The sequence below is a fragment of the Ornithorhynchus anatinus genome, chromosome 1 (assembly GCF_004115215.2).
Source record: "Ornithorhynchus anatinus isolate Pmale09 chromosome 1, mOrnAna1.pri.v4, whole genome shotgun sequence".
NCBI classification, from domain to species: Eukaryota; Metazoa; Chordata; class Mammalia; order Monotremata; family Ornithorhynchidae; genus Ornithorhynchus; species Ornithorhynchus anatinus.
The window spans coordinates 10,512,724-10,656,902 of NC_041728.1; the positions used below are offsets into that span (position 1 = coordinate 10,512,724).

At 45.0% G+C, this 144,179-nt stretch overlaps 1 long non-coding RNA gene and 1 other non-coding gene across 2 annotated transcripts; both read right to left on the reverse strand.

Moving 5' to 3' along the window:
• Nucleotides 1-20,061: 20,061 nt before the first annotated feature.
• Nucleotides 20,062-103,643, reverse strand: LOC114814790. Its single transcript, XR_003762590.2, has 2 exons — nt 103,263-103,643; nt 20,062-20,429 (listed from the first exon to the last, which is right to left on the reverse strand). It is a non-coding gene; the product is annotated as an uncharacterized LOC114814790 (long non-coding RNA).
• A 1,493-nt stretch (nt 103,644-105,136) lies between these two features.
• LOC114816528 lies at nt 105,137-105,274 on the reverse strand. The gene has a single exon (XR_003764316.1). It is a non-coding gene; the product is annotated as a small nucleolar RNA SNORA7 (small nucleolar RNA).
• Nucleotides 105,275-144,179: the final 38,905 nt, after the last annotated feature.

Consider the following 144,179-nt stretch of genomic DNA (forward strand, 5'->3'; position numbering starts at 1 on the left):
TAACATGTGAGAGAACAGTACTCCTTTATTGTCAAACTGGTCTCATCTGTTTTTTTTATAGCATTTGTTAGGGACTTACTACGTGCCAGGCACTGTACTGAGCACCGGGTTAGAAATGAGCTGATCCACTCAAACACAGTCCACATCCCACATGAGGCTCGCAGGCTTAATCCTCATTTCACAGACAAGGTAACTGAGGCCCAGAGAAGTGAAATGACTTGTCCAAGATCACACAGCAGACGTACAGCAGTGCCGGAATTCGAACTCAGGTCCCTCTGACTCACAGGCCTGTGCTCTGCACACTAAAGCCACGCTACTTACCTCTTTTCCTCCCGGCATTCCTTTGCAAAGCCATTCAGGGTGAGTGTCAGTACCAGTTCTTGGCTCCAGCTGACTTCGGGCTGACCTAGATTACAACGCTCCAGGACGTTCCTCTTGCTTTTCCAGGACTAAAAACTGGTCCCAAGCACATTTCTTTTAAAGTCCCTTCTCTCCTTCAACAAATCCAAACTCTGGTTTCCAAATTTCAGGACACTATGACTCCCTTCTGGAATTTTGAGAACCCAGTGGAATCATCTTTTAACAATGCAACTTTTCCAGCATCCCACAGATTGTCAGCTTAAAGTCCATTTTTGCTTGAGCTCTTTTACATTCGTCAGTAAATATGTAAACAGTCTGAACTGAGCGCTCCATGAAGCAAATTAAAAATACCCTTTCTAGTGTCTCTACAGCAGTAAAGAATTTCAGTTTCTTGATCAAACAAATGATCTGTGCCTTTTCTTCTTGCTCCTCTTTCCTGCTGTCAGTTTAATAAATAAGGGATGGTACTGAAAAGAACTTTAAGTCAGCTAGTCCAACTGTAACATTCCTTCACTTAAATTCCCTTTTCCCCTGCATTCCAAATGTTGAAGCAAAAACTGATGTCGGTTTATCACAAGGCAGTAGCGGCAAAACGCCGCTAATCAGCTAAGTTTTCCTGTCGTCCCTTTTCTTCTTCTTTCTTTTTTTGCATAAACGGGAGAGTGACTCATACAAGGAGAGGGTTTTCCATTCATTCCTGCGGTGTTTTTGGTGAAAGGAAACTTTCTTCGTGAGCCTAAAAATCTGTTGGGTTTTTTTCTTCCCTTTAAAAGAAAAATAAAACTCAAAGGCACTCGGTAACGTGACACTCGTGACACGGTGTCTCCTGGCAGCCATTTAGTGGATATGGGAGATCCTGTGAAAACATTCGGAGCTAAAGGCTGCCTGTCAACATCTGGAGCTTCAGAGCGAATCGGGTACTGGGGGAGGGGAAAGGTCACCGAGTCTTCTGGAAGACAATGGTGGTGATCATGTGGCCGCGATCTCAGGCCGGCCCAGTCCGGCTGTCCCTACCAGAGGCCGCGGCCCGGGTGGCCAGAAATGCCTGGGGGTTCCCGGAGAGTAAGAAACGTCCCCCCCCCCCCCCGGGGTGGCCACCCACACCCGGCTGGGATGGTGGCCGGGTTCCGGAGGGTGGGGAGTAGGGGGAGACTCCCAGAGGCGGACCTCTCCACGCAGCTGGGTGCAGGGCTCCGGGAGGGAGACCGCCAGCTGGCCCGCTGGATTCTAGCCGGCCCTTACATCATCCCGGGAAGGTGCCAGGCCACCGCAAGCAGGCGTGACCCCCGTGACCCCAGGGCTGAGGCGGACCCTCAGATGGCTCGAGGAGGGATTTGTCAAGCGGAAGCGCCTCTCCACCGCTTCCACCCGCTGCGCTCTCGTGGCGCCGGACCTTCCCGTTCCTGTCTCCCCGGAATCGTTTCCAAGGAGTTATTGTCTGCCACTTGTCTGCTGTGTGACCTTGAGCAAGTCACTTCACTTCTCTGGGCCTGAGCTATCCCATCTATAGCATGGGGTTTGAGACATGTGGGACAGGGACTGGGTCCAACCTGATAAACTTGTAGTAAGCTTAGTAAGGCGCCTGGCACATAGTAAGCGCTTAACAAATACCACAATTATTACTATTATTATTAACTTTTCCCAGTGGGCTCGGTCACCCTGCCAGGCCTGGAGTTTCTCCCACAGAAACCAGGATATCGGAGCAGGTATTTCATGCCCGCTAGTTTCGGGATAAGTCCTGCAGCGGAGGCCCGGCTTGACCCGCCACAAACCAATCACTCAATGGGATTTATTGAGCGCTTACTATGTGCAAAGCATTGTACTAAATGTTTAGGAAAACATGATACAACAGAAGTGGCAGACACGTTCCCTGCCCACAACGAGCTTACAAACTAAGCCCTGCTGAGAAGTAGTACGGCCTGGTGGAAAGAGCACGGACCTGGGAGTCTGAGGACCTGATTCTAATTGCTGCTCCATCACTCGTCTGCTGTGTGACCGTGAGCCAGTCACTTCACTTTTCTGTTTTTCGTTCCACTCATCTGTAATAATGAGGATTCGTAACCTGTTCTCCCTTCTACTTAGACTGTGAGCCCCATGTGGGACCTGATTATCTTGCATCTACCCCAGTGCTTAGCACATAGTAAGAGCTTAACAAATACCACGGTTATTATTATTACTGTTTTGCTAGAGCCAGAGCACCTTAGGAATGGATTCTAGCCTACCCTGACACCGGGCCTTCCCAAGCACCCAGGAACAGCCAGGCAAACACCAGTATGGGTTTTAGGGTAGCTGCGGCCTAGTGGAAAGAACACTGGACTGGTCCCCTGACTTCCAATAGTGGCTCAGCCACTTATCTGCTGGGTGACCCTGGGCATGTCATTCAACTTCTCTCCGGCTCATTGTCCTCATCTGTAAAATGGGGATTCAATAAGTGTTCTCTCTCCCTTTAGACTGTGAGCACCATGTGAGACAGGGACAGTGTCTGCTCTGATATTTGCCTGGGTTGTCTCGGAATATGTCATCATTCTTGATGTGTCTGTCTCTCTTCTCCTCACTGACCCTCTTAGTAATAATGTTGGCATTTGTTAAGCGCTTACTATGGGCAGAGCACTCTTCTAAGCGCTGGGGGAGATACAGGGTCATCAGGTTGTCCCACGTGGGGCTCACAGTGTTAATCCCCATTTTACAGATGAGGCAACTGAGGCACAGAGGAGTCAAGTGACTTGCCCACAGTCACACAGCTGACAAGCGGCAGAGCCCTGAGGGGCTGGGACTGGGTCTTAATCCTATCTGGGTATTCTATCCCAGTGCTCTGCACACAGTAAGTCCTTAATAAATGCTACTACTATCCCAATGCTTGACACATAGTCAGCGCTTAAACACTCCAATGGTTATGTTTTATACTACACAGTCTGGTTTTCGGATGGCCTGCCTCCTGTCCACTGCTGATATGGCACCGTACGCCTACTTGCCCAGTATTTTTATTTTAAAATGCCAAGCCTCTCTCCACTTTGGCTCCTGCCTTTGAGGTCTGTGATTGGACGGAAAGGCCAGGGTTGCAGGGAAACATGCTCAGCTGCAATAGTAATTACGGTGCTTAAATGCTTTCTATGTTCCAAGCACTGTTCTAAGCACTAGGGTAGATACAAGATAATCAGTTTGTCCCACGTGGGGCTCACAGTCTAAATCCCCATTTTACAGATGAGGGAACTGAGGCCCAGAGAAGCGAAGTGACTTGCCCACAGTCACACAGCTGACAAGTGGCAGAGCTGGGATCCGAACTCATGACCTCTGACTCCAAAGCTTGTGCTCTTTCCACTGAGCCACGGTGCTTCTCTATTCCCTGCCTGGTTAGCTTTCCTGCTGTGGGTCAGGATGTTCACTCAACTGTATTTAGTGAGCGCTTACTATGTGCAGAGCACTATACTAAGTGCCTGGCAGAGTACAACAAAACAATAGACACATTCCCTGCCCACAAAGGGATCTCTGGAGTAGGGAAGTCACACTAGAGTCTCTGCCGGGTAAAAATGTAGGAGTCACGGTAAAAATAACAGACTGAGACATTTCTAACTGAAATAACTTGTTTTGGCCTGAGTGGGGAAAGGAAAACAGCAAGACCCCTTGAGGTAGAAAAAAAGGTCTGAGCCAAGAAGAAAACATCTGGGAGAAGGGAGGATTGTGGCTTATTTAGTCCCGCTGTTTCTGAGTTGTTTTCACTTTTTAGACCAGGCAGTGAGGATTCATTTCCTATTTTGATCTTGTTTTTCCCAAATAAATGATGACACTCTGCACTTGAACATTGCCCCTAACCGCGAGAGACAGTGAAAAACAAAGGGAGCGTGGGTGTATTGGCAGGGTTCCTTGAGCTGGGGGAAGTTGGGGAACGACTGGGGCAGGGGGCCGGTCATTCCTCCAGTTTTCTACTGGACAGTCGTGTTTTCAGCTGGCCTACCCCTCTTGACACCTTTTATTTTCAGTGCCCAACATTCCCCCACCAAGGCTGCTGCTGATTTTCCCGCCTCGGTTGCAGTGCCTGGGTGCAGAGGAAGCTGGAGCAGAATGCAAAGGTTCTAGGAGCAAGGAGAAGATGGGGGTGTTGGGGTCCCTCTGCCAGCTCTCAGGTTTGGGACAACTCAGTGTTCTTCCACACAGGATGGCCTGAGAGGCAACATTACGATTTGCTTTGAGACTAACATAACACACGTGACAATAATAATGATAATAATAATGATTAATAACTATTTGTTAAGCACTTTCTACTTGCCAAGAGTTGTTCTAAGCTCTGGGGTGGATACAAAGTAATCAGGTTGGACACAGTCCCTGTCCCACATGGGGCTCACAGTCTTTATCCTCATTTTACAGAGGAGGCAACCGAGGCAAAGAGAAGTGAAGTGATTTGCTCAAAGTCACAGAGCTGGGATTAGAATCCATGACCTCCGACTCCCAAGCCCATGCTCTTTCCAATAAGCCGCACTGCTACTCTAATCAGCCTGCAAACAAAGACCAGACACTCCACCCAGGAAATCTATGACACTCCAAGGCCCCCTGACTTGTTTTAGTTGCCCAATCACCACTGGACCAAACAGCTGCCAGTTGTCTGCTGTGTGACCTTGGGCAAGTCACTTCACTTCTCTAGGACTGTTATCTCATCCATAAAATGGGGATTGAGACTGTGAGCCCACTGAGGGACTGTTTCCCACCTGATTTTCTTGTATCCACCCCAGAGCTTAGTACAGTGCCTGGCACATAATAAGTGCTTAACAAATACCACAATTATTATTGTTATTACTAATAAAGTTGATCGAACTCCAGGGAATCCTCAGAGAGGAAAATGCCCTGAATCCATCCCTTATTCAAAAGTGCTATCCTTCTGGATTGTCTTGCAATAATTCAAATATCTTTAATGGACTTTTGCCATTAAAAACTTCCTCGTTCCCCCAAATAAGTGTCTATTTCCTATCCTATTCAAGCGAATATCTAAATTATATACTCCTTCTGCAGATTTATTTATACCAGTGAAATGGCTCTTCAGAAGAGCTCCACAGACTTCAGACACTTAAGCTCTTCCCTCTGGGGGCAGAAAGAAAGAAGTTAAGAGTAGCTTTCCTGTTTATCTAGAGGGGTGTGGGGTGGGGTCTGATGTAGAGCTTGGGGCTGGGTGGCATCTGGACCATGATTGCCCATAGTAGTATGGCCTAGTGGATGGAACACAATCAATCACTCTTATTCACTGAGCGCTTACTGGGAACAGAGCACTCTACTAAATGCTTGGGAGAGTAATAATAATAATAATTATGGTATTTGTTAAGCGCTTACTATGTGCAGAGCACTGTTCTAAGCGCTGGGGTAGATATAGGGTAATCAAATTGTCCCACGTGGGGCTCACATTTTTTAATCCCCATTTTTACAGATGAGGTAACTGAGGCACAGAGAAGTCAAGTGACTTGCCCAAGGTCACACAGCAGACAAGTGGCGGGGCCGGGATTAGAACCCACGACCTCTGACTCCCAAGCTCGTGCTCTTTCCACTGAGCCACGCTGAGTACATACAACAGACATATTCCCTCTCCACAGTGAGCTTACAGTCTAGAGCCTGGGATGTCAGAGGACCTGGGTTATAATTCTGACTCCACGACTTGTTGGCTACGTGACCTTGGGCAAGTCAGTCAGCAATCAACCATATTTATTGAGCCCTTACTGTGCCCTGTACCAAGAGCTTGGGACTTATAGATAATACTATTGTATATATAACAATAAACAGACACTTTCCCTGCAAGTCCCTTTTCTTTTCTCTGTGCCTCTGCTTAAAATGGGGATTCAATACTGGTTCTCCCTCCTATGTAGACTGCGAGCTCCATGTGGGTCAGGGAAAAGGATATCACTCCATTGATTTGCGGCGGAAGGGGGAGCATGTATCTGCTCTCTTGAGTCCACGCCGATTCCTCTCCAGAAGCATTTCAACCCATGGGACTCCAACATTCCTCTTGTCCACCTCTTTCTTAGTGGACTTCGGGCCCCCAGGGGAAGAAAGAGAGAAACGGTAGAAACCCAGCTCTCATGCAACTGAGCTTGAACAAGCAAAGAGAAATCCAACCCTGAAGAAAGGAAATCCAAGAAAACATTACTTTCTGCTTTCATCTTGTAACTCTTTACCACCTCTAAATGTCCAATCAAACAATTCAATTTATTGAGTGCTTACTGTGGGCAGAGAATAGGTAGACACATTCCCTGCCCACAACGAGCTTAGAGTCTATGACCCCACTGTCATCAGATCATAAATGTATTTATAACTCATGAGAAAAAGTCCCTCTAGGCTGTAAGATCATTGTTGTCAGGGAATGTGCCCGTTTATTGTTGTACTCTCCCAAACAGTACAGTGCTCTGAACACAACAAACTCTCAATAAATACGATTGAATCCATGAATGAAAACCAACTTTATCCAATACCCAATCTCCTTTCTTTTCCTGTACCTTCTTTTCTCACCTCATATCCACTGGATTAAGGGAATCCAAAATGTTCACACTCATTAACGTGCAATGAAACTCAAATATGAATCAGATTTGTAACCCTACCAACCCCAGGCTGAAGGGAAAAGCTCTGGCAAGCAGGCTATTCTTTTTCTTTTTCTGCACCATTACTTTAGAAACAATAATAGTAATAATGATAGTATTTCTTAAGTGTTTACTGTATGTTAAGCAGTGTGCTGAGTTGCTGGGGTAGATACGAAACCATCCCTGACCCACACGGGGCTCACAGTCTAAGCGATGGAATGAACAGGTATCAATCCATCTCCACTTTACAGATGAGGAAACTGTCAATATGAGGATTCAATAACTGTTCTCTTCCTACTTAGCTGAGCATCCCATGTGGGACAGAGACTATATCCAGCCTGATTTACTTGGATCTCCCCCAGTGCTTAGAACAGTGCTCAACACATAGCAAGCACTTAGCAAATACCATGAAAAAAATGTAAAAGACCACAGCATTCTCAGGTGGAATGTCTGTTGGACTTTACAAAGACTTCTAGTTTAAAAGTGACACAACGTCAGAGGGCTCTCCAACTACCTGAAGAACTTCAAATCATGATGATACAACTGTTCGAGAGAAGCAGCACGGTGTAGTGGATAAAGCACGGGCCTGGGAGTCAGAAGGATGTGGGTTCTAATTCCAGGGCTGCCACTTGTCTGCTGTGTGACCTTGGACAAATCATTTAACTTCTCTGTGCCTCAGTTACCTCATCCGTAAAATGGGGATTGAGACTGTGAGCTCCAAGTAGGACAGGGACCGAGTCCAACCTGATTTGCTTGGATCCACCCCAGCATTTAGTACAGCGCCTGGCACACAGTAAGGACTTTACAAATACCATAATTATCAATATTATTATTCACATTTTGGAGAATTTGCCTCAAGGGAAGTGACTTGGCCAAGGTCACACAGCAGGAAATTGCAGGCCGTTCCTTGGTTGTGCGTCAATATGGAATTGCATTATTACTACTACTTTACAAGAGAACTGGGACGAGAAATCCGTCTGCCCAAACTAGGTTTAAAAAGGGAATTTTTCATTGACTCAGATGAGGAAACGACTTGTTGGGCAGGCAGCAATCACTGATCAGATAGGACCAAAAAACAGGAGTTGAATGGGTGGGTTGTTGAAGTTGCTGGGCAGTTTTAAAACTCTGGTGCTATCAGGCCAGCTAGAGTTTAAAAGCTCAGGATTGGCTCTTATCATATGCCAGCTGGTGTGTACTTGATAAAGACACGGGCTTTTAGGAGATGTGAGTTTTTAAAGAGCAGAGTCAGGAGATTTTTTTTCATTGGAGAATTTTTTTAATGGAATTGTGTTTCCTGAGTATTAAAGAGGTCCTGAGATAAGGGAGGGTTTTTTTTTTTTTCCAGAAAAAAAATCTATAAACATAAAAAGGCTTTACTGTCCTTTTTTCCATAATTTCCTTCCTTCCTCGTGAACTCTGGGCTTAAAGCGGGCCTCTCGTTTCCCTTACACAGATAGTTGCTAGCTTACCTAAGCTCTGGGTGAGAGTCTGCTAAAGTGTACTTAAAATCAAGTGGTCAATAAAAACCGGTCTATTCAGCCATATTCAATTTTTGGTCAGAAAATGTATTTCGTTGGAGCCTCCTGAACCACTAAACCGTAAAACGTGTTTGCTTCAGAGGGTAAAAGCCTCTGCAGGGTTAAGGTAATTCTTCCAGTTGCCAGGTTCTGGGTGGGGCTTCCAGGAGGCGGGGCTTCCAGGAATAGCTAGGACTTCAGCTTTCTTACCCCACACCCGTTCCCCTTCACCCTCATGTTATTAGAGGGAAAGGAGAGGATCCTCTCCCATAAAGGCCTAGTTCCGTATATATGGATATGAGTTACCTTCAGCTTCAGTGGAAATAGCCCGGGACTGGGAGGCAGGAGATCTGGGTTTAGAAACCTTGGCTCCATCCTTGCCCTATCTGTGAGACCTTGGACAAGTCACTTCTCACCTCTGGATCTCGACCTTCTCATCTGTAAAAGGGTTTAAGACCCTTTTCACCCTGTGAGTCTTATGTGAGGCAAGGACTGGATCAGATCTGGTTGGCATAGAGTAAGGGCTTAACTAATAACCTCTAGACTGTAAGCTTGTTGTGGTCAGGGAATGTGTCAGTTTATTGTTATATTGTACTCCTCCAAGCACTTAGTTCAGTGCTTTGCACACAGTAAGCGCTCAATAATTACGATTAAATTAATGGACGAACCAATACCGTAATTCCTCATCTTTACCTGTTCTTCTCATCTCTTCTTTTCTGAGAACTTATGTATAACATGTGCGTTGGTATAAATCAATCGATGGTATTGATCGAGTGTTTACTGTGTGCAGAGCACTGTACTAAGCATTTGGGAGAGTACAGTATGAGGTGGAAGACACATTCCCTGCCCTCAGCGAGTTTACATTATAAATGTATGACCGTAGCAAATGGGCTGGCCACCATTGGAAACTGAGACACAGAGAAATTAAGTGATTTGCCCAAGGTTACCCTGTGGGCAAGAGTCCGGAATAAGATCTCAGGCTCTCTATCAAGATTCTGAAATGGGACAAGAGATCTGAGTCTCTGATGGTTGCAGTACTTCCGCATAGCACATCTTTATCTTGGGATTTACATTAGACTTGCTCCAGGAAAATCAAGACCAAGAGCAAGAAAGATTCCTTTCTCCAAAAGCAACAGAAGGAAGCAGCGTGGCCCAGGTAATACAGCAGACCTGGGAGTCAGAAGGACCTGGGTTCTAATCCCGGCTCTGCCGCTTGTCTGCTGTGCGATCTTGGGCAAGTCACTTCACTTCTCCATGCCTCTGTTATTCCATCGGTAAAACGGGGATTAAGACAGTGAGCCCGGCGCGGGAGAGGTATTGGATCCAACCCGAATAGCTTGTATCTACCCCAGCGCTTTGGCACATAGTAAGCCCCTAACAAACGCCCTTTCAAAAAAAAAAAAAACCAAAGAGCAGCGTGGCCTAGAGGAAAGAACACAGTCCCAGGAGTCAGAGGCCCTGGGTTCTAATCCAAGTTCTGCCATTTACCTGCTGTGTGACATTAGGCAAGTCACTTAATTTCTCCGTGCCTCATTTTCCTCATCTGTAAAATAAGGCTTCGATACCTGTTCTTCCTCCTTTATAGTCTGCGAGCTCCATGTGTGACAGGGATTGTGTTTGACCTGATCGTTTTACATTTATCTCATAGTTGGCTCTTAATAACAATAATAATAATAATAATAACAATAATAATGGTATTTGCTAAGCGCAGTTCTAAGAGTTGGGATAGATACAAGAAAATCAGGTTGTCCACGTGGGGCTCACAGACTTAACAGATGAGGTAACTGAGGCACAGAGAAGGTAAGTGACTTGCCCAAAGTCACAAAGCTAAGTGCCTGGGTCAGAATTAGAACCCATGACCTCTGACTCCCAAGTCCATACTCTTTCCATTAAGCTACACATTATTATTATCTCCTGACCTAAGCAGACCTTACCCGTGACTGCATGTTAAACCTCCAGCAGCCCCTTTCTCTTTGCCAATTTCCCTCTAAGGAAAAGCCCTCCAGTTATCCGCATGTCCCTTACTGTGCGGGATATTGATTTCACTGTTAATGATTATGTTTTGGCCTACTGAAATGGAAAATGGGTCATTTGAAAACTGAATTGCTAATTGGAAAAGCAAACACTGTCCATATAACAGTAATTGTTTATTTGCTAGAAAACTCCTGACTAGCTGTACAGTCATTAAAAAAAAAAATCGACAACAACAACAACGAAAAACCCAAGCCGGTTAACTACTTTTTACCTGACCCTGAGTTTTGAAGCATGACTTGTTTTTCCCCGTTTCTGAGAGATTTGCCCGGCTGTAAACTGTCCTTAATATATAAACCCCAAATGAATACCGTTGAGCTCCTTTTCATTTCTTCCCCATGGGCCGCCACCCCCTCTGCCTCAAAAGGCTGACACATACTTTGTCGCTCACCATGGACACAGACACATTTCGGCTTCGGCGGCCCGAGGCGATGAGCGATTCCAGAGGGGATGGCCGTTGGCCTTCTAGTCACTCAACCTGCTGCTCGCCCCCTCGCCCCGCACAGCCCACACCGATTTACGGAAATCTACTTTGGAGCCATTCTCAGCAGGACCTGAGGGGAGGCGAACAGAGAAGATGCAGGAATGCAAGATACTTCTCGAGCCTCACAGAAGGAGAAAGTGTGAGGGGGGAGGGAGGAGATCGAAAAAGATTTCTTCGGCTTCGTCTGAGAGGTTGTCAATCGATCAATCGTATTTATTGAGTGCTTACTGCGTGCAGAGCACTGTCCCAAGCGCTTGGGAGATTATAATAGAACAGTGTTAGTAGAGACACTCCCTGACCACAGAGAGCAATCTAGAGGATTGTAATTTTGTAACAAAGGCAAGAGAGGAGAAGAGTCAGCTAGCAGAAACTTTCCCAAATCCCACTACCGTTTTATAAGCCTTTGATTCTCTGTACTGTAAGGAGGGCAGGGAACATAGCTATCAACTCTGTTGTACTCTCTCAAGCGCCTAGTATAGTGCTCTGCCCACAATAAGCCCTCAATAAATACCACTGATGATCTGGCATTATCCTTACTTTAAATTCCATCTTAGATGACAATGTCAATAACTCTTTTTTCCCCACTTCTTTTACTCTTCATTCACTGTACTGTCCACCCACAGACTTCAACCCCCCCAAAAGAAGTCTCTCTCTAGCAGAAATGATGGATAAGGATATATGTGCACAAAATCAATTAATCGATATTTACTGAACGCTTACTATGTGCAGAGCACTGTGCTAAGCGCTTGAAAGAGTACGATACAACTGAATTAGCAGTCATTTTCCCTGCCCAGAGCAGTCTTCCCCCTTTAGACTGTAAGGTCCTTATGGGCCGGGAACGCATCCGTTAATTCTGTTGTACTGTTCTCTCCCAAGTGCTTAAGGCAGTGTTCTGCACACAGTAAGTGTTCAGTAAATACCACTGATCGATTGATTGATTACAGTCTAGAGGAGGATTATTCACAAAATTATTCACAAATGCGAATACCTCTACAAAACAACATCTGGATATTCTTAATCAGTTGAGCAGCCCAACCCCAAGGGACAGACCTTTTGGATGCTCGAGGCCTCAGTCCCTCTTCTCCCAAAAGCCCCAACTTCTCTGCTATTTCTAGAGCCCAAACCTACTCCTCTCCCCTTGCCTCCGTTTCCTACTGCACCAAAGAAAAGGTAAAGGAAGTTCTTTGTTTTTATAATAACAATAATGATGATGGCATTTGTTAATCATTGTGCTTACTACGTTCCAGACACTGTACTAAGCGCTGGGGTAGATTCAAGATAATCAGGTCAGACACCATCCCTATCCCACTCAGGGCTCACAGTTGAAGTAAGAGGGAGAACTAGCATTGAATCCCATTTTACAGGTGAATAAACTGAGGCCTAACTGAGGCCCTCTGACTCCTGGGCCCATCCTCTTTCCTCTAAGCCATCTTGCTGCCCAATTTGTCAGCACAATGGCTTGGTGGCCTGGCCTAAGGGAAAGGGCCTGGGTGCCAGGGCGAACGAGGTTCTAGTCTCAGCTCCACCACCAGACTGCTGTGAGACCTTGGCTAAGTCACTTGACATCTCTGGGGCTCCATTTTCTCATCTGTGAAATGGAGCTAAAATACCAGCTCTCTCTCTCTCTCTCTCTCTTACGTTATGAGTCCCACATGAGACAGGGACTGTGTCCAATCTGATCATCATGTATCAAGGAGCAGTGCCTAGTAGAAAGAGCACAGGTCTGGGTTCCAATCCTGACTCTGCCACTTGTCTGCTGAGTGGCCTTGGGCAAGCCCCTTAACTTTTCTGCACCTCAGTTACCTCCTCTCTAAAATGGGGATTAAGATGGTGAGCTCCATGTGGTACACCACTGATGAAAAAAAAATCAGCCTTATGAGATATTTCTGATGATTATCAGGATCATATCCATGTGTGCAGAAAGAGATTCCACAGTATATATGGCTCCACAGGCCCCCAGCTGACTAGATCTAGTGAAGTTTGCTAAATCCGGGGCCGGGGTAGCGGGGGACGGGGGACGGGGACGGGATGGAGTTTTTGCTGAAGAACAGGTTGCTAAAGTGGCCCAGGGGGACCTCTCAGGCAGCCCGGAACAGGAGGAGCAGGGGAGATAAGCCTCACTTTACTCCATCCCAACAAAATGGTGGCTAATCCCTATTCTCCCTCCGCCTTAGACTGTGAACCCCAAATGGGAAAGTGACTGAGTCTGAGCCGATGGTACTGTATCTTGCCCAGTGCTGGACACAATGCTCAGCATATGGTAAACCCTGAACTAAAATCTCACAGTTGTTAACTACCCTCTATAACAGCCTGAATATCTGATAAGAGTTGGAAGTTTAGAATATAGTCTAGACTGTTGGAAATCTAGACTGTAAACTCTTCATGGGCAGGGAACGTGTTTACCTACGCCGTCGTATTGTACTCTCCCAAGAACTCAATCCAGTGCTCTGCACAGAATAAGCACTCTATAAATACGATCGAATGAATGAATGAAAGTTTGAGGGACAACTCGGCCTGCAGCCCGTTATGGTCTAATCCCACCCAATATTTCTTCGGGCCCCAAGGGGACCAGGTGTTCCTGTCAGGTGGATGGGACCACGGCACATTTCCCACATGCTGGGCCCCTGTGGCTTCTGGGACATTTCGGCCTTCTGCCAGTGGTGTTGCACGTGCAGGTCAAGACCTCAGCTCTCAGCCCGAAATAGGCGGAGACATTCCGAGACCCCGTAATAACTACAGGTCGGCCGGATAGCTGGGAGCAAAAAAAACCCAACAAACCAAAAACCGCTTCGGATCAAATGACCATTTAGCCATCAGCCTGACGGACGGAACCCCACCCCCGATGGCCGCTTGGCCTTTTTGATTTCCTTTATAGTCTCTCAGCTGTGGCAGCGACCGCTCTTTACTTTTATGGGGTTTTTTTTCCATTACATATAAAGCAAACATTGATATCTCTAAGCAAATAGTACATTTCTTCTCTGGGCACTAAGCAAACTCTATTGTCAAAGGGACAGGAATAGTACAGGGGGCAGAGAGGGAAAGGAGGGAGGAGGAGGGAGGGAGGAAATGAAGGGAAGGAGAAGAAAAGAGGAATCGACTTTGAAACCCCTCTTTCGACCCGCATATAAAAGGTCATTGGAGATGGAGGAAAAGCCCACCCTGACCACCTGCCCCGCGAGACCCTTGGCAAAGGCAGTAGAGTTTTCTGAAGGGTGAGGATCGGCTCTCTAAGCCTGTATCGTCTTATCGCAGGCTCGCACTTAATCAAAGACCACGATGACAAGATGTGGGACTCTATCCAGCCCTTCCTCTGAAATCGGCCAACATTTGGTCTCCCGTCTCATTCGCTCCCATGAACCATGAAGAGATAAAGCGGACTGGGGGTCCTAGAATTCCCCCGGCGATAAGGGTGGAAAGCAAATGGGAACAATATGTGGAGGAAATGACAGAGGATAAACAATAATAATCATAATAATGATCATATTTGTCTTTTAATGGTCTTTGTTAAGCACTAACTGTGTGCCAGGCACTGTACTAATCACTGGGATACATACAAGCTAATCAGGTTGGACACAGTCCACGTCCCATGCGGGGCTCACAGTTTTAATCTCCATTTTACAGATGAGGTAACTGAGGCACAGAGAAGTTAAGAATTTTCCCAAGGTCACATTGCAGACAAGTGACAGAGTCAGGATGAGAACCCAGGTCCTCTGACACCCAGGCCCATGCCCTTTCCACTGGGCCACGTTGCTTCTTTGTTAAGCACTTATATGTCAAGCAGTGGGTTAAGGATTGGGGTAGGTACAAGATTATGAGATAAGACACAATCCCTGTCCCACATGAGGCTCACAGTCTATCTCATCCACATTTTACATACTAGGAAACTGAGGCGCAGACAGGTTAAGTACATTGCATAAAGCCAAGTAGCAGGCCAGAGGCAGATGGGAAACTAGAATCGGGTCTCTGGTCTTGCAATCTTGGGCTCTTTCCACTATAGCGAGCTGCCTAATAGGGGGAGGAAGGAAGAAGGAAAGAAAAAGGGAGGGTGAAGGAGAAAGGAAGTGGGGATGAGAGTGAGTTTTACACAGAGAAAGACTTCAGCCTGAGCAAAGAAGAAAAATTGATGGCATTTATTAAGTGCTTACTATGTGCAGATCACTGTACTACGCTCTTGGGAGAGCACAATACAGCAGAGTTAGCAAACACACTTCCTGCCCACAGTGACTTTACAAAATGGTACCCACTAACCATTTTCAAATTCCAATTACCTGACTGATGAAATGGCAAAGCACGGGACCACTTGGGTCTCCACCTCCCACAGGCATAATCCTTCCTAAACTTTCTACCCTCAGTGTTATTCTTTCATTTCCCTCTGATGGACTAATATCCATTTAGCCCTGTTCAGGACATGAACAAGTAAGCCCAGAGGGATGAGCGGATGCAAACCACCCAGAGCAAATGAAGCAGTGTGGCCTTGTGCAAAGCAGTGAGGTCTGGTGAGAAGCAGCAAGGCCTAGTGGATAGAGCCCGGCCCTTGGAGCCAGAAGGACCTGGGTTCTAATCCCCGCTCTGCCACTTATCTGCTGTGTGAACTTGAGCAAGTCACTTCACTTCTCTGCACTTCAGTTACCTCATCTGTAAAATTGAGATTAAAGGTGTGAGTCCCATGTGGGACCAGTACTGTGCCCAACCTCAATAGCTTGTCGCTTCCCCAGCACTTAGTACAGTGACTGGCACAAAATAAGTGCTTAACAAATCCCATTAAAAAAAAAAGTGACCCATCCCCATGTTGGTCCAGCTGGACTCCTATTCATTATCTGCTAGCTAATATAATTTCCCCGCTTAAGTCAGAGAGGCGAAATAACCAGTCAGTCGGGAATATGATCCATATTTCATATAGCTGCTTATTGAGGTCAGTCTATTTACCCAAAAGAATTCAGGTAAACAGTGCCAAACCAGAGTGAATGACACTAAACCGATCACTTGCAACTTAGCCAGGACACTGCCTCGATTCTTCCATCTGGTTCTTTTCTTCCCTTGGGTGGACTGGAGGCAATTCCCTGGAAGCAAATTCTGGACCATGAGAGTAAGAGTTAAATCCTCTTAAACTCTTAATCCTCTGCTTTTTGAGTCAGAAATGAAAGGAATAATGACTGCTCAAAAATGATTTCATTCCCCAATGAAAAGTTCAGTCCAAGTGTTTCTTCCATCATCAAAAATAACGTGAGGGACTTAGGATCGTGTCTAAACTGATTATCGTCCATCTATCCCAGAGCCGAGTACAATACTTGGAATATAGTTCTTAAATACTGCGATCACTAATATTGCCATTATGCCAGATAATTCGTAACCCCATCATCTTAATGACTCATATTATCAATTTTTCATTTATAAATTTAAAGTATTCTTTAAAACAAATATATAGCTGGCGATTTAGGATCTAGCATTCATCTGACTCCTTGTTCCCTTCTGTTTCTGAATTGACCGCATACTTGAAAAGCAACCGGTATGTTCCATTCAATCCTGAGACAGCTCGGAAGACGTCAATAAAACATTTAACCATCTAGTTGGTGGTCATAAAACTTGAGTTCCCAGCTCTGCCCCTTTTTCACTTGAAGCATGTCATTTGACCTTTCCATACCTTCCTTTCCCCATCTGTTAAACAGGGGAAATAATATTTGCCATCTGCCCAGCTTGCAAGTGAAGCGAAGATTAATGAGATGAGATAATCGCAGAAAAGTGCTTTGACTGTGCTTTATGGACCCGATCATCAAAGGATCTGCATCTCGATCTTAGAACAGAGAAAAGACTTGAATAAGCAGCTCCTAGGGAAAAAAAATACCCTGACTTCCCAAACACGATAGTTTACGTTTTCATTTGACAAAAGGTGAGGGTGATCAAATGGAGTTTTCTTCACCGATGATGATTTTTTTTTAAGTGCCTTAGCCACCGAGGGAGATAGAAGATAATTAGTCCCTACCCCAAATAAGGCTCACAATCTAGGACGCAACTAGAACAGGTTCCCTCTTCTACAGATGAGGAAACTGAGATAGAGAGAAGTTGACTTGCCTACTCACATGGTAGACCAGTAACAGAACTGGGGGTGTCAACCCTTACACCTCAGTTTCTTCATCAGTAAAATGGGGATAAAATAGATTATGATCTCTGGATGGGATGGGGCCGTGTCCAATTTGATCAATTATCTGGATTTATTGAGCAGAGCACTGTTCTAAGCACTGGAGAGAATACAGTATAACAGAGTTGGTAGGCACATTCCCTGCTCATAGTGAGTTTACAGTCTAGAGAGGAAGACAGATGCTCTGCCACTCGGCTGTATGAGCCTGGGCACGTCACTTCACTTCTCCGTGCCTCAGTTATCTCATCTGTAAAACGGGGATTAAGACTGTGAGTCCTATGTGGGACAGGGATTATGTCCAACTCGATGACCTTGTAACTACCCCAGCACTTAGTAGAGTGCCCGCTACATAGTAAGCACTTAATAAATACCACTGCTGTTATTATTAAATAAATTACAGATGTGTACATAAGTGCTGTGGGGCTGAGGGAGGGGTGAATAAAAAGTGCAAATCTAAGTGCAAGGGCGACAGAGAAGGGAGTGGGAAAAGAAGAAATGAGGGCTTAGTCGGGGAAGGGCTGGATCACTGTGCTTCTACTCCAGGGCTTAGCACATAAATACCGTAATTAACTGGGTCCAGGACTCCAGTGTCCCAGATCCCAGGCCTATGATCTTTCCACTAGGCCCGACTGACTTCTCAATAATGACTATTTCTCTGTGATACTCACCCATAGTTCAAAAACCACCTCCTATTTCCCCCTGTAGCCTATAAATTTGTTGTGGGCAGGGATTGGTTCTACCAACTCTATTATATTGTACTCTCCCAAGCTCTTAGTACAGTGTTCTGCACACTATAAGCCCTCAATAAATATGATTGATTGATTGGATGGCCTGTGTCTAATGAACAATCCCTCTTTCTCTAAGCTCCATATCCTTTGAGGGGTAGAGAGTCTAGATCAGCCCCTAAAACCATCTTCAAAAACTGAACAAACTCTGGTAGGCCCCGGGCACGCTCAATTCTTCCTCCCCTCTAGACTGCAAGCTCCTTATGGGCGGGGAATGTGTCTCTCGACTCTGTTGTAACATACTCTCCCAAGCGCTTAGGACAGTGCCCACGGTAAGCACTCAGTACTTACTACTGATTGATTGGCTGATTAAAAAGTGTTTTCTCCAAGTGCAGAAGGAGCAAGCTTTCTCGGATTTCCCCCTAGTCTGCCCGGGTGAGGAGGCAGTGGAGGACAGCTGGCCCTCTGGGTAAGGTCGTTATGGGCAGGGACTGTGCCTGTTATATTGTACTCTCCCAAGTGCTTAGTACAGTGCTCTGCACGTAGTAAGCAACCAATAAATACAGTTGACTGACTGACAGACCAGGAGGGGCCTTTCAGTTGCCTGGCAGCAGGTCAGGGAGATCAGCTGTGTGTCCAGAGAAAGTCCCTGGATCCGACGCAAGGAGCCCAAAGTGCATCTATCAATGCCAGCTCCAGCCCTCCTCCCCCAGGGAGCCTTCGGCCCCTGAGGGACCCAGAGCTAGGGTCAACAGGACAAGCTGTTTCTGATCCCTTGGGACCTGAGAGTCAGGAGACCTGGGTTCTAATCCCACCTCTGTCACTGGCCTGCTGCGTGACCCGGGGCAACTCACTACACCTCTCTCTGCTTCAGTTTCCTCAACTGAAGATACTTGCTCTCCTTCCCCCTTAAACGGTGAGCCCAATGTGTGGACGGGGGCTGGATCTTATCTGTCCTGAATCTTCCCCAGTACTTAGCACAATGCTTGGCACAGAGTAAGTTCCACAAATACCACAAATACCACAGTTACCATTATTTTTTCTCAAAATAACCATTTTTTAAATATCGCCTTAGAATATTTAACCAAAAAAATTCAAATACTCCATCGATATCAGCAGCGGCATTAAATAAGCATCTACTGTGTGGAGAGTACTGTATTGAGTGCCTACCCTACTCAGAACATTGTACTGGAAACTTCGGAGAACATAATAAAAATAGAAAATATAGTCCATACTTCATCCAAAAGGTGGCTGCAACTGAAGACACTATATTTCACATGTCTACTTGATTTATTTTACAATACGTAGATTACATGCAATAGAATAAATTAAACTATTTATTTCCAAAGGGAGTTATTACAGGACAAAAACAGAATTTTGAAAATAGAGCAAAGTCTTGTTTCATAGCAGCCTGGCCTTCATCTTGTATGCATTGTTGGAACAAAGTCATATACTTTAAATAAAATCTACTTTGTTATTCAGATTATTATTAAATCTACTATAGTCTCATGACTGGCATACAACCTTACAAGCAACAAGTCACACAAATATAATAAATTGGTACTTCAGCGACATTTTCTTCAGAGGATATTTTCTCTCCACCAGGTCAGTAATAATCAGACAATAGATGAGGAGGATTATAGAAATCCATTCTTTTTACCTATTTGAGGGCTGGTTGAAAATTTTGTTCATTTTTTCTGATTTCCTTTGCTCTGCCTATGCAGTTTTCAGTCCAGCTATGCTATTTACCCAGGAACAACTTGCGAGAAGCACTGTAGTGAGCTCTCAGGAGAGTCCAATCAATCATCTATGGAGCGCTTACTGTGTGCAGAGCACTGTACTAAGTGCTTGGGAGAGTACAACATAACAAATATCAGACACACAATCCCTGTCCTTGGGGAACGTATAACCTAATAGGGAGCCAGACACTAACATAATTTAGAGGAAGGGAAGGAGAGAATGAAGATCAAATTATAGTATTTAAACCCTAGCATTTGTAAACCAATACGTGGAGAAGACTATGACTGGCTGTACGTGTCTAAGTGTTGAGATGTGAAAACTGTAAGGATAAGATGGGATGAGAAGAAAAGTTAATTGGGCAAGGCTTCCTAGAGGAAGTGGGATTTCAGAGGGACCCTGAAAATGGCGAGGGCTGTGGTCCAGTAGAGTTTAAAGAGAAAGGAGGTCTAGATAGGAGGAAAGACACGAGCAAGGGGTTTAGAGGCAGGAGAATTGCCAGTAAGGCAGAGGGAGAAGGTTCAAGTTGGAACTGTCTTTATTTTCCATATCTGTGGCAGCAATGTACATCAGTTCAAGTAAACTTCTTCACGAGGGCCGGTCATTCGTTCATCTATTATTAATGAAAATCGACAGAGTATGTCTGGTTCGAACACGAAGGCAGAGTCTGACGGTCATTCCCCAGGGATTCTGCCCGGAACGAGCCGACTCTCGCTTGTCACAGGTAAGATTCTCACAGTCGGACAAGCCCTTTGCTGCTGAGAAAGAGAATCTGACCCAGAAAGCCACCGTTTGGGGCATTTTAGGCATTGAGGGAATGTCTCGAGACTGGTCAGTGTCCTGGGATGGGCGGGTCTGGAAATCTGCTCATACAACCATTGGGAGAGACTGAAATGACATAGACAAAACAGAGAATAAAAACGAACTGATAACGATTCCATTCATTTGAATCGATTATTACTAAAGTTTTTGTTGCCTTCCTATAGACTGTGGGCAGGGAATGTGTGTATTATTATATTGTATTCTCCCGAGCCCTTAGTATAGTGCTTGGCACACAATAAATGCTCCATAAATACCACTGATTGCTTGATTTCCCTCCAAATATTTGACTTAATAATACTAATAATAATAATGACGGTATTTGTTAAGCGCTGGGGTAGAGACAAGGTAATCAGGTTGTCCCACGTGGGGCTCACAGTCTTAACCCCCATTTTACAGATGAGGTTACTGAGGCACAGAGAAATTAAGTGACTTGCCCAAAGTCACACAGTTGATTAGTGGCGGAGCCGGGATTAGAACCCATCGACCTCTGACTCCCAAGCCCGTCCTCTTTCCACTAAGCCACGCTGCTTACCAACTCTTGCCAAACTGCCAAAAGTCAGTGGAAACCAGGCTAGGGCCTAGAGCTGCAATGGATGTGGCCCCTACCTTCCTCCCCCACAACCTACCTCCAACACCCCCTGCCTTCGCTGTTAGCATCCTCTCCCTGGCTCTGACAGGGACAGGATCAGCACAGATTGGAGAGTTGACATCTTTTGGGATAATCAAAGCAAATATTTGGAGTGCACAGTAGCTACTCATAGCTATCAATAAATTAAAATCCCCTATTTCCTCCTACCTGACTGGGGAACTTTAATATTGGGACCAGTTCTCCTGATTATAATCCACCACGATCCTGGGCGTTCCTGTGATTCCTTCCCCACGGCGGAAACTGTCTTTTGCAAAAGGATACTTCCACTACTGCTAATAATTATAATAATAATGGGGGGGGGTTAATGGAATTTGTTAAGCTCTGCCACTTGTCTGTTGTGTGACCTTAGGCAAGTCACTTAACTTCTCTGTGTCTCAGTTACCTCATCTGTAAAATGGGGATTAAGACTGCGAGCCATAAGTGGGACAGGGATTATGTCCAGGCCTATTATCATGTTTCTACTCCACCACGTAGTACACTGTCTGGCACACAGTAACCACTTAATATCACAGTCATTACTCTTATTATCTTGCATCTACTCCAGCACTTAGTACAGTGCCTGGTACATAGTAAGCGCTTAAAAAATAATATATTAAAAGGACTTACTGTATGTCAAGCACTCTTCTAAACACTAAAGTAGATACAAAATCATCAGGTTGGACACAGTCCCTGTCTTCCATAGGGCTCCCAGTTTAAGTCAGAGGGAAGACTTAGCACTTATGATTTGCCAAGCACTGTACTAAGCACTTGGGTAGATACAAGATATTCAGGTCCCACTTGGGGCTCCCTAAGTAGAAGGGACAACAGGTACTAATAATAATAATGATGGCATTTGTTACGTACAAAGCACCATTCTAAACGCTGGGGTGGATACAAGTTGATCAGCTTGTCCCATGTGGGGCTCACAGTCTTAATCCCCATTTTACAGTTGAGGGAACTGAGGCACAGAGAAATTAAGTGACTTGCCCAAAGTCACACAGCATTTCAGAAAGTCAAATAAAGAAGAGAGGGGTGGAGAGGGTTGGCTTAGAAGGGGGAATTGCAATGCCAAGGGCAATGTCAATTAAACTTGGCAGGTTTGTGAGGAGGGGCGGTGAGCTCCACCATTTGGATCAACGGTATTGATAGCTCTTACTGTCTGTGCAGCACCCTAAACTCTAATCCGTAAACTCATCATGGGCAGTGATCGTGTTTACCAATTCTGTTCTATTGTACTCTCCCAAACGCTTAATACGGTGCTCTGCACACAGTAAGAGCTCAAGAAATACCACTGATTGATCGATTGACTATAAGAGGCTCACTCGTCCCCGCTGTCTCGGAAGGATAATCCTTGTGGTATGGGACAGAACTGCTCTTCTGCAGTGCCGTGCCCTGCCACCCCCAAGCCTGGAAGGGGGCAAGTCTGAGGGACATGTGGGAATTAACAGCCACAGGAGGATTTCACATGGCCACCCTTGAAGGTTTAATGTCGGTCAAGGGGGTGAATCCAGGGCCAGAGGCAGAGGGATGTTTTCTTCTCCTCCGTCCCTCAGAACTGTGATGGATGCTCTCTCAGACACAGGAAGGAGACCTGCCTCGCTCATCCTGGACTTCCCCACCCTCAAGAGGAATCGCAGTGGACCGAACCTGGCGCAGGCCCCGGGGCCGACCTGATGCCAGCGCTCAGTACGGTGCCCAGCATTTAGTACAGTGCCTGGCACACAGTGCTGAACAAATGCCATTTTAAAAAAATGCCAGCTAGCTATTTTCAGAGGGACAGTCAACTCCACAGAAAAAAAAATGGAGATAATAATGCTGACCTACCACCCAGGAGTGTGGGGAAGAGCAATTAATGTTAGCAATTATTAAGCACTAAATAATAACAATCCCCGCTTCAAAGAAGGGGGTGTGGAGACGCCCAAGATAACATCCTACAAGCTGGCTACGGTACAAAAACGTGTCATTGCCATTTCAGCGGCAGGAGCTGCCGAGAGACTGGTTTGGGAAGAAGTTTCTTTCAGACCCAGTTTTAGGAGCTTTCCTTGAAAACAGTAATATTAAAAAGAACAATTTAAAATAATAATGGTATTTATTCAGCACTTTGGTATTAAGCACTGTGCCAAGTACCAGGGGAGGCACAAGGTCATCAGATCGGATAGAGTCCCTGTCCCACAGCCTAAAGAATGAAGAACAGGTATCTAACCTCCATTTTACAGGCAAAGCCCAGAGAAGTTAAGTGACTTGACCAAGGTCGTACCTCATCTGTAAAATGGAGATTAAGAGTGTGAGCTCCAGGTGGGAAAGGGACTGTGTCCAACCTGATTAACTTGGAACAGCGCTTAGAACAGTGCCTGGCACAGAGGAAGCGCATAACAAATACCACAATCATTATATAGGATAATCAGATGGACACAGTCCCTGTCCCATATAGGGCTCACAGTCTTAATCCCCATATTGAGCCGAGGTAACTGAGGCATAGAGAAGGGATGTGACTTGCCCAAGATCACACAGCAGACAAGTGGCGGAGCTGGGATTAGAACCCAGGTCTTTGTGACTGCCAGGCGTGAGCTCTTTCCCCTAGGCCAGCCTACTTCTCTGCTTAAATGTTCAGAGTGGGAGAAGACTTTGGGTTTGACCCTTCAAAGTCCATTGTTCTGAATATATTTCACACAACCCGGGAACACACCATCCGATCCCAGATACTAATCATCAGCTACGCTCGCACTCCCACATCCGAAGCTTGGGTCGTACCCAAGGAATTCCCAACACCCGTCGAGATCCGAGGTCTTATTTTTGGATCCAGTTCCAGAATAACATTTCGTACCATAAAAATGTGCCTTGGAATATTTATAAAGCGGTGCCGTCTGCAGTTGCGGGTACACGCACGAATTGAGATTGCCATCATTTGAGAGCTGGAGGAAAATGAATGTTTAGTACTTCGTTGGGGTGATCGCCCCTAGCAATATTTGTCTACAACTCCTCCGTGACCAGGAAGGGAGTAGAAGACCCGAATCTGACAGGTGGCGTGGAAAGATTTCCTCTTTTCTAAGAGCTTCGCAGACGCAAAAGGTTATTAGATAGAAGGCACAGTGTTCTTCATCTCTGTGGTGAACCCGGCCAAGCGGAACCGGCTCTAGCAGTGGCCAAAAGCTTATGGGGGAGTCAAAAGGAAGAACTTGTTCGTGCCAGAGACAAACTGAAATGGAGTTCAGAGAAAGACAGATAACAAGTTCCTTCCTTGGAACACCCTCTGATCCAGCCACTCATCAGACAGGCAAGTGGCATCGTAAAAAGAAAGATGTGTGGACTAATTATCGAGCTCGGGCCAGGGTGTCAGAAGGACCTGGGTTCTAATCCTGGTTCTGCCACTTGTCTGCTGTGTGATCTTGGGCAAATCACGTCACTTCCCCGGGCCTCAGTTACCTCATCTGTAAAACGGGGATTAAAACTGTGCGCCCCAAATGAGACAGGGACTGGGTCCAACCTTAGTACAGTGCCTGGCACATAGTAAGCGCTTAACAAATTCCACAAAAAAAAAAACAAGCCCCCCCCCCCCAAATCCCTTCGTTCATATAGTCATTAATCATTTAATTGATTATCTGTGGCTCTCATCATCTGTACCCCACTTTTATTCTTTTACCTATTGCTTACTGGGCATTTTGTGTTCATTTGTGTTCCCTGATTAGTGAATCAATCTACCAATCATCTCATATTTATTGAGCACTTACCATATGCAAAGCACTGTACTAAATGCTTGGGAGAGTACATTATAAGTGAGACGGTAGACAAATTCCCTACCCAGAACAAGGGCCAGGGATGGAATCTAATTCTAACTTATGTACTTTTCCCCAGTGCTTTTCATGCAATAGGGGCTTAGTAAATATTAAAATTACTATTATTAGCTCATCGATGGCAGGAACTCTGATATCCTCTCCCAAGTGCTGAGTATGGCTCTCTGCACACAGTAAGTGCTTGATAAAATACTACTACTAATAATTGCTGTGTTTGTTAAACACTTACTATGGGCCAGACACTGGACTAAGCTCTGGGGTGGACACGAGCAAATCAGGTTGGACGCAGTCCCTGTCCCACTTGGGGCTCACAGTCTCAATTCCCATTTTACAGATGAGGTAACTGAGGCACAGAGAAGTGAAGTGACTTGCCCAAGGTCACACAGCTGACAAGTGGTGGAGCTGGGATTGGAACCACAACCTCCTGACTCGTGGGCCCACGCTCTATCCACCAAGCCATGCTATTACCTAGATGCAGCGTGACCTAGTGGGAAGAACACGGGCCTGGGAGTCAGAGGACCTGGGTTCTAATCTCAGCTCCACCACTTGTCCGCTGGGTGACCTTAATTTCTCTGTGCCTCAGTTTCCTCATTTGGGAAAACAGAGATAAAATACCCCTTCTCCCTGCCCAGCACCACCCAGACTGCAAGCCTCATGTGGGACAGGTACTCCGTCCAACCTGATGATCTTGTATCTGCCCCAGAGATTAGAGCTTGGTATTTATTGAGCGCTTACTGTGTGCAGAGCGCCGTACTAAGTGCTCGGAATGTACAATTCAGCAATAGAAAGAATCCCTGCCCACACCGGGCTCACAGTTATTATTGCTTTATTAATATTATTATTTTTACACACACAGTCATATTTATGGCGTGCAGAACACTATTAAGTGCTTGGGAGAGTACAGTACACAAACATACACACCCACACACCCTTCCACTATGCACTCCTCACTCCTTGAGGGAGCAGAGCAGAATAGGCAAATATATCATGAGAAGCAGCGTGGTGCAGTGGAAAGAGCCCGGGCTTGGGAGTCAGAAGTCATAGGTTCGAATCCCCCCTCTGCCCTTTGTCAGCTGTGTGACTGTAGGCAAGTCATTTCACTTCTCTGTGCCTCAGTTCCCTCATCTGTAAAATGGGGATTAACTGTGAGCCTCACGTGGGACAAGCTGGTTACCCTATATCTACCCCAGTGTTTAGAACAGTGCTCTGCCCATAGTAAGCGCTTAACAAATACCAAGATTATTATTATATCCTAGGGAATTTATTAAGAATTCACACACCCTTTATCTTCCCCCTCATACCCCTTATCCTCCCCCTCTTAATCACATTCCTTCATGGGGCAACATAGGCCCAGGGGCAGAGGGATAGACTAGATGATCTTTCAAGATCCCTTGCACCCCAAGAGTTTGTATTTCTAGGTAGCAATCCAATTCCCAGTTGGAGAGGACAAAGCAGGCAGAAGTCAAACTGAGAACCAGAGCTACAGAGATCAACTGGAGGTCCAAACTGCTGAATCCTAAATCCAGAAATTTATCTGATTACCCGACTCCTGGGTAAATTAGACTTTTATTTGATTTTTTTAAAATTGATCTATGATTTCAATTAAATTGTTCGTTTCTATTCTTAAGCTAATTTACCATGTCCTCTTCTGTTGTTACGGCATCTGACTTCCAGTGTGGAATTTGAGAAAATCTAGAGGAGGGATTAAATTAAATTAAATCCCCAAACGCATTGGGTAAGCATTGAAGATGAAATTAGAATGGGGTTCACAGTACTGCTTGTGTTCTCCCCAAATGAAGCACTTATCTGAGCTGACGAATCATTAAAATCCCAAATTTAAGGAATACAGCACAGTCTTTCGATCTCGGGTCTCCAGGCAGAAGGGAAGGTTATAAATGAGGCCTCCGAGAGGCGTACTCCATCTGAAAGATGGTCGTCGGAGACCTGGAAAGGTGGGTGGTGGGGGAGGAAGTGAATCAGAAATGTTTTAGATATTCACCAGATCCTAGGCAAGAGAGCTGGGGCTGGGAGGAAAGTGGGAGAGAGGAAGAGAGAGAGGAAGAGAAGGGACTAGAAAGTGGAAAGAGGGCACAGGAAAGGGGAAGGAGCAGAAAGAGAGAGGAAAAAAGGAGAAAGAAAGCAGCTTCTGATTCAATTCAATCAGCAGGAAGCAGCATGGCCTAGTGGAAAGAGCACAGACCTGGGAGTCAGAGGACCTGAGTTCTAATCCCCACTCCACTTGCCTGCTGTGTGACCTTGGGTGGGTCATTTAACTTCTCTGTGCCTCCGTTTCCTCAAGAGTAAAAAATGGGGACTCAATATCTGTTCTACCTCTTTCTTAAGACTGGGAGCCCCATGTGGGACTGGGACTCTGTCTGACCTGAACGATTCGTATCTACCCTAGCACTCAGCCCAGTGTTTTACATACAGCACGAGCTTAACAGATTCCATGAAAATATAAAAATAATAAAAATCAAGTGTCCTGGGAACAGCCAAGGGCAGGACTATACTTTCCCTCTCTGAAAAGACGTTCCCATCCACTGTTTAGGAGGTAAAACGTGAGTCATCCCTCCCCTTCCCAGCTGGAAAAAAGTACTTCTGAGGGGTCAAGACAATGAGTCATGAAACTCAACTCTGACAGGGTAGCATCTATTTTGGAGATACCTTATTAAAATCACATCTCCTCCAAAGGCCTTGCTTGACTAAGCCCTCTTTTCCCCTCCTCCCTCTCCTGTGTCACCTATACCCTCTTAGTAACTGATATTCAGCCCACAGCACTTATGTATATATCCATAACATATATATTTATATTACTGTCTCCCCCTCTGGACTGTAAGCTCCTTGTGGGCAGGGAATGTTTCTACCAACTCTCTTTTATTATACTCACCCAAGCATTAGTACAATGCTCTGCACACAGTAAATGCTCAATAAATTCCATCAATCGACTGGGTGGTTGGAAAGTCTTGGTCAGCTACAGCCATTTGCTGTGCCATTCCCAGCATCACTTAAAGTCCACCTCGCAGAATGCTAACATTAACAATCAATCTTATTTACTGGTGCTTACTACGTGCCTGGCACTGTACTAAGCACTTAGGAGAGTCCAATGCAATGCTGAAAGGTGGTACCTGGCAAGGACTCTAAGGGAAAGGGAAATGGAGGAGAGATTTCCTTTTTCTGAAAAATTCCAAATGGGATTGCCCAACTCTTGAATTTGTGCAACTGCACATCCCATTTCTAATCTTACCTCTTCTAACATCACAATTGCGTCTTGCTGTCTCATTTCTATAAAGAATCACTCCAGCTGCACCTTATTACTAAAAACATTTCTTTTTGCCATCAATACGTATCCCATAACTGAAAGCAAGATACCGTTCTGCCTGAAAGCCAGGATTTTGAGCAAGTTTTGGACGTCAGCAGTGATTATCCAGTGGCAGCAAACAATGGGTAATCAAGCCTTCGGTTAGCTAAAAACACTGAAAACCAAACGCAGCTCTCCCTGAATACATTCCAATGGTTTCTTAGAAACTACCAGGCAGAAATACTTAGCTGTTCTACTGGAGAAGCTGTTATTTTGGTTTCCAGAATTATCTCCTGGGTCAGAGATGATAAAACAGAATAGTTGTCAGTTACTGATGTCTGCTAAGAGCAGAGGAAAGAATCCATCCAGAGATGACAAAGTGAGTAAAAATATCAGCTAGTATTCCTGCAGAATAATGAGTGTACCTTAGCCTTAAGATCCACGACAGTGCAAGTGTACATTTGTCCTGAAACACTCTCTGGGCCCTAAGATGTTGGTTACAGTTTTATATAAACAGAGTTAATTCTAATCATCCATATTATTGTTGTTGTTGTTGGAATGTACTTAAATTCTCCACCCTATGATATCCTTTTGAAGAAGCTCACACCCTCACCAACTCATTCATCCCAGTCCTATAATTACAAATATTTTCATATCTATGTTTCCCTTGTTAGGCCGGAGCTCCCGGGGACAGAACCCCAAGCCTCTGGAACAGGAAGGGTCGGCCACCAAGGTGTGTTGATTTGGAGAGATTGGAAGGAATCTATAGAAAGGCAGTGAAGAGTTGCCCAGTTAAATCCAGTTGCACTCTCCCAAGTGCTCTGCACACAGTAAACTCTCAATAAATGCTTTTGTTTGATTAATTTGATCATGGGGATCATTCAGTTTGGGAAAAAAAAGGCCTTTCCTCAGAAGTCGGTGCTTTTGTCCAAATGATCCAGATAATTTTATCTTCGTAGTACTGTGCTCTGCATCTAGTAAGCACTCGATAAATAACACGGATGATGATTACCAGCTCTCCACTTTAATAATAATAATGATGATGTTATTTGTTAAGCGCTTACTATGTGCCAAACACCATTCTAAGCACTGGGGTAGATACAAAGTAATCAGGTTGTCCCACGTGGGGCTCACAGTCTTAATCCCCATTTTACAAATGAGGTAACTGAGGCACAGAGAAGTTATCTGCCCAAAGTAACACAGCTGACAAGTGGCAGAGCTTGAATTAGAACCCATGACCTGAGAACCCACGACCACTTTACTGTGGTTAGTGAAGACCCCACCAGAGTCTTCACTCAAGGACTCTTTTTACTTCTCCTAGTTGAATTGTACGCCAAGCTCTTGGTACAATGCTATGCAGACAGTAAGCGCTCAATAAATATGATTGAATGAATGATAAATGAATGAAAGAGCACAGGTCTGGGAGTCAGAGGACCTGGGTTCTAATTCTGTTTCCGCCATTTACCGGCTGTGTGAACTTGGGCAAGTCACTTGACTTCTTTGTGCCTTGGTTCCCTCGTCTGCAAAATAGGGATTCAATGCCTATTTGCTCTCCTACTTCGACTGTCAGTCCGGTGCAGGACCTGATGACCTTGTACCTCCCCCAGCCCTTAGGACAGGGCTTGGTATATAGTAAGCACTTAACAAACACCGCAATTATTATCACCATTATTCGCACCACTTTCCCATCTGTGTTTTACACCCCTCCATGCCATCTGTTCTAAACATCTGGTCATTGCCAATTCAGGACACTCCTTTCCTGATCCTGCAATTTCAAAACATCCCACTGAACCTGGAAAACCTTTTCCTGCTGGGCAACGCCATCCCACTGGGGCATTCACTTCTCACTCCCAAGCTCCCTTTCTCCCTCTGGGTCTGCACTGAATTTTCACAGAGTAGAGCTAGTTTTAGAAGTGACGAAAGATGCACAAAAAGCCCCTAAACACACACACACACACAGAGGAGAGAGGAAGAGACTGCAAGAAAGAGCAGGTGCCAGAGAGGGCAGGCCAAAGAGAATGAGAAAAAGAGAAGGGAGAGACAGTGGAAGAAACAAGCAGTGGAATTTATCGAGCACTTACGTATGCAGATCGTGGTAGTGTTTAGAAGAGTACAACACAACAGAGTTGGTAGACATGTTCCCTGCCGACAAGGAGCTTACAGTCTAGGGGTAGAGGCAGACAGTAAAATAAATTCCAGATATGAGTAAGAGTGGAAGAGAGAGCACAATAATAATTATGATATTTGTTAAGCACTTATTATGTGCCAGGCACTGTACTAACTGCTAGGGTGGAAACAAGCAAATGAGGGTGGGCACAGTCCCTGTCATTCATTCATTCAGTCGTATTTATTGAGCGCTTACTATGTGCAGAGCACTGTACTAAGCACTTGGAATGTACAATTTGGCAACAGATAGAGACAATCCCTGCCCAACAACGGGCTCACAGTGTAAAAACATGGGGCTCACATTCTCAATTCCCATTTCACAGATGAGGAAACTGAGGCCCAGAGAAGTGAAGTGACTTGCCAAAAGCCACACAGCAGACTAGTGGTAGGCAGGATTAGAACCCATGATCTTCCGTCTCCCAGGCCTGTGCTCTATCCACTACATCATGCAGAAGAGAGCAAGCAAAAGTGTGTGACCCAAAAGAGCGTAAGCTAAAGAGAGTGAACAAAAGAGAGAGAGCACCATGGCATAGTGGATAGAGCACAGGCCTGGGAGTCAGAAGGACCGGGGTTCTAATCCCAGGCCTGCCGCTTGTCTGCTGTGTGACCTTGGGAAAGTCACTTCACTTCTCTGTGCCTCAATTCCCTCATCTGTAAAATGGGGATTAAGATTGTGAGCCCCATGTGGGACATGGACCGTGTCCAACCTGGTTATTTAGTATCTAGTATTTAGTATCTACCCCAGAGTTTAGAACAGTGCCTGGCACATAGTAAGCCCTTAACAAATATTATTATTATTAATAAAAGATCATGTGAAAGCGTGAGCTAAAGAGACCGAGCAAAAGAGAGCTAGCATGCAGTGGTTCAGGTTTGAAGATGATGCCACTGACAGCACATTATTTTCTTAAGTGTAGGTGTGTTTAAAAAGATAATCCCTCCCACACTCTGGGCACATAAAGAGCTCCTAGCTGGACTGCCACCTTGGCTTAAAAGATGAGCTGAAGCGAAGGGCCCGTAACAAGGAGAACAAACACTTTAAGGACATAAAAAGCTACCGGGCACTATTCAGCAGAAGCACATCTAAAAGGGGCTACCTAAACCAAGAAAGATCAATGCCTGTCCTCTCCTTTACTGTCTCCAAGGAAGGAGATTCTGTCTTCTGTCTCGTTAAACCGCTCTCGGGTACAAAGGAGCCAGTTACTAGCAACTGGGTGACTGGAGTGAGGAATGATTGACTATGGGCCCAAATGATATGGATTTTGTGTACTTCGACCTCAGTGAAGTATACGCTTTGGCAACCGGTGGCAAGTTGAGAAGGCAAGAGAAAGTGAGAGAACGATAGTGGATTGAATTTCCCTGCAAAGCTGCTCTTCAGCTCTCACAGGATTAGAACTCAGCTTCTTGGGCAATTTTTCCACATGAAAATTGCAGTCAGAGGATTTAGCTTTCCTCAGAGACTTTCTGAGGGGATTAACCCATCAAAAAATAATCCCCATTCACTGTAAAGGGTGGTAGAATCCCTGAGAGCAATAGAGTCGTTTCTAGCAGATGAGCTTGCCCGGGGAACTTCCCTGTTCATCATCAGTGGTATTTACTGAGCACTTAACCCTGGGCCAAGCACTTGGGAGAGTGCATGAGAGCAAGTAGATCCAATCCCCGCCCTCCAGGGGCTTACCATCTTTCAGACGATAGGGGGGAGAAGAAAACCTCCCTCAGACCCTGCCTGCCTATTCCCACCTCTAACTGGTTGAACTTGTGGCCCCGACACTAAATTCCTGTGATTTCTTATTCAGGGAGGTTCTACCTATCATTACAAAATGGTTCAGGCATCATTGTCTTTCTCTCGTACTATTTCTACTACATCTCAGAAATGATGAGAGTCGCTTCAAAAACTGTCTGAGGGAGATAGATCGTTGCCCTGGTATGAGTGACTTGTGCAATAAATCTTCGGTGTGATGTACTGAGAGAATTCAGCACTCAATCATTTGGTCTTTACTTAGGTCCTATGAATTTCAAATGGGGTGTATCCACATGTCTTGAGGAGTGCGTCTAGACAGGCAAGGTTCTCCACCAGCTGTTTCCTTCTCACCTTTCCTCTCTCTTCTCCTGCTGCACTCAAGCACACATTCTTTGCTGCTTCCAAGCTAACCTGCTACGCCATATCCTGCTTTCAACTCTCCCATCTCCAATCCACTGCTCCCCACCTCTTTCCCCCTCCCTCTTTATGGGTTGGTAAGGAGTTTCTGTTTGATGTGGAAGGGGTTGGACAGACACTCAAAAAACTCTTCTGGTTGCCCATTCACCTCTGCATCAAACAAAAACTCCTCACCATTGGCTTTAAAGCACTCCACCACCTTACCCCCTCCTACCTCTCACCTTGCTTCTCTCCTTTTACAACCCAGCCCGCACACTCTGCTCCTCTACTACTAACCTTCTCTCTCTGCCTCGATCTCGACTGTCTCGCCCTTGACGCCTAGCCCACATCCTGCCTCTGGCCTGGATTGCCCTCCCTCCTCAAATCCGTCAGGCAATTACTACTCACTTTCAAAGCCTTACTGAAGGCACATCTCCTCCAAGAGGCCTTCCCAGACTAAGCCTCACCTTTCCTCATCTCCCACTCCCTTCTGCTTCTCCCTGACTTGCTCCCTTTGTTCTTCCCCCTTCCGAGCCCCACGGCACTAATGTACGTATCTGTAATTTTATTTATTTGTATTGATGTCTGTCTTCCCCCTACAGGCTGTAAGCTCACTGTGGGCAGGGAATGTGTCTGTTTATTGTTGTACTGTACTCTCCCAAGCGTTTAGTATCCCGCCTCTGCCACTTGTCAGCTGTGTGACTGTTGGGCAAGTCACTTAACTTCTCTGTGCCTCAGTTACCTCATCTGTAAAATGGGGATTAAGACTGTGAGCCTCATGTGGGACAACCTGATTACCCTGTATACCCCAGCGCTTAGACCAGTGCTCTGCACATAATAAGCGCTTAACAAATACCAACATTAATTAATTAACATTAGTGTTCTACACGCAGCATAGTGCTCAGTAAATACGAATGAATGAATGAATGGTAGCTCCTGAAGAGTGATGAGATATGGAGTGAACCTTTTTTTATAAGAATGATTTGGGCATCAGAGCGAAGAGAGGACTGGAGACGGGATAGGTCATAGGCAGGGAGGTAGCAAGTAGATACATGGTGCACGGTGGTCAAGGTGGGATATGATAAGTGCTTGGCTCAGCATAGTAACAGTTTGGATGGAGAGGAGAGGATAGATTTTAGCAACGTTGGGAAGACAGAACAGATTTGGTGACTTCAACTAGCTTACACACTTCACTCCTCTAATGCCAACCTACTCCCTTCTCACTGTACTTGGATCTCATCTATCTCACCACCCCTTGCCCATGTCCTCCCTGTGGCCTGGAGCTCCCACCCTCTTAGAATATGACAGACCACCACTCTCCCCACCTTTAAAGCTTTATAAAAATCACATCTCCAAGAGGCCTTTGCCAATGATCTCTCCTTTCTATGTCACCTATGCACTTGGATCTGTACCTTTTATTATTATTAACAATAATAATAATAATAATAACAATGATGGTATTTGTTAAGCCCTTACTGTGTGCCAAGCACTGTTCTAAGTGCTAACCACTTGATATATCTCCCCCCAAGACTGTGACTCATTGTGGGCAGGAATATGTCTGTACTCTCCCAAGAGCTCAGTACAGTGCTTTGCATACAGTAAATACTTAATAAATATGACTGAATGAATGAATTCAACCCATCCTCAGTCCCACAGCACTTACATTCATATCCGTAATTTATTTAAACATCTGTCTCCCTAGACTGAAAGTTCCTTTTGGGCAGAAAATGTGGCCGCCAACTCTATTGTACTGTACTCTCCCAAGGGCTGAGTACAGTGCTCTGCACATGCAGTCAGAGCTCAAAAAATACCGATAATTTGATTTCCCTACTTCCTCAGTATACCCAAGAAGTCATATCTACCACTTTCCCAATTCTCCCACTTGGAGATGGGGAGGGAACTCTCATTTTATCCATCCCTCCCATTTTCCTGCTACTCCCACCACCACCTGCTCTTTTCCTTTCACCTCTTACAATCTCCTACGCTTGTGGGAAGCAGTTTGACCTGGTGGATAGAGCACAGGCCTGGGAGTCAGAAGAACCTGGGTTCTAATACCAGCTCTGCCACTTGTCTGCTGTGTGACCTTGGGAAAGTCCCTTCACTTCGCTGTGCCTCAGTTACCTCATCTGTAAAATGGGGATTAAGACCGTGAGACAGGGACTATGTCCCACCCGATAAACTTGTACCTACCCCAGCACTTAGAACAGTGCTTGATACATAATAAACATTTAATGAATATCATCATTATTAATCAGTGATATTTATTAAGCACTTACTGTGAGCAGAGCACTGAACTAAGCACTCAGGAGAGCACAATACAGCTGCTAAACATGATCCCTGTCCTCAGGAAGCCCATGGTCTAAGGGGGAGTCAGACATTGAAATAAATTATAGGTGAGGAAAGCAACCAAATAGAAGGATCTGTACCCAAGTGTTGTCGGGTGAGAGCTGGGGACGGTACCTACGTGCTTGAGGCAGGGAATTAAGCGCCTGGAAGAGGCAGTCGGGAAGGAAAATGGGGTGGGGGTGGAGATGAGAGCTTACTCCTGGAGGAGAAATGATTTCACTGGGGCTTTGAAGATGGGGAGAGTGCTGGTCTGCTGGATACGTGGAGGAGGGAGTCCCAGGTGGAGGGAGGACTAAATCATGAACACGGAACAGCTAGTTGGGTGTGTTAGCAATTTCCCTTCATTTTGAAGACCAAAGCATAATTACATAGCTAGCATCTTTCTTAGTGTGGCTCAAATCGTCTTACAGATATTATCTCGTTCATCAAGGAGGGTGGTGTCAATGGGGACTCAAAGCCCAGAAAGGTGATGAAATTCTTTCACCTGCATCAGCTAAACCAGAAAGGTGCTTGTCGGCTTACAGCATCAGGGTCTCCCTGGTTCTCGCCACGGAGACGGCACGTCCAGCTTAACTGGGCGGAATCCTCATAAAATGCAGCTAGTTAATCATGGCGTGTCATGGGGAATTCACGTCCTGCCTTCATTGTGCAAAGAAGTGAGCTTTCATAATTACTCTACTAATCAAACTCAGTGTCCATCACTAAAGAGATTCATTTCCCCTGTTCGGGATATTTACCTTAGAAGGGTTTTTGCACGTATTTCCAAGAAGAATTAACCTCACAAAAAGCATCTCAAACTACCTAGCCCTTCTGGGCTGCCACGATGGCAAAGACTGGGGGTTCTGCTCCCCTGTTGCAGAAGCTTCTAGCTTTGGAAGTGGATTGTCTAATGCAAATCAATCAAGCCATCATATTTATTGAGCCCACACTGTGTACAGAGCACTGTACTAAACACTTGGCAAAGTACAACACAACAACGAAAAAGACGGTCACTGCCCACAACCAGCTCACAGTCTAGAGGTCTAAATCTCTCTCTGTTTCTTATTACAGTCTCCCCAGAAGACTGTTAGCTTCCTGTAGGCAAGGATCACATCTACCCTCTCTCTCCCAAGTGCTTAGTACATTGGTCTGCCCATAGTAAATTCTCTAAAAATACTACTGACTGCTTGACAGTGTAATACAGTCTTAAAGTATTCAGAACAATTAAGCTCTAACCACAACTCAAAAGAAGGAAAACTGTGTGTTCTTGGAAATACATCTTGGAGAAAAATGAGGCTATTACTTTCAGTGATTATATGAAAGTGTGAAAGAAAATTTCAGTTTTAACATTCCATTTTACAATGGATGAAAGATAGTGATTCAAGCAGAGCAGAGATTCCATTTTTCATTTTATCCGGCAGGTTACTATTGATTCTTTTATTCTCTATGGCTCACTTTTATTCCACAGGTGTAGGACTATTTCTCAACTCTGCCATGTCCTTTGTAAAAAAAAATATATTCCCCACCCATCAGCCAACAATTTAGATAAAAGTCAAGTTAACGCACTTAAGAAAACCTTTCACCAGCCTGGCTTCTTTGAGCACAGAGGATAAAGTTTGGTTATCATTTAAATCTTAGGCTGTCCAGATCAAATGCCTCAGAAACCATTAAAATAAACCACCTGGGTATCTATGGAACAAGGAGAAGAGATCAGAAAAAGAGCGATTGGAAATATAGAGAACCACAATTGCACAGCTGCTATTATTCCAGCAAGGAATTAAGGTGTGGTAGGTGAGGAAGCAGATAATTGGGAGAAAGTGACGTGGAAGGGAAAATTTACCTGGAAACTAGTTTAAAGGAAAATGGGACAGGGACAGTAACCAGTCTCATAATCCTGTATATCTATCTCATGCTTAGCACAGTGTCTGGCACATAGGTGCTTGACAAATAATCAACTAATGGTGTTTACTGAGCATTTACTATGTGCAGAGCACTGTACTAAATGCTTGGGAGAGCACAATACAATCCAACAGTTAGCAGAATAGTTCCTGGCCCATGAGCTTTCAGTCTAGAGGAGGAGACAGACATTAATATAAATAATTTATAACAATTTAAAGATACGTTCATAAGTGCTGACTATAGCACAATTATTACAATTACTGTTCTTATTAATTGATTTGCAGAATAACTTTAGGGAAACATTGTTCAGTAGGATGGCAGTGTTCTTGTTTAAGCTTAAGGGAGAAGTGAGGGTGTTTCAAAACTCAGGCAGACTGCTAATCTACTATATTCAAGCAACAATGACATCGGCTGGTTTTCAGAAACTCTTGGGCATGTGTCAGCCCAAGACACATTTTATCACCAACCAATATCCACCCTCCTGATCCTCCCCTTCCCCTCTGCCTCTGCAAGCTCTTCGAGGGCAGTCTCACTAAAAGCACATCTCCTCTAAGAGACCTTCCTAAACTAAGTCTTCATTTCCTTTCTTCCACTCCCTTCTGCGTTCCCCCCGACACACACCTTGCACTTGGACCCTTTATTCACCCCTCCCACAGCCCCCCAGACAGACTGAGCAGGGATTCTGAAATCAAACTATCTTCATATCACTCCCAAGTCACTTCCTCTCACCGGCTTTACTCCTTCAAACACCACACGGAATTGGATGATCACTGAACATACCCCAATTTCTCCCTCTAAAATATAAGCTCTCTGTGGGAAGGAAACATGTCTCAGTCCCAAGTGCTCAGTACAGTGTTCTGAATACAGTAAGCTCTCAATAAATAGCATGGATTAATTGATCTTCAGACCAGATCTATGGTATTTAAAGGCACTCTAATGACTCTTTTCCTCTTGTTTACATCCTTCCCCCTGCCTGGACCTTCCCCCCACCCACCTCCACATCTGACAGGCCACCACCCTCCTCATTTTCAAAGTCCTTCTGGAATCCCCCTCCCTCCAGGAGGCCTGCCCTGCTTAATATCTCTTCTCCTTACCTCGTAACCCCCAACAACTTCCACTTTTAAATTGAGAGCCCCATGAGGGACAGGGACCATGTTTAATTCCCATCTGAGAATTTTCTCCCAGTTCTTAGTACAGTGTTCTGTGTACAGCGAGTACTACTTCAGCAATTTCATATCACCTTAGCACTTGGGTACTCACCCCTTTCCATTGCCCTCATCTTTATACTTTATTACTTCCTTGTACCTGCAGTTTATTTTAACATCTGCCTCTTCCACGAGACTGTATGCTCCTGGAGAGCAGGGATCATGTCTACTAATTCTATCCTCTTCTCCCAGTCACTCAGTAGTGCTTATTGAGCACTTACTGTGTGCAGAGAGCACTGTACTAAGTGGTTGGGAGAGTGCAATACAACAGAGTTGGCAGACACAGTCCCTGCCCAGAAGACACTCTTTAAATATTACTGAATGTCCACTTCACCCCAGACAGTGCCGTGCCCATTGACACTGAAGACCTCTAGTAATGGTCATGTCCACTGCCTGCCATTCTAATTTTGCCAACCAACTTCTCTTACCTCCTCAAATCTGCACTTTCGACCCTCCCCACCCAGGTTTTATCCGTGGGCAATCACAAATAAACAGAACTGAGTCCACCACCTAACAGCAAGTGATTTTAGTAGCACGAAGGCCAATCATTCCAAGCATCAAACTTACTTTATCATTTCCAAATAACCCTCTTTTCCTAGACCACAGATACCTCCACTGGCTCCTGTCCTGCCATGATCATCTCACTGAGGGTAGGCTGATCCACCAAAAGTATGAAACAGCAATGAATGCCATAAAAGTCCACGGTCCATCCTCCACTCCTTCTCATCCCCAGACAGCCTGAACCCTCAAGGAATTGTCTGTGCTAAGAACTGTTAAGTACAAGATATCAGTTTGGACATAGTTCCTAACCCGCATGGGGTCCCTAGTCCAAGAACAGGTATGTTAACTCCTTTTTCCAGAAGAGGCAACTGAGAGAGGTGAGAAGCAGCATAGCAAAGTGGATAGAGCACAGGTCTGAGGGTCAGAAGGTCATTGTTCTAATCCCAGCTCTGTCACTTGTCTGCTGTGTGATCCTAGGCAAGTGGCTTCACTTCTCTGTGCCTCCGTTCCCTCATCTGTGAAATGGGGATCGAGACTGTAAGCCCCATGTGGGACAGGGACTGTGTCCAACCCCGTTTGCTTGTATCCACCCCAGTGCTTCGTACAGTGCCTGGCACAAAGTAAGCTCTTAAATACCACTATCATTATTATTATGTGACTTGCCTAAGGCCACACAGGAGGCAAATGGTGGAACTGGGACTAGAACTCAGGTCTCATGACTTCCAGTCACGTACCCTTCCCACTGCCTCCATGGCAGGCATTTCTTTCCAATTCTGAGTAAGCCATGCTGGAAATCTCATACTAGTACCCCGGGATCAGACGTTCACAGGCCCTGAAGAATAAGGAGCAGTTTGCTTGTGTGGCAGTTTTAGCAGCCAATAATCTAGTGGCTCTTTTACTGCCTGCTTTCCTTGAGAGTTCACAGAAGGGCAAATACCGAGAAGAGTTTTTTCTGTGATAACTCTCCCTCCTAAACTATTCTAGGAATAGAAGTCAAATAAAATCACGAACAAGTGCTTTTCTGTAATTGCTGTAATTACATAACTGCGATGGAGAGAAAAAGAGCAATTCTGAAACCCAAGGGCTTTACGACCTAAAGCAACAAGCCAATCTCTTCCCCTTCCAAGCCAGACAACTTTACCGTTTCCTCGTCTCCTCCACTCTCCAGATCTAAGCTCCAGTGAGAACTCCCTCGGTTTGAACCCACAGCCATCTTCCCTGGTGTCCACGGGCTGCAGCTAGGGGTAGTCACCAATCCGTTTTATACTGGACAATCTGGTTTCCAGCTGGTCAATCAAAGAATCTATCGATGATATTTATCGAGTGCTTACTGTGTGCAAACCACTGTACTAAGCACTTGGGAGAGAACAATGCAACAGAGTTGAGAGACATGTTCCCTGACTACAAAGAGCTTCCGGTCTGCCTCTATCTTGTCCTATGGGGCATTGGCAGAGAGATGTCCAATATTTTTGTGTGCTGTAGTTGCCACCCTAGAAAGGCCTGGCAACAATTAAAGTTCTCTCAAAAATCCCAGGTATTTTTTTTTAATCCCTTGGTTTGGTCTTGCTTTCCTGTTCCTTCTATCGGTTCAGGCAAGGTGGGGATTTAGGATCAGTCCTCTGAAAGCAAGTAGCTTTCAAGCTGGGAATGTAGAGTTTGGGGCAGATGGGGATTTGAGGGGTAGATCAGGGAGTTGAAAGTGGACGGGGCAGGAGACCGGATCCTGCCCCATCTCCTTCACTCACCATGCCTCTCTCATCTCTCTCTCTCTCACCATCAACCTCTATTTCACAACTTCCTTTCCACCTGGAACTCCCTCCTCTTTCATATCTGACAGACTATTGCTCTCCCCATCTTCAAAGCCCTACTGAAATTACATCTCCTCTAGGGGGCCTTCCCTGACTAATCTCCCCCCAACTTTTTTTTTTTTAGATGTTATTTGTTAAGCCCTTACTGTGTGTCAGGAACTGTACTAAAAGCTGAGATAGATACAAGCTAGTCAGGTGGAACCCAGTTCATGTCCCACATGGGGCTCATAGTTTTAATTTCCATTTTTAAAATGAGGTAACTGAGGCCCAGAGAAGTCAAGTGACTTGCCCAAGGTCACACAGCAGACAAGTGCCGGAGCTGGGATTAGAATCCAGGCCCTCTGACTCCCAAGGCCATGTTCTATCCACTAGGCCATGCTGCTTCTGACACCCTGTAGCTCAAATCCCCAAAGGGAAACGGGCCTGTGCAGGAAACTCCTCTCTCCCCACCCCCAAATTAATTTTCCATTTGGTAAAAATAAAAGGAAGTCCCCACTCCCTTCAAGTCCTTGCATCCAGGAAAGGTGAGTACAGGTCCCTGCTTTTCACCCCAAAGAAGCCCTCAGGTCCATGTCACTGATGCTCTGAATATCCAGTACGCCTGCTAGGAGAATGATGATTAAGCCAGCTACAACTTTAGGGAATTTCCACCAACTCCTTTGAGCTGTTATTTAAAAAAAAAAAAAAGTAGCCATCTCCCTGCCAGAAAATTCTTCTTTCTTCATTTTACCTCACTGTTCCTAGTTATGCCCCTTGGAATCATTCTGAGTAATCTCTCACCCTTCTGGGCATCGCCTGCCAAGAGTGGACTTTCATCATGTCTCTCCTAACTCATCAGTTATTCCACCTCTACCTCTTTGGCCATCTTAATCTTTCCTTATAAATCCAAGCCTCCTTTCCTATGATCGTGCAGAAAGTGTTTTAAACTGATCTCAGGATTTCGGGTTTGGTCTTGTCTTGCTAAGAGAAACTCTCACTCTCTCTTTTTTCCATGACAGACACGTTTTCCCGAGGAGCCTGAAATAGCAGCAGGTTTTTGTGTTTTTTTGCTGTTTTCTTGCATTGCCCCGGTACCTAATTTGCTTCCCCACAACCACTTGTGGGTCTGTTTCCCCATAACTCCATCATCTTGGTCTATTTCCATTTCGGGTTATTTATTTCCTGGCTTGGGCAGGTTCAAGTACTCCCAAGTCTAGACCCATTTTGTTATTTTTCAACTCATTTTCCTAACCTCGTTATGGCAAATTAATGTTTTGGTTCTGTCCTAATCACCCTCATCTCTAAACAGGGCTGTCGTACGGATACCTTAATTGCTTTGGACAAATCCTCCATCGGTGCCTGGCCGCTATGCCCTCCTCCTCCTGACTCCCTCCTTCTCCTTACTAACTCTCACACTCTCCTCTTCTTCCTGGTTATTTCTCCTCCTCCCGACCAAACCCCATCATCCACCACCAGCTCCTGTCATCAGTGGCCTAAGCCAGCTCTAAGCAGGCAGGGAAGAGGGGAGAAACCAGGGGTAGTAGAAGAGAGGGAGTAACAGAGTGAGGAAAATCGCTACGGAGACTAGCAAAAGGACCCAACAGAACCCAGCAATGATCCACTGTGCCAAGGAGCTCACACTCACTGCTCCTATGTTCATAGGGAAGTCTCCTTGCTACTTCAGCTTCACCAAAATACACCCTGTCTCCGGCCCAAAGCCCCACCCACCTTCATTTCTCAACTGACAGAAGTTACCTCCTCCAGGATGCACTCCCTGATTGGCCAATCCCTCTTGCTTGCTTTTCCATCACATCAGCCGCCTGAGCCTTCCCGTTTATATTTAGCCACTTTATTTATTACTTGTGTCTCTTCTCTTTCTCTCCTAACTGTAGTAAATTCATCAGTGGTTGACTCCTCTTCTCCCCCCTTCAAATGTAAATTTTTCGAGGGTGAGAATCTCATTGTTCACTTCTGTATGAACTCCATGTAGGAAGATTAGTGTTTGGAAGGTTTGCTATCAAGACCCTGGAAAAAGTCATGAAATGTGCTGATGTAACAATTGCCACAAAAAGACAAACTGTCAATTCTAAGGTGCTTCCAATGACAACGTATGGATCTGAAAGCTGGATAGTGAAAAAGCAGAATAGAAAGAGCATCGATTTTTTGGAAATGTGGTGTTGGAGAAGGCTTTTGTTAATATCATGGACTCCCTGAAAAACAAACAAACGGATTTTGGAGCAAAATTAAGCCAAAGTGGTCTTTGGAAGGCCAAATGACTTGACTTTGATTAGCATGTTTTGCACACATCAGCAGGAGGACTAATTCTCTGAAGAAGACACTAATGCTTGTTGTGGGCAGGGATTGCCTATCTTTATTGCTGTATTGTACTTTTCCAAGCTCTTAGTACAGTGCTCTGCACCCAGTAAACTCTCAATAAATATGATTGAATGAATGAATGCTAGGAAAAGTACAAGGAAAACATGGAAGAGGCAGGCCAGCAGCTAGATAGAGACCATCAATGCGGTAACGGAAGAACCGTTAGCAAGGTTACGGATCGTGGCAGAAGACAGGACCTTCTGGAGAAAATATATCCATTGAGTCGCTATGAATTGGAAACTACTCCTTTGCACTTGATAAGAGTAATAATAATAATGAACTCCAACAGCCTTGTCTTGTGCTGTCCACCAAAGGCATTCAACAGTGTTGATACTGCTGTTGACCAGAATTTTTTCCCAAGGTTGTAGTAAAAACTCCTCTTGTCCCCAACCTCCCAGACACAAAATGTACTTGGCATTTGCGGCTGAATTTGTCATTCTGCTTCTGTAGCTCCCTCACAATGTCCTGTCAGGGGCAATTACTATCATTATCATTGTTAGCAGTAGTAATAGAATCGTTATTAGAGAAGCAGCGTGGCTCAGTGGAAAGAGCACGGGCTTGAGAGTCGGAGGTCGTGGGTTCTAATCCCAGCTCTGTCACTTGTCAGCTGTGTGACTTTAGGCGAGTCACTCAACTTCTCTGTGCCTTGGTTACCTCATCTGTAAAATGGGGATTAAGACCGTGAGCCCCACGTGGGTTAACTGATTATCTTGTATCTACCCCAGCGCTTAGAACAGTGCCTGGCACAAAGTAATTGCTTAATAAATACCATTATTATTATTCTATTTATTAAGTGCTTACTAAGTGTCTAAGCACTGGGGTAGATACAAGTTAATCAGGTCAGATACAGTCCCTGTCCCAGATGGGGCTCCCAGCCCAAGTAGGAGGTGAGAATAGGCTAATTCAATCAGTCGCATTTATTGAGCGCTCACTGTTCGCAAAGCACTGTACTAAGTGCTTGGGAGAGTACAATATAACAGAGTTGGTAGACAAGTTCACAACGAGCTTACAGTCTAGAGAGGAATTAAACTCCCATTTTATAGCCGAGAAAACTGAGGTCCAGAGAAGCGAGTTGCCCAAATTCACCCAGCTTCCGACTGGCAGAACCAGGATTAGAACCCAAGTCCTCTGACTCCCAGACCTGTGCTCTTTCCACTAGGCCACAGTGTTCCTCTTCTAAAGCAATTCTGATTTTCGTTCCTGGGTTCTGGATGTTGCCAGATTTTGTCTTGTAAATCGTTTCCATAATCTCATGTTGTTGCTGGCATTACACAGTTCTCTGAGGGAATTGGCCCCAGGAATATTTTCCAGGGTGGTTTTACCACACAGGGATTGAAACACTACCGCCTGGAGAGAGCCCCTAGGGACCACCTACACTTGGTCAAAGAATCTGAGAGAGATCTCTGGTTGTGCACGTGCAGGACAAGCCCTTGTATGTGCAGCACAAACCCAGCCCAAGCTCTGCCTTTAAACGTGAACTATCTTTAGGACCCAAGTTGAATTTGAGAAGCAGCAGAGCCAGACAATCAGACAGTGGTATTTCCTGAGTACTTACTATGAGTAGAGCATTGTACTACGTGCTTGGGAAAGAATAATACAACAAAACTGCTAAGTCTAGACTTTAAGCTACTGTTCTGGGCACGGTAAGGACTCAGTGAATGAGGAGCTCACAGTACAATACCCTCATAATTATTATTATCAAAGGAAAAGAATGTGTTATTTCATAAGCTCCTTCTTCCTAGAAGTCTCTGAGTTCTCTTTACCTATGAAGAATGCTTCTAAAATGCTCTCTTTCTCTCCTACAAAAGTTATTATACCTCAGTTAACGACTTTGAGAAAGTGTGACCAATGTTTACCGCTGAATTTCCAAAAATTATTCACCATGATGGTGTTTTTCTTCCTTAGATTCTGAGTTTCAGGTGGTCCAAAATGCCATTTATGAGAAATGTCTGTCATACTCCCAAGAAGAAATGCATTTGATTCTAATACGACTAAACGTCTTACAAAGTGGGTGGGATAGATGCAAGATGTTCAGATTGGAAAAAGTCCTTGTCCAATACAGGATCACTATTTAGGATTTTTTATTATTATTACGGCATTTGTTAAAGACTTACTATGAGTCAAGCATTGTTCTAAGCACTGGGGTAGATACAAGTTAATCAGGTTGGACACAGTTCATATCCCACTTGGGGCTCACAGTCTCCATAGGAAGGAGAACTAGTATTAGTTCAGAATTTTTAGGTGAGGAAACTGAGGTGCAGAGAAGTGAAATGACTTGGCCAAGGTTACACAGCAGGCCAGTGGCGGAGCCAGAATTAGAACCCAGTATTGTTGTTCTCTGTCCATTCAGCCATGCTGCTTCTCATGCCTTTTGCTAAAGAAATATTTTCTTACTTGAAAATATTCTTACTTGTTTTTCTGAAATGGTCAGATCTACATTTGTGAGCTCCTCATGGGTAGAGCTCATGTCTACTAATTCTATTGTACTCATATTCTCCCAAGTGCTTGCACATAGCAAGAGCTCCACAGATACCATTGATTGATTTCCCAGATTTCAAATAAATTCTTAAAGGCCTGCTCTTGGTCAACCAGCAAAACCCATGTGAAGAAGCCAACAGGCCTGCATTATAGCTCTAGCTCTAACACTGGTAGACAAGCAAAAGGTACAACCAAAGTATTTAAGACCACTGTTTTCATATCTATGAGATGGGGTGTTGGTATCTAACCATACCTTTACTCCTAGGGAGTCAGTCAGTCAATTGTATTTATTGCACTCTGATTGTGCGCAGAGCACCGTACTCAACGCTTGGGAGTTACAGAGATGACACCATTGAAGGGGAAAAAAAAAAAACACTTCAAGTAACTTGAAAAATGGGTCTCATGATCAGCCTCATTAGTGTCATCACGATCATCCATATTTACTGAGCAACCCCCCGACCCCATGGGAGCATACACGTTTCTTGGGAGCCCATGAGGAATTTAACCAATAATGAGAGAGAGGATGGGGGACTGAAAAGGGGTTTTTGACAATAATAGAAATCCTCCAGTACCTCCCTGATTTCCCATTTCTCTGACACTCCCCCCAACCTCCCTCTTAATTTGCTAAATTAGGTCATCAAATCAATACGACCATATATAAATACCTAAAGCTCCCACTGTCAGCTTCGGGAAAGAACATCCCCCGATATTGCTGAAAAGATTTTGAACCGGAAAAAAGGCTGAGCACCGGCTAATGCCCTGGTAGGTTCCCCTGCCTGCCTTCCGTGACAGCTGGCGGTCAGCCCAGAACCCCCATTCCACACCCTTTTCAGTCCCGTGTGGTTTTTCCCTGAGGGCTCATTATTGGGTTCCAGGATGGTTGGTGGGGAGATGAAAAAGGAAAGCTCCAGACTATAATTTAAGCATAGTTTTATTTTGGGCTTTTGAAAATACAATATCAAGAAAATTCAGGAGAGACAAGAACTCTCATGGAGCCTGCCCCGAGCAGCAGGATACCAGGGGGAAAAGGCAGACTGATGGGGGATTCATTGCCAGCGGGGTTTGCCAAACCGGTGTGCAGGGCTGGGGGTGGGGGTGGGAGCAGTGAGACAGAACTTTGGAGGGAGGGATGGGCCAGAACCCGTCTGGTCTGCACACCAGAGCCAGACAGGACAAAAGGATAATAGCTGGGGGTGGGGGAGAATCAGGCTGGACTCCAGTGCAGGGGAGTTGGTTCTCATCCTGCCCTCTGAGAAGGGCTGTGTGATATCAGATTTCAGTTCATAACACACAAGACTGAAGAGAATAGTAGTAACTGTGGTATTCGCATTATGAGTGTGAGCCCCATGTGGGATAGAGACTGTGCCCAACCTGATAAACTTGTTTCTCCCCCAGCACTTAGAATAGAGCTTGGCACGTAGTAAATGCGTAACAAGTACCATAATCATTATTATTATTAAGCACTTACTATGTGCCAAGCGCCTTACTAAGCGCTGGGGGTACAAACAAGCTAATCAAGTTGGACACAGTCCTGCTCCCCTTTGGGGCTCACAGTCTTCATCCCCATTTTACAGATGAGAAAACAAACACAGAGAAGTCAAGTGACTTGTCCAAGGTCAAATAGCAGATTCTCTGACTCCCAGGCCCACGTTCTTTCCCCAAGATTATTCTGCTTCCCTAAAGCTGACATCCCACTTCATGTGTTCAGGGGCTCTATCCATTAGGGTCCCACATTGGGTTGTTGTGAGGGTTAGAAACAGAGCTCCTCAGCCATAGTGGACTTTCGATTCCACCCACTGACCATTCTGAAAGGCAGAAAGAGCACACACCTGGGAGTCAGAAGAGCTGGGTTCTAATCCCAGCTCTGCCACTTGCCCTCTGTGTGACCTTGAGCAAGTCATTTAAAACTTCTGCCCCTTAGTTTCTGCATCTATAAAATGGAGATTCGATACCTGCTCTCCCTCCTACCTACAGTGTGACAGGGACTGTGTCCAACACGCTTACTTTGTATCTTCCCCAGCTGTAAAGTACAACGCTCGACATATAGTAAATGCTAAAGGACCATGATCACTACTAGTGGTAATAGTAGGAAGCAGAAGCGGTGTGGGTCAGTGGAAAGAGCCCGGGCTTGGGAGTCAGAGGTCGTGGGTTCTAATCCTGACTCTACCACTTGTCAGCTGTGTGACTTTGGGCCAGCCACTTCACTTCTCTGAGCCTCAGTTCCCTCATCTGTAAAATGGGGATGAAGACTGTGAGCCCCACGTGGGACAACCTGATCACCTTGTATCTCCCCCAGCGCTTAGAACCGAGCTTGGCACAGTAGTGCCAACGTTATTAGTAGTAGTAGTAGTACTGGCCTAGTTTGAAGGGGATTTGGGGTGGTAGAAACGTTAGCAGACAGAAATAGCCACCCAATCTGCTAGAAGTGACAGAGGAGGAAGTAAGATCTGACCCTAGTTCTTTCCCTCTTTGATGACTCCTACCACCCCTGATTTCTCTTTCCTCCTGGCACTTTAAATTTAAGATGGAAAAATCTGAAAGCCTCATTTTCCCTCCGAAATATACTCCTCCTCCTAGCTTTTCCAGTGACAATAAGGAGGAGGAGGGCATGGAGTCGGGGTGATGGTGGAGTGGCAAAGTGGTGAAAGAGGAGGAGGAAGAGGAGATGGGAGGGGCCGAAAGGAAGAGAAGGAGACACCAGAGGATGAAGGCGAAGAGAGGATGAAGGGAGGTACAGAGGAAGAGATTGCGGAGTGGGGGCGAAAAGGAAGATGAGCATGGCCTAGTGGAAAGAGCATGGGCCTGGGAGTCAGAGGACCTGGGTTTTAATCCCAACTCTGCCATTTGCTTGCTCTGTGACCTTGGCAAGTCACTTAGTTTCTTTGTGCCTCAGTTTCTTCAACTATAAAATGAGCATTCAATACTGGTTCTCCCTCCTACTTAGACTGTAAGCCCCTTAATGTTGGTATTTGTTAAGCGCTTACTATGTGCAAAGCAGTGTTCTAAGCGCTGGGGGAGATACAGGGCAATCAGGTTGTCCCACGTGAGGCTCACAGTCTTAATCCCCATTTTACAGATGAGGTAACTGAGACACAGAGAAGTGAAATAACTTGCCCACAGTCACACAGCTGACAAGTTGCAGAGTGGGATTCGAACCCATGACCTCTGACTCCCAAGCTCGGGTTCTTTCCACTGAGCCACGCAGCCCTTGGACTATGTCCCACCTAATTAACTTGTGTCTACCCCAGCACTTAGAATCGTGTTTGACATATAGTAAACACTTAACAAAATACCAGTAAAAAAAAAAAATAGGAGGTGGAAGAGGAGACAACTAGGGAGTTGAAAAGGAAGAGAAAGCAAAGGAGACGAGATGGGGGAGTGAAGAGGAGGAGAAAAGAGACAGGTTGAAGTAGAAGGAGACAGCGGTAGCCACCCAATCCATCAGCAGTGTCAGAGGAAGTAAGATCTGACACTAGCCCTTTCCCACTCTCCCTCTAGAAGCAGCATGGCCTAGAGGAGAGAGCACAGACCTGGGAGTCAGGAGGACCTGGGTTCTAATCGCGGTTCCACCACTTGTCTGATGTGTGACCTCTGCTAAGTCACTTCACTGGGCCTCATTTATCTCATCTGTAATGGGGATACAGACTGTGAACCCACTGTGGGACAGGGACTGTGTCTAACCTGATTAGTCTGTACCTATCCCAGTGCTTAATGAAGTGCCTGGCACATAGTAAGTGCTTAACAAATACCATTTAAAAAAACAAAAACTCAAAACAGCAAATGCCCCAAGGCCACCCATGGCTGTGTCCACCCATTCTCCATACTGCCCTCCGGAAGACATGGAACCATGGCACACGGGAAGGAAGCTGGCTCCAACTTGACTATTTCCAGGGTGACAGTCTTCCACCCTGCCCAGGCACATCATTTCCTGAAGTGGCTGGGATCGTCCAGCACCTTCAGATTCATTTCGGCAACAGGGAAATCTAGAAAGGTAGGTCAGTGACTTCATAAATACATCCAGACACAGCTAGATGATCTCTACAGAAAATTTAGAATACAGCACGTAGAACAGTGCGTGGCACATAGTAAGTGCTTAACAAATACCAAAATTATACTATTTTTCCATTACAGAGCAAGATTTGATAATTCCATACATTCATCCCTGACATCCATGGATCTCGATCCCCTTTCATGCCCAAATTACACCTTGCTAGATTAAAAAAATCCAAAAAAAATTGAGCGCTGCACGGTTTCAATCTTCTGGCAATGTTCCTCAAACCGGTTTAATCAAATACCAAATTACTTGGTGAAACAAAAGGCCACTTGAGCTTCTTCCTCTAAGAATAGATTTTAAATGCTGTTCACGTTAACCGATTCAGAAGACTTCTCTGAGGAAAAAATAACGAACTTAAAACTTTCTGTGCTTCCTGAAGTCAATATTCTACTGGCCCTTTGTCAATATTATTTTTCTACTGCATTCTTGGGCTTTGTGGGAAATGGTTGTGTCCACTCTCTCCTAGAGATCAGAGTAAGGTGTGAGCAAGTCAGCATAGACTGGCCCCACTCCTCCTATTTTTTTTTAAATTGTATTTGTTAAACATTTACTACGTGCCAGGCACTGTTCTACACACTGGGTTAGATACAAGGTAATCAACTTGGACACAGTCCATGTTCCACATGGATCTTAAGATAATCCCCACTTTTACAGAAGTGGTAATTGAGGCACGGAGAAGTAAAGTGACTTGCCCAAACTAATACAACAGACAGGAGGTGGAGGCAGGATTAGAACCCAGGTCCTCTGACTCCCAGGCCCGTGCTCTATCCATTAGACCACCACTGCTATCACTGCTTCCTCGGGCTGGGCTGGTTCCGCAGGGTCCCATCAGGATGACCCCAACCTCAGGACAGCCACTCCAGAAGCTCACAAAGAAGCAGTGTGGCCTACTTGATAGAGCACAGAGCTGGGAGTCGGAAGAACCTGGATTCTAATCCCGACTCTGCTGCTTGTCTGTTGGTGATCTTGGGCAAGTCACTTAACTTCTCTGTGCCTCAGTTCCCTCATCTGTAAAATTCATTCATTCAATAGTAAAATGGGGATTAAAGACCGTGAGCCCCATGTGAGACAACCTGATTACTTTGTATCTACCCCAATGCTTAGAACAGTGGTTGGTACATAGTAATCACTTAAGTACCATCATTATTATTATTATTATTATCTATTCCAGCACGTAGTACAGTGTCTAGTATATAGTAAGCGCTTAACAAATACCATTAAAAAAAATCCCCAGAGAAGCCTCTGGTGGGGGAAGGGAGGGAGCAGTGGCCAAGGAAGTATAATCAGTCATTCTCCCTCTCCCCAGTCCACTGTGCTTGGCTCCTAACTGTCCCCACCAGCCTGATTTCCGGGCCCTTCCCTGGAATTCAGGAGCATCCCAGGGACTGCAGGATTCCTGGAAGCTTGGCCCAGAGGAGGCGGAGCTTTAAGAGGGCAATCACTTCTGGGGGATCGTCCTTTAAATCACCTTCCCCAGAAACTTTTCTGTCCAGAACAGCAGCTCCTCTAAGTGACTTTGCTCTTCAGTTGATCGCCACAGTTGAGCAGGAAAGGGACTGAAGAGAGATCCCAAAAGGAGGATTCCCAGAAGCTCGGGGAGGGGGCCTGCCTGAAGATCATCATGGCCAAGTGGAAAGAGCCTGGGCCTGGGACTCAGAGGCCCTGAGTTCTAATCCCGGGCCTGGGACTCGTCTGCTGTGTGACCCTGGGCAAGTCACTTGACTTCTTTGTGCCTCATTCTCCTCATCTATAAAATGGACATTAAATCCTCTTCCCTCCATCTCAGACTGTGAGCACCATGTTGGATAGGGCCTGTGTCCAACCTGATAAATTTGCATCTGTCCCAGTGCTTAGAACAGTGTTTGACACATAGTAAGTGCTTAACAAATACCATATAAAACCAACGCCGCCACCCTCCCCCCCCAAAAAAAAACCAAACAGGTCCAATGTCTGAAAGGCTCTTCCTCAGCCAGAGAATTGTCAACCAGAAGAGCAGCATGGTCTAGTGGAAAGAACACAGGGGCTGGGAGTCGGAGGCCCGGGTTCTAATTCAGCTTCTGTGTCCCTCAGTTTCCTCATTTGTAAAATGGGGATGGAGTACCTGCTCTCCCTCCCGCTTAGACCGTGAGCCTCGTCTGGGACCAAGATTAGTCTGACCTAATCGTATTGTAGCCGCCCTGGTTCTGAGCATGATGTTTGGCTTAAAGTAAGTGCTTAAATAACATACTGTCAACCAGAGCACACTACCTGGGATTGAATACAAAAGATGAGGAAAACTCGGCACCTTGACAAGAACACAGAGGCCCCAGTGGGAAACGAGAGGACTGAAAGGGGTCCGTGTGACAGGAGCACTGCCCATAAAAAGCAGGATATCTGTGAAATGGCTGAGCAAACAAACAGGTGAGATACGTGCGGTTCTGTTCGCTTCCTGCTATATTTGATTTCAAAACAAGGAAAAGAAGGATTTGAAGGAAAGGAACAGAAAGACTGTGAAGAAAAGAAAAGTCCATGGTGGAACAGCCTGTGCTCCAGGGAAATTCCACTTGCAACATAACAAAAGTGCACCTTCAGTTCTTTTTTCATTTGTGGGCTCCCCAAAAAAATGTTTAACTTCAAGCACAACGATAAAAACTGAGCTGCTAGTTAACAGCGTCAACAGCAGTGTAGTAAGTCTATCACACCGTCCCATTTTTCAGCGATCTATGGGGTGAACGTTGAAGGGCTACACTGTCGACCATCCCCTCCTCCTCCATACCTTATCTCACCTTGGCTTCACGGACTCCGTCCTCTCCCGGTTCTCCTCTTACCTCTCTGCCCGGTCATTCTCGGTCTCCTTCGTTGGCGCCTCCTCCCCCTCCCATCCTTTAACTGTTGGAGTTCCTCAAGGGTCAGTTCTCGGCCCTCTTCTTTTCTCCATTTACACTCACTCCCTCGGTGAACTCATTCGCTCTCACGGCTTTGACTACCATCTCTACGCAGATGACACGCAGATCTACATCTCCGCCCCTGTCCTCTCCCCGTCCCTTCGGGCTCGCATCTCCTCCCGCCTCCGGGACGTCTCCACCTGGATGTCGGCCCGCCACCTAAAACTCAACATGAGCAAGACCGAACTCCTCATCTTCCCTCCCAAACCCGGTCCTCTCCCAGACTTCTCTATCACCGTGGATGGCACGACCATCCTTCCCCTCTCTCAGGCCCGCGATCTCGGTGTCATCCTTGACTCGGCTCTCTCGTTCACCCCACACGTCCTATCCGTTACCGAGACCTGCTGGTTTCACCTTTACAATATCGCCAAGATCCGCCCTTTCCTCTCCACCCAGACGGCTACCTTACCGCTACGGGCTCTCGTTATATCCCGGCTAGACTACTGTGTCGGCCTTCTCTCCGACCTCCCTTCCTCCTCTCTCGCCCCGCTCCGGTCTATTCTTCACTCCGCTGCCCGGCTCATCTTCCTGCAGAAATGATCTGGGCATGTCACTCCCCTTCTTAAACAACTCCAGTGGTTGCCTATCGACCTCTGCTCCAAACAAAAACTCCTCACTCTAGGCTTCGAGGCTCTCCATCACCTTGCCCCTTCCTACCTCTCCTCCCTTCTCTCTTTCTACCGCCCATCCCGCACGCTCCGCTCCTCCGCCGCCCACCTCCTCGCCGTCCCTCGGTCTTGCCCATCCCGCCGTCGACCCCCGGGCCGCGTCCTCCCGCGGTCCCCGAACGCCCTTCCTCCTCACCTCCGCCAAACTGATTCTCTTCCCCTCTTCAAAACCCTACTTAAAACTCACCTCCTCTGAGAGGCCTTCCCAGACTGAGCTCCTCTTCTCCCTCTACTCCCTCTACCACTCCCCCTTCACCTCTCCGCAGCTTAACCCTCTTTTCCCCCCATTTCCCTCCGCTCCTCCCCCTCTCCCTTCCCATCCCCTCAGCACTGTACTCGTCCGCTCAACTGTATATATTTCCATTACCCTATTTATTTTGTTAATGAATTGTACATCGCCTCGATTCTATTTAGTCGCCATCGGTTTTTACGAGATGTTCTTCCCCTCGACTCTATTTATTGCCATCGTTCTCGTCTGTCTGTCTCCCCCGATTAGACCGTGAGCCCGTCAAACGGCAGGGACTGTCTCTATCTGTTGCCGACTTGTTCATTCCAAGCGCTTAGTACAGTGCTCTGCACATAGTAAGTGCTCAATAAATACTATTGAATGAATGAATGAAAGAGTTGTGGTATAGTCAGCGGATGGACATGGAGAGAGCGCTGTGTCAGGAGAGCTGGGTTTGAAATCTGACCTTGGGCAGGGTCGATCCATCCTCAGTGTCATTCAGTCAATCCATCAGTCCTATTTATTGAGTGCTTACTGTATGCAGAGCACTGTATTAATCGCTCAGGAGAGTACACTAGAACAGAATTGGTGGCCACGTTCCCTTTGTCGGTTTCATCAACTGTAAAATGGGCACCTTCCTCCTGGTACTATTGGGTCGGTGTGGCCACAAGTGGCCCCCGGGGCTACCAGAAATGCAGACAGAGGGTCATCACATGCATCTCACGGGGCCCATCCTGCATGCCATTCTGCAGAACTCCTGCCAGCACCATCCAAACCTAGGGAGCCTCAGCCCCCGACCCCTGCTTACACCAGAACCATTGGGCTTGGCAACAGGAGCCACGGGCAGGGGAGGCCGGCTGGCTAAAATCAAACACGGGACAGAAAATCAGCCTATAATAATAACTGTGGTATTTATTAAGGGCTTACTTCACTTCTCTCCTCCTACAACCTCACCCTCACACTTCACTCCTGTAATGCTAACCTTCTCACTTTTCCTCAATCTGGTCTGTCTCGCCGCTGACCTTTTGCCCACGTCCTGAGTCCGGCCCAGAACGCCCTCCCTCCTCAAATCTGATGGACATTTACTCTCCCCCACTTCAAAGCCTTAATTAAGACACATCTCTTCCAAGAGGTCTTCCCAGACTAAGCCCCACTTTTCCTCATCTCCCACTCCCTTCTGCATAGCCCTGACTTACTCCCTTTGCTCTTCCCCCCTCCCAGCCCCACAGCACTTAATTTTATGAATTAATTTTAACTGTATCTATTTTTACTAATTATTTAATTAATTTCATTAATTTAATTTTATAACCTGTAATTTTATTTATTTGCATTTGATGTCTGCCTCCCCCTCTCTAGACTGTAACTCACTGTGGGCAGGGATTATGACTGTTATACTGTACTCTCCCAAGCTCTGCCCATAGTAAGTGCTCAGTCAATATGATGGAATGAATAAATGAATGAATGTGTTAGACACAAGCAAATCAGGTTGGACACAGTCCCTGTCCCATATGGGGCTCACAGTCTTAATCCCCATTTTACAGATGAGGTAACTGAGGTCCAGGGAGTTGAAGTGCCAGGCCAAAGATCACACAGCAGATACGTGGCAAACGGGGATTAGAAGCCATTACCTTCTGACTCCCAAACCCATGCTGTATCCACTAAGCCACGCTGCTTCCCTAAGCCTATGCAATGTGCTCACCTGACAGGACACTGATGATATGCAAGCCAGATCGCCCAGGATATAGCCAGACTATTAACCACCTTAGAATTGTGAGATTTAGTGAGTATACATCACCCCAAAATAACTGGGATATTCATTAAAAACTTACTCTGTGCAAGGCATCATACTAAGTGCTGTGATATATACAAGATAATCAGATCAGACACAGTCTCTCTCACACGGGGCTCACTGTCTAAGAGGGAGGAATAACAGGTATTGAATCCCCTTTTTACAGATGAAGAAAATGAGGTCCAGAGCGCTTCACTGGCACAGGCCTGAAAGTCAGAGAACCTGGATTCTAATCCTAGCTCCGCTACTTGCCTGCTGTGTGACTTTGGGCAACTCATTTAACTTCTCTGAGTACTAGTTTCCTCATCCGTAAAATGGGGATTCAATGCCTGTTCTCCCTCTCCTCTAGACTGTGAACGCCACGGTGCATCGGGACTGTCCCGACCTGATAAACACATCTGCCTAGCACTTAGTACAGTGCTTGGCATAGAGTAACTGCTTAACAGATGCCATTATTAATACTAGATGGGTGGCAGAGTGGGAATTCAAACTCCGGGTGCCCGACTCCTAGTCCTGTGCTCTACATCCTAGGCCACACTGCTTTTCACCTTCCTGTCATCAGTAAGTACACAGCCTCAACTCATGTCTAGAATCCTTTACCTCCCCACTACCCCATCCCATCCTCTTTCATACAATCCATCGTCAATCAAGTCCACAGATTTTCCCCTCCCCCGCACTCCTTCTCCCTCCTCTCCATTCCACGAGCCCTAAACCTAGACTATATCCTATTCACATCCAACCCAGGACCACTGATCCAAGTTGGAGAAGGTGGAGGCAGGTAGAAGGAGGGGTTGAAAGAAGAGGAGTTTGGCTTTTGGAAAGACTGGGAGATCAAAAGGTAGGTATTTAAATAGGGAAGTGGTGAAGAGAAAGACTTTGTGTGCCACAGAAAGGGGAGAGTGCATCAGTGTGTCAAAGAGCAAACATGAGGTATTTGGTCACACATTGCCCTTTTCGGCCACACCAACTTGCATGGCTACAGTTTCCACATCAGTTGTTCCATCTTCAGTTACTGAATTGTACTTTCCAAGCGCTTACTACAGTGCTGTGCACACAGTAAGCGCTAAATACAATTGAATGAAACATGAATAATAGCCATATTCAAGTAGAGTGGAAGTAATGGTACTTGTTGAGTGCAATACAATGTAATCAATTGTAATTATTGAGCACTTACTGTGTGCAGGGTACTGTACTAAAGGCTTGGGAGAGTCCACGGCACTTATGGACAAATTCATAATTCATTTATATTAATGTCTGTCTCCCCCTCTAAACAGTGAGCTTGTTGTGAGCAGGAAATGTGTCTACTAACTCTGTTAGACTGTACTCTCCCAAGCGCTTAGTACAGTTCACCTGCACACAGAAAGCCCTCAATATGATTGATTAAAATATATCAGTTGATAGACATGTTCCCTGCCCACAACGAAATTACAGTGTAGAGGAATCTAGACTTAGTAGTCTAGACATTAGACACTGGAACTAAGTAGTGCTAATGCATTAAGCGTTTGGTGTCTGTCATATTTTGGAAAGTTACTGGTCTTTTTGTCCATTCATGTGAACACTTCATAGGACATCACAACCAAGGTTTGCAGGTTGCTTCCTGAAATCATGGAGAAGGGCTATCATCTATGTCTAAATAACAAATAGTCACTATTTTGGACCAAGACAGTGGTCTGAATCTATCAAAACCACACTGGTTTTAACCCAATTTGGCAGGATGTTATTTGAGCTATTTTTGGAACAAAGTAAAGGCTGCCTAAGTTATGGTTAAATCATTTCCCTTATAAACTCTAATATTATTACTTTTTAAAGAAAAAATTCAGCTTGAAAATTGTAATATATACACAAACGCCAAAGTCCTTAAATTGCAAAAAGATGGGAAGAGCTAGAACTGCCAAGAGCTTTGACCAGACATAGTTACTTCTGAACAATGACACGCTAAGATATGAATTCTCAGAGCTGCTGGGATCCCTGAAGAGGTTAAATCCACAATGGAACAAATCAAGGAATTTAGCAAGCAAAGTGTAGAACCTTTGAAGATCCCAAAGGAAGAACAATTACAGGTATTTCATGAAAGCTTAAGAAGTGAAGTTCGCAAAAGTGTATTTGAAGGAGAGTGATATAATCCAGCTAAAGAACATGGATGTTATCAGATGTATGATTTCAAAAAGGCCAAATCTGTCCTCACTGCGGTAGGGTAACGTCCCCAGAGCTATATGTGCTTTAACTGGGAAAGTCTGAGTGCACAACTTCAAACCCCTTCTGAACTAGCCCAGTACTCAACACATAGTTGAGAAACAGCATGGTGTAGTGGATAGAGCTCGGGCCTGGGAGTCAGAAGGTCATGGGTTCTAATTCTGGCTCTGCCACTTGCCTACTGAGCAACCTTGGGCAAGTCACTTCACCGGGCCGCAGCTACCTCATCTGTAAAATGGGGATTGAGACTGTGAACCCCACGTTCGACGGGGACTGTGTCGAACCTAATTGCTTGTATCCACCCCAGCGCTTAGGAAACTGCCGGACAAATAGTAAGCGCTTAATACCATTATTATTATTATTATAGTAAGCACTCGATAAATGTCCAGTCATTTCAAATACTTATGTATTTATTTAAACCTAGCCTCAGCACTTGGGTATATATATTTAACTGTGCATTCAATTATTTGAATTATACCATCTAAAAATAGTATTTGTTGGGTATTTAATAATGATAATTAATAATAATAATAATAATGATTGCGGAATGTGTTAAGCTCTTACTATGTGCCAGGCACTGTACCAAGCACTGGGATGGTTACAAGCAAATCAGGTTGGACACAGTCCCTGTCCCATATGGGGCTCAAAGTCTTAATCCCCATTTTACAGATGAGGTCACCGAGGCACAGAAAACTTAAGTGACTTTTCCAAGGTCACAAAGCAGAAAGGTGGTGAAGCCCGGATGAGAACCCATGATCTTCTGAATCCCAGGCCCGTGCTCTATCCACTAGGCCATGATACTTTTCTATTTACTCTTTACAGATCACTCTGCTAAGCACTTGAGAACATGCAGTAAATAAATAGACAGTCCCTGCCTTCGAGGCCCTCTCTGTCTCGTGGGGGGAGAGAGACGGTAAAATAAGTTACAGGTAGGGGAAGGAATAAAGTATAAAAATATGAACAAAAGTGCTAAATATCAATAGTGGTTACGGGAATCGTGAGGCACTATGTGACAAGAACTGTGCTAAATGTTGAGGCAGATACAACATCATTGGATCAGACACAGTCTCTTCCCCACAAGGGGCTCACAGTCCAAGGTGAAGGAAGAATGGGTATTGAGTCCTCATTTTACAGATGTGGAAACTGAGGTGCAGAGTAGTCATGATTTGCTTAAGGCAGGTGATGGAGCCAGGATCAGAACCTAGGTCTCCCGATTCCCCATCGCTCAATGACATTTGAGTGCTCACTATGTGTAGAGCCCTGTACTAAGCATTTAGTCCTGGGCTCTTTCTACTAGGCAACACCACTTCTCCAGGGCAACAGGGTGGAGGTGGAATAAGAATGTAAAATCCTCAATGCTCTAAAGGATTCATCCCCCTTCATATCCATCTCTCTGTTTTCAATTCTTTTTTTAATACAGTATTTGTTAAGCACTTACTAAATGCTAACCACTGTACTAAGCGCAGGGGTAGATGCAAGCTAATCAGGTCGGACACAGTCCATGTCCCACATGGGGCTCACACTCAACCTCCATTTCACAGATGAGGTGACTGAAGCACAAAGAAGTGACTCGCCCAAGGTCACCCAGCAGAGAAGTGGCAGAACCCGGATTAGAACGCAGGTCCTCTGACTCCCAGGCCTGTGCTCTATCCATTAGACCACACTGCTTCTCATTTCTAGTGTTCGGTTCTTCCACAGAACAGCCCGATCTTCATGAAATCTTTGCTCTAGGAAAGCCAGGTTCTTTACCCGATTTTCTGGCCACTAGCAGGTCTGCCTGCTGCATCTCTCCCACGAGAGGCCACCAATCTTTCACACTGTGCGTGCATGCACACACATCCATATACGCACCCACACAGTTTCACGCAGACCTTCGCCCAGGCACACTCCTCTAACTGGAAAGACTAGTGACCGATCACCATGCTGAAAAAGAGAAAATTCTCCTATGTCTTCATGGCTTCCTTTTTCCCCTGCCTCCACCCCAATGCAGTTTGGAAGCCTTTGGATCTTGCATCCCCTATTTTCAGAACTCCAGAATTCCCCATCCTCGACAGTCAGAAGCCAGTCACAACTATCAAGAGAGCTGATCTCCTAGAGACGTGCCATGGCATTCAACAGTGTTCTTGACTGAAGGCCTTTTTGAGACACATTCTTCACCTCTCTAGTTGGAAAGTTTTCTCCCACTTCACCATCCCTCCCCCCACCTCAGCCCACGACTCTCTCTCCTCTTACTTGTTTTGATGCAGACTTCCGTCTGAAAACAAAAATTAATTTTTAAAACATTAAAATGGTCCCACCTCTTGGCTAACTTTTGGAGCCAAACTCTTTTTTCCAGGTTGTAACGTGGTCTGAATCTCTTCCTTGTTTGGGTTTCAGAGGTTTTTGGAAATCCTTCCCCATCTAGGAACGGAGAAGCGAAGAGGCATGATCCCCATATAAAATGCACCCATGGCTTCATTGGTTTACTGAGGTCTAAGCTTGCCATCTGCAAGGTAACCCGTCCCCTAGTAAACTCCCTGACAAACACCATGCATCCTCTGTCGTCTGTCTGTTAGGAAAAAATTAACCTTGTGAAATTTTCACCCTTCGTCGGGCCCCCCAATTCTCCAAGATGAGACTCTCATTCTGCCTCCTTTTCCCCTTCTCCGGCCTCTTCTTCTCCATTCTACTCGAGTTTTCCATTTCTTCCACCTCCTCCTCCCTCCCCTCTCTCCCTCACTCCCACTACAGGAGCACTGACACTAGAGAAATAACTGAGCTGGCTAGAGTCCATTACCCGGTCTCGAGAAGCCAAAAACATTAATAGGATAAGAAAGGAAGGTTATTTTTTTCCCCTTTACTTTAATAGTGTGAGTTCAAAGACACCATTGTTCCAGGTGGACTGGGTCCTTGCTAAAGTCAACATATTCGGCGAATGAATAAAAACCTACTTGAGATCTCAACTTATTAACAAAAAACATGTGTAGAGCTAAGAATTAAAAATAAATACGCTTTAAAAGGTGAACGGAAAGGCTTTGCCGGCCAAGGACTGTACCCAAACCCCCAGAAGTCCATGTTTTTCCAGTAGCTATCGATAGGATCTCTAAGAACTGGAAAAGCCCTCTAGACTGCAAAATACTTTGGGGCAAGGAATGCCCCTCTTCTGTTCTCCATTCCTAGAGGGGGAAGGATTTCCAAAAACCTCTGCAACCCAAACAAGGAAGAAACTCAGACCACGTTACAACTCTGTCATATTGTATTCTCATCATCACCAGTGGTATTTATTGAGCGTTTATGGTGTGCAGAGCACTGGGCCAAATACTTGGGTCTCCCAAAGGCTCTGCGCACAGTAAGTGCTCAATAAACATGACTGATTGAGAAGGGCAGCTAAGATGGTCATTTTGTATAATTTTTCTAGACAGCACAGAACTAAGTGCAGTAGGGTGTAGTACAATGAAGAATTCTGGTTGGGGAAGAGAAAATAGAACAAGTGGGGTCTCTGACTTGGTCCTCTTAGGGGAAAAAAAATGGTTTCACTTTCTTCATTTCTGGAGGTTTGGCCTAGCGTCCGCCACCGGGACTTAAGGATTGCGGAAGGAGACGAGAGGAATTCCCAAGGCCAAGGGTTGGGATACAGATCCCTCCTGCCTGTCAGCTTCCTGGAATTAACCTGGACTCTTTTTTTTTTTTGTAATGGTATTTGTTAAGGACTTACTATGTGCCAGGCACTGTGTGCAAAGTGCTGAGGTAGATACAAGCTTATTGGGTTGGATGCTGTCCCTGCTCCACTCGGGGGTCACAGTCTTATTACCCATTTTACAGATGAGATAACTGAGGCATAGAAAAGTTAAATCACTTGTCCAAGGTCACAAAACAGACAAGTGACGGAGCTGGGATCAGAACCGGGTTCCTTCTGATTCACAGACCCGTTCTCTATCCACTAGGCAACACTGATTCTCAGACTCAGTGCCTCCTCAAATTCTAAAGCAGTGCTTCCAGGAATAAAGTCTCAGAAACACTCAGGACATGCAAGTCTCTCCCTCTTCCTGCCCAAACTATTCAGTGGTATTTGTTGAGCACTTAATAGTAATAATAAGAAGAAGAAGAATTGTATATAGTTGTTAAGCACTTACTATGTGCCAAGCACTGGGGTAGATACAAGTTAATCAGGTTGGTCACAGTCCCTGCCCCACATGGGGCCTCACACTTTTAATCCCCATTTTACAGGTGAGGTAACTGAGGCCCAGAGAGGTTAAGTGATTTGCCCGAGGTCACAAGCAGACATGTGGCAGAGTCCAGATTAGAACTGTATATATCTTCATCACCCTATTTATTTTGTTTAATGAGATGTACAGTGACTGTGGGCAAGTCACTTAACTTCTCTATGCCTCAGTTACCTCATCTGTAAAATGGGGATTAAGACTGTGAGCCTCAGTGAGACAACCTGATTACCCTGTAAACCCCAGCGCTTAGAACAGTGCTCTGCACATAGTAAGCGCTTAACAAATACCTACATTATTATTTGCCATTGTTTTTATGAGATGTTCTTCCCCTTGACTCTACTTATTGCCATTGTTCTTGTCTGCCTGTCTCCCCCGATTAGACTGTAAGCCATCAAAGTGCAGGGACTGTCTCTATCTCTTGCCGATTGGTACATTCCAAACGCTTAGTACAGTGCTCTGCACATAGTAAGCGCTCAATAAATGCTATTGAATGAATGAACCCAGGTCCTTCTGACTCCCAGCCCATGTTCTTGCCATTAAGCAGAGTACTGTACTAAGTGCTTGGGAGAGGACAGTGTAGCAGAGGCAGTAGACACATTTCCTGCTCACAAGCTCCTGCTGTGCCAAACTGGTAGCCTGCCAAGGGAGGAAGGGAAATATTGTGCCAGTCAAGATGTGATCTTGCCCGCTGCCAGTACTGCATGTGCTGTCAGTTTTTGCAAGCTCTCACCGGGCACAATTTGAGAGCTCCCAGAGATCTCAGGCCTTGCCAATGCACTTCTTTATTTTTAGACCAATCCGAGTCACCCTTAAGTTCAACTGAGCATTTTACGGTAAAGGGTACACTTCTCCCTTCAATGTCTTATTCATTCCGAATTAGAGAGGGATTCTGAAGATTATTGGTGAATCAACAGGGCAATTAGCAACGGCAGAATGTTCCTAAATGGACCATAAAGAGAAGCTACCCGGCAGGGCCTTGTAGCAGGGGGTTGCTTCGTCCAAGGCATTCGCTGCTACGTCTGGTTTCCTTACAGCAAACAAACAGATGAGTCAATTTCCAGTTTTTCTAAAGGACTTTACACAATTGGAGTCAGGAACTCAGAAGAGAAAAATCTCCATCTCTCCCCTCCTCCTCTTCAACTCCACCGGCCTCAGGCCCTGCCACTCCTCATTCCTTCACCCTCCCCACGTTTTACGGGAGACGCTGGTGGAATGCCATCGTGATTCATTTCAAAGATGCTGGCTATTTTCAGACCACTACTGAGAGTATCCAGCCGCCTGTACGCGTAGAACAAATCTCCGGTGGCCGATTATATCGTAGACACAAATCGAGCTCAACATATGAGCAAGAGTGAGATCACATGGGATGAGACCGGCAGAGTCTTTGAAAGGACAGTTCCCACCGGACTTCGTTCCTGTGGACGCTAACGGCATAAGTACTGTGGGGCTGGGGGGGGGGGGGGGGGTGAATAAAGGGAGCAAGTCAGGGTGACGCAGAAGGGAGTGAGAGAAGAAGAAAGGGGGGCTTAGGGAAGGCCTCTTGAAGGAGATCTGTCTTCCAAAAGGCTTTGAAGGGGGAAGATGAATGAGGAAACCGGAATGCAACATTCACTCGGATTTCAAGTGATGAGTCGGATTTCAACACATACCGTCATCGAAGAAACAAAATGCCTGTTACCTTGCACTTTAAAGGGACAAAGTTGAATTATATATCCCTGAAAATAGAATGAATGTGGCCATTTTAAATCTCTCTCTCTCTAGCTTGCATCACTTCTTAATCTGAATCCACGTGTAATCGAAAACGATGTGTACTTGGTAGTGTAGACAGCAAATAGCTATCTAACCTAGAGGAATTCCACAGTCTGTCAGATGAAAATGTTGAAAGCTGATTTTTCAATCATATTTATTGAGCACTTAATGTGTGCAGAGCACTGTACTAAGCGCTTGAAAGAGTACAATAAAACATTAGGCACTTAATAAATACTATCAATTAATGGTATTTGATAACGATGGTAATTGTTAGGTGCTTACCATGTGCCAAGCACTGTTCTAAGCTCAAGAATAGATAAAAGGTTAGCAGGGGCTCACAGTCTTAATTCCCATTTTAAAGATGAGGTAACTGAAGCACAGGGAAGTTAAGTGACTTGCCCAAAATCACACAGTTGTCAAGTGGAGGAGCTGGGATTAGAACTCACGACGCCTGACTCCCAAGCGCGTGCTCTTTCCCCTAAGCTATGCTGCTTCTCTAGTATCATTTATTGTATTTGAGTGCTTACTGTGGGCAGAACGCTGTACTGAGCGCTTGGGAGAATATACTACAACAGAGATGGTAGACATGCTCCCTGCCCATAACGAGTTAAACTACTGATCGATAGATCCCATCACTGAGAATTCTGACCCGGTAGCTCTGTGGTGTGGGGGAAGGGGAAAAGGTGGAGAAACTGGGGAAAGGCGGCACAATTAAATCCTGAGTTGGTCATGGCTGGGGAAGCGTGTGTTTGAGACCACTGAACTAGGGTCTTCTTGGGTAAAGCACTGTGGCTCAGTGGAAAGAGTCCAGGCTTGGGAGCCAGAGGTCATGGGTTTGAATCCCGGCTCCGCCACTTGTCAGCTGTGACTGTGGGCAAGTCACTTCACTTCTCTGTGCCTCAGTTACCTCATCTGCAAAATGGGGATTAAGACTGTGAGCCTCAGTGAGACAACCTGATCACCCTGTAAACCCCAGTGCTTAGAACAGTGCTCTGCACATAGTAAGCGCTTAACAAATACCAACATTATTAAAATGAGTTTGCTCCCTCCCCTCTACCCCCTTTAAAGCTACTCCTCCCTCCCACCCCATCCCCAACTCTTTGGCTCAAGAATCACCATGGCGCCCAGGAGTTCTTGCTGATGGAAATGCCACTAAAGCTTCTACGATCAGGGGATATCATTTGTAGTTCTGATTGATGGTTTCAAATTTAGTACCCGAAGGTAGGACGGGTTTACAATTCTCATAAAAATGTTTTGTAGGTTTTCCCAAGAGGGAATCCAATAAAGCTGAATGGAGGGAATGTAAATGGATGAAAGGAAATGATACTTTTTCCACACTATTAATTTGGGGTACTAGTGGCCCCAGATTCAGCTTCCATGCCCAGAGGCCTGGGAAACCTGAGGCTAAAGCTAGAATGTGTCTGGGTTAAAATCGAAGGTGAAAATAAGAGAGACACAGCAGTAGGGGGTCTATTATAGTCCTCCAATAAAAATAGATGAAGATGTATTTGGTCAGTAATCCAAAACAGTTTTGAGCCTGGATCTGTGGTGTGACCTCAGGTAAGTCACTTAACTTCTCTGTGCTTTGGTTTCCTCTTCTTAAAATTGAGGATTTAAGTGTCTGTCCAGCTCAAATTGCAAAAGCCCAATGTGTGCAGAGCACGGTATGCAGAGCACTGTATTAAGCATTTCCTAAGTGCTGATTAGTGAAGCAGCATAGCCTAGCGGAAAGAGCTAGGGCCTGGGAGTCAGAAGACCGGGATTTTAATCCCAGCTCTGCCACTTGCTTGCTGTGTGGCCTTGGGAGAGTCACTAGACTTATCTGTACCTGTATCCTCATCAAAAAAATGGAGATTAAATCCTACTCCCGCCTACTGTGTCCAGCCTGATTATCTCGTATCTACCGCAGCATTTAGTAGTGCGTGGCATATAGTAAGCACTTAAATGCCATAATAGTAATTATTATTAATTATTACTATTATCTTGTATCTACCCCAGCATTTAGTACAGTGCTTGGCACATAGTTGGCACTTAAACACCATAATTGTCTAAGTTATGAAGAAAAGTTCTCTGGGGGATGAGTATTTAAGTGCTTAGGTGGTGCAGAAGTGCTGATGAGTGCTGATAGGGGATACCAATAACAAGCTGACTAAGGCCACTTTGATTGAAGGCTAAAGCCTTCTGGATGGAAACCAGATTAGAGTAGGAAAAAAAAAACCTTAAAGGACAATTAAAAAAAAAAGTGTTTCTCACTCCCCCAAAACCTGATAGCATACCTCCCAAGGCAATTAGTGGATATTACTGCAAAAGCTATTAGCTATTTTCTTCCAGAGTCTAACTCTCGCTCCCGGTCCTAACAACCATCACACTGGTCCAGGCATTTGTCTTCTCTGGACCGATTACCGCGTCGGCTTCCTTGCTGATCTCCCCGTCTCCAGTCTTTCCCCTCTCCAGCCCAGATCATTCAGGTCAAACATCATTCTTCCCATCTTCCACTCCTCAAAATCCTCCAGTGACTGCCCATTCCTCAGAAACTCCTGATCGGCAGTTTTTAGGCATTTTCCTCCGCCTCTCTCCCTCTTTATGCAACTCTTCTCCCACTACACCCAGCTCACTCGCTTCATTCACGCTAACTTCCTTCTCATCTCTCTCAGCTCCAGACTCGTTCAGCTCCTCTCACCTGTCTGGCGTTCCCTCCCCCTTTATATCCAACAGAGAAGCAGGGTAGCCTAATGAATAGAGCGAGGGTCTGGGAGTCAAAAGGACCTGGGTTCTAATATCAGCTCTGTCATCAGCTGTGTGATCTTGGTCCAGTCACTTAAATTCTCTGTGACTCAGTTACCTCAACTGGGGCTAGACTTCGAGCCCTATATGTGGGACAACCTGATTAGCTTGTAACTACCCCAATGCTTAGTACGGTGCCTGGCGCACATAGTAAGTGCTTAATACCATAAACAAAGACAAGTCTCCCCATTTCAAAGCCCTTCTAAAAATATCCCTCCTCCAAGAGAACTTCCCCAATTTATCTACCCCCTCCCACATTAACACTTGAGTCATCCCCTACCAGTAGTGTTCCTTCCACTTAGTCCTAATAAACTATAACATCTGCATCTTCCACTAGATTGCAAGCTTCTTGAGGTCAGGGATCACGCCTACCAATTCAACTGCACTCCCCCAAATAATTAGTATAATCCTCCATACACAGCAAGCACCAAATATTACTATGTGTAATCATAGTAATAATAATAATAATAGCAGTAATATTTGTTAAGTGCTTGCCTTATGCCAAACACTCTACTAAGCACTGGGGCAGACACAGGATGATTAGGTCAAAATTAATCCCAAGAAGAAAGTGAGTCTGCAAATTAACACCATAATTAAAAATTTGAATGGAGTTCTGGAATGAATCAATAGGAAATATGACAGGGAAGAGTCAGGAAATAATCTTCCTGCTTTATTCTGTCCTGGTTAGACCCTAATTGGAGTCCTGGGAATGGTTTTGGCCCCTGTTCTTTAAAGTGATACAGCAAAACCAGACAGGGAGTACAGAAGAACAACAGAAGGAGTGAAAAGAGCCCAGGCCCGGGAGTCAGAGGACCTGGGTTCTAATCCTGTCTCCACCACTTGTCTGCTGTGTGACCGTGGGCAAGTGACTTCATTTCTTTGTACCTCAGTTACCTCATCTGTTAAATGAGAATTAAGACTGTGAGCCCCATGTGGGACATGGACTATGTCCAACCTGATTAGCTTGTAACTACCGCAGTGCTTAATACTGTACCTGGCACATAGCAAGCACTTAAATATCATTAAAAACAACAACAACAAAAAAAAAGCAGTGACTGGGTGAAAAGTTGAAAACTCAGTCCTTTGACAGTACACTCAAGGCCCTAGGTTTGTTTTACTAGGAATTAAGATATCGACAAAATTATGAAGGGGCTTTTTTTTTTAAGGAAGGTGCAGTCCACTTCTTTTGCATTCATTCAATTATATTTATTGAGTTCTTACTGTGTGCAGAGCACTGTACTAAGCTCTTGGAAAAGTACAACAATTAAGAATGACATTCCCTTCGTATAATGAGTTAACAGAAAGATTTCAGTTAGATGCAAGGAAGAACTTTCTGACTCTCAGGAGATTGGAACACTGGAATAGGCTTCCAAGAGAGCTTTTGGGGGCTCCATCACTAAATCTCTTCAAGGAAAGATTAGACCAACAACCATTTTTCAGGATGGGCAGCCCAGTAATTCTTGAATTTTGAAACAGGAAGACAAATCTCTTGAGTTTACTGAACGCCTTTATTCCAGAAGGATGAAATCCTTTCCACACATCTCTTTCCCTCGTCACATCTTTCCTAGAATATGGAGAGGGAGCCATATTATTCTCCCCACTTTTCGGTTGGGAAAACCCAGTCATTAAGAAATGGAATCTCTTACCCAACACATAGTGAAGGATGTCTTCATGCTTTCCATCTATCAATCATTCAATCAAATTTCTACTAATGCTTGTAGAAATATCTCACAATCAGCAGACTCGATCAATAGTGCAATGCCATTGGGAGGAATATTCGGTGATTAAAAAATAATGGCAACAGGATTGATTCATTCATTCATTCAGTAGTATTTACTGAGTGCTTACTATGTGCAGAGTACTGAAATAAGCACTTGGAATGTACAATTCGGCAACAGATAGAGACAATCCCTGCCCAACGACGGGCTCACAGTCTAAACGGGGGAGACAGACAGCAAAGCAAAACAGTACAAAACAAGACATCATCACGATAAACAGAATCATGGAGATATACACCTCATTAACAAAATAAATAGGGTAATAAATAATATATACAAATAACCGCAGTGCTGAGGGGAGGAGGGAGAACAGAGGGCAGGAGGGGGGGGAGGGGAGGGGAGAAGTGAATCCTCAATTTCCAGATGAGGGAACTAAGGCACAGAGAAATGAAGTGACTTGCCCAAGGTCACAAAGCAGACAAGTGGCAGGTCAGGATTAGAACCCGCATCCTCTGACTTCCAGGCCTGTGCTTTTTCCAATAAGCCATTCTGCTTCTCTGTAAAGCACTGTCCTAAGCGCTGGGGGTGATACAAAGTGATCAGGTTGTCCCTCGTAGGGCTCACAGTCTTAATTCCCATTTTACAGATAAGATAACTGAGGCACAGAGAAGTTAAGTGACTTGCCCAAAGTCACACAGCTGACAAGAGGGCAGATCTAGGATTAGAACCCATGACCCCTGACTCCCAAGCCCATGCTCTTTCCACTGCTTCTCAAGCTTACCTATATGCAAGTTAGATCCTTTTTATGAGGGGCCCAATAATTTATGTATATTAATGGCTGCCTCCCCCTCTAAACTATAAGTTTGTTGTGGGCGGGGAAAGTGTCTGCTAAATTGTTATATTGTAGTTTCCCAAGTTCTTAGTACAGTGCTCTGCACACAGTAAGCACTCAATAAATGTGACTGACTGTCCAATAAAATATACACATTTTCTTTATCTCCTTGTATTTGTAATCTTTTATTTTTCCAAACTGCTGTCTCTTTAACGATCTTTCTGACCTCATACCATCCCAGGGAGTTAGGGAGAGGCATTATTACTATCCCTATTTTACAGCTGAGGAAACTGAGGCACAGAACAATCTTACCCAAAGCCTGCCAGCAACTGAACTGGGGCTTCTGGTCTCAGGCCCAGACTCTTTCCAGTAAGTCACGTTGCTCTGCTTAGTGTGCACATGTGGAAGGGAAAAAAAACCCTATTTTTCAGGGAAAATTATATTGAATAGAGAGTGGAAAGGACAGAGGCTAGAAAGATGACTCAGGGAACGGAAATGTAATGATGTTAGAAAAGTCATGGAGACAATATGCCTGTTTACTGCTTAGGCCTGTTTAATTTGCCTATTTTAAGATCGGGTATCGGAAAAACAAAAGGAGCTTCTTCAGGGGGACAGGAAAATACTAATTAAGAATTCTCCATGTGGGGAGAATGGGACAGCTGAGGTGGTTGATTCAGACTCTTAAGGGGCATATTGTCTGAGAAAGTTTGCCACCCCCTTGGTGGTACCTTGATGGTTCATTCAATCAATCCAGTGTATTTACTGAACCCTTACTGTGTGCAGAGCACTGTACTAAGCACTTGGGAGAGTACAGTACAACCGAGTTGGTAGACACAATCCCTGCCCACTTACAATCCTTCATCTACTCCTCCGCTTTGTGGGCCAAGATTCTCTGGGGTTGGGTCCTCTTTGCCTCAATTTCCTCATCTGTCCTCTAAGACTGTAAGTTTGCCGTGGGCAGGGAATGTGGCTGTTTATTGTTATACTGTAATAATAATGTTGGTATTTGTTAAGCGCTTACTACGTGCAGAGCACTGTTCTAAGCACTGGGGGAGATACAGGGTAATCGGGTTGTCCCACGTGAGGCTCACAGTTAATCCCCATTTTACAGATGAGGTAACTGAGGCACCGAGAAGTGAAGTGACTCGCCCACAGTCACACAGCCGACAAGTGGCAGAGCCGGGATTCGAACCCATGACCTCTGACTCCCAAGCCCGGGTTCTTTCCACTGAGCCCCGCCGCTTCCCTATACTGTACTCTCCCAAGCGCTAAGTACAGTGCTTTCCACACAGTAAGTGCTCAGTAAATACAATTGGATGAATTCTCCCTCCCTAAATATGAGCCCAGAGACTGTGCTTGACTTGACTGTCTTGTATCTACCCCAGCATTTAGTACAGTAACCTCTTAGTAAGTGCTTTACAATACCTCAGTTATGATTACTATTATTATTACCTTATTATGGCCTTGGAGAGTATTTTCCATACATCGCTCAATCAATCATATTTATTGAGCGCTTACTGTGTGTAAAGCACTGTTCTAAGCACTAGAGAAGCAGCGTGGCACAGTGGAAAGAGCCCAGGCTTCGGAGTCAGAGGTCATGGGTTCGACTTCCGGCTCTGCCACTTGTCGGCTGTGTGACTGTGGGCGAGTCACTTCACTTCTCTGTGCCTCAGTTACCTCATCTGTAAAATGGGGATTAACTGTGAGCCTCACGTGGGAAAACCTGGTTACCCTGTATCTACCCCAGCTCTTAGAACAGTGCTCTGCACATAGTAAGCGCTTAACAAATACCAACATTATACTTTACTTGACCCTTTTCTCCCGTCTCCAACTGGCTAAACACGCCTGTGGCTTGGCTCTGCCTCAGTGGAGAAGTAACAGTAATATTTATGGAGCAGCCTCTTGGTGTTTTGCACTGTAGTAGGTGCCTGGGAAGTTCAAAAGAATGAAGAAACACGTTCCCTACCCACAAAATGCTTACAGGCTCAACTTCAGTTCGGACTAAAATGTCCTCCGCTGAAGGGCTCAAGACACGGAAAGCTAGTCAGGGTTTTTATAGGGCAGATGATGCCTGCACAATCCCAGCCTCACTATGCCCAACCTGTTCAAGATAAAAGAACCGACTCTAAAACATCGAAATGTCACGTGTCACATTTTGGTCACTCTCCTTCTTAGAGGCTGTAGAAAAACAGGGAGGATCCAGAAGAAGGATGCAGATAATCAAATAGGTGGGTAGTGGGGGCAGATAGCTGGTGATCTGAGGAATGGTTAATCAATCAATGGTATTTATTGAGCGCTTACTATGTGGTAAGCACTTGGGAGTGTGCAATCCAACAGAGTTGGTAGACACATTCCCTGCCCATAACGAGCTTATAGTCTAGAAGGGGAGACAGGCATTAATATAAATAGAGGAGCTGCGAGGATTACCGAGTGGCTAAAACCCCGAGAAGGCTGTTCAATCATTCAGTCGTATTTACTGAGCGCTTACTGTGCCGGGTTTGTCGAGGGCAGCCTCCACCGGAGCAAGGGAAAACCTGAGGATTAGTGTGTCTCTACAGTGATGGCTGGGTAATTTTAAGGCTGCAGGGAACCTGGGTCTATTCTTGAGAATCCACTGCCTCTCGCCCCATTTAGACTGTTCCTAGTTCCCAGAGGTTCAAATCCGTGTCCACGTACTCTTCTTAACACTGCTTAGCACTCGTAACTACTCTTGAGTATTTAGAGAAATACTGGGAGTGAGAGGATCTGGGTTATAATCCCAGCTCTGCCACTTGCCCGCCATGTGACCTTGGACAAGTCATTTAGCTACTCTGTGCCTCAGGTCCCTCATCTGTAAAATGTGGATTAAGACTGCGAGCTCCAAGGGGACGTGGACTGTATCCAACCTGATTAGCTTGTATGTATCGCAGTGCTTAATGCAGTGCCTGGCACGTAGTAAATGCTTAACAAATTCCACTAGAAAGAGAATACAAGATGCTCTACCAAATCTTGCTCTCTCAAAAAAATTTGTCAGAGAGAGGTTTTGGAGGGGGCGAGCAGGTGAAATGATAATACTATCGGGACAAGACGCTCTCCCGTCTGAGCGACAAGAGGGAGAGAATGGGCAAAAGGGGCAGAGAGGGAAAAGCTTGTGAGCGACAGAACCTGGAACTTTTGAAAGGGCTGAGCTCACTCACTTCAAGGTTTCAAGCATTCCCAGGGTCCTGGGGATACAGGGAGGAAGACTTCACTGCTCCTCTGATTCTGCTTGGGTGGTCGGGTGGGGAAGTTATGGCATTTGTTAAGCACTTGCTATGTATCAAATGCTGTTCTAAGAGCTGGGATAGGTACAAGTTAATTAGGGAATGAATTGGGGAAGCAGCGTGGCTCAGTGGAAAGAGCCTGGGCTTCGGAGTCAGGGGTCATGGGTTCTACTCCCGGCTCTGCCACTTGTCAGCTGTGTGACTGTGGGCAAGTCACTTAACTTCTCTGTGCCTCAGTTCCCTCATCTGTAAAATGGGGATTAACTGTGAGCCTCACATGGGACAATCTGATTACCCTGTATCTACCCCAGTGCTCTGCACGTAGTAAGCGCTTAACAAATACCAACATTATTATTAGGGCACACAGTCCCCGTCCCCCATGGGGCTCACAGTCTAATAATAATAATAATGCTTGTGGTATTTGTTAGACTCTTACTATGTACCTGGCACTACTAAGCGCTGGGTGGATACAAGCAAATCAGGTTGGACACAGTCCCCGTCCCATGTGGAGCTCACGTCACTTAACTTCTCTGTGCCTCAGTTCCCTCATCTGTAAAATGGGGATTAAGACTGTGAGCCCCACGTGGGACAACCTGATTCCCCTGTGTTTACCCCAGCGCTTAGAACAGTGCTCTGCACATAGTAAGCGCTTAACAAATACCAACATTATTATTAAACCCCATTTTATAGATGAGGTAGCTGAGGCACAGAGAAGTTAAGTGACTCGCTCAAGATGACAGCAAAGTGGCAGAGCTGGGATTAGAACTCATGGAGGAACAACAGGTATCCCCATTTTACAATGGAGGAAACTGAGGCTCAGAGAAGTGAAATGACTTGGCTAAGGTCAAACAGCAGACAGATGGTAGAGCCACGATAAGAACCCGGGTCCTTCCGACTCCCAGGCCCTTGCTTTCTCCACTAGGCCAAGCTGCTTTTTGAGCTGCTGTCTGTGGAACGTAGCCCTCACTGCTTTCAGGAAGTGAGAACGTTTGCTTGGAATGAGGGTGTCCATCCCGAAAGATCTCGCTCCTACGGAGAAGGTTGGATGGCAAGACAGCTCTAGAACCCTTCAGTTCTGGGTCTCATGCCCACTGCAATCACCGGAGATATGTCGTAGTAGATACAAAAAAAAAAAAGCTGGAAAGTTTCACGTTTTACTGTTGACTAGTTGTAAACCTCAGATTTTGAGTTGTTTGGCTAATTCTGATGTGGCTAAAATAGCATCGGGTGGGGAGGTAATAATAATAAAATAACATCAATGTAATGCTGAAGTATCACCTTGCTATTTAATTACACATTAGCAAATCCAACACTGAACGGTATCTTGTCTTGTCTTATGCTGTCGAGTTGTCTCCGACCCATAGCGTCACCATGCTCTGGTAGTGTATCCAAAGAGTTTTCTTGGTAAAAATCCAGAAGCCTCCTTCCGCGCAGTAAACTTGAGTCCCCGCCCTCGACTCTCTCTCGTGCCGCTGTTGCCTAGCATGGGGGAGTCCTGACTTGTGGACTTGCCTTCCACTCGCTAGCTACTAGCCACGCTAGGAACGGAATGGGTACGACTGCGCTCGACTCTCCGTCCTGTAGTCGAGACTACCTTTGGATAAATTGTCTGAGCCCATTCACTCAGTAGAAACTATGCTATAGGATAGCAACTTAATTTACATATTCATTCTGCTAGAATGTACCGACCTAAGGAAAAACAAGAAAGAAGTAACAATATCAGAAAGACATGGAGGATGGATTGGAAGACAGCCAGATGGACAGTGAAAAACTATATCCATCAGGGGTATTTATTGAGTGTTTATTGTATTTGAGCACTATATTAAGTGCTTGGGAGAGTACAAGAGAGTTGATAGATGTGTTCCCGGCTCCCAGAGGGCTGGATAGATAGTTAAATACTCAGATATTAGAAATGACAAAACTACTCGCAGTAAAACAAGAACGCGCCCGCCCACTGCAGCACTTCAAGATTATAACAGAAAGGGAAGCCTCAAATATCTGTGACACTTCAGATCAAGCTAAGAAACATGGGTGCCCAGTGGTAGGACACCAAGCTGAAAAGATTCAGGAATCTGTTGACAGATACTGAACTAAGTACATTTTACTTATCATTGAAGAAGCTTTATGACACACTAACACTGAACCCAAAATACTGATGTCATTACAAAACACTACAGTGGTCTTAAAAACACAGTCCCACTGCTGCCAAAGAGGCCTCTTGAAGCAAAGAAAACCAGCTAAATGTGAAGTTAAGGCCTTGACTCCAGCTTTTATTACTATAGTATTTAAGTGCATACTGTGTGTCAAGCACTGTTCCAAGCCCTTAGATACAAGTTAATGAGATCGGACAAAGTCCCTCTCCTATATGGAGCTCACAGTCTAGTCTGAGGAGCAGCGTAGTGTAGTGGACAGAGGCCTGGGAGTCAGAAGGTCATGGCTTCTAATCCCGGCTCCACTACTCATCTACCGCGTGACCTTAGGCAAGTCACTTCACTTCTCTGTGCCACGGTTACCTCATTTGTAAAATGGGGATCGAGTAAGCGCTCAATAAATACTATTGAATGAATGAATACTGTGAACTGACCACTGTACTAAGCGCTTGGGAGAGTACAATACAACAGAGTTGGTAGAGGTGTTCTCTGACCACAACGGGCTTGCGGTCTTAGAGGGGGAAACCAGAATTAAGAAGAATAAATAATTTATAGATAAGTAAATAAGTGCTTTGGAGCTGAGGGTGGGGTGAATATCAAATGTCCAAAGGGCACAGATCCAAGTTCATCTAGAATTAGAAATGCCATAGGGACTTAAATAAGTTCAATCCTACTGTCCTTTGACACTCATGTGCGATATTACAATATTGTGATACCTTTTCAACTACTGCTTTCTACCTCTTTGTGCTATACAATTCCTCAAAGCTAAACTAACCTACAGGAATCCCTCAAAGCTTAACTAACCTACAGGACCTTCAAAATAGGACATTCAAGCCCATATACTGCTTAATCACCCATTCTCACAAGTCTTCTTGTCCAAAAAGTCATGGGAATTTTTAATCTCACAGCTGCTTCCATCATTAAAATCTTGGATTTTTTTCAAAATATTTGCAAAAGTTATATAAAAATCTATGAGGAATAACTCAAAATTAATATAGCATACTTTGACTTTCTATCACTGATTCATAACAAATGCAAGGACTTAATGACAGTCTTTGAATATCCAGCCTAAAATGGAAGCTAAGATTGCTTGCTGTTAAAACAATGTCACATTCACTGAACTTGGTTAGAAGGCAAAGGAAAATAGACTTATCACCCCTATTAACTTAACTGGAACAATATGGAGCTCCACCACCAAAATGCTGCAAATGAGGATCTGAAAACCAGACTACTTTCAAGATTTCTGCTGCAGTGTCAAGTAAGTTAACTTTTACATATAGCAGACTTTTCAAGTAATAAAGAGAACTATAAATATTAAGAGTGTAACCCACTTGGCCAGGTCTGTATATCCACTTATGTTTGCACAGCACTGAATGTGTTGTTCATGTTAGAATATGAATAATAATGACCATTCATTTATCTCCAGGGAATGGAACGCCCCTTTTTTATTTTAAAACAGCCTGGAGAAAAATGTGTGTTTACTGTAAGGTGCTCTTTCTCCTTCTACCTTTTCCCCCCTCCACAGTAAAATTTGTCATTTTCCCTTCATCCAAGAAAATAAAGCATCCTGGACACCGAAAGTATCCAGTCGGACTCCAGGAGAGCATTAATATTAATGGTAAACATTTTTATGTGCCAATAGGGTCATCAGAATAATGCAGATCACTTGGTTGTCTTCTTTTTTTTACGCTATTTGTGAAGAGCTTGCTATGTGCCAGGCACTGTTCTAAACACTGGGATCGATACAAGGTAATCAGGTTGGACACAGTTTAGATCCCACACTTATTCATTCAATCATATTTATTGAGTGCTTACTGTGTGCAGAGCATTGTAGTAAGCATCAGGGAGAGTACAATAGAAAAAGAAACAGATACATTTACTGCCCACAAAGAGCTTACATGAGGTTCACAGTCTTAATCTCCATTTTACAGATGAGCTAACTGAGGCACAGAGAAGTAAAGGGACCTGCCTAAGGTCACATAGTAGACAAGTGGTGGAGCCAGAATTAGAACCCAGGTCCTCTGACTCCTAGACCTGTGCTCTATCCACTAGGCCTCGCTGCTTCTGAAAGATATAGGAGATAAACACCCTGCTCTTTATTCTATCTCTTCTCGCTCCAGGCAGCAGCTCTGCAGTAATGTAGAATCAAGTTTGTGCCAACACATTTTATCTTACCCAATTCTCCCCCGGGCTTAACCACAAAGCCCAATTCTGCTTATATTCCTGCTATATACTGTGAGATAATTTGGCCTATCCATGGACTAGCAGTTTTTATGAAAAAAAAAATGACAAAGCACCTTTCAGCCTAGAGATTTAAAACACTTTCCAGATGCCATCCTCTAAATCTTTCCGACAACCCAGAGGTGAGGGGCAGAGAGGGAAGCTGACGACGAAATCCCTAGAGTAAGACCAAGAGACCAGATTCATGACACCCCTACTGTTTTAACCATATAAGCCCTCCTTCCTTCAACGATAGATACTTTACTGACTTGTCTGGAGATGAAGGGTTTGGAGCTGCATTAGGGTGCAGTAAAGCAAATGAAATGAGGGTAAAGATGTCATTTCTAACTGGTAGAGAGGCAATTATTAAAAACTGGTTGAGCAAGAATCCACCTCCCATTTTAGAATGGTTAAAGCAATCAATGCTAGCTGCTGACAGACACAGATCGTGTGATAAAAACAATGAAAAAGGATTGCTCTTGTGTTTGCTAGAAGTCTTCCCAGCTACAGAACATGTGCCTACAAATTAAATCCATGACTGAATCTTTTGATAGTTTTCCTTTCTTTTGAGTCATCAATCTTTCTAGGATACAAGTTGGATCTGGGTGGGTCCTTAAGGGTAAAGAAGCCTTAATTAAGTTGCTCTTTGCTTTGCTAGTTTGGGGTAGGAAGGCAGGAAATGGCCACAATTGCAGTTCAAGGTGTTTGGGGTTTTATTTGTGTTTTTATTCTCCCCTTCAGGAAAAAAAAATTCATAAATGAGGCATATGGAATCTCTTTGTTCACTAAGTATTCTTTTGTACTTTCTCTCTTGGCTGTCATGGCCCACTGCAGAAAGAAAACATTTAGATGAAATCAGCCTTTGGTGTGTTTGCAGAAATGATTGGATTTCACCCTGGACTGGGTGGGGGAGGGGGGGAGAGAGAGGAGAGAAAAACCCCATCATGTCTCACATGCAAACCCTGCCCCGCCAAGAAGAAAGATCTCACCCAACGTGACCCGGGGAAAACGTGCAGTGCCTGATGCTGGCTTCTTGGAGCAAAGAATCCTTATCTCAGCGCTCAGCCGAGAGAGAGAGAGACAGTCATTGTGAATAATGCCTCTGCTGACAGTTTCATGAGCTGAGCATGTGTGGCAGGCAGGATCCTACAGCCTTAATTCTATAGGGTGTGGTGATTCTCACTCATATTCTTCCCTACATTGCTCCAGGCTCAGGGTGAGAGTCCAGTCAAAGTAGGAACTCTTTTGCAAGGACACCAAAGGAACCTCTAGAGTGGAGAGGGCACCAAAGACCTCCCTTACCTATCGGCATTTTTCACCTCTGGCAAGGCATACCATCCCAGGGCTTACCACGAGGTACTTATATCCCACAATTATCCGTTTTAGTGTCAACCACGTAGTGGACCTTGGTTCTAGCCCCTTCTCTGCCACTTGACTTTTGAGTGATCTTGGGTAAGTCACTTGACATCTCTGGTTCATCGTGGGCGGGGAATGTGTCTGTTTATTGCTATATTATACTCTCCCACGCGCTTAGTACAGTGCTCTGCACACAGTAAGCATTCAATAAATATAACCGACTGCTTCAGGTTCCTCATCAGTCAGTGGTGTTTCCTAACATTTCCTGTGGGCAGAACACTGTACTGAGCACCTGGGAGAGTAGAGTATGACAGAGTTGGTGGACATGTTCCCTGCCCACAAGGAATTTACAAGTCTAGAGTGGGTGACAGACATTAAAACAGATTTCTGATTTGTATGCAAGTACTGTGAGACGGAGGTTGTGGTGAATAGCGAGGGCTTAAAGGGTACAGAGCCAAGTGTCTAGGTGACACAGAAGGGACAGGTAATAGAAAAAGAAAGTGGAAGGCCTCTCAGAGGAGATGTGATTTTAGTGAGGCTTTGAAGATGGGGACAGTGGTGGTCTGTCATATATGATGGGTTCTAATCCTGGCTCTGCCACTTGTCTGCTTTATAACCTTGGGCAAGACATTTAACTTCTCTGGGCCTCAGTTCCTTCATCTGTTAAAAAAAAAAAATGGGGATTGAGACTGTGAGCCCCACGTGGGCCAGGGACTGTGTCCAACCCAATATGCTTGTATCCACCTTAGCGCTTAGTACAGTGCCTGGCACTAGTAAGCTCAAAACAAACACGGTAATTATTGCTATTATTATTAAAAGGGAGAGAGTTCCAGGCCTGAGGGAGGAGATGGGCAAGGGGTCAATAGTGAGATAGATGAGAACAAGTTCCAATAATTAAGTTGGCCTTAGAAGAGCAAAATGTATGACCTGGGTTGTAGTAAAAAATGAGAGAGATAAGATGGGAGGGACCAAACTGACAGTGTTTTAAAGCCGATGGCAAGGTAACTATCAGTGGTAATTATTGAGCACTTACCGTGTGCAGACCATGTACTAAGCACTGGGGAGACTACAATATTACAGAGTTGGTAGACATATTCCTAGCCCACAACAAGCTCACTGTCTTGAGGTAGTAATAAAAACAATAGTGTCATTTTTTAAGCACTTACCATGTGTCAAGCGCTGGGGTAGATACTAGTTAATCATTCGGACATAGTCTCTGTTGCACAGGGACTCACAGTCTACGTGGAGGAAGTTGGGTGGGGCAGATGGTGAATTCATATTTAACAGATGAGGAAGCCGAGGCCAGAGCAGTGAAGTGACTTGCCCGAGATCACACAGAAGGCAAATGGTGGAGCCAGGATTAGAATCCTGATCCCCTTATTCCCAGGACTGTGCTCTTTCCACTCAGCCATGCTACTTCTCCAGTCTCCCTTGTCAGGTCATCCCAGTCAGACTTTTGATTTTTGGCTTTGTTTCGCGGTTTAAAAAATCTTACTTTTACTCTTATCCTTGTACCCATGCTCTTACTTTAGTGTGTGCTTACTATTTTTAACCATCTGTCAGCACTTAAGCCACTTAACTTCTCTATACCTTAGTTTTCTCTCATCTGTAAAATGGGGATTCGATACCAGTTCATCTTCCTACTTAGATTTTGTAGCCCCTGTGGGATGGGGACTGTGCCTGACCTGATTATCTTGTAACTACCCCAGCGCTCAGTACAGCACTTGGCACCTAGTAAGCTCTCACATATACTAATTCATCGTATATACTGAGCGCTTACTATGTGCAGAGCACTGGAATAAGTGCTTGGAAGAATACAATAGAACAGAGTTGGAAGCCATGTTATCTGCCCATGAATGGCTCACGGTCTATTATTACTATTACCTCTAGATTATAGATTCTTCAGAGGAGCAATATGCCTAGTAGAAAGAACATGAGTCTGGGTGTAAGAAGACCTGGGTTCTAATCCCCGCTCCTCCAGTTGCCTGCTGTGTGACCTTGTGCAAGTTCAATCACTCAACTGTATTTATTGAGGGCTTACTGTGTGTAGATCATTGTACTAAGCCCTTGGAAAGTACACTTCGGCAACAGATACAGACAATCCCTACCCAACAACGGGCTCCTCTGAGCCATTATCTCACCTGTAAAATGGGGATTAAGACCGTGAGCCCCATATGGGAGAGGGACTGGGTCCAACACAATTATTTTGTATCTACACCAGCTCTTAGTACAAGGTCTTGGGCATAGTAAGTACTTAATAAATACCATTTAAACAAAAACAGGAATGTTGGGGGGGCATGGATCGAGCCGTTCCTACTCTTCTATATTCCCAGGTATCTATCACAGAGCTCTGTACCCTACGGGCGCTCAGTAAATGTTGCTATTGCTCCTGCTGTCCCTGTGGCTTTCCGACAGGGCGACCTTCCCCTTCAAACCAGTGAATTATCTCAGACCTTCCAGAAGCCCTATCCGGGGAGGTCAGAAGGGATACAGTCATTCCCATTTTCAGCTGGAGAAAGTGAGATTAAAAGACTTCCTATCTTGAGCCTGAGGAGGATCTGCAGCACACCCCACCCACACACCAGCCGGAAGGAGTTACATGGAGCTTCTCAAAGAGATTTCATTCTCACATCCAGCGTGGGGCTTAACGGCTCAGACTGCTGCTGGGAATGAGCAGATCGGGCCCTGCCTCGGAACTCCAAATACACCTGGGCTCTTCCCCACCCCTGGCAGATGGCAGATGTGTCAAGCACTGTACTAAGCACTGAGGGAGAGACAACATAATCAGGTGCTACCCCCGAGAGCAGAGAACCATTAGACCACAAAGTCTTTGAGGGCGCAGATCGTGTCTACTGACTGTTGCCCTCTCCCAAGTTATCAGTAGAGTGCTCTGCACAGAGTAAGCTTTCAATAAATAACTTTGAGATTTTGAGGTCTCGAAAGAGAAAGAGAAGAAGGAAAGAAAGAAAGAAAAGAGAGGTGCGGTTTAAGGAGTGAAACTACTTTGAACCTGGAGGAGGAGTTTCAAGAACAGGACTCCTATGGTGGCAAACAAGCCCAGAACCACAAAAAGACAGCCACCGAATATCTTGCCCCAAAGTACCGTGGGACTAAGTTATGGAACACGGCTGAATACCCAAACCACGAAGACACCCCGCTAGATTGTGAACTCCTTGAGAATCGTATCTACCTACCTTCTGTACTCTCCCAAGTGTTTAGTACACAGCAGTGAACACAGTAAGTGTTCAATGCCGCTGATTAATTGATTGACCCAACGGACGCTAATTCAAAATGCAATTCTTGCAGAAACAAGGAAAATGCAGAGATGACGAGAAACTGGAGAAGGTGTTTCAGTTTAAGCCATTTGATTTTCCAAGGTCAGATGTTTCCCCCCCCCCCATTTTTAATCAAGTTCATCTGCTAGGTGGAGATGACTCTGTTTCATAGTTACATATTTTTCTCATCTTCTTGGCAATTTTTCATGAATCTCTTCCCGTTAATCATGAATTCTGCTCTTCTGGCACCAGGGCCAAATCCCTGAGAGGATGTGGTCCAACAGTTGTGCTCTTCCTAAGAGCTTCATATTCCTCCGGGCTGCCTAGCTCCCTCTTGCCTTCAGTGTGGATGTGGGATGAAAGGTCAGGGTGAGAGTTTCCTCCAGCCCTGATTGGAGGACGGAACCATATGACTAGGAAGACTAGTCATGATGTCACCTGCAGTCTGGTATCGCCAGAGACAGGCGGCATTTAACAAGACACTGTAATTCCCGTTTTCAAAAGCCAAAAAAGAAATAATTACAGATTTTTATAAGTTTTTACAGACCAAATCACTATATTCCTGCAGTGAGGGAGGACGGGCAGGAGGCTGAAGAGTTTCCTCCTGAATTCAGAAGTTCCCGCTAATTCAGCCAACGTAATCTTTAAAGCCCACATTACTTTGAAATTTCTGCCATGGGCAGGCCACGTACCATCACTTTGCCATCAAAGGATACATTTCCCAGTGGAATCCGTTGCTTCTAAGAGGATCCATATGTCCTGTCTATATCATGCCACAGCTTCTAGTGCGACTTGCCAGCCCTCCAAACCACAGCAGGGCCCGAGAGACTGCCACCCACCAAATGTCTCCTGGAGACCTTTCCAGTTTGACTTTGGTCTGAACTTAAAAAACAAAATCATAATAATATCGATACAGCCTCACTGTTCTAACGGCCTTTTGCCAGGATCAGGGTTATCCATTTCAAGGCTTTTATTTCCTTGAGTGAATTCCAGGAAGGCCAGCGGAGTAACGTTTCCAATTAATGTGTGAATACTCAGGATCATATCTGCTACGGAGCTATTATTTTGGACTGCACACTTCACTGAGAAGTCAGTTACAGACCCTAGCACATCATCAACATCCTGAGAAGGCTAAAAGCCTGACTCTTCCTCCTCAGACTGCCAAATAGCTAAACGGTTCACAGCACAGTCCCCCTTTCACTGAAAGAAACTGAAAAATAAAAATAAGTCAGTGTGTCATGGCATTTCTCAGAAAAAGGTAAAACAGAGCCTATGATGAAGTTGGTGACCAAAGGTTATGACAATTTGGCTTCTTCATCCGTACTTCACTGAAAGCGGGCCTATCCAAGTGTTTCCGGAAGTGATTCAGACCAACAACTCCGGGAAGTGGAAGCAGCTTGGCCTAGAGTGGAAAGAGCACAGGCCTGGGAATCAAGAAACCTGGGCTCTAATCCCAACTCTGTCACTTGCCTGCTGGGTGACCTTGGGCAGGTCACTTAGCATCTCTGTGCCACAGTGTTCTCATCTGTAGAACAGTGATGTTCTCCCTTCCACTTAGAGCGAGAGACAGAAATGGTGTCTGATTTGCCAAACAAGGTGCTTGGCACCTAGTAAGTATTGAAGACCATAAATTATTATGTAATAATCGTTCTAAAGGATGGGGAGGACACTAAGAAACAATTTCAAAATCAGACTAAAGAGCCATCCATGCCAAGTTTTCTCTCCAGAAATATTTACAGGTTGCTTAAGTAACTCCACTTTGATGGTTAGGAGAGGATGATCTAAAATCCCTATCTTTTCCCTCTAGTAGTCCATCAGTGGCCTCTTCTCCATGAGTTAAACCAAACCCTCCTTGAACCTGCTGACATTTTGAGTTTCCACAACTCTCTGCAGTAAGAAATCGAAACATCAGTCAGGTTTGTTCTCAGTCTTTGTCATTCCAGACTGGAGAGTCACAAGTTTTGCAGTTCGTAGAGAACCACAGAGCAACTCTGCCACTTGTCTGCTGTGGGACCTTGGGCAAGTCCACAACCATGTGCCTCTGTAAAATGGGGATTAAGATTGTGAGCTCAATGTAGGACATGGATAGTGGCCAACCTGATTAACTTGTATGTACACCAGCACTTAGTACAGTTCCTGGCACACAGAAAGTGCTTAACAAATATCACAGTTATTAATTAACTCAGTTGGTTTGGGAAAGTTTCATTCCCAGGCCCATTCTGAAACCTTCCCAGCTCCTCAAGGCTCTCTCTTTCCCAGCTGCATCAGCTAACCCCTTCTCCAGGACCTGAACTCCACCTTCACAACAACAACAACAACAGTGGTATCCATGAAGCACTTGCTACGTGCTAAACGCTAAGATTGACACCATGCATTCAGATCAGATAAAGTTTCTGTTGTCCCATATGGGTCTAAAGGTGGGGCTCTTTCACCCCCATTTTACAGATGAGGAAACTGAGTAACAGAGAAGTGAAGGAACTTGCCCAAGAACACACTGCAGGCAAGTGGCAGAGCCAGGAGTAGAACCCAACTCTCTGGGACTCCCGGGCGCCGGGCTCTTTCCACTAGGCTACGCCGCGGAGGCAAACTCTGTTCAGGTTGTTTTGACACTCCCCTCTTCGCCTTCCACCGCCCATCAGCCTGCAGAGAGGGTGAGAGAACAAGCTAACCTTCCTTCAGAGACCTGCGCCCAAATCCTGGAGAGCGACTGTCTCCGCTTTGTTTCCTGACACCCAGCAGAGACCAAATTGCCCGGAGCCAAAAAGCAAGGCTGATGCTGGGGTTAGCGCGTTGAGGCGGCCGGTGTGATGCCGTTGACGATTTCCATGCCAATTTTCTGTTTGGACATGTTCTAGTGAATATGCTGACAAGAGAGTTATGCAGAACAAGAAATTGATCTCGGGTTTCGAGATGGGTATAAATTCCTAAATGTTTCTGGAACTTTGCTGTAGAAAAATCAGTGAACCAGTTTGGGTCGCCATTCTCTGTTCTCACTGAGGTATACACTAACTCTGGAGAGATTGGCTCAAACCTGCAACGGATGAAAGAGGAATTGAAGGTTCAGGCTTTCTCTCCTTTCTCGACAACCCTCTGAGTTTTTAGTCTCTGTTCAGCTTTTCACACTACACCTGTGTTTGGTCTTCTGGGCCCACAGGACTCCATCTTTTCTGTCTGCCACCCTGGGGAGCCCCACTCTTGGCCTTTATGCCCCCCTCCCCTCAATAGCATGCTTGTGGCTCAGTGAGTGAAAGAGCCTGGGCTTCGGAGTCAGAGGTCATGGGTTCGACTTCCGGCTCTGCCACTTGTCAGCTGTGTGACTGTGGACAAGTCACTTAACTTCTCTGTGCCTCGGTTACCTCATCTGGAAAATGGGGATTAACCGTGAGCCTCACGTGGGACAAGCTGATGACCCTGTATCTACCCCAGCGCTTAGAACAGTGCTCTGCACATAGTAAGCGCTTAACAAATACCAACATTATTATTGTGCTCGTGTGTGATCTCTCTGTCTCTGCCATTTCAATTAATCAGTCATATTTACTGTGTGATTACTGTGTGCAGAGCACTATATTATTGCTGTGTTGTTCTTTCCAAGTGCTTAGTACCGTGCTCTGCACACAGTAAGTGCTCAGTAAATATGACTGAATGAAATGAATAAATAAATTAAGCACTTGGGAAAGAATTTATAATAATCATGGTATTTGTTAAGTGCTTACTCAAATGCAAGGGACTGTACTAAATGCTGGGGAGGATACAAGCAAATTGGGTTGGACACAGTTCCTGTCCCACATGGGGCTTACAGTCTTAATCCGCGTTTTACAGATGAGGTAACTGAGGGACAGAGAAGTAAAGTGATTTGCCTGGGGTAACACAGCAGACAAGCGGAGGAGCAGGGATTAGCACTCAGGTCCTTTGGACTACCAGGTCCGTGCTCTATCCACTAACGTATGCTATGTATCAAAATTGGTAGACATGTTCCCTGCCCACAAGGAACTTACAGTTTAGAAGAGTGTTACGGCAACTCCCATCTCTAGGATTTGAACTCTACCTTCAGCTGAGAAAAATCTACTTCAGAATGTTTTCCATTTCTGCCGTTCCCTCTCTCCTCTCATCTATCTGCAGGGAGTAAGGTAGAAGAGTCTATGTTACCGTCATTGAACAAAACTGATTGAATGTAAGCCGGGTTCCTCTCCTGCCACTGCCATGTGCCTGCTGAGTGCTCTTGGCAAGTTGTTTCGCTTCTCTTTGCCTCAGTTCCTTCATCTGTGAAATGGAGATTAAATACCCTCCTCCCTCCCACGGAGACCTTGAGCCCCATGTAGGGCAGGGACCTGATTAACTTGCTTGACGCTAAGTAAGTTCTTAACGAGTTTCAATATTTACTGTTACTTACATTTAGATAGTGCCCAAGACAAGGCTAGTAATTGGATGGAAAGGACCCTGGGCTAATATTGCTTCCTGCTCACATTCCATTACTGAACCTGACCTTAGGACCTTCCTCAAAGCCAGATTAGTGTCCCCAAACAAACGAGGAGACAAGTCAGATGGAAGAGGTCAGGTTTGGACCAGGGACTCCACACTGTAACCCAAACCGTGCCTTGGGATCTGACCTAGCTCTGTTGTTACCACACAGTGATAGAAGCAGAGTTGTATTTACTGAGCTTACTGTGTGCAGAGCACTGACCTAAAAACTGAAATAATGTTGCTGAGAGATTCACAGTCCTAATAGATAGTAATGGAGAAACAGTGTTGCCTAGTGGTTGGAGCATGGGCCCGGGAGTCAGAAGGACCTGGGTTCAAATTCCAGCTCCGCCACTCATCTACTGTGTGACCTTGAGCGAGTCACATCATTTCTCTGGGCCTTAGTTACCTCATCTGTAAAATGGGGATAAAGACTGTGAGCCCCATGTGGGACAGGGACTGTGTTCAACCTGATTACCTTGTATGTATCCCAGCACTTAGAAGAGTGCCTGTCACATCGTAAGCACTTAAATACCATAAAAAACTCCACCTTACAATGCAAAATGAAATGATTACAATAATAATAATAATAATAAGCAATATGGGCCAAGAGCTGAACTAAGCGTTGGGGGAGAGACGATATCAGATCGGACACGGCCCCCTTCCTCGCAGTGTAAGTAGGAAGGAGAACTATCAATCCTATTTATTAAGTGCTTAATAAATGTGCAGAACCCTGTACTAATCACTCGAGAGAGTACGTATTTGTAGACATGTCCCCTTCCCACAAGGAGCTTACAGTCTATTACAGATATAAAATACCCATTTGACAGATGAGGAGCCCGAGGTACAGAGCAGTGATTTGCCAAAGGTCACACGGCAGGGAATTGACAGAGCTGGGGTTAGAACTCTGATCCTCCGACTCCCAGGCCGTGTTTTTTCCACTAGGCCTGCTCACTGAATGTGTCTGATATAGTGTTACAATTTACTCTCCCAAGGACTTAGGACAGTGCTCTGCACAGAGAAACAGCATGGTGTGGTGGATAGAGCATGGGCCTGGGAGTCAGAAGGTCATGGGTTCCAATCCTGGCTCCACCATTTGTCTGCTGTACCATTGTTTGTGTTGGGCAAGTCACTTCACTTCTCTGTGCCTCAGGTACCTCATCTGTTAAGTGGGGATTGAGACTGTGAGCCCCATATGAGATAGGGACCGTGTCCATCCTGATTTGCTTGTATCCATCCCAGCGCTTAGTACCATGTCTAGCACATAGTAAGTGCTCAACAAATACTATTATCATCACAGTGCTCTCTACACAGTAAGCGCTCAGCGTGGCTCAGTGGAAAGAGCGCGGGCTTGGGAGTCCGAGATCACGGGTTCTAATCCCGGCTCTGCCGCTGGTCAGCTGTGTGACCTTGGGCAAGTCATTTAACTTCTCTGTGCCTCAGTTACCTCATCTGTCAAATGGGGATTAAAACTGTGAGCCCCACGTGGGACAATCTGATCACCTTGTATCCCCTAGAGCTTAGAACAGTGCTTTGCACATTTTATTTATTTAAATACAATTGGCTGATTGACTGACTAGGAGACGGTGGGGGTATCACCAGCTATGGGGACTCCCTCCCCACCAGGCCCCACACACCCAAATAATCACTTCAGGCCTGAGTTGCGGTGGACTGAGGGGGTGGGGGGGTTGGGAGAGGAGCTCCTCTGGCCCACAGATTCAGGCCAGTAGTAGAGTGCATCAGGAAGCCAGAAGTGGAGAAGTTCTCTAAGTACAGGCTCAGTTCATTCAAACTAGACGAACCGAGGCCACAATGCATCTTAGAGAACCAAGCATATCTGTAATTTATTTTTATTAACGTCTGTCTCTCCCTCTAGACTGTAAAGGTCATTGTGGGCAGGGACTGTGTCTGTCTAATGCTATATCCTATCTCCCAAGAACTAAGTATGGTCTTCTGCACACAGTAAGTGCTTAATAAATACGATTGAATAGAATGAATGAATGAACAAACGAACGAACGAACAAGCCCCGGAAAGGCAGAAGGCGCAGGTTCTCGTCCCACCCCTGCCACTTGCCTGCTGTGTGAGCTTGGGCAAGTCGGGAGACATCTCTACATTCTCATCTGTAAAATGGGGATGAGAAACCAGCAATCCCTACCTCTTATGTGTGTAAGGGGCATGCTCAATCTTATTATTTTATACCTACCTCAGTGTTTGGCACAAGCACTTAAAAAATGCCATCATTATTTGATGAACTAACCTGTTGGAGGCAGCTTCCAGGTGTGGAAGCTCCTACAGAGAACATCACACCGTCACGGCGTTCCAACATGCAGGAGGCAGACGGTTAAGCCAGCAGACTTTGAGGGACAAAGCTGAAATGTAACTTCACTTCAAAGCTACTGAGGCTGAAAACTTCCCGTGGGTGTGCACCGTGTCTCAAGGGTCTTTGTGCCAAGTGAAATTTTCACACTAACAAGAGGGAAGAGACTTGAGGAGTTCTCCCATGACTAGAAAGCTCTCCGTGTGAGAGCAGTGCCCTGTCAGTGCCAGCTTCTGAGGGCACACCCATAAACCTCATTAGTACCAGCGGAACAAGACAGATTTGCTGATGGAAAGACTCAGCGAGAGGAAGAGATTAAAATAACTAAATCCAAAATGTGTTTTGTTTCGCACTGGCAATTTTCTGCATCGTGCCTTCTGAACACGTCCGCCATTATTCTAAAGTTTGTATGGATGAGGTATAAATGGCTCCATTAAGAACATTCCCAAAATAAACATTTCCCAGCTCCTAATCTAACTGTAAAATTGAGGAGAGAAGAGGATATTGAAAGCAAGATTCCTCAATGATGTTATTTCTGGAGACCAGAATTTGGGGGGAGCTATAAACAGCCATGAGTGGTTAGGGGAAGAGGATCCCCCCTAGAGCTTTTCCTAGCCTAGAGTCATGCTCTCTTCCCGTTCGCTGTCGGTTAAGTGCTTGTAGATAACTTTTCACCCACTCCATTAACGGAGGGACAGAGCGCCTTTCACCTGGGACCTCTGAAAGACATGGCATTTCTTTTTAAAAAGACACATAAAATGGCTCCAAAGTCCTGATTACACCTTTCAAACTTTCAGTCACACACTTTGTCTAGACTTCAGTGGTAGACGTAACCACTTCAGCAATTAGCTAAAGAATTATATGATTTGGCACAAGTCTCTAAGAGAGGAATCGGTGTGTAATTTAATCAAATGTGAAAGCATAGTCCCATGCCCTGATAAATACTAGCCAGTTTACTGGTAAAGACAGAAGAGTGCTTTGGGGTTTTTTGGTGTTTTTTTTTAAATGGGACTTTCTGGGACTCCCAGCCCTTTAATTATTGGTCAAATGATTTAAAAAATGAATTTCAAATCAGCAAGGAACTAAAAGGGCTCCTATCAGAATCCTTGGCAAAGTTCTAAATGCTGGGCACGCCTTGAAAATGTCCCCTGTATGCTATGACTCACCTTAGCAGTGGGAGGAGAGAATAGTGCATTAACTTTTCCTGCCAGGAGACCCATTTGGCAAATCACCTCTGCAGGAGCCTAGTTAAACCGGTGACAGCCAGGATAAGAGGATTGTCTCTGCGGACAGCTGAAGTACCCAGTTGCCCACCTCTTCCCCTAGCAGAGGTTGTGTCTAAGTCCCCTCTCCTCCCGATCTCGGCCCATTCAGCCCAAGAACAGGATCGGGAACTGTCCCTATTGGGCCAGGGTGAATATTTTCCATCCTGTGCCAGGCTCTACTTTTCCAAAACACTAAAGCAGAAAAAAAAAAAGTGTCTTCATTTCTCTGAACACGTCTCACTGTCATCCAAATTACTATTTAATATGTCGTGGTATTATCCCCTTTGTTTATCATGGTGAACACAAAGGCCCAGTGTATCTAAGAAGTTTGTTTCGGGTCCCTCAAGGACAGGAGCAGCACGGACTAGTGGAAAGAACATGGGCCAGGGAGTCGAAGGATCTGGGTTCTAATCCAAGTTCTACAATGTACCTGTTGCACTACCTTGAGCAAGTCATTTCAATTCTTTGCTCCTCAGTGTAACTCATCTAAAAAGTGGAAAATAACACTTCTCCCTCTTCTTCAACCACGGGGAACAGAGACTATGATCGGTCCCCTTAAATGAGTTCTTACTGTGTGCAGAGAACTGTATGAAGTGCTTGGGTGGGTATAAAACAACAGAGTTGGTAGAAACATTCCCCTTTGGAACTCCCAGATTTAACAGATTAAGTTTGAGTCAGGGTTTGAGTCAGGGAGTGGTGGTGTCGGGGGCAACTGGAAGGGGGTGAATCAGTCGATCATATTTGAGTGCTTACTGTGTGCAGGGCACTGAACTAAGCACTTGGAAGAGTACACTATAATAGACCCGGTAGACACATTCCCTGCCCACAGTGAATTAACAGGCTAGAACACTAAAGAACAGCAGAACAAGACTTTGGCTGAGGAGAAGCCTTGATCTTGTCAGTCAGAACTCCTGAACCACGATGGATGCTCCCTGCCACCTCCGCCACAGATTTTACTCATTTTCAAAGCCCTCCTGAAATCACCCCTCCTCCAGGATTCCTTCGCTAATTTCTATTCTCCCCAGGTTACATTCCCTCAACTGTTATTTCAACATCCCACCTTCTTGTGTTCTCACAACTTCTTAAAACACTTAGGTACATATTCCACACACCCTAGTACTTAAGCACTCACTCATGTACATATCCCCTTTTCCTTCTAAATATAAATTTCAGGGTCACTCTCCCCCCCAAAATTATATGCTCCCTGGGGTCATGGTCCATGTCTACTACATCTATTGTGCTCTCCTAAGAGTTTAGTACATTCTCTGCACACAGCAGACAATACAAGAGAACACATGAGAGAAGTCAGAAGGACAAAAACAAAGGAAACATACATTTCAGGACCCAGAGTTGCAGGCACCTTTGGGAGAGAAATGAGAAGTTGAATCCATCCTTCCGGTTTCAGGGAGACAAGGAAGGAGAAAGGCAATCTGGGAGAGACTAGAGTAAAGGATCCATGTGGGAGGCTGGACCTCCTTGTGGTCCACGTCAGGGCTATGTCAAGGCTCCATCAAAAGAGAAGGGAAAGAAAAGATGGCAGCAAACGAAAGACGATGGAGGCAATAATAATAATTGTGGTATTTGTTAAGTGCTTACTACGTGTGAGGCACTGTATTAAGCACTGGAGTAGACATAAGGTAATCGAGTGGGACATAGTCCCCGTCCCACATTGGACTCTCGGTCTTATTCCCCATTTTACATATGAGGGAACTGAGGCCCAGAGTTGTGGAGTGACTTGCCCAAGGTCACATAGCAGACATATGGCAGGACCAAGATTAGAACCCAGGTCCTTCAGACTCCCGAGTCCATGCTCTAACCATTACACTGGGCTGCTTCAGGTGATGAAAAGAGGATTGAGAAGGACACATAGGGAAGCAGAAAGAGGAGGTAGTTGAGGACTAGAGGCAAGGGAGGCAGTTGGTGGAGACACACACACATACACAAACACACACACAACCGCTCAAAATGAAAGCCAGTCCCCCGACAGCAGCAAAAGAAGAAAATCGCCATAAAATTGTTCTCCCCTTGAGATAGCTTCGTTCCACACCATAAAGTCATCACTGTCAAAAGTAGTAAAGTCTTGGAGACTAAATGTTCTCAGATTGTGTACCTAGAATGCACCTATTGCTTTTCACTTAAAAAGAGACCTGGCCAGAGCCAAAAGCTTTGTCTTAGAGTTCTTGGGTTTTAAAAACATCCCACACAAGAATGAGATGGTAATACTTAAAAACACTCCCCCTATTCTCCCCAGGTTAGGAAGAGCTGACTCTGGAGAAGGGAGCAGAAGCTGATATGAGACCCCAAGTTGCTCCTAGGATGATTAAGGTCAAAAAAGCAAAAAATCATCCCTCTAATAATAATTATGGTATTTGTTAAGCGCTTACTATGTTCCAAGCACTGTTCTATGAGCTGGGGTAGATACAAAGTAATCTGGTTGTCCCACGTGGGGCTCACAGTCTTAATCCCCATTTTACAGATGAGGTAACTGAAGCACAGAGAAGTTAAGTGTGCCCAAGATCACACATCAGACAAGTGGCAGAGCTGGGATTAGAACCCAAGTCCTCTGACTCCCAAGCCCATGTCCATTCCACTGTCACACTGCTTCTAATTAGAGAAACAGTATAGACTACTTCAAACTCACCAAGGAAAATGAGCATCCACCATATAAGAGTTTAGGAATTACCTTAAGGTGGTCCTGATGACAGGATGGGATGGGAGTCAGGGATGATAATGTCCTAGGCAGAGGAAGAGAGGAACTCCAGAGACAAGTAGGGACAGAGCTTAAATAATCCTCTGAATGTCATCCTCAGACAGAGGCTGGCATCCAGCAGGGACCCTAGGTCCCATGGGTTTGTACAGATCAGGGAGGGAAAGGTGGGGGCTTTCCTGGAACTGTCCCTGTCACTTCCCACCAGGAACATGAACACAAAGCCTGGTTGTCAGATCTTACTTCCTTCCCTGAGATGTTCTCCTGGACCTAGAGACATTCTGCTCGCTTATTCTCTACTGAATCAATCGATGGTATTTAATGAGCACTTACTGTGAAGGGCTTTGTACTAAACACTTGGGAGAGTACCATAAAACATAGTCGGTAGACAAATCCTCTGCCAACAATGGAATGCCATCAACCCACACATAAAACCAGGCCTTAATGTTTTTACTTAACTACAGTACTTGAAATATTACATTCATGCCACCTCCTTATGACGAATTTGGGGCTTCTAACAACCCACTATGGTCTAAAGGACAGAACCCAGCTCTGGGAATCAGAAGGACCTGGGTTTTAATCCTGACCCTGCCACTTGTCCAGTGTGTGACCTTGGGCAAGTCACTTCACTTCTCTGGGCTTCAGTTACCTCATCTGTACAATGGGGATTAAGACTGTGAGACCCATGTGAGACAGGGATCTTTTCCAACATGATTAGCTTGTATCTACCCCAGCACTCAGAACAGTGCTTGACACATAGTGAGCACTTAAATACCATCACCATCATCGGGCACCAACTGGGGGGAAGAGCACTGGGCTAAGCACTTGGGAGCATCCAGTCTAGTAGATGTGGTTCTTGCTCCTGAGAAGCTGACAGACTGATAAGGGAGACAGGAAGAAAAGACAAACCTGCAGTAGGAATAAGACAGTGACACTAAGAGACTGAGGCATCTAAAAATTCATACAAATCAGCCTGAAACTCAAAGTTTCAGATTCCAGTCTGACTTGGTCTCCCCAGTGATACTGCCACATGAAAGAAGCTTTTTTTTATGGATAAAGATTAGGCAGTAGCCAATTGACCTAGATAGACTGCAACTATGTGCTTTATGAAGATGTTCTGTCTGTAAAAGCAATGAAAAGTTGCCAGGACTCTCGTGATTTAGGCTTGTTTATCCGAGTCTAATGATGCATAATCCTAGGGAAGGAGCATGGCTTAGTGGGAAGAGCACAGGCCTGGGAATCAGAGGTTCTAATCCCAACTCAGCCACTTGGGTGCTGTGTGCTGTGCTTGACCTTGGACAAGCTGCTTAACTTCTCCGTGCCTCAGTTTTCTCAACTGTCAAATGGGGATTAAATCTTACTTCCACCTACTTAAACTGTGAGCCACATGTGGGACAGGAACTGTGTCCCCCCTCATTATTTTATATCTACCCCTTCATTTAACAAGCACAATAATTAATAATTTAAATGAATTATTAGCTGGCTTCTGGCATGGCCCCACTAAATCTTCAACCAGACTTGCTTTTTACTAACTATAGGCCAGTGAATACTTCCTTGAGAAAATAATCATTCCAATGAAAAGAGGAAACAGGAAACACCAAGGCATTTTGTAAGCTGCAGAGAGTTAGAGCCAAAAAGGGTGTCAGCTAGAGAAAACTAGTCCTCAACGTTCCCCTGAGTATGGGTGTCTGCAGTATTGGGTAGGCATGTAAATTGGTCAACGATCTCTCGGGGACCCCAAATCAACCGTTTCATGAAGCTTCTAAAAGCTCTTTCCCGTCATAGACCAGCTACGATCTCCCATCCCTGTACACCTCTGCTTCAGGGTCTAGAGAAGTTACCAATTCAGATTGGGTCTGCAGTTTGTGGGAGGCCTGTCTCTAGATTGACAACCTGTTAGCAGAGAATTGCATTAACCAAGCACCTATTGTGCAGCGTGGCTCAGTGGAAAAAGCACAGGCTTTGGAGTCAGAGGTCATGGGTTCGAATCCCAACTCGGCCACTTGTCAGCTGTGTGACTTTGGGCAAGTCACTTAACTTCTCGGTGCCTCAGTTACCTCATCTGTAAAATGGGGATTAAGACTGTGAGCCCCACGTGGGACAACCTGATTCCTTTGTGTCTACCCCAGCGCTTAGAACAGTGCTCGGCACATAGTAAGCGCTTAACAAATACCAACATTATTATTATTATTACTTAATGCTTGAGAGAGTGCAACACAACTAGCTGACATGATTCCTGCCCTCAAGGACCTTAAATTCTTGCAGGGAAGACAGACCCTAAAGTTACAATAAGTGAAGAAATAATAGAGAATACAGATACATATATGAGTGCTTTGGTTGTGCTTTGGTTGGAGGTGTAAGAACCCAATCGATCATATTTATTAAGTGCCTACTATGTGCAGAGCACTGTACCAAGCACTTGGGAGAATACAATAAACAGATACATTCCCTGCCCACAGTGAGCTTACAGTTTAAAGGGGGAGACAGACATTAATATCAATAAATAAATTACAGATATGTACATAAGTGCTGTGGTGCTGGGAGGGGGGATGAATAAAGAGAGCAACTGCGGGTGATGCAGAAGCGAGTGGGAGAAGAAAGGAGGGCTTGGTCAGGGAAGACCTCTTGGAGGAGATGTGCCTTCAATAAGGCTTGGAAGAGGGGGAGAGTCAATGTCGGTCAGATTTGAGGAGGGAGGGAAGTACAGGCCTGAGGCAGGACCTGGGTAAGGGGTCAGTGGCGTGGTAGAAATAATCGAGGTAGCATTAGAGGAGCGAAGTGTGTGGGCTGGGTTTAGGAAAGTAGCAAGGTGAGGTACGGATGGGGAGGCAAGGTGATCGAGTGCTTTAAACCCAGCTTCCATACAGCAACCCACAAGGGGTGAATGATTTGCAAACATTTCCCAAAGCCTAAGAAAATCCAAGAAAATCCAAGAAAGCTTAAGAACACAAATGAAAGAGGAAAGCAACTGTCTCTGAAGAAATTCCAGTTCTCTCCTCAGTTGTGCCTTTCCCAGAGGTGACTGAATCCCAAAAGTCAAGCACAGACACATAAAGACTGAGGTGCTCGGACAGTACCAGGCTTAGTTGAGATAGATGATTTCAAATGAGTCGGAGCTGCCAAAATCTGCCAAAGAGTACCTGGAGAACCATCTCAGGAGATCGCGGGCCCTTTCTAAGTCTGATATTCGGTCCGGAGCAAACTAAAGTGACTCTGATGGGCAGAGGAATCCAGTTAGATGGTGTGGCTGAGGGATCAGCCCACAGTATCTGCCGAGGGACTTCTGAGTGCCGACCACTGTACTGAACACCTGGGAGAATCTCTATTTTGGTAACCTAGCCAAAAAAAGGAGGTCTGGGTGGAGACATTCTTTCATTCAGTCATATTTACTGAATGCTTACTGTGTGCATAGCACTGTACTAAGCTCTTGGGAGAGTATAATAACCAACAATAATAATATAACTTAGAACAAGGGCTCCTTTTTAATTCCACCTTGGAAATTGAGACTACCCCCTGTTCCTCCTGCTGAGACTGTAAGATGGTTATGGATGGGGAATGTGTCTATTTATTGTTAAATTGCACTCTCCCAAGTGCTTACTACAGTGTGCTGCAACAGTAAGTGTTCAATAAATACGATTGAATAGATGAATGAATGCTCTGTGCATGGTAAGTGCTCAATAAATACAATTGACTGAGTTCATAAACTCTAAAACTAGGGTCTGAAAGGCTGCAGGGCATTTTGTAAAAGGGATTTTTTTTTAAATGAGAGATCACAAGGAAAGTTATTAATGGTCAGTGCCCATGGTTCATTCTGCTTGGTATTTGGTCGCTAACGATGGAAACAGCTTCACGGAACAACTGCATGCCAGTACCACTTCTTGATTTTCAAACTGAGGATTATGGACCACCTGACCATGCATATTTTCCAAACGCTCTTAAATCTATTTGAAATGCTTGAATTCTCTACCCAACTTGCTCTAGCACAGTCTCAATCTCCAACCCCCAGATAAACAATAATAATAATTCTGGCATTCATTGTGTGTTTATTATAATATTATGTGTCACGTACTGTACTAAGTGCTGGGGCTCACAGTCTCCGAAGGAGGAAGAACAGATTTGAATCCCCATTTTGCAGATGAGATAACTGGAGCACAGAGAAGTTAAGTGACTTGCCCATGGTCACACAGCAGTCAAGTGGCAGAGCCAGGATTAGAACCCAGGTCCTCTGACTCCTACGTCATGCTGCTTCTCTAAACTAGGAAAATTAGATCAAGAGCTACTGTATTCACCGAAGCACTTAGTACAGTGCTCTGCACACAGTAAATAATAATTACTATTGATGGATTAATGACCTGGGACCAGAATGAAGAGGAGGCAGCCTCATCAGATTCCTTAAAAATCTTCTCTTTGTTCTTTTCCATTTCTTGGTATTTCTCTTCTCTCTCTGCGGGTTGCTTCAACCCTCCAGAACCTCAAAGAGTTCTGCATCCCTTTGACCTTCCCCACTACCATAGAACAATCATCTTTGCGGGCACAGCCTCACCGTCTACAATATTTTCAAATTAATGGATGACTGCTTCTGCTGCGAAATCAACTACTTGTTCTTTACCGAGCCCCTCCTGTGCGTAGAGCACTGTACTAAGCATCTGGGATAGAAGACTCATAATTGACAAGAATGCTTTTAATATGTGTAATACTTTTCCTCATCAGTTTTGGTTGAACACTGTACTAGGAGGGTCATAATCATTTTGTATTGTGTTCCCAAAGTTAGACACAGTCCGCCCTCAAAGGGCTTTAACACGAGAAAGGCAGAGCCTCAGATTGGTCTGCAAAAGGAACACAGGGTGAAACAATAGATACTGATGATAAAACCAAAAAAACATGACTAGACTAAGTAATCCAATACACAGATATGTGCTGAGGGTGGCCGGTGAGATGACACGACCAGGGAGGTGGGGATTCAATCAGGGAATGCCTTTCTGGAGGAGGTGGTGTTTCAGGAGGAACACGATTTGGTAGATGTTCAAGCGCATCATTCAGTGGTATGTACTGAGTACTTACTATAAGCAGATCACTATACTTAGCGCTTGGGAGAGTACAACAGAGTAGGTAGGCACGTTCCCTGCCCACAACAAGCTTAGAGTCTAGAGGGGGATACAGACATTAATATAAATTCCAGATATTCATTTACTTATTCAATCGTATTTATTGAGCGCTTCCTGTGTGCAGAGCTCTGTACATAAATGCTACAGGGCTTAGGGTGGGGTGAATATCAAGTGCCCAAAGGGTTCAGATCCAAGTACAGTGCGTCATGTCATTTTAACCTTTTCAGCTTTGCCCAGCAATCCCCGACTTTAAGTGAAATAAATAAGGCCCAGATACTTTGTGTCTTAGAAAATTTAAGTAAGTTTGTGGCAGAGTTTAGATCAAGGATCGAGGAGAGGCTCCATTTCTCCAGATTTTGTAAATATTTCCCTGGCCCCAGGGTTGGGAAGCAGTCACTTTTCAATTGTCAATCAGAACACTCTTTCTCCTTCTGTAAAAAGACCCGGGACAACCATTCCAGCCAAGCCCCATCAAACGGTTAGGCTATAGGGTTCCTTTCGGCTCCAGCTATTTCAAGCTGTTTCTGTTCTATCAGACGAGTCCAAGTTGAGAAGCACAAAACAATCAGTCACAGAGCAGCACAGGAGAGGCTCACTTCCTCCTCACAAATGGTTCCATGAGAGGAGACTGCAATCAAACTCAACTTGAACGTCAATAAAACATTAATAGAACCCTGGGAAGATTCCCCTCGGTGCTGCTCCTGCCTCAAATAACCTCCCTTGCCTCGGCTCGAATCGCGGAGATTTAAGCTGCCCGACTCCCAGGATTAACCCTGAACGTACTTTCAGCAGAGCTGGGATTGTGGCTACTACAAGCTGGACTATCATTCTTAAACAGCAGACCAGTCCAATAACCAAGAAGTGCTGGAAACTGGTATCCTCGGAAGGATGGATGACCAGAAAAATTCCTAGAGAGGACACTTCTCCGCTCGAGAAAGGAAATGAAGTAAATGTGAACACCCTTGGAGTGGAAATGGACTTGTTTTGCTTCCCAGTTTTGGGTAATCACTCCATCAGTGGTATTTATTGCATGTTTACTGAGTGCAGAGCACTGTACTACGTGCTTGGGAGAGTACAATATACCAGAGTTGGTAGACATGTTCCCTGCCCACATGGAGTTCACAGTCCCGAGGAATAAGTATAATAATGTTATCCCTGTGACTCTTCTCTACTCCACGAAAATGAAGATCCCTTCCCAGAAAAGTTGAAGGGGTGGAGCATCAGCCAGTCAAGAGAACAGAAGGAATGGAGCAATTGCATTGTAAATTTCTGCTGGATTGTACCCTTCCACCCATGCACATAGTACAGTATTCTGTGCACAGTAAGCACTCAGTAAATACCAGTGATTGACTGATGGGGTAAAGAGAGAGAAGGAATACAAGAGAGGAGATTTCCAGGAGCAGGAAGGAGAGCCAGGTTGAATTGAAAATTCCTTTCCAAGAACTTTCAGTTTTGAAATTATGTATTTGCATCTTTGGGTGGCAGGGAGGTAAAGAAAAAGAAGGTGCCACTCGTATTGAAAGATGATGCTGCTGACAGTGGATGTATACGTCGATAAGGGACGAGAGAGACAGTGAGACAGAGAGGCAGAAGCAAAAAGAGAGAGTATTAGTTTCCATCTGTGCCGATGCTTTATTACTGCAGTACCCAGCCCTGCTCTGGGATCTGACAATTTCAAAAATCTTTCTGAAATGTGGGACAGGAGAGAGTTGGTCCCTACATGGGACACGGACTGCGTCCAGCCCAACTTGCTTGTATCCACCCCAGTGCTTAGAACAGTGCCTGGCACAGAGGAAGCACTTAACAAATACCACTACTATTATTATTTCCTGATTTCAGCCTGCCAGGTTGGGCTGCTACCCAAGTTGTCTCAACTTTCAGCTAGAATACCGCATGGTCTGAGAACGCATCCTTAAAGCGTTTACTTCCCGACCCCCATGCTCTTAGCAACCTCAGCTCACCATTCAAGCCTCTCTCCGGGAATCCTGCTATGATTTCTTCTAGGCACATATCCCACCCAGCCAAACTGTCCTGCTCTGAACCCTGCTTCAGTGCTAATGGAACTGACGCTGTTCGAGGAGTTCATCATTTGGGTTTCTGCCTTGCTAGCGCATTGGTGAGAAGCAGCAAGGCTTAGTGGATACAGCACGGACCTGGGAGTTGGAAGGTCATGGGTTCTAATTCTGACTCCGCCACGTGTCTGCTGTATGAACCTGGGCAAGTCATTCACTTCTCTGTGTCTCTGTTACCGCATCTGTAAAATGGGGCTCACAAAACTGTGAGCCCCTTGTGGGAGGGACTGTGCCCAACTCATTTTGCTTGTATCCACCCTAGTGCTTGGCACATAGTGCTTAAATACCATTAATATTATTGATGTCACTGTTCAAGACGTGAGGCCCAAGTCATAGCATTACCAATCTATAGAGTTCAAGTTGGGAGGAGGCTTGCGGCCAATCTCTGAATCTCAAAGATGCTGACTTTTTCTATTCAGTTTTCTCCTCCCTTATCAAGTGATGCGTCGGTGGATAGAGTGCCGTTAACAGAACAGAACCCTGTGGCAGCATTCAGCTGGGTGTCACTGATAATAATCTTTGGTCATTCTTAGGGTTCCCTCGTGGGAGCTGGTTTCCTTATTTCAGTTTTATTTGGGCTCATCTAACTCTGCAAAGTATTCTAGAGGTACGAGTCATCCACCTACAGCATTTCATATTTATGTCTGTCTCCCCCTCCCATGTACATATTAGTAATTTATTCATATTAATGTCTCCTCCTCCCCCTCTAGACTGTAAGCTCACCATGGGCAAGGAATGTGTCTGTTTATTGGTATAATGTACTCTCGCAAGCACTTAGTACAGTGATTTGCACACAGTAAGCGCTCAAAAAATGCAACTGAATGAATGGACTGTAGGCTCGTTATGACCAAGGAACTTGTCTGCTAATTCTGTTGTATTCTCCCAAGTGCTTAGTACAATGCTCTGCACATAGTAAGTGCTCAATCAATACCACTGTGTGACTGAAATTGCAACTCCTGAATGATGGAACCTAAGACTTGCAAGGATGTTGTTAGACTTAAATTGGAGGACATTCCTGGAGAATTGAAAAAAAAATTGTAGGTCCCTCATTGTATCCTCCAAGATAGCTAACTCAATCAATGTGCAGAGCACTGTACTAAGCACTTTGGAGAGTACAGCAGAGTTGTTAGACACAATCCCTGCCCTTGAGGAGCTTAGATTAAATCAAATAGCCCATTCACCACCCTGCTTTAGCCACTGGCAACAGGGAAAGGAGTCAACTCTGACACAAGCAGCCACAAGCCGTCATGATAAATCCTCAAAGGTTTTATAAACTCAGGGTAGCCAAATGTATTTTTATGGTACCTTAAGCTCTATATGCCAGGCACTGTACTAAGTGCTGGATAGTTGATAGTTCCCAAAGTTCATAACCTTTGTGGGGTCCTCAGGCTCTTATAAAAGGATATGGCTACCCGGGCCTTAATATTGAGGGGGGAGGCGGGGCGGGAGGGAAAGAACTCCCCTATCTCCTAGGTCAGAGATTTTTAGAGGTGCATTCCAGGCCATAAGGTGGTTCAGGGTAACCAGAGGCCTACTTAAAGGCAGGGATCACGTCTACTAACTGCCCTGTGACCTTGAGCAAGTCACTTAACTTCTCTGGACCTCAGTTTCCTTCCCTGTAAAATGGGAATGAAGCACCTATTCTCCCTCCATGAGCCCAGTCAGGTCTATGCCTGAGCTTATCTTGTACTTACCCCAGCACTTACTACAGTGCCCAACACAGAGAAAACACTTAACAAATAGCACCCCAATTACACTCTCCCAAGTGCTCAGTACAGTGCTTTACACACGGTAAGGGCTCGATAAACACCAGCGATTGATTCTGCTGCTAGTACACGACAAATTATTGTCTTTTTCAGAGAAAAATGTCCATCTATGCTCCCTTGTATTATGGGAGACGCTTGTTTATAAGCCTGAAAGTGAGGTAAAATATGGGGCTGAGGCAGACTATGAATACATGGTCTTGCTGTCAAGTGCTTACCTAGGTTCCTACATGGATACACCAGGGATATGGGAAGCGGCATGGTTAATGGATAAAGCATGGGGCTGGTAATCAGAAGGTCATGGGTTCTAATCCCGGCTCCGCAACTTGTCTGCTGTGTGACTCTGGGCAAGTCACTTCACTTCTCTGGGCCTCAGTTACCTCTTCTGTAAAGTGGGGAATTGAGACTGTGAGCCCCATGTGGGACTGGGACTGTGTCCAACCTGATTTGCTTCTATCTACCCCAGTTCTTAGTACAGTGCCTGGCACATAGTAGGCCCTTAGCAAATACCACAATTATTATTTATTATGTCATATAGTGGGTATCAGCTCGCAGGATCCTGCCAGCAGGGTAGGGGCTACTACTTGGCTCTTCCCCCCAGTTCCCACCCCCACATTGGGCTCAAGAAAGACACAAGAGGCCAGAGCAGATAACAGCTGCTTGAGCAGTGATAATATTCTGGAAGGGGTGGAGGGAAAAACATTTCACCACTATATCTTTGTTTAGGATATTATCATATCCATGCAACTCAGACAAGGGGGAGTGGAACTTGGTGAGCTTAAGCTACGGTGTTCAGTCGCTAGTATAGGATGAAAGCAGGGAATACGCCTACCAGCTCCATTATCTTGCACTCTCCCAAGTGCTCAGTACAGTGCTCTGTACACTGTAAGTGCTCACATATCCTCACCTACCCACCCTGAGACCGACCTGCTAGTCCTTGGACAGTGATGGGATACACCGGGTTTACCCTACTTATTTTGTTAACGAGGTATACATCCCCTTGATTCTATTTATCGTGATTACGTTGTCTTGTTTCTGTCCATCTGTCTCCCCCGATTAGACTATGAGCCTGTCAGTGGGCAGGGATTGTCTCTATCTGTTGCCGAATTGCACATTCCAAGTGCTTAGTACAGTGCTCTGCACATACTAAGCGCTCAATAAATACTATTAAATGAATGAAATATGATTGACACCATCCCAGTCACGATGAAGCAACGTGGTTTAGTGGAAAGAATCACAGGCCTGAGAGTCAAAGGAGCTGGGTTCTAATCCTGGGCTCTGCCACTTGCCTGCTGGGTGACCCTGAACAAGTCACATGACTTCTCGTTGCCCCAGTTTCCTCATCTGAAACATAGAGATTCGTTGCCTGCTCTTCCTACTTAGACTGTAAGTCCCATCTGGGACGGGGGCTGTGTCCAACCCGATTAACTTGTATCTACGCCACTGCTTAGAACGGAGCTTGACACATAGGAAGTGCTTATCCAATACAATCATCATCACGATAATTAGCACTCAACATCCACCTCCAGGCCTAACAGATGCTTGTCCAGGCCATGTTCAACTAAGGAAAACAGGATTTGAGGCAAAGGAATAATGGAATAAGATACCAAAGAAGGAAAAAGCAGTAATGCAATAAGATACCATAGGAGGAAAAAGCAGCCCTCAAATCCTGAGGGAGAACTGTCCTAGGATTTCTCAGAACAAACTTAAAATAGTCAATGCAAATTGGAGAGCTCCACTACTGTCTGATCGCATTCTATAATCAGGGAAGAATGTTTCATTTAATATCTAAACAGTCTTAAAGAGTTATAAATTATAATTAATAACCCATGGCAGCTAGCCAGTCTCAAGACTACAGTTTGGGAATATGAAGAAATAATTAAGAGATTTAATTGCAGAAGGAAAAGCGGAAAGAATCTGTCTGAAAGAAAGGAGTAATTTTCTTCTTATTTTTGGATGGTGATTATGTTTATTTGGTGAAATTAGTCACAAATCCACAACCACATGGCAGAATAATTTTATTTTGGCAGGCATCTCGTATAGATTCAAAAATCCCAGTCCTGATTTTTCCCCCCTTTAAGGAACATCCGAGGAGGACTGCAAATCCATAATGGTAATGATGGCATTTGTTAAGCACTTACTATGTGCCATGCACTGTTCTAAGAGCCGGGGTAGATACAAAATAATCAGTTTGGACAGTGTCCATGTCCCACATGGGGCTCACAGTCTTAATCCCCATTTTACAGAACAGGTAACTAAGGCAGAGAGAAGTAAAGTCATCTGCCCAAGGTCACAGCAGACGAGTGGAGGAGCAATTATTTGAACTCAGGTCCTTCTGACTCCCAGGTCCGTACTCTATCCACTAGGCCACTTGATCATTCCTGTCCCTAAGAAGCTAAATAATGTCATTACTGTAGACTGTAAATGCCTCCCTAGACTATAAACTCCTTGTGGGCAGGGAACGTCTACCAATCTGCAATAGTGTATTCTCTTAAGCACTTAACACAATGCTCTGCATACAGTAAGTGCTCAATAAATATGGATTTGTCCAGCCCAAAGTTCTGTCTCTGACTGAGAGATGGATATGCGTGGAGGAACTGTATAATGGTTGCCTTTCTAGGTAGCCATTCCATGGGTTAGGTGGGAATCACGAGAAACAGCGTGACTAGTGGATAAAGCCCAGGCCTGGGAGCCAGAGGACCTGAGTTCTAATGTCATCCCCATCATTTGCCTGCTGTGTGACCTTGGGCAAGTCACTAAACTTCTCTGGGCCTTAGTTTCCTCAACTGCAAAATGGAGATTCAATGCCTGTTCTCCCTCCTAGACTGTGAGCCTCATGTAGAACAGGGACCATATCACTCCTGATTAACCATCTGTACTCCAGAGCTTAGAACAGCACTTAATACATAATACCCTCCTAACAAATAGCGAAAAAAAATAAAAATTAAACACCCCTGTTTTTCTCCAATTATGATTTTCCCTAGTTTGAATTTGTGACCCTTCTGCTGGTTCTAGTCTGCTCACCTTCCCACACCAACTGGTTTTGGTAAATTGAAGAATTCATACACATACAGTTTCTTATCTCCTTCCCAACGCCCCCCGCAAAAATGTAGAGAAGGACACCCTACTTAAACACCTCAGGAGCTTGTCCCAAATTCCTGCAACCTCAAAAGATCACTGGTCAATTGTTTTGGCTTGGTATTGGTGGTTCTCCCCTCAGACCGCCCCAGCGGAAACTCACCAAAGCAGAGCTGAGTCAATACTTTAGTAGTGCTGGGTCCCGATCCCGTTCTGAAAAGAGTCCGGGCGATTCCATGATGGGTAGATATTACTCCAGGGGACTTGTTGGCCCCCACCCGCTCCATGTCCCGAGGGCATTGAAACTACCGCCATCCCAAGTTCAGCAACATCGAAGCTCCTCATTCTCTGCATGCTACAATATAATGGCAAGTTCCTTTGCTAGTATCTTCCTCCCCCAGTAATGGCCACTTTGAGGCAAAGCAGTTGGGATATTCTTCATCCCACCCCTTGTCACAACCTTTTAGAAATCACTGCAGATCTGACCCTTCACCTCACCCTATGGGAGCACCAGGAATCAAGCTAACCATCAGCAGATGAGTAGCAGCAGGTGTGATATCTGCTAATTAACCTATCAATCAATCATTTTCATTGAGTGCTTACTTTATGCAGACCATTCATTCATTTGTATTTATTAAGCACTTAGTGTTGGCAGAGCACTGTACTGAGTGCTTGGGAGAGTACAATACAACAATAATGAGACACGTTCCCTGCCCACAACAAGCATACAGGCCCCATGTTGAGCAGCCCTGGCTGTGAGGAAAACACTGGCTTCAATCAATCCTACTAAACACTAAAATTGAACCCAGGTGAGCCTCTCTCCACCTCCTCGACTTCACCACTCAAAGTCTTCTTTCTTCCGGAACAAGCGGCAGCTGGGCTGGGATTCGGTCTTCCATCTGACTGCGGGTATGAGGAGGAACCCTTCAAGATGCCAGATGTGCTCCGCTACAGGAGATTCATAGTCATAGCACAGACGGTCCACACCCTCCTCTGCTTTGTAGCTGTTTCTTTTGAATTGAAACTTGATGGTCTGCAGGTGCCAAATGTGTCAATTTCCCAGAAGGACGGGCTGTTTTTATCTTCTTAATACTCATGCTGGTAGTTGTTTAGGGCTTCTCTAGGCTGAGCGCTGCAATAGATAGGATACAATCAGACTGGACACAGTGTCCCATCTTCCAGCCTTAGGGAGAAAGAGAACAGATATTTCATCCCCATTTGACACAGGAAGAGACTGAGGTCCAGGAAAGTTAAGTGACTTGTCCAAGGTCATGCAGCAGGCTAGCAGTGGTGTCAGGATTAGAACACGGTCTTCTGCCTCCCAGTTCTGTACTCTTACCCTAGGCCATGCTGCTTCTCAATCTTTTTAATCCGGCTGTCTTATTTTTTACCTACCCCTGTCTAGATAGCACCATTTAGCAGCAGCAACATTCCATCCTGGGTTGTCATCAATCTCACCACCGACTTCTCGCTCTCATCCTCCCTCTAGCCTGGAACTCCCTCCCTCTTCGTATCTGCCAGACGATCACTCTCTCCACCTTCAAAGTCTTATTAAAACCACATCTCTGCCAAAAGGCCTTCCCCGATGAAGCCTGCATTTCTCCTACTCCCTCTGTACCACCTATGGATCTGTACCCTTTAAGCTCTTAATATTCACCCCGCCCTCAGCCCCACAGCACTTATGTATATATTAGTAATCTATTTTAATGTCTGTCTCCCCCTCCAGACTGTAAGCTCATTTGGGGCAGGGAATGTGACTGCTTATTGTTGTATTGTAATCTCCCAAACATTTAGTACATTGCTCTGTACACTTGGTCTTATGCTGTCAAGTCATTTTCGACCCATAGCGTCAACACGGATACATCTCTCCCGGAACACCCCACTCTCCACCTGCAATCGTTCTGGTAGTGGATCCATAGAGTTTTCTTGGTAAATATCCAGAAGCGGTTTACCATTGCCACCTTCCCGCGCAGTAAATCCGAGTCTCCGCCCTCGATTCTCCCCCATGCCGCTGCTGCCCAGCATGGGTGAGTTTTGACTTGTAGCAGATTGTCTTCCACTTGCTAGCCACTGCCCAAGGTAGGAATGGAGTGGGTAGGCCTCTGCTTGACTCTCCCTCCCGTAGCCGAGACTGGTATAGTACTGGAAACTTTCCAGGTGTCATCCTGAGAGGGGCTTCACGCAGTAAGCACTCAATAAATGCCAGTGATTGATTGATTGCGTGATGGGGGTCTTTAGTGGTTCACCCCATGCAGACAAAATGGATCCCAGCTTGAGCTCAGCAGTGTTTTAGGAAGGAAACTGGGTGGAGAAACAACACAGAGTCCCAGCTTGGCAGGAAGCAAGCTAGAAAGAGGAAAAGTGACTCAAAAGGAGGAAAAATACAAAATCAGGTTCCCCTTAAAACTCAGAGCTGCAGAGGGTCCTGCAACAAAGGGCTACGAGTTCATCTCTTTTGCCGGCCTTGCCCACTCAGTGAATCTCAGGTATAGTATTCATGCCCGCAATGGCCTAGAAACATTTGTTGGCCTAGGAATTAAAAATTACCATCAGAGGTTAAATGGATGGCATGGGCTCTGAGAATTGGTAAGTAGAGATTTATGCAAATATTCTAAAAGGTATTTATAACCTCCCTCGTCCAGACAACCATGCTTTCTTTGGCAATTTTTTTCCTCACCAACAGTGAAGGCTTTATTCACCCAGGACAAGTAAAAGAAAGCTTTTTCTCGACCTACAGTGAGGTTGCTGCAGAAACATTTCCTTTTGACAATGCAATAACAATGCACAGCAATCAATCTATCAATCAGTGATATTTGTTGAGCACTTCCTGTGTGCAGAGGAATGTTCTAAACACATATGAAAGATAAACCCGAGCAAACAGCAAATCTATTTTTCAATATTTTTAACCTACCTTAACTAAATAATTCACACAAAACTCAGGGTTGCTTGAGGCATTATTAATAACGATTGTGATATTTGTTAAGCTCTTACTATATGCCAGGCACCGTACTAAGCACTAGGGTAGATAAAAAATCAGATTGGATTCAGACCCTGTTCCACATGGGGCTCACAGTCTTAATCCCCATTTTGGAGTTGAGGTAACTGAGGCACAGAAAAGTGAAGTGATTTGCCCAAGGTCACACAGCAGACAGGTGGATGAGCTGGAATTAGAATTCAGGTCCTTCAGACTCCCAGGCCCATGCTCTAGCCACTCAATCACATTACCAGTTTACAGTACAGAGGTTGAAGCTGTAAAAGGAGAGCATTGCCTACTGGAAAGAATTACAGGCCTGAAAGTTAGAGGACCTGGGTTCTAATTCCAGCTTTACCATTTGCCTGCTGTGTGACCCTGGACAAGTCATTTAGCTTCTCTGTGCCTCCATTTCCTCATCTATGAAATGGGGACTAAATCCCTATGCTCTTTCCCCCTTAAATTGTGGGCCCCTTATGGGACAAGGATTGTATCTAACCTGATTATAATACAAATAATAATAATAGTATTTGTTTATTGTTTACTATGTGTGTGGTCCTAAGCTCTAGGGTAGATGCAATAAAATCGGGTGGGACACGGTCCCTGTCCCACATGGAGCTCAGAGTCTTAATCCTCATTTTAGATGAGGTAACTGAGGCCCAGAGAAGTGAAGTGCCTTGCCTAAGGTCCCACAGCAGACAAATGGCAAAGCCAGGATTAGAATCCATCCTTAGAACCTTGTATCTTAGCCCAGAGCTTAGTACAGTGCAGAATAAGTACTTAACAAATCCCACCACTGTAATCACTGCTGAATGATTTTCCCACCACAGGAGTCCACGTCAGAGTCAGGATTAGAACCTGGAACCTTCAAAACCTGAACAAGCTCAGAGAGTAGGTCTGGGTAACTATCTCGAAAGTGCAGATACCGGTCAGATGCTTTTCCAGTGACGACAGGTTTGTCCTGATGAAATTTCCTCTGCAGAAGTTCTAGAGAGTTTCAGTCCCCAGGAATTGAATGAACAATGAAAGACAACCACCATAATAGGGAGAGGCTTGGGAGGAATTTTGTTGTTGTTGTTGTTGTTGTGATTTTTATTCAAGAAATTAAGAGTCAGAAATAAGAAGCAGTGAGGACTCTCTCCCTCTCCCTTTTCCCTCCTCCCCCACCTCCTCTCTCTTTCTCCCCTCACTCTGCCTTCCTTCCTTCTTCCCTCCCTTCCCCCTCCCTCCCTCTTGAAAAGGCTGGTCCTTCTTCATTCCAGAAGGGTTTGTCCTTCCAGAGGACAGTCTCTCTTGGGTAATTAAGTCTCTTGTGCTCCCAGCAAAGAAGCATGAAAATGAAAAATATTCACATACTTGCCCAAACCACATGTTTGGAAAGTTCAACTTCCATTTTATGTGAGGCAAAAACTGAAGCCCCTCTTTTTTTTCCAATTCAGGCCTTTTAAAAACCTGCTTGCCCCCAAGATTTTAATGGTTAAAAAAACAGACCATGTTCTCCACCTTCTTGCCAACTGTTTTCTTCACTTTCTCCCCCATATCTAAAAGGGAGGAAATCTGATTTAAACAGTATTAGCCTCGCATTTTGGGATGGGTCTATTTAAAATGATTATGTCCATGGTATTTGTTAAGTGATTATTTAACCCAGAAGGACCTGTGTTCTAATCCCAGCTCCACCACTTGTGTGACCTTGGGCAAGTCACTTCATTTCTCTGAGCCTCAGCTGTAAAATGGGGATTAAGACTGTGAGCCCCATGTGGGACAGGGACGGTGTCCAATCTGATTAGCTTGTATCTTCCCCAGTGCTTAGAATAGTGTCTGACCCATAATAAGTGCTTAAAAAATACCAGAAAAAAAGATAGAGACTTGACTATAAACTCCCTCTAGCCTGTAAACTCATTGTGGGCAGGGAATATGTCTGTTGCATTGTTGTTTTTTACTCTGGCACACGCTTAGTACAGTATACTGCACAAAGAAAGCATTCAATAAATCCGATTGATTGAATGATCGATCGACAAATTGGTCTGCATCTCCACTTAGAGCCAAGCGGCAGGTGACAGAAATTGAATTAGGCTTTCTAGTCAGAGTCATTCACACTGGAATCTCTGAAAGCAGGAGCGATTCTTATCTGTCTGGGGCAGCTGATGTATTACCCTTCCCAGAGAGGGGGGGATGGACAAAGTGACCTCTCTGGACGTCTTCCAGCTCCAAGATTCCCTGCCCGAAACCTACTCTGTGTGAATGAATTTCTCCTGAGTCCCTCACATTCTCGGCAGCTATTTCAAATGAGGAGAGCCACAGGTCTCCAGGAGGAAACAGACATCCTTTCACAAACTCTATTTGAGGTATTCCCAGCCAGGAGACAGGCTGAGCCTGAAATCTTGGTGGGGTGAAAAGGAGTCAAACCATACATCCCCAAGAGTCACCAAGTGGAGGAGGACCACAAAGCCAGAGTTGCCCTCAGCCACGTGACTGCGCTGGCTTGTCCAGGCCTCTGTTTGAGGGATAATGACTGTTAAACGCTTACCGTGTGTCGAGCACCAATCAAAGCACCGGGATTGACACAGGATGATCAGATCGAACACAGTCCCTGTCTCACGGGGGGCTCACGGTCTAAGTAGGAGGGAGAACAGGTACTTAATCCCCATTTTCTAGATGAGGAAACTGAGTCACAGATAAGTGAAGTGACTTGCCTGAGGCTGCCCAGCAGGCAGTTGGCAGAGCCAGAATTAGTCAGTCAGTCAGGCAATTGTATTTATTGAATGCTTGCTGGATGAAGAACACTGTACCAAGCTCTTGGGAGAGCACGATATAACAATAAACAGACACATTCCCTGCCCACAAATAGCTTACAGTCTACAGGGGGAGACAGACATTAATATAAATAAATAAATTATGGATATTTAAATAAGTGCCCTGGAGCTGGGAGGGGGATGCATAAAGGGAGCAAATCAGTCAACACAGAAGGAAGTGGGAGAAGAGGAAAGGAGGGCTTAACGGGGAAGGCCTCTGGGCGGAAATGGACCCCGGCTGGCAGCAGCTGACCACAGGGAGGAACTGAACACACAAGCTTTCCTGGCTCTGGCTCTGGCTCGTTGGCCCAGGCTAGTCGCGGGCCCCACCAGAAGCAGAACAGGCCCCCAGTGGATTTCTGTGGTGGACTCTGTCTGATCTGATTATCTTGTATCATGTATAGAGAAGCAGCATGGCCTAGTGGATAGAGCACGGGCCTGGGATTCAGAAGGTCATGGATTCTAATCCCCGCTCTGCCACTCGTCTGCTGTGTGAACTTGGGCAAGTCACTTCACTTCTCTGTGCCTCAGTTACCTCATTTGTAAAATGGGGATTGAGACTGTGAGCCCCACATGGGTCGGGGACCGTGTCCAACCCGATTTGCTTGTATCCACCCCAGCGCTTAGAAGAGTGCCTGGCACATAGTAAGCGCTTAATAAATACCACTGAAAAATCTACCCTTGTGCTTAGTACAGTGTTTGGCACATAGTAAGCACTTAATAAATACCACTGAAGGAAAAAAAACCTGCTGATGCTAGTTTCCACTCCTCACCTCTAAGCATCTGCTGCACAGTCTTCTCTCTGGGGAATCTGTGGCATCAACTACCCACTCAGCCCTCTTAAAAGAGGCACAACCAGGAGCAAAAGTGTCTGGTTATGGTAAATCTGTGAAGGGTCAATCAATCAATCAATCAGACAGCACTGTACAGGCTTCTGAGAGAGTACAACACAACAATATAACAGGCATATTCCCTAGCCACCACTAGTTTATAGTCTAGTGGGCAAGGCAGACGTTAAAATAAATGAATAAATCAAAGGTACGTACATAAGTGCTGTGGGTCTGTGGAAATGAGGGGGTGAATAAAGAAAACAAGTCAGGTCGACGCAGAAGGTAGTGGAAAAAGACAAAATGAGGGCTAGTCAAGGAAGGTTTCTCGGAGGAGATGTACCTTCAATAAGACTTTGAAGGTGGGAGAGTAATTGCCAGATATGAGGAGAGAGGGTATTCTAGGCCAGAGGCAGGATGTGGATGACAGGTCAGTGGTGAGATAGACAAGACTGAGGTTCAGTGAGTAGGATGGCATTAGAGGAGTAAAATATGCGGTCTGGGTTGTAGTAGAAGAGCAGCTAGGTAAGGTAACAGGGGTCAAGGTGATTGAGCACTTTCAAACCGATGGGAAGGAGTTTTGTTTGATGCGGAGATGGATGGGCACCACTGGAGGTTCTTAAGGCGTGGAGAAAAATGGACGGAATGTTTTTATAGAAAAATGATCAGGCAGCCCAGATTTTCCAGGCCTCGTATTGTTACTATTAATACTTACATTAACCATTTATGCTATGCCAAGCACTAGGATAGATCCAAGGTGAGAGACAGTCTCTGTCCCCCACGGGACTCACATTCTAAGTGAGAAGGAGAATGAGTATTTTATTCCCATTTGACAGATGAGGAAATGGAGGCAGAGATTGGTTAAGTGGCTTGCCAAAGGTCGCACAGCAGGGAAATAGCAGAGCCAATCGTAAAACCCAGGACTCTTGCTCCTAGTCCCCTGCTCTGTCCATTAGACCACACTGCCTCTGTATCTCTGTTGCTGTGCCTCGATGCCTCTGCATCTCTGTCTTTGTATCTCAGTGCCTCTCCTCTCTGTCTCTGTGCCTCAAAACCTGTTCTCCCTTCTACTTAGACTGTGAACTGCATATAAGACAGGGACTGCGCCCGAACTGATTAACTCATCTCTACCCCAGTGCTTGGCGCATAGTAAGGGCTTAACAAAAACCAATATTATTATTATTATTATCACCTCAGGACTAAGAGGACAATCTGGAGAACAGGCAAGTCTGAGAAACTAATGACAAGGAGAAAGATTGGAGACCAAAACAAGGTCAAGCAGAAACTCCCAGAAAATAGTCGGACCCCTTCTGTGGTCCCTTGCCATTCAGGTTCTTCAAGTAGCCCAGGGGAGGCTGCAGCCTGAAGTGTTCTCTGATGAGCCATTCAGAGGGAGAAGAGGGGCAGTGAGCTTATACTGGCCATGGGCTGTCAGCCATTTAGCCTACCCGGCTACTTGTGTCCGCTGCGACACCGTCCGTGGCTGTTCATGAAACCCAACCGCCCACCCCAACACATGGCAGAACCCTGCAGCTGGCCATGAGAAGAACACTGCCAGCACAAACCAGGATTTTCTCCTTGGCATTCAGAGACAGCTCTTTCTGAAGAAGAAGAAGAAAAAGAACACTGGGAGCAGAAGTTAGGTTTTCTCCTTGGCATATAGCATCAGTGCTCTCCCTCTCTCTAATAATAATAATAATAACAATGATATTTGTTAAGCGCTTACTAGGTACCAAGCACTGTTCTAAACTCTGGTGGAGATACAAGGTCATCAGCTTGTCCCACATGGGGCTCACAGTCTTAATCTCCATTTTACAGATGAGGTAACTGAGGCACAGAGAAGTTAAGTGACTCACCCAAAGTCACATTGCAGACAAGTGGCAGAGCCGGGATTAGAACCCGTGACCTCTGACTCCCATGTCCATGCTCTTTCCACTAAACCAGGCTGTTTCCCTCTCTCTCCTCCTCCTCCTCTTTCTCCTCCTCCACGTTATGAACAGAGGAAAAAACAGTCGAAAACTGAGTAGGAGTCATAGTGGGAGATCAGCAAGAGAGCAGGGGCCTTTTTTGTGGTATTTGTTAAGTGCTTACTACATGTCAAATATTGTTCTAAGCCCTGGGGTAGATACAATTAATTTGGTTAGACACAGTCCTGGTGCCCTCTGGGGCTCACAGGCTAAGTAGGAGGGAGACCAGGAAAACTGAGGCACACATAAGTTAAGCTACTTGACCAGGGTCACACAGCAAGCAGTTGATAGAGCCAGGTTTAGAAACTAGGTCCTCTGACTCTCCCAGGCCCATGCCCTTTCCGCTAAGCCACGCTACTTTCCTGAGCTTGAAAAAGATGGGAGGAGAATAGAGGGTGGGGTAGAGGAAGGGAAACCACAGGGATGCGGATGGGAAGGGAAATGAGAAGAAGTAGAAAAAGCAAGGAGTCAGATTTCTAGCTCTGCTACTTAACTGCTGTGTGACTTGGGGCAAGTCACTTCTCTGTGCCTCTTTTACCTCATCTGTAAAATGGGGAATAAGACTTTGTGCTCCACATGGGTTATGGACTGTGTCCAACCTGATCATTACACTGCCTGGCACATAGTAAGCACTTGACAGAAACCGCTAGAAGAAAGGGAGATGTAAACTTGGCCTCTAGACTGTAAGCTTATTGTGGGCGGAGAACCTGTCTGCCAATTCTGCCAATCTCTCCCAAATGCTTAGCACGGGGCTCTGCACATACTAAGTGCTCTATGAATATCACTGCTTGCTTGATTGATTGACTGATTGATTGAGAGAAGCAGAAAGGGAAAGAGTAAAGAGGAGGAAGGGAAAGAGAAATTAGGAGAAGGAAGGGGAAGAGAGAGAGAAAAGTAAGAGGAGAGAGGATGAGGAGAGAGAAAAAGGAAAGAAGAGGAGGGGGGGAAGAGGAGGAGGGAGAAATAGGGGAGAGAAAAGAAGGGGGAAGAGGAGAGAGGAAGATAGGGAGAAAGAGAGGAGGAGGAAAGAGGAAAGATGAGAGAGAGGAGGAGGAAACTTTGTCTGAAGCTCTGTCCTTAGAGGAACAACCTGCTCTTGAGTTATTACATCCATCCACCCACAAGCATTAGATTGTCTTTGATACTGACACATGTTCCATCTATTGGCTCAGTTGACCAGATGCACCTCTCAGTAGATGGTCAGAATCATGCAGTAGTAATCACGCAGTAGTTTATTGAGAGCCCAGTGGGTGCAGTGTGCTGTACTGAGCATTTTGGCAGTAGAAAACCAGCGAATGAAATATTCTCTGCCCACGAGGAACTTCCACTCTTAGTGTACGCAGAGGAAGAGGGCTGCCACGGCTGTGGGGGAGGGAGACATGCGAGGACAGGCCTGGATACCCGGAACACTCCAGGCCTGGTGTAGAGCGCATAGCTGGCCAAGTATTTGTTAAGCACTTACTATGTGCCAGGCACTGTACTTAGCACTGGGGTGATTACAAAATCTAATCAGGTTGGACACCATCCCTGTCCCACATGGGGCTCACAATCTTAACCCCCATTTTACAGATGAGGTAACTGAGACCCCGAAAAGTGAAGCGACTTGCCCGAGGTCACACAGCAGACAAGTGGTGGAGTCGAGATTTGAACCTAGGCCTTTCGACTGACTCTCAGGCCCGGACTTTAACCACTAGACCAGGGCTGCTTCTCACGGTCACCCCCGCAGCCAGCCCAGTGGCTCTGGCACAATCATGGCTCAGAACGGCTCAGTTCAGCCGGAACTGACACAACTGTGACTTCCATCTGAGCAGAATTAGTGGCATTAGACCTGGATGTGCTTTCCTCTACTGGGCCCAGGGCTCTTCTCAACTCTCCCAACGGCACCCAGGACTCTCACTGTGGGCAAAAAACTCTGCTATGTTGTACTCTCCAAGTGCTTAGAACAGTGTTCTGCACAAAGTAAGCTCTCAGTAAATACCATCGATAGATTGATTGATTGGAGGGAAATCTAATCACCTCCTAGAGGTCCATTTTCCCCTCTTTTTTTTAAGTGGTATTTGCCAAACACTTACTATGTGTCGAACACCGTTCTAAGTGCTGGGATAGATACAAGTTAATTAGGTCAGACACTGTCTCTGTCCCACACAGGGCTCACAGTCTAAGTAGGAAGGAGAACAGTTATTGAATCCCCATATTACAATTGAGGAAACTGAGGCACAGAGAAGTTGTAATTTGCCCCAGGTCACACAGCAGATTAGAACCCAGGTCCTCTGATTCTCAGGCCTGTGCTCTTTCCACTAGGCCATGCTGCTTCTCCTCTTTACTCCTTTCCTCTCCTTCCCACTTCCCCCAGCCTCCCATTGCCCTGACCCTTTTGGTCTTCCTCCTCCCACATAAAACCATCATTATCATCGTGATCATCGTCATCACATCATGATACATGTCAAGCATTTATTGTGTATCATACACTGCTTAACACGGGGGTGGATCCAATATAATCAGATGAAAACTATTATCTTGGTCCCACACGGGGCTCACATTCTAAATGGGAGAGAAAATGTAATTCCCATTTTACAGATGAGGAAACTGAGACCAAGCGAGGTTGAATGTCTTTGCCTAAGGTCCCCCAGGAGGGAGGTGGCAAACTAGGGATTAGCCAGCCAGTCAATCATATTTATTGAGCTCTCATTGTATGCGGAGCACTGTACTAAGCACTTGGGAGAGTACAACATAACAATAGACCTGACACAGTGGACTTACAGTCTAGAGGACAAGTTTACAGACTAGGGAATTAAAACCCAGGTCTTGCCACTCACAGGCCCGTGCTCTTTCCCCTAGGCCACACTGCTCTAAGATGACCTGGTTTCTTCTTCTCCAGTCAGAGGCTGGCTCATTTGACTCTGCCAAAGCTTGAGATGGGCAATCTCTGGGGACCCTTTGAAAAAATACATCTGTCTTCTCTGGCAATCACCATCCTGGAGATTGATTGCCAACAGGTGTTGGGGAGGAGAGGAAGGAATGTATGACCCAAGGATGGCCCACACGGGGTAGAAGGTAGCAGGGATCTGGGGACTGGCTGCTTTTCTTGGAGTTTGTCGATCCAATTTACTCTCTGAGCATGTGCCCAGATATTACATAATGGAAATTATTGAAACGATCAATAAATATGCCTGTCCCTGACCAGCTGTTGCAGATTCCCAAGTTGGTTGGCTCTTCCACAGCCTTGGGTATTTAACTGTTTATTTAGCAAAGGCCCGATAAGGCCCAGGAAGCAACAGGATGTGGTCTCTAATTATGCCTTCTTTTCTCCATTAGCCACGGGCACGTAGCTTTAGAAGGTTTGTTCGGAGTGTTGGCCTGCGTATGGATGTGTGCAGGCCGCCGGGTCCCACCTATGTCATTATTAAAATTGCGGGGCCCCGAATATCAGCACATGAGCGTTTGTTCAGATCCACCAAAAAATAGCCGCCTGGGGGGCCGGGGAGTGGGGGGCGGTGTGGCTTAGTATTAAGAGCCCAGGCTTGGAGTCGCGTGACTATTGTGCGACCTTGGACCTTCGCTTCTCTGAGGTGAGTGAGGGGGTTGCGAGCCCCCTGAACAAACACAGACACATTCAGGCAAACATGGTGCGGTGCCCCACGATGATGCATACGATGCCCATGACCAGTGTAACACAGATGGTGTCAGTGCAGCTCAGTGTCAGGTATTCTCAGGTGCTATCACTGGTCTCCCCAATCCTCAACCCAGACAGAGAATCCCTGCCCTCTTTCCATCTGTGCATCAAAATTAAAAACCATCTCTCATATATATATGATCATTATTAGAATGGGACATTTCCATTTCATTATGAGAAGCAGCATATCTTAGTGGATAGAGCACGGGCCTGAGAGTCAGAAGGACCTGGTTTCTAATCCCGGCTCTGCCACTTGCTTTCTGTGCGACTTTGAGCAAGTCACTTACTTCTGTGGGCTTCAGTTACCCCATCTGTAAAATGGGGATTAAGAGTGTGAGCCCCATGTGGGACAGGGACTGCGTCCAACCTGATTAACTTGTATCTACCCCAGTGCTTAGAAAAGTGCTTGGCACATAGTAAGTACTGAAGAAGTACCATAATTATTATAAAGAGATTTTTCTGGCACCCAGGACACTGTAGCAGCAATATGCTGCACTTTTTCCTAGACCTGCTTTTTCAGTGTTCCTTTCTCCTTTTCCTCCACCCTTCTTTTCCTTCCTCTCAGCTGGGGTTTTGAGGATTCATATTTCACTTTAAACTCTGTAAAAGTCTAGGGGGCTTTCATTCCCTTCCTTAGCTTGACTTGGTTTCATTAGAAAGTTTAACTACCAACAACTTTTTTTGCCTTTAAAAGGTTTAAAAATGTTTAACAAAGCAAAAAAAGAGCAGCAGAAGACTACAAAAGCAAAAAAAAAAAAAAAGCAGAGTACTACAATAACTACTGCCTTCTCCATCTGGGGAGGGATTGAAGTGAATGAAATTCCCTATCCCACTTCTCTCAGTTATCTAGCATTATAAATACTTTCCATTCCATTTGGGGGGGGGGGGGGGAAATGGGGAGGAATGAGATTTCCAACACTGACCATCAACGTTTCAAAAATAAGTGAATCACAGAATTGTCCAAATTCCTCTCCATTTTAAATCCCCAGCCTTAAAGATTCCTTTTCTATTTAAACTGAGCTCGAAAAATGTCAGACCTCGAAGTGAATGCCGCATCATTTTCAACATTGGGAAAAGAGGGACTTGGTTCGAGGATGGAAGGGTGGCAAGGCTTGATTCCTATCCAGCAATAGCAACAGTGCTTTCCAAGGGGAGAGTCTGGGATAGATGCACAGGCCGAAACTGAAGCCGTCATGCCCAACAAGGATATTGCATTTGTGGGAGAAATTTTTGCCACTGTGCTAAAGGAAGGTGGCAAACATCCTACATGAGTTAGGATAATAATGAAACTGGATGTCTTGCCTTGCCACCTGGAAAACTTGTAGACCTATAGTCCTCTAGACTATCAGCTCATTGTGAGCGGGGACTGTGTCTACCAACTGTGTTATATTGTACTCTCCCAGGTGCTTAGTACAGTTATCTGCACCCAATAAGCGCTAATAATCGATCAGTCAATGGTATTTACTGAGCACTTACTAAGTGCAGAACATTGTACTAAGTGCTTGGGAGAGCACAATACAACCAAATTAGCAGACATGTTCCCTGCCCATAATGAGCTGCCAGTCTAGAGAGGGAGGTAGATATTAATATGAATAAATAATTTACAATAAATAATTTAAAGATATGTACCTAAGTGCTGTAGGGTTGGGGGAGATAGCAAGTGTAATAAATCTGATTGTTTGAAAAATAATCTACCAGGCTTTTTAAAGTGCCATTTTCAGCAAGGGGGTTGGAAGGGGAAGTGCCAGAAGCGAGGGAGAAAAGCGATCGCAGGCAAGTAGAGGAAAGATACTGCCCACTCTAAACACACATCTATCTATCTATCTATCTATCTATCTATCTATCTATCCACATATATTATATATAATAGTATTTGTTAAGCACTTGGTATGTGCCAGGCACTGTTCTAAGTGCTGATGTAGTTACAAGAAATCGGGTTGGACATAGTCTCTGTCCCACACGGCTCACAGTCTTAATCCTCATTTTACAGATAAGGGAACTGAGGCACAGAGAAGTGAAGTGATCTGCCCGAAGTCACACTGCATACGAGTAGCGGAGCCAGGATGAGAACCCAGGCCCTTCTGACTCCCAGCCTCGTGCTCTGTCCACTAGACCACACTGCTTCTCTACAAACCTCTCTCTCCGCTGCTGCCAACTTCAACGACTCCGCCTTAGCCCTCTCCTCCTCCACTGCCTTTCAGCTGGCTGTTCTCTAAAAGTCTGGCGGGAGCCAGAACAGCATGTGCGGGGGGACAGGGGCAGCTGGGCCGGGAAACCTTCTGGAAACAGCGCATGGCTCCTGAAACTGCCACCCAAGAGGCCAGGACGGCCATGGTGGCAGCGGAGGGAGAGCGGGAAGATGGTCGAGGGTGGGGGGTGGGGAGTCCGTAGAAGCAAGAGAGGCGATAACAGCTGGGTATGTGGCTGGCCGTGTGTGTGTGGTGTGTGCGTCTGTGTGTATGGCACCTGCTTCCATTCCACTAGCTCTCCGTCACCCTCTCTCCTTCTCGCTCTCTCTTTCCCTCTTTGCCTGTCTCTCAACCTCTCCATCTCTTCCTATCTCTGCCTCTTCCTCTCTCCCTCTCTTTGTCTCTTTTTATCTCCCATCTTCCCTCCTCCCCTCTCTCACTGTGTGTGCATTTTGAACTCGCTCTCTCTTTTCATCTCCCTCCTCTCATTGTGCGTGCACTTTGATCTCTGGTTCCCTTTCTCCGTCTGTTTTTCCACCTCCCAGCTTTGGTTCGGCTCCGCCGCCCGGATCCTCTACCCCATCTCACTTTTCACTTCAGAAAAAAAAAAAGTCTTCATATGCTCAAGCCTCCCTCTTACAACGCAGGCATGTAAGATGATGACAAACCATCAGAGATTGAGTTCACGTCTCCCCAACCACACAGCACTTTCAAAAGAACTGTGCATTTAATCTCTCACCCAAAATGGTGGTTCCTTCATGGCACAGAAGGAAAATGGTGCGGTGGTCTCCACACCACTACTGGAAGTTCCTGGTCATTTCCTGGAGGCAGGGCCAATGAAACATTGCTTTTCAGCTCTCAAAGCAGATTTGGCAACCAAACCAAGATGTTGATGAAATTCCCCTCACATCCCCTATATACGCTTTTGAAATAAATTTGGCCAACGATATTCAGTTGTCAAATGGCTGGAGACAAAAACGGATGGTGGACGTTAGAAATCCCAGAAAAGACTGCCCAGAATTCAAGGCCTATCTTTGACATTTCCCCTCACAAAAAGTCTTTAAGTATTAGTAATTTCATTCCCAAATATTTCATTTTACCAAGATATTTTTAACAAAGCCTTGTTTCACAATGTTTACGGATTCAGTGATTGCCAAGTTTGGTTTTAATACCCGGCAGATTCCGATGACACTGCAGATTTTCACCATTTTCTCCTGTCGGAATTTTTCCAAGTGAAGAGCCTGACTTCCTACACTCCCTCCTAAATTCAACAACTGCTAATTAGGCCTTTCAGGAGGTGATTATGGTCACCATCTCCCTGAAGCTGTTTTCATCTTGAAAAATCTGCACTCGGTGCTTTCATGTATACACACAGTGTAGCTCACTCTGAGATTCTAAAGTCAAGAACCAGAAGCTACCCCCTGAGGCTTGCCAAGAAGCCCTCATAACTCAAAAGGAAACAGATTACAAATTCACACCTTCTTTTATGCCTGGCCTGCCTGCTTCTGAGTCTCCCAGCAATCCTCATGAAACAGGAGACCACCAGCAAGAAGGACAAAAGAAACGTTTTGAAGAGACAGTGGGAAGGACATTCTCAGAAGATAAGGTTTCCTCAAGGACTTCTGGGAGGTGATGGTAGCAAACAGGCTATTCTGGCCTGCTCCGATCAGGAATAATAATAATATTGGTATTTGTTAAGGGCTTACTATGTGCAGAGCACTGTTCTAAGCGCTGGGGTAGATACAGGGTAATCAGGTTGTCCCACGTGAGGCTCGCGGTCTTAATCCCCATTTTACAGACGAGGTAACTGAGGCCCGGAGAAATTAAGTGACTTGCCCACAGTCACACAGCTGATAAGTGGCAGAGCCGGAATTTCAAACCCATGACCTCTGACTCCCAAGCCCGTGCTCTTTCCACTGAGCCACGCTGCTTCTCTAAGGGGCAGTCTCTCAGAACAGAGATTGGAATGGCTTAGAGACAGTATCGCAAACTGCTTCAGGCAAAGCCAATAGCAAAGGCAACAGGACAGTATAATAAAGGCATAGTGTGTTCCCAGCGTGGATGGGACTGACAAATCATCTTTCTAACGCCACCCACTCACTTGAAGAGACTCTTACCTGAGCAGTATCATATTCCACCTAAGAAACCGGTACATAGGGTACAAAATAGGGAGCCGCTTTAGAATGGTGTTCATTTTCTCTTGTTCTGATATCTCTGAACACCACTTGTCTGCCGGGTGCATTGAGGGCAGGGAACAAATCTACCCACTCTGTTATATTGTACCCTCCCAAGCGCTTAGTACAATGCTCGACACACGGTAAACACTCAGTAAATACCAATGGTCAATCAATCTGTCATATTTATTGGGCAACTTACTGTGTGCAGGGCACTGTACTAAGTACTAGGGAGAGTTCCACAGCAATATAGTGATAATAATAATTATGGTATTTGTTAAGCGCTTACTATGTGCTGAGCACTGTTCTAAGCACTGGGGTAGATACAGGGTAATCAGATTGTCCCACGTGGGGCTCACATTTTTTTAATCCCCATTTTTACAGATGAGGTCACTGAGGCACAGAGACTTGCTCAAGGTCACACAGCAGACAAATGGCAGAGGCGGGATTAGAACCCACGCCCTCTGACTACCCAGCCCGTGCTCTTTCCACTAAGCCACAAACAATATAACAGACACATTCCCTGACTGAGTGATGTTGGGCAAGTCTCTTAAGTCCTCTATGCCTCAGTTTCCTCATCTGTAAAATAGGGATAAAATACTGTTGTCCCTCTCCCTTAGATTATGAGGCCCATTTGGGACACGGATTGTGTCTGAGCTGATTATGCTGTGTGTACCCCAGAGCTTAGTATAGTACTTGGTCCACAGAAACACTTAACAGATACCACAGTTATAATCAGGCCTTCCTTGGATTTCCACTAACATTGTAAATTGTCTGGGAATGACATCTCTGGGCTTCTTGCCAACGCTGCTTGGGAGTATCTGTTAAATGTGTACTATGTGCCAGGCACTGTACTAGCTGTTGGGGAGGATACAAGCAAATGGGCCTCGACTCCTGGGTCCATATGGGCCCAGGACGTCACATCTCACAGCGGTGGAGCCCTGTTCCCCCTTGGGAGAACAAGATCTGGAGTCTACTCTCTGGCCTAGCCCCAGAGATTGAGTAGCCACTGGAGCGCTCGGGAATACCACGGTGGCAATGATACTAGTGTGCACTGTACTAAACTAAGCTCTGGGGAGAGTACTACAGTATGAGCTGGTAGACACCCAGCAAAATTATGCCATGTGTTCCATTTTGCAAAAGATCACAGAGCTCTCCCATAAACATTACTGGATGGACAGAGGGCTGGGTGGATGGATGGACAGATGGATGGACAGAAGGATGGATGGACAGAATGAGTGAATGAAATGAGGAAGAAACAGAGCCTGGACAACACCCCAGAGAACAAAACACACCGAAAAAGGACACATCACATATGTAAAAATTAGAGTTAAAGAAGAGCAGTGATGGAGTCATGAAAGAATGGATGAGGAGAGGAAGCTTCAGAGCAGCAAGAAACCTGAGAAGATAGCACAAAATTTGGGAATGTCTGTGGTTTGTAAGACTGGGAACAAGGGGAGGGGAATGGGTTGGCATGTTAGAGAAAGAGGGGGAGAGGTGACAGAGTTGGTAGAAAGATTTGGGGCGGGGGGATCTATATTGGTAGGTGGATGAGAAAGAGCAGTTTGGAGATGGTGTATATTCAGTTTACTCAGTTTTACAATCTTGAATAGATACAGTGCATTTGATTTTTTGAACTTTATCCATGTCTTAAAGTCTCTCCTGCCTCCGTCAGAAACCCGGCCCTTTAAAAATTCTTCTCCAATAGACCATCTTAATAAAAATAATAATAATAACAACAATAACTATGGTATTTTTTAAGTGCTTACTATGAGCCAGGTGCTGTACTAAGTGCTGGAGTGGATACAAGCAATTTAGGTTGGACACAGTCCCTGTCCCCCATCGGTCTCACAGTCTCAATCCCCATTTTACAGATGAGGTATCTGAGGCACAGAGGAAGTGAAATGACTTGTCCAAGGCCACACAGCAGACAAGTGGCAGAGGAGAGATCCCTTCAAAAATGGAATCTGCAGCAAATCATTTCCAGGAGAGATTCAACCCTTTCTAAGCAAGCTATCTTATGTGGTTGGGTTGTTCACAGAGCTAAGCAAGTTTTCCCTCCTGTAGCATTTTAGCCACACAAGCAAACCACAGGCCACAGATACTCCTTATGGAAACAATGCAAAATGAAGACAAACTCAACCAGTGCAAAATCAACTCTCTGCTGTGAGCATCAGGACATTTTACCCTAAGAGAGCTCCCCCAAACTGCAATACACAGTCTGTAATGGGAAAAGGAATTTAATCCTCTGCAGTTAAATCAAGTACAAACAGAAATTCTCTCCCGTGTAACTGTGACCTTCCTGGATCCATCATTTGACTGCCCTGCCCCTTACTGCATCACCCCCCCCCAACCCCGGGAGTCAATCAATCAATCGTATGTACTGAGCACTTACTGCGTGCAGAGCGCTGTATTAAGTGCTTGGCAGAGTACAAAAGAACAATACAACAGACACATTCCCTTCCCACAGTGGGCTTGCAGTCTAGACGGGCAAAGAGGCTGTAATGTAAATCAATAAATTATGGATATGTACGGAAGTGCAGTGGGGCTAAGAGGGTGCTTAGTCAGGGAAGGTCTCTTGGAGTAGTTGTGCCTTCAGTAAGGTTTTGGAGGAGGGGAAAGTGGTGAAGGGTGTTCCAGGCCAGAGGCAGGATGTGGGCAAGAGGTCGGAGGCAAGATAGGTGAGATTGAGCTACAGTGAGTAGGTGGGCATTAGAGAATGGAAGCCCTTAGAAAAGAACATAGTCATAAGTGGTCTATGGTATGGGCAACCTTGGGGAGTTGTCAGAGCATCCTGGCAAGGAGGGATCAATACCTGGACTTTGGGTGTACTTCACGGTGTTCGTCAAGAGAACCGGACAGCTTTCCTGGGTGTGGGTTTGGGGGAGCAAAAGGGATGGGGGTGACAGAGGTGTCTGGAGAGAATGACCACTGCTGGCCTTCACATACTCTGTACAAGGAGATGAGTGTGACATCACACAATAATAATGAATCACTGTATTTTTTAAGCACCTACTATGGGCTAAGCACAGTTCTAAAGACTGGGGTGGACTCAAGGTAATCAGGTCAGATGCATTCCCTGTCCCACATGGGGCTCATAGTCTAATGGGGAGGGAGAACAGATATTTGATCCCTGTTTTACAGTTAAGGAAACCGAGGCTCGGAGAAGGTAAGTGACTTGTCCAAGATCACACAGCAGGCAGAGCTGGTTTTAGAACCCAGGTCCTCTGACTCCCAGGTCTGTGCTTGCTCCACCTGGCTCACTGCTGGGCACGCAAGGGAACATGATGATGTCACAGATACCATTTCCCAAAAATAGATGGATTTCCCACATTCCTCAAGCGCTCCTCCAGAGGAACTCTTGACCTCCCCCCGCCATTGGCTCCAGAGCCTGCATTGTCCTCCCAGGTCATTGAGAAGTCTGGCACAGTGTCCCAGTCACAGACCTTGGGAACAAGAACTGTGGTGGAAGGAGGCTCAGCACCAAAAATACAAAAAATAAAAACCAGATATAAAAGCTACAGTGGAACCAGACAGGGGGTGATCCAGCTAAGGAACAGACTGTCTGATGTAAAACCAAATAGCTGACCATCCTACCTGCCAGAATGCCAAAATCCCACAATTTACACTGTCCCTAGAGCCAGTTCCGGCTTCTTTTTCAAGCCATCAGTTCCCAGGCAATCGATCGATGATATTTATTGAGTGCTTATTATTGCAGAACATTGTACTAAGTGCTCGGGAAAATACAACAGAGTCGGTAGATATGATCCCTGCCCACGGGGAAAATAGTAGAGAGTATAAGAATATTTACATAGCTCTTAATACAGTGCTCTGCACACTGTTATCGCTCAATAAATACGAATGACCGATTAATAAGTGCTGTGGGGCTGGGATGAGGATCAAAGTGCTCAAGGGCCCCATGCCAAGTCTGTAGTCAATGCAGAGGGCAGGGTGGATAGGGGAATGAAAGGGGCTAGTCTGATAAGGCTTCTTGAAGGATATCAATCAATCACTGGTATTTATTGAGCACTTACTATGTGCAAACCACTGAACTAACTGCTTGGGGAAGTCCAACACAACCACGTTGATAGACTCGTTAGCTACCTGCAAAGAGCTCCCACTTTATCAGTCAAGCAATCGTAGTTACTGAGTGCTTACTGTGTGCAGAGCACTGTACGAAGTGCTTGGGAAAGTATAACACAACCAAGGTACAACAGAGTTGGTAGACACGTTCCCCGCCCACAACGAGCTCCCGTTATCAATCAGTGGTATTTATTGAACGCTTACTGTGTGGAGAGCAGTGTTCTAAGTTCTTAGGAGAGTACCGTGCAACGGAGTTGGTAGACATGTTCCCTGCCCTCTAGGATCTTACAGATTAAGGGAGGAATTTACAGACTAAGGGAGGAATTTACAGACTAAGGGAGGAGCTTACAGTCTGGGGGAGGAGTTTACAGTGTGGGGGAGTAATGGGTTCTCCACCAGGGTGGTCCCTGACGGACCCTATTAATTCTGTCCCGGAGACCCATGCGATGTCACACGCTTTAGGCTGAGGCACACGGCATAATGTGATGATGTCCCGGGGCCATTTTACAGCAAGATGCCGGAGTTTCTCTGGAGGAGCTACTACCCCCAGCCCTCTCGCGACACACACCCCCTCACACCCTAGCTCCAGAATCAATCAATTAATCACCCAATCAAAGGTATTTATCGAGCACCTACAGTATGCAGAGCACTGTACTAAGCTAAGCACTTGGGACAGTAGTACAATATGAATTGTTAGAGATATGTTCCCTGCCCACAATGAGCTTACCACTAACCTTCTCACTGTACCTCAATTAGGTCTATCTCGCCGCCGACCCTCACCCACGTCCTGCCTCTGGACTGGAACGCTCTCCGTTTCATATCTGAGAGACGGCGACTCTGCCGTATTTCATAGTCTTTTTGAAGGTATCCAAGAGGCCTTCCCTGACTAAGCCCTCCCTTCCTCTTCTCCCACTCCCTTCTGCATCACCCTGACTTGTTCCCCTTACCTTGTTCACAGCCCCACAGCTTTTAATTTTTTTATATTAATTCCTGTCACCCCCGGGCCCCAAGACAGTAAGCTCCTTGTGGGCAGGAATTGTTTCTGCTTATTTTTGTATTCTACTCTCCCAAGCTCTAGCACAGTGTTCTGCACACAGTAAGTGCTTAGTGAATACAATTGACTGACTGGCTGACTGACTCTAGAGAAACCATTGCATTTCCCTTTCAGATCGACTGGAATTCCACTGCTACATCAAAGAGTCCCTCTAGACTGTAAGCTCATTGCGTGTCTGTTTATTGTTATATTGTGCTCGCTTAAATGCTTAGGACAGTGCTCTGCTCATAGTGAGCACTCAATAAATACAATTAAATAAATGAAAAGAGCCCCCAAATCTGGCAGCTGGAACTGTAGTGAAGGAAGGGTCAGCAGGCCAGCTGAAAACCCAAGTGCCCAAGACAAAAGTAGGCAAAGAGCCATTACCCTCAACTCCCAACTCGCTATCTTAGCTCTTCCCACCTTGATTACTGTCTCAGCCTCCTTGCTGACACCCTGCCTTCTGTCTCTCCCAGCTCCAGTCCTTACTTCACTCTGCCTAATTTTTCTAAAAAAAAGTGCAGTCCATGTTTCCCCACTCCTCAAGGACCTCCAGTGATTTCCCATCCACCACCGCATCAAACAGAAATTGCTTACCTTCGGCTTTCAAGCAGTCAATCAGCTTGCCCCCTCTTATCGTAGCTTGCCGAATTCCCACTACAACCCAGCATACTCACTTTGATCCTCTAATGCCTACCTACTCCCTGTACCTCGATCTCATCTGTCTCGCTGCTGACCCCTCACACACGTCCTGCCCCTGGCCTAGAATGTCCTTCTCCCTTCTTCAGTCTCTCCACTTTTAATAAAAGCCTTTATTAAAATCCATCTCCTCCAAGAGGCCTTCCCTAAGTCCTCATTTCCCCTTCTCCCTCTCCCTTCTGCATCACCCTTTTTTCTTCTCATCGCACTTGTTTAGCATTTACTATGTGCCAAGCACAGTACTAAGTGCTGGGATAGATAGAAGCTAATCAGTTTAGACACAGTCCCTGTCCCACATGGAGCACACAGTCTAAATCCCCATTTTATCAGTGAGGTAAGGCACGGAGAAGTTAAGTGACTTGCCCAAGTCACACAGAAGACAAGTGGCAGAGCTGGGATTAGAACACAGGTCCTTCTGACCCCCAGGCCTGCCCTCTAAACCACTAGACTACACTGGACTACAGCCTTTATTTACCCAACCTCAGTCCACAGCATTTATGTACATAACTCTAATTTATGCTACTCTCTGTCTCTCCCTCTGAAGTGTAAGCACCCTGTGATCAGGAAACATTACCAACTCTGCTGTATCGGACTCCCCAAGCACTAGTATAGTAATCTGCTCACAAAAGACAGGTTACTTTCTTGTTAAAGAAAGGGGATAGAGGGGGAAAAAGAAAAAGAAAAACATAACCTCACAAACACAAGGAAGGCAAGCACCTGTTGTTGAGACCTTATCCAACTGATGAAATATCATTCATAGTCCTGGTATCCTCAATCCATTGGCCTTTTACTGATTGTTTGCTGTGGTCAGAGAACAGTATTAAGCTCTTGGAAAAATGTAGTAGAGCCCGTAGGCATGACACCTGCCTTCGAGGAGCTTGCAATCTTAGAATTCTCTAAGAATGCTCTATCCATTAGCAGGAAGCAAATCCTTCTACTAAGCCTAATCTTCGTATTACAAACAGGAAAACAGAAACCACAAAAACTGGGAGCCAGATCCCAGTTCTGGATGTGCTGCTCTTCAGGCTGGATATCAAATATGTCTGGCTCTTCGCTCAGCATCAAAAAACCACAGGGGAAAAACACTACAGAGGAGAGCATTACAGCTAGCCCCAGGCAGGGAACAACTTATCCCAGAAAACTAGCAAGAATGAAGGTTTCAGTGATCTTGCTGACTGTGTATAGCTTTGGGAAAAGGATGAAATGATTAAATCATCAGGACAAGAAGTTTTTTGGAAAGGATAAATCACTGTCTGTTGGAACAAGTAGTCCTAGAACCCACAGGGAAAGATTCTATGTTGACTTAATTTCTAAGAAGGGAACAGGACCTGGGGCAGTGTATCACTCTGTAATAGGGACCATGATAAAAGGGAATTTACTATTGCTGTTGAGGAGAAAACTTCCAAAACAAGAATCCAAGGATCTTAAATTCCAGAAAAGGGAATTAAAACATTTTTTTAAAAAACCTCAAAGGAGTACCTAGAGCCTAAAACAAATGGGAATAGACTCTTTTTGGCTAATTGACCAAATGAAGGAGGTTATCAAAAGAAAAAAAAATAATTGTTTTCAAAACGGAAAGCTTACCCAAGTGAGATCTAGGGAGCTCATTAAAAGTGGAAGGACGGGGGCAAATAGGAAATTAGGCCAGCCCAAAAGAACACCGTGAGTCCAAAGGGACGACCAGAGCTAATAGTCCATCAGTTGACCAATCGTATTTATTGAACGCTTACTGTGTGCAGAGCACTGTACTAAGCCCTTGGGAGAGTACAATATAACAAGGTTTGTTAGACATATTCCCTGCCTACAAGGAGCTTAGGTTCTTCCAATATAGCAAAAACAGAAAGCCAGCTGGAATGGGCAAGGGATTTCATCTAATTCTTCAGGTCAGTCTTTACCAAGGAAAATCTTCAGAAATTTCCCACACCCAAATTGTTCTTTCCGGCAAACACGTCAAAGGTGTTGAATATGTTATGGCAAACACACAGGAAATTTTAGGTCAAATTAATGAACTAGAGATAAATAAATCGACAGAACTGGATACATACCTCCAAAAGTTCTGAAAGGACTTAAAGAGGAAAACTTTGGCAAGAATTATGTGCAACTTACCCTTGCAAATAACCATTTTGTCAGGCAGAATGCTAATGTCACTTGCATTTATAAGAAGAGTTAGAGAGGAGACTTGGGAAATCGTAAACCAATTAGTCACACTTTATACTTCGTAAACTGGTACACTCTTCAAATAAATTTAGGATTAGTGAGCACTTAAACAAACACAACCTGGTTTCTATACAAAGGAATCATGCTTCTTTAATCTGTGGGAATTGTTTGAAGGCATCAATAGGCATCTGGACAGAGGGGTTTCAAAAAGGAACAAGTTATAATATATACTGATTTTCAAAAGGCTTTCAAAGTTCTACACCAAAGGTTTATTTTTAGAAAGCTGAATAATTGTGGAATTGTTGAGGGAACATTGAGCCATGAATGAAAATTAACCTAAAGATAGGAAGGAGGCAGTGCGGTTTAATGGAAAGAGCTTAGGGCTGGGTGTCAGGAGACCTGGTTTCTGGTCCTGTCACTGCCACTTAATAATAACTTTGATATTTGATAAGCATTTACTATGGGCCAAGCTCTAGACGAGACCAGATGAGAAATGTCCCTTTTCCCACATGTAACTCCCAATCTAAGTAGGAGGGAGGGCAGGCATTGAATAACCATTTACCAATGAAGAAACAGAGAAACAGAGAAGTTAAGTGACTTGTCCAAAGTCACCCGGCAGGCAAGTGGTGGAGCCAAGATTAGAACCCAGGTCCTCTGACTCCCAGCCCATGCTCTTTCCATTAAGCCATGCCACTTTCCCTTCTCAGAGTTGTTAGTTTAAATCAGGACGGAAGTGAACCTGAATCAATGGCCTGCATTGCTTGCCTTTTATGTGACCTCAGGTAAGTCAATTAACTGCTCTGTGCCTCAGTTTCTTCATCTGCGTTGGATCTGATTTTCTTGTGCTTGGCACAGAGTAAGGCCTTAATAAATACCATCATTACTCATATTAATGTCTGCCTCCCCCTCTAGACTGTAAGCCTGTTATGGGCAGGTAACATGTCTGCTAATTCTGTTGTATTGTATTCTCCCAACGGCTTAGTACGGTGCTTAGTAAGTGCTCAATAAATGCCATTGATTGATTAATTGATAGATTATTATTGAAAATACAGGGTAGGAATAAGAGGTCTCTCTTTAGGGTGGAGAAATGCACAGAATGGGATCTCCCAGAGATTAGGGCTAGGACTAGATTTGGGGAAATGCAAAATGTCAGCTCCAAGTCTATAGATGACCTTCGGTTCTTCTGGACAGTGAATCACTTGATCAACCAATCATATTTACTGAGCACCTACTGTGTGCAGAACACTGTACTAAGCTCTTGGGAGAGTGAGATGGGGAACTGCTGATGGGGACAAAATGCAGGAGCCTTTCAAAAGCTTTAGGGAATGGATAGGAAAGTCGCAGATGAACTTCAGGATAAAGCAAAGTACCTGGGGAAAAACAATCCAAACTCTAACTCCATAACGATGGGCTCTAAGCTATCGGTTATAACTAAGGAAAGACTCCTAGAATCATCATTGACATTTTCCCTCAAATTATTGGCTGAGTATGAAGTAGCAGCCCAGTTCTAAGAAAGGGCTGCACATTATCAGACGGAAATAGAAAACGAAAGGTAAAGTTCTCCCATTCTATTGAGCCACGATGCCTCCGTACCCGGAACACTAGAAACACTAGAACCCTGGAGAAGATGTAGAGAAGGCCAGTCAAGATGATCATTCAATCTTATTTACTGAGCACTTACTGTTTACAGAGCACTGTACAAAGCACTTGGGAAAGTACATTACAACAATAAACAGTCCCATTCCCTGCCCACGATAAGTGGGAATGGAGAGTCTTGCAGGGCAGGAGAGACTAAAAAAGATTAAGGTCCATTAGTCTGGGAAGGCAAAAAATGGGAGGGGATCCAACTGAAGGAATTATAAGAGATATAGACAGAGCAAACTTGGGAGAGTTGTTCACCAAATCCCATCTCCGCTCTTCAAAGAGGAAGTACTCGTTGATGCTTGAAGAGGATAGTTTCAGAACAAATAAGAGGAAACATTTCTTCATTCAGCAGTTGATAAACATACGTACTCTCCCAAGTGCTTAGTACAGGGCTTTGCACACAGCGCTCAATAAATGCCACTGTTGATTTGCTACCACAACAAAGTGTACAGGCAGAAAATACCAGTAGATTCATTAAGGAATTGGGCAACTTCACGGACACGGAGTTCATGGACACGAAGTCCACAAGAGATCGTTATAGGGCAAAGTCAGGGATATTAGCCAAGAGGATGGATATCAAGGAAGACAATCATCACACTGTTCTTTTACACATCTTGGTACCTCTGCCACTGATATAGTTATGAGATGGAAAAACCATTTGTATGAACCAGTATTGCACTGTTCAGAGACCTATGATGGAGTGGTAAAGAAAAGCAAATTTGACCGATGGGTTGGAATCCTTTATTTTAAAGAGATGGTGTGAGAAGTGGTGTTTGAAATCGCCTCCATTTATCAGAGAAATGAGGAAGAAAGAAGAAACTTATCAACAGTCCCCAAAGGCATGAAAACACAAAATTATAGGAGAAATCTTGGTTTTCTGACATGGTGGAACAGAACTTATGTGAAAATCTTTCCATTTTTGAAAATATCTCATCAGATGTTTTTGCCAAGGAAACGCTACTTTAGCACACAATGCCCACTCACTCCACTACAGAGAATTGCATTGTCAAGGAGATTGATGCAACAATAAAAAAAAATAATTACAGCTGCCAAAGAAGCGAGTGGATCAGATCTGCGTTAAAACTGTCGAAATAATTACATGTGAATTTTTGAAAAGCTATATTTTGGGGAGAATCTTGATAAAAGCAAAATGGGGAAAATTATTTTAACTACTAAGACTGGGCCACCTAAATTAGAAATAATGGTAAAGGAACGTATTTCTGTAGGACACTGGGTAACTGTTCTCAGACAAGATTGGGTAATCAACTGAATAAGATTAAATTTAATACAGCTGGGCTATTTTTCCTTGGAGGCCCCTGGCCTAATCTAGGCCAGCTAGCAGACAAATGAGACCTATTTGTGAAAAGATGGATGCATCAGTTTGCAGACATTAGTATTTTGAAGTAATAGAAAACTGAGAAGCAAGTACATCCTCTGGTTTCAGTTTATCAGTTTGGAGAAAGCTGTGCCCACCCCAAAAGGACTTAGTAAACAACTTAATTCCCTAAGTTTGAATACTTAAAATGTACATTTTGCCAGTCTTTCAGGTTGGCGTCACAGAATATACACGGAACTCGAGCTGCTATTTGGGGAGACTCAAAACGTTCAGGACACCACTATCTTGGATTTTTCATGAAACACCTGTGTGAGAGCTTCCAATCTATATGAAGCTCATTTTGTAATGATATTCATTTAGCACTTACTAAGTGCCAGTCACTGTACTAAGCGCTGGGGTAGATACACTCTAACCAGGTTAGACAGTCCGTGTCTCCCACCTCGGGCTCACGGTCTTAATCCCCATTTTACAGATGAGGTAACTGAGGCACAGAGAGAAGTGAAATGGCTTGCCCAAGATCACATGGCAGACAAGTAGCAGAGCTGGAATTAGAACCCAGGCCCATGCTCTTTCCACTAGGGCAATCTGCTTCTTTCAAGGTAAATCACTATGATTCTACTCAACAAGGCCTTGTTTAGCTGCGTGATTTGCTTCCTACCTTACTTACTTCCTTCCCTTCATTCCCTTCATCCCTCCATTCATTCCTTGCATGAATGAGAAACCTGGTGAGAACCTTGAGCTTTCTTAGATATGGATGCCAACCACGGTCTCCAAGCTTTCTGAACATCAATTGGTCAATCAATAGTTTTTACTGAGCGCTTACTCTGGGTGGAGGACTGTACTAATAGCTTGGGAGAGTATTAGAGAATTAGTAGAAATGATCCCTGCCCTTAAAGAGTTTACAATCTAGTCAGGGAGACAGATACAAAAATAAATCCCAGGTAGGGGGAAGCGATATTAACAATAATTATGGTATTTGTTAAGCACTTACGATGTGCCACACACTGTTCTAAGTGCTGGGGTAAATACAAGGTAGTCAGATTGTCACATGTGGGGCTCACAGTCTCAATCCCCATTTTACAGATGAGGTAACTGAGGCACAGAGAAGTTAAGTGACTTACCCAAGGTCACACAGCAGACAAGTGGCAGAACTGGGATTAGAACCCACTACTTCAGCTTCCCAAGCTCGTGCTCTTGCCACTAGGTCATGCTGCTCCTCAGAATATGGAGCTATCAGCCAATTAAATCAATCTTATTTATTAAATGCTTATTATGTGTAGTGCACTATATAAAACACCTGGAAGATATGTAAGTGCAATGGGGAGAGGGGGAGGTGAGTACTTAAGGGTTTAGGGGACGTGATTCTCATTGTAGAGTTAATAGATTTACTGTTGCCTAAAATGTTTGGACTGCTAAGTTTTCTCTTTATACAAACCGAGTTTTAGAGTTCAGTCTTCTAAGAACCTCAACCAAGTTCCCTCTTCTTGCATTCCCTAAAATTGACCTGTTTAAATTAATTGTCCCTCTAGTCTCCACTTGAAGCCTCCAAAATTGAAGGAGCTGGTTCCTTTTGAGTAGACTAGTTTATAGGAACACATTTTCACTTCTTTTTGAAACACTTGGTCAATATTTTATCCTCTGAGAGAGCCAGTCCCCTCCCGAGCACCTTCCCACCTCAGCTGGCAAAAGTATCCTCTGCAGGATTTTCACCGGTCCACAGATTTATATGAGCTCCTATGATCTCCTATGCGGTTCTTCCTCACTAGATTTATCCTGCTGTTTTCACTTTCCTATTTCCACATCTGAGCTGGGGCTTAACCCAATATCTGGCCCAGCCATAAAAAAATCCTGGAGGGACACTGCTAGGCTGGCAAAGCGGTGAAGTCTCATTGACCAGGTCAACACTCACCCCACGTTCCCAAACACAAAGAGGTTAGAGAACTTCGGGGAAAAGAATAAAGAGGTGATTCAAACACCTTCCTCATTTTAATTGGTTAGGTTCTCAGGTCTAGGATTGTTTGATGAGCTCTGGCTACGTAACAATAGTTACCATATTTATCTCTCCACACCAGTATTTGTTTAGTTTTCTGCTCTATTCAGTGGGAGCCCAAAGGCTTTCCGGGCAGAGGAACAAAATGATTTTTTTAATGTACCCTTAGATTTTTAAACATTGCGACAGATTTGCACAAAAGAAACCTAGTTGGGGCTGCCAGCTGGGGAATGCCAGACTGAAAAAGACGGTCTAAGGTTAAAGCAGACTTGTAGATAGCCACTACACATAGGCCCAGAAACAATGTAAAGTTAGTCGAATCAGTCAAGCAAAGGTATTTATTGAGTGCTTGCTATGTGCAGAGCACTATACTAAGCGCTTGGGAGAGTACATATGAGAGACAAAAAGAAAAGGGTCTAGTGCTCTGGAATGGGGGAAAGGTTGATAGAAAAGGACTAAGCACAGGGCAGGAAGAAGAGGAGAAGGAGTGTGACCATGGTAGCAGAATTTGTGGATTTATATTTAGGACAGTGCTCGGGACACAATTGTCATGATTATTCAATTTATTAAACACTTTCTATGTGCTAAGTTCTGGGGTGGATACAAGGTCTCTGACACCATGGGGCTCCCAGTCTATTTTATTCCCATTTTAAAGATGAGGAACCTGAAGCCCAGAGGAATTAAGTGACTTTCCCAAGGTCACACAACAGACTAGTAGCAGAACCAGGATTAGAAACCAGGTCTCCTGATTCCCATGATCTTTCCACTAGTCTAGTCTGCCACCCAACAGAATAAGCACTCTGACAGTGCCATCATTATCAATATAATTTTTTCAAGGATTCAGATACAAATGAGAAGGGTCTTAAACGATGGTGCTCAAGAGGATACCTGCTTTCATTTCTGATGTAGCAAGCAAAGATATGATTTTGAAAAGGTTCACCTCTAATAGGCTTCTTTTGAGGCCGTCTTGTTCCTTCTCTTACATGTTGCTTTGACTGAAAGAAGAAATCTCTTGTTTGAAGTGCGGCTTAACCAAAGCAAAAGGATAATGGATTTTTTTCTAAGAGGGCTGTTGTCAACCTACTGGGGTGTCATCAAAGGGGGTCAGGGCACACGGAGACTTGTCTTAGATTGCTTCGGTGAGATATTGTGCAACTTTTATTGGGTTTCTTTCTATCTGCTGCAAGCTTCTATGGGTAGGCACTGCAATTTAGCCAGCTTTGTCTCTTTCTTATCCAGAATCCTGCTCGGTTCCATACGCCGGCAAGACACCAACCAAATATCATTGTCCCAATCAGGTCCAGAGAGCATTGGTCAGACTCCGGCGCTTAAGAGCACCCATGGACACAATCTTAGCATCGTCATTATCACCATCCTCAGACAAAAGATTTCAAAGAGAGCGAAGCAATCCAATGACTTCAACATTGGATCTGAAACTGCAACCCACTCAATCAGGAAGTAGCCATGCAGGAACCAAAATCAAGGGGCATTTTCTGGCATCCTCTGCTCTCCGTGGTAGGCATGGTCAGAAGGCTGCGATTATCAAGGAGGACAAGTACAGCCTAGTGGAAACAGCCCTGTTCTGGGAGTCAAGAGACCTGGATTCTAATCCCGGCTCCACCACTTTCCCACTGTGGGACCTTGGGAAAATCACTTCACTTCTCTATTCCTAGTCCTGATCTGTAGAAATGGGGATTAAATACCTGTTCTCCCTCTCGCTTTGACTGAGAGCCCCACGTTGGTCAGGGATTGCGTCCAATCTGATTTCAGTGCTTAGTACAGTGCTTGGCAAATAGTAAGCCTTAACAAATACCATTTTTATTATTATTATTATTGCTAATTGTCCAGACATTTAGAGTAAGAAGAAAGGTCTTGTTGTTTTGATCACTGTCAGTGTTTGGAGGGGGTTTTGTATCATCTCTTTGGAACCACAAGTGGGCCTGGAGTTGATCAGTAGCACATTCTCTGAGAGTCCAAGAACAATGATTGTAGACTGTAAAATCTAGACTGTAAACTCACTGGGGGGAGGGAACATGTCTACCATCTTGGCTCTGTTGTATTCTCCCAAGTGCTTAGTACAGTGCTCTGCACATAAAAATATTCAATAAATATGACTGATTTACTGATGACTGATGATTCCAACTGATTGACTGATGATCCAAAAGGATCCCACCATTTCTACTCGGTGCTTACAAGAGAGGGCCAAAGCGCCCTGCCCATTATGCAATTCTTTCAAGCCAAATGACATAAATCAATCAATCAATCGTATTTATTGAGCACTTACTATGTGCAGAGCACTGCATTAAGCGCTTGGGAGAACACACTAGAACAATGTAGCAGGTACGTTCCCTGCCCAGTCATTATATGTAGTATTGTATAAGGCTGGGTGAAATTCACCACAGACCTATCCTGGCTTTCCTCCAGCAGAGAAGCAGAGAACTGAGCAATCGGAAAACATGGGACTCAAAGATATCAGTGTGTGTGTGGTACTTTTTAAGCGTTTACTATGTGCCAAGCACTGTTGAAAGCACTGAGGTAGATACAAGTTAATCAGGTTGGACACTGTCCATGTCCCACATGGAGCTCAAAGTTTTAATCCCCATTTTACAGGTGAGGTAACTGAGGCCCAGAGAAGTTAGTGACTTGTCCAAGGTCACACGGCAGGTAAGTGGCAGAGCTGGAGTTGGAATCCAGGGCCTCTGATTCCCAGGCCCATGCTCTTTCCATTAGGCCACTCTGTTTCTCAAAACTCCAAGTGGCTAGACCTAGTTAGATAATCTCTGGAGGATAATCCCAGCTCCACCACGTGTCTGCTGTGTGACCTAGGGCAAGTCACTTCACTTCTCTGGGCCTCAGTTACCTCATCTGAAAAATGACTATTCAAAACCTACCATCCTTCCTACTTCTTCCATGAGCCCCAAGTGGGACCTGATTATTTGTATCTATCCCAACAGTTAGTATAATGCCAGTAAGTACTTAACAAATGCCATCGTTATTATTTTTATCATGATACAGTGATGATTCACTCTCCAAGATGGGCACCTGAGCTCCTTCTAGAGAAAATCAGTGGTGAAGCTTCTTGGCCTAGAGCCCTCTCCCATGTGGTAATACACGCGATAGGAGAAAATTGCAGTCAACACATCTTTTTCCTTTTTTTTTTCTTCTTTTTAATGGCATTTGTTAAGTATTTACTATGTGTCAGGCACTGTTCTAAATGCTGGGGTAGATACAAAGTAATCAGGTAGTAAGGTTAGACACTGTTGACATCCCACATAATAAAAATAATGTTGGTATTTGTTAAGCGCTTACTATGTGCAGAGCACTGTTCTAAGCGGTGGGGTAGACACAGGGGAATCAGGTTGTCCCACGTGGGGATCACAGTCTTAATCCCCATTTTACAGATGAGGTAACTGAGGCACAGAGAAGTTCAGTGACTTGCCCACAGACACAGAGCTGACAAATGGCAGTGAGGGTCATAGTCTTATTTTCCAATTTACAGAAGAGGGAGCGGAGGCACAGAGAAGTTAAGTGCCTTGCTCCAGGTCACCCAGCAGACAAGTAGCAGAACCAGGATTAGAACACAGGTCCTTCTGACTCCTAGGCCTGCACTCTATCCACTGGGCCCTATCCTGACCTTATCATCTGCTCTCATCCGGATTGACCCAGGAAAATCACTGGCTAGAACCCTACCCTTACATCTGATACTGCGGGCAACCATTTTGACAGGATTTTTGAATCATTGTATCTTATAACCTTATCTTTTAGGTTGTTTTAGTGTTTCATGGTCTCTTCATTCATTCATTCAATCATATTTATTGAGCACTTACTGTGTGCAGAGCATTGTACTAAGCACTAGGAAAGTACAATTCGGCAACAAATAGAGACAATCCCTACCCAACAATGGGCTCAGAGTCTAGAAGGGGGGAAAATGTGTTAAGCACTTACTATGTGCCAAGCATTGTTCTAAGCGCTGGGGTAGATACAAGCTCTCCCTTGTGGGGCTCACAGTCTTCATCCCCATTTTACAGATGAGGTAACTGAGGCACAGAGAAGTGAAGTGACTTGCCCAAAGCCACACAGCTGATAAGTGGTGGAGCCGGGATTAGAACCCACGACCTCTGGCTCCCAAGCCAGGGCTCTTTGTACTAAGCCACAGTGATTCTCTGTCACGCTGCTCTCATCTCTCCTTGTGTGTCTGCCACCTCTCCCTTCTCCCCAACTCACGTTCTTACACCGTGGCCACTGTGTCCAATTCCCACTTGTATATTTTTTAATGGTATTTGTTAAGTCGTTAGCAGGGAGCGTAACTCCCAACTCTGTTATACTGTACTCTTCCAAGCATATAGTACACTGTGCTGTACACAGTAAATGCTCAATAAAAACGATTGATGGATTAAGCGCTTACTTCATGCCAAGCACTGTCCTAAGCATTGGGATAGATAAACGATAATCAGGTTGGATATAGTCTAACCAGGAGCCATGTCTAGTTCCCATCAGTATGTTCTTTCCCAGCACTTAGAAAAATGCTCTGCACACAGAAAATACTTAACAAACACTATTGTTATTATAGCCAGAGGAGATGTGATGAAAAACATTTTCTCAAAGCTTATTTTCCCACATTATAGGCTAACCTGAGGGTTTATTTATTGCTTTCTGGGAAAGACCTGATTTTAGATACAATTCAGGTATTGTAAAAGCTTCCTTTACCTAAAAGAAAATAAATCAATTAATCTTTCCTCGGTAGATATTTTCATCTCTCCAGTTTGCGTATATGCTCACTTTGCAAGAGCTTTCTAAATATCACATCCTTAAAACCTTGTCGAATCCCATATTTCAAAGATGTTTAGCATTATCTGCCCCACAGTGCCTGAGGTTGTTGGTTATTTATGTATGTGAAAAGCACTCCTATGAATCACTTAATATTCCCATATTTCATCAGTTAACTCACTTCATAGAGATGACTCTCAGACTCCTACATGCATATTAAAGATAGAGAGGAAGACCTGGGGTGGTGGGGAGTTTGAATTTTTTTTCAGAATAAACAGATGCTAAATACAATCCTTATAAAAATGTAATTACCTCTTATCTGAGTAATTGAGGCATAAACAGACCTCTAGACTGTAAGCTCCTTATGGGCAGGAAAAATGTCTGCTAATTCTGTTGTATTGTGCTGTCACAAACACTTAGTACAGTGTTCTGAAAATAGTAAATGCCCAATAAATGCCACTGACTGATTAAATGATCTGTAATTTTATTTATCTATCTGTAATTTTATTTATTTCATTTATTTATATTGATGTCTGTTTACTTGCAGTGACGTCTATCTCTCCCCATCTAGACTGTGGGCTCATTATGGGCAAGGATTGTCTCTCCTTATTGCTGTATTGTACTTGTATTGGGAAACCAAGCACTTAGTACAGTGCTCTGCACACAGTAAGCACTCAACAAATACAATTGAATTGAAATGAATTGATTGTTAAACAGAACAGCTCCCTTAAAAGCATCCGGACTGAATTCAGTCCACTCCCTGCCCACATTTCACCTAGATATGAGCTTTATTTTGATGGTAAAATGAGGTTTGAGGTTTGTCAGCTTAAATAACAGGAGGAGTTTGTTCAGTCCTGGGTTCAGAAATAATATTTATTCCTCTCCCACCCTTTGAATTGTGCTCTCCCAAGTGCTGTGTACATGGTAAGCTCTCCATAAATGCCATAGATTGATTGATTAACCACTAGTTTACAAATTCCTAGAAGAAAGGGATCATGTATCTTAATTCTACTGTACTCTCCCAAGCACCTAGGATAGTGTCTTACCCATAGTAGGTGCTCAATACATACTATTGATTGAGAAGCAGCTTCCTATGGTGGACAGAGCACGGGCCTGGAGTCTGAGGTCATGGGTTCTAATCCCAGCTCTGCCACTTGTCAGCTGTGTGGCCTTGAGCAAATCACTTCACTTCTCTGTGCCTCAGTGACCTCATCTGTAAAATGAGGCTGTGAGCCCCAGGTGGGACAGGGACTGTGTCCAACCCTATTTGTTTATATCCACCCCAGCACATAGTACAGTGCCTGGCACATAGTAAGCGCTTCAACAAGTACCACAATTATTATTATTATTATTATGAACCAAAATGGCTCTAATAACCTAGTCCAAAGCTGCAGGCCGGCTGAGCTGTCTGATACCCAAATAGCTCTTGTATCCAGATAGCAATTTGTCCATTTAAAATCAATGGTACCCATAGAGAAAGTTCCATAATTTCTGGCATTTTTGCAAGTAACAAAATTCACTAGGCCTCTGTAGAAACAGCCAAGGAATTAAGGTCTGTTGAAGGGCAAATTTAGTTTGAGCCCCTCAACCAGAGAGGCAGAGCACACAGAAGAGAGACTCCAAGATCTAGAGAAGACGTGAGTTTAGAGAGAGGAATTTTGGGAGGGAAAGGGTCCTGACTCCACGCCAGGTGGTATTGATCTGCCTTACCTTCAATGAGTCTGATGTTTTGCGACCTTGGGTGACACTGCAAAGGATGCCAGTATCTGTGCCAAGGAAATGTTTGTGAGTGACTGGCCGAGTGGGTGGGGGAGGAGAATATGGAGGGAAACTGCCTGAGAGTGACAGAAGCTCAGAAAACCTGGAGCCCCAATTCCCAGTGCCAAAGCTAGGGTGGCAAGGAAAGCGTGGGAAGCAAGTGGAAAGGGCACGGCCCTGGGAGTCAGAGGACCTGGGTTCTAATCTCGGCCCCACCATTCGTCTGCTGTGTGACTTTGGGCAAGTCACTTCACTTCTCTGGATCTCAGATATCTCATCAGTAAAATGGGAATTAAGACCGTGAACCCCATGTGGGATATGGACTGTGTCCAGCCTGATTATCTTGTATCCTCTCCAGCACTTAGTACAGTGTCCGGCACAGAGTAAATGCATAAAAAATACCAGTAAAAGAAAAAAGGTGTCAAGCTGGAGAGAGAATCATGGTCACCAAGACCAGAAAAGCAGTTTCTTCCCTAAGAGAGGGTGTGTGAGGGTATCTGAGTGTGGATTTGTGAGTCTGTGGGTGTCTGCGTGTGGATGTGAGCAACTATGAAATGTTTATGCCTATGAGTGTTGAAACTGTATTTTGCTGTGGGAAGGAAGAGCATCTGTAGGATATAGAAATATAATCCAGTTACAGGCTCAGAAATGCCCCTCCTGTGTATACGTCGCTCTACCTTCTGTATCATATTGTAAGATCCTTGAGTGCAGGGGTTTTGTCTACTAACTTCACTGTATTCTCCCTAGAGCTCAGTACAGTGATCTGCACACAGTAAACATTCAATAAATACGACGAATAGATGTATATCTCTGCCTCTTTTAACCTGTTTGCTTCTCTGCCTCTCTCTTTGTCTCCTGATATTTGCTTAGTGTAGGCTAGTGGAAAGAACCCTGGTCTGGGAATGAGGGTTCATGGGTTCTAAGTCACTTAACTTGTCTGAGCCTCAGTTCCTCAGTGTTAAAATGGGGGACCTGTTCTCCCTTCAAATTAGACTGTGAGCTCTATGTGGGGCAAAAACTGGGTCAAACCTGGCACAAAGTAAGTGCTTAACAAACACAATTATTATTACTATTTTTGAATCTACTGCCCTGCTGTAGAGGAAACAGCATGGACCTAGGAGTCAGAGGACCTAGGTTCTAATCTCTGCTCTGCCAATTATTTGCTGTGTGACCTTGGGCAAGTCAGTTAACTCTTCTGTGGCTCAGTTTCCTCAACTGTAAAATGAAGGTTAAATACCTGTCCTCCCTCCTACTTAATCTGTGAGCAGCATGTGGGCAAGGGATTGTATCCAACTTGATTATAAATTAATAATTTAGCACTACTCCAGTGTTTAGAATAGTGCTTAGCAAACATTATCATCATCATCCCAATGCCAGTACAGTTCTTCTGCACATAGTGAGCACTTTACAATAAGTAACACTTTTAAAGAGCATATGACACAGTGGTTTTAAAGAACAGCAGCAATCAGTCACTAAATCACGTTAATAGCTCCTCACTTTTATAGGCCTCACTTACTTGGAAAAAAAAATCCCTGATTTTCCTGATGATTTGGAAGCTACTTCATCCTTCTGCAGCCAACAGAAATGTAGGCTCTTTCCGCACATTGACTCCGGTAATGTATCTATCAATCAGTCAATCAATCATATCTGACGGGACTCTGGCTGAAGGAGCCCAGCTCCTGAGAATGCTTGTGTGTTTCCTTGCTTGAGTTAATATGGCTGAACAACTGCAATAATCTGTTTACTGGAACAGGGGAGGGGTGGTGCTTTTGTGAATAAGGCCCAGGGCTGTAATCAGACTCCAGAACAGAGAGCCTAGTAAATCAGCCTGCAACTTACCTGTGAAGGCTAAAGATGAAAAGTGTTTGCTTATGCAGCTGTCAGATAAAGAGCCAGGACCATCTGTTAATTACTTCAAGGAAGCCTGGGGCAGGAAATAAGAGGGTCGGAATTACTATTTCCAGAGCTTTATCTGGAATCTTGGCTGGTCCTTGAAAGCAGCTATATGTAGACTACCTAACGGGTATCGATTTTGATCTAAGCAACTTCTGGATCAGGCATGTTGAAGGATTTTTAAGATCTAAGGGTCTCTTATTCTGGGTAATGGGTAGATTAGTTTGGGAGTTTTCAAAAACCATATTTCTTTAGTTGTGTATCACCTCAATCTGGTAATTTCGGGTGGTGATTGTACTAATAGTATTTATTAAGCATTTACTGAGGGCAGAACAGAAAGAACACACAGGTGTGAATTACACATGGTCCCTAGCCCTCAGGGGTAATGATTATTATTACTATTATTGCTATTATTGTATTGTTAAGTGCTTACTATGTGCCAGCCACTGAACTAAGCACTGGGTTAAATACAGGCTAATTAGGTTGGACACAGTCCATGTCCCACATGGGACTCACAGTCTTATCCCCATTTTACAGGTGAGGGAACTGAGGCACTGAGAAATGAAGTGACTTGCCCAAGGACACACAGCAGGCACGTGGTGGAGCTGGGATTCGAACTCAGGTCCATGCTCCATTTGCTAAGCCACGCTGCAGCTCTTGAATTGAGGCAGGAAATCATCGCCCGTGACAATATTCTCAAGTCCACGCTGGACCAATTTTGGAGTAAAGATTGCAGGGAATTACAGGAAGGATAAAACACTGTGCCAGGTACTGCCGTAAAAATCACAAGCAGAAAATAAACCCCCTGCCCTCAAGGAGTTTTCAATCCAACAGAAGCCAAAAAGAGAGCTCTAACTAATGTAGTAAACAGAATGGGTGGCATATCCAGTCTGAAGCTATCTAAAATGGAGTCCCCACTAACAAGAATATTAATCGGGGCATTTGTTCAGCACTTACTATGAGCCAAGCACTGTACTAAGTGCTGGAGTAGGTACAGTATATGCAGATAGGATACAGTCCCTGTCCCACATGGGGCTCACAATCTAAGTAGGAGGAAGAACAGGTAATTTAATCCCTATTTTACAGATGAGGAAGCCCGGCCCAGAAAAGTCAAGTGATTTGCCCAAGGTCACAGAGCAGGCAATTGGCGGAGTCAAGATTACTACCCCAGGTCTTCTGACTCCCAGGCCTATGTTCTCCTCACCGGACCACACTGCTTCTCACAAATGTGACTGCCAGAGGTGATGGAGCCACAGAAAACCAGATGAGGATGAGGATGTGAATGAGGGTGTCTGACCTGCATGCAGAACTAACGTCTCCCTTTCCCTCTGCCCCTCCCTACTATGGCCACAGAGAAGTCTAAGATATCAACAGTATTTATTGAGTGCTTACTGTCACCCAGTCAATAGTATTGATCGAGTGCTTACTGTGTGCAGATCACTGTATTAAGTGCTTGGGAGAGTACAGTACAGAGTACAGTACAGGTGGTGGAGGAGGAGGATGAGAAGGAAAAGGAGGAGGATGAGGAGAAGGAAGAGAGAAAAGAGTAAGAGGAGAAGGAGAAAGGAAGGAAAAGCAGAGGAGGAAGAGAAGGGGAAAGGAGAAGGAGGAGAAAGAGAAGGAAGAGGAGAAGGGTAAGGAAGAAGAGAGTAGGTGGGGGAAGAGAAGGTGGTGGCGAAGGAGGCGGAGGAAGAGGAAGGTGAGAAGGAGGAGAAGAAGATAGAAAAAAGGAGAAGAGGAGGGAGGAGGAGGAGAAGGAAGAAAAAGGAGGGAGAGGATGAGGGAGAAGGAGGAGAAAAGAAGGAAGAGGAGAAAAAAGGAGAAGAAGGAGAAAGAGAAAGGAGAAGGAGGAGAAGCAGAAAGAAGAGGAGAAGAGGAGGGGAAGGAGGATTAGGAAAAGGGAGAGAAGAAGGACGATGAAGAGAAGGAAAAGGAAGAGGAGGAGATGGAAGAGTAGCATCTATTGACTGACCACTTGGTGCGGTGCACTGTACGAGGCTCTTGGAAAGCACAGAATAAAGACATTTCACACTGCCTGACTAGAAGCTCAGTGTCCAACAGAGGAGACAGGCATAAAAAGATTTACAACTAAAGTGGTTGAAATCACTAAATTGAGCAGGCATAGACCCATGAGTGCTAAGGCAGGTGGGGCCTACATGTTGACACACATCTTAAGTTCATTTGAAATCCCTGAGAATTCTGAGCAAAACATATAACACCCCCCTCATGAAACCTGACAGCCAGATGCTCAGATCCAAGTATTCTTAGAAACACAGAAAAAAAAATCTTTCTCGTTCAAAAAGGCAGGAGAGCCAAGAAAGCAAACCGAAATGAGAGTGGACTTTTCCCTCAAATAACAGCATCAAAATGTCTGAAAGGACAGCTGGGAGCCAGCGTGCTTTGGTTTAAGAGAGGCAATTACTCGTTCTAGTAACATCACTTACAGGTTCAGGAAAGAACTGGGGCAGTTTCGGCTGCTGCCCCAAAAGCAAGTGCCCTTGACTGTAGCTGACTACAGGAAAAGGAGTTCTCCATCTTGTCCTAAACCCATGGAACTGTACAATGCCTCTCCCTGCTGTTCTCTGCCCTTGCCAAACCGGAAGTGAAAGCTTTGTTCAGACGGTTTGGCATCGGGGATTACATAAAGGTTTGGCCCTTTTTTTCCCATTGTCAGTATAATCTCTGAGTATGTAATTTAAAACGGTTGAGCTCTCGACTTGCCAACTTGCCAGACACCTACTTCTGGCTCAGACGTTGAAGACAAATACTTCTCTGAGAAAATGTGAACTTTCCTGATTAAGTTTGAGGGGAAAGGAAATAAGGCACGGGGGTGCAGGAAAAGCAAATTAATGTCGGGACAACCTTTCTGAAAGTGTTTGCGTCAACTGGAGATTTCAGCTGGGGGCAAAACCACGACTGTAGAATCACCGTTGGCCCGTCAAAGAGACCTGAGCCCTCTGTTATGCAATGTCTGACTCTTCACTGGCTGGATTTGGTCCCATAAAGGATTGAAAAGTGGCCGGGTTTTTATGGCCCAATTCAATCCATGGGTTTTCTTCTTCATTTCCTTGTTCTCGTTCTACTTCAGGAGGACACTGGGAAGGCTAGGCCCAAATCTACTCATCCA